General features: G+C 36.5%; 7 protein-coding genes across 12 annotated transcripts in view; 3 read left to right on the plus strand and 4 right to left on the minus strand.

Moving 5' to 3' along the window:
• The first annotated feature begins 1158 nt into the window (after nucleotides 1-1158).
• LOC147532260 (PHD finger family protein) lies at nucleotides 1159-13188 on the plus strand. 2 transcript variants are annotated; one of them, XM_086648614.1, is made up of 19 exons: nucleotides 1159-2803; nucleotides 5132-5217; nucleotides 5318-5683; nucleotides 5773-5856; nucleotides 5948-6373; nucleotides 7532-7598; nucleotides 8088-8181; nucleotides 8284-8390; nucleotides 8463-8711; nucleotides 8865-9112; nucleotides 9187-9417; nucleotides 9495-9716; nucleotides 9793-9846; nucleotides 9986-10051; nucleotides 10143-10283; nucleotides 10365-10418; nucleotides 11295-11354; nucleotides 12078-12482; nucleotides 12574-13188. In XM_086648614.1, the coding sequence occupies exons 1-19, from the start codon at nucleotides 1507-1509 to the stop codon at nucleotides 12739-12741; spliced, it is 4425 nt and encodes a 1474-aa protein (XP_086504740.1). In that variant the 5' UTR covers nucleotides 1159-1506; the 3' UTR covers nucleotides 12742-13188. The 2 variants fall into 2 exon arrangements, with proteins under 2 accessions (XP_086504740.1, XP_086504739.1); XM_086648613.1 differs by having other exon boundaries at nucleotides 1164-2803; nucleotides 9184-9417.
• A 4188-nt stretch (nucleotides 13189-17376) lies between these two features.
• Nucleotides 17377-25367, plus strand: LOC147532261 (DNA topoisomerase 1 alpha-like). Its single transcript, XM_086649012.1, has 16 exons — nucleotides 17377-17677; nucleotides 18986-20236; nucleotides 20370-20564; nucleotides 20753-20833; nucleotides 21163-21222; nucleotides 21359-21453; nucleotides 21552-21708; nucleotides 21814-21939; nucleotides 22537-22617; nucleotides 23119-23209; nucleotides 23292-23425; nucleotides 23600-23668; nucleotides 23775-23864; nucleotides 24370-24473; nucleotides 24553-24721; nucleotides 25062-25367. The coding sequence occupies exons 2-16, from the start codon at nucleotides 19037-19039 to the stop codon at nucleotides 25128-25130; spliced, it is 2721 nt and encodes a 906-aa protein (XP_086505138.1). The 5' UTR covers nucleotides 17377-17677; nucleotides 18986-19036; the 3' UTR covers nucleotides 25131-25367.
• An 8159-nt stretch (nucleotides 25368-33526) lies between these two features.
• On the minus strand, nucleotides 33527-37057 carry LOC147532262 (Translation initiation factor IF2/IF5). Its single transcript, XM_086646746.1, has 2 exons — nucleotides 36614-37057; nucleotides 33527-35501 (listed from the first exon to the last, which is right to left on the minus strand). The coding sequence occupies exon 2, from the start codon at nucleotides 35198-35200 to the stop codon at nucleotides 33845-33847; it is 1356 nt and encodes a 451-aa protein (XP_086502872.1). The 5' UTR covers nucleotides 35201-35501; nucleotides 36614-37057; the 3' UTR covers nucleotides 33527-33844.
• A 13080-nt stretch (nucleotides 37058-50137) lies between these two features.
• Nucleotides 50138-52272, minus strand: LOC147532263 (uncharacterized). Its single transcript, XM_086646908.1, has 3 exons — nucleotides 51754-52272; nucleotides 51372-51669; nucleotides 50138-51156 (listed from the first exon to the last, which is right to left on the minus strand). Exons 1-3 carry the CDS (start codon nucleotides 52270-52272, stop codon nucleotides 50138-50140), a joined length of 1836 nt encoding a protein of 611 aa, XP_086503034.1.
• A 2168-nt stretch (nucleotides 52273-54440) lies between these two features.
• On the minus strand, nucleotides 54441-100453 carry LOC147532264 (vacuolar protein sorting-associated protein, putative (DUF1162)). 4 transcript variants are annotated; one of them, XM_086649013.1, is made up of 50 exons: nucleotides 100167-100453; nucleotides 98960-99259; nucleotides 97767-98019; nucleotides 97503-97597; nucleotides 97063-97140; nucleotides 92972-93084; nucleotides 92747-92840; nucleotides 91529-91572; nucleotides 91226-91294; nucleotides 90190-90251; nucleotides 89538-89748; nucleotides 85086-85154; nucleotides 84834-84913; nucleotides 83189-83338; nucleotides 82547-82610; nucleotides 82072-82173; nucleotides 81685-81882; nucleotides 81494-81618; nucleotides 80172-80322; nucleotides 78504-78602; nucleotides 78312-78413; nucleotides 75428-75486; nucleotides 75196-75298; nucleotides 72718-72894; nucleotides 72499-72615; nucleotides 70633-70886; nucleotides 68681-70236; nucleotides 67343-68568; nucleotides 65882-66010; nucleotides 65637-65792; nucleotides 64883-65494; nucleotides 64739-64810; nucleotides 64201-64659; nucleotides 63913-64099; nucleotides 63081-63831; nucleotides 62791-62907; nucleotides 62356-62629; nucleotides 61170-61283; nucleotides 61014-61097; nucleotides 58885-58935; nucleotides 58620-58799; nucleotides 58149-58474; nucleotides 57712-58068; nucleotides 56956-57040; nucleotides 56639-56785; nucleotides 56202-56306; nucleotides 56004-56114; nucleotides 55814-55921; nucleotides 55529-55598; nucleotides 54441-55406 (listed from the first exon to the last, which is right to left on the minus strand). In XM_086649013.1, the coding sequence occupies exons 4-50, from the start codon at nucleotides 97594-97596 to the stop codon at nucleotides 54715-54717; spliced, it is 10584 nt and encodes a 3527-aa protein (XP_086505139.1). In that variant the 5' UTR covers nucleotide 97597; nucleotides 97767-98019; nucleotides 98960-99259; nucleotides 100167-100453; the 3' UTR covers nucleotides 54441-54714. The 4 variants fall into 4 exon arrangements, with proteins under 4 accessions (XP_086505139.1, XP_086505141.1, XP_086505140.1 ...); XM_086649015.1 differs by lacking the exon at nucleotides 100167-100453 and having other exon boundaries at nucleotides 83134-83338; nucleotides 98960-99252; XM_086649014.1 differs by lacking the exon at nucleotides 100167-100453 and having other exon boundaries at nucleotides 97692-98019; nucleotides 98960-99252.
• A 3376-nt stretch (nucleotides 100454-103829) lies between these two features.
• LOC147532265 (auxin response factor 17-like) lies at nucleotides 103830-109015 on the plus strand. Of its 2 annotated transcripts, XM_086647845.1 has the most exons (4): nucleotides 104512-104835; nucleotides 105049-105737; nucleotides 106901-107684; nucleotides 108798-109015. In XM_086647845.1, the coding sequence occupies exons 1-3, from the start codon at nucleotides 104688-104690 to the stop codon at nucleotides 107609-107611; spliced, it is 1548 nt and encodes a 515-aa protein (XP_086503971.1). In that variant the 5' UTR covers nucleotides 104512-104687; the 3' UTR covers nucleotides 107612-107684; nucleotides 108798-109015. The 2 variants fall into 2 exon arrangements, with proteins under 2 accessions (XP_086503970.1, XP_086503971.1); XM_086647844.1 differs by having other exon boundaries at nucleotides 103830-105737.
• A 33605-nt stretch (nucleotides 109016-142620) lies between these two features.
• The window catches only part of LOC147532266 (uncharacterized), a 1982-nt gene continuing 423 nt past the window's right edge, over nucleotides 142621-144179 (minus strand). The window contains exons 1-2 of the mRNA XM_086651266.1: nucleotides 144022-144179; nucleotides 142621-143323 (exon numbers count right to left, since the gene is read on the minus strand). The exon at nucleotides 144022-144179 is cut by the window's right edge and continues 423 nt beyond it. Of these exons, the coding sequence (XP_086507392.1) occupies nucleotides 142878-143323; nucleotides 144022-144179 (604 nt within the window). The 3' untranslated portion in view covers nucleotides 142621-142877. The remainder of the gene's footprint in view (nucleotides 143324-144021) is intronic.

Genomic DNA, 144179 nt, shown 5'->3' on the forward strand with positions numbered 1-144179 from the left:
AGAGAGGATACTTGATGTTCATAATTTGCTTGAAGAATTGACTCATGTAGTTAACATGGACTCTGAAGGGACAGTTATGGTTAAGAAAGGGTGGGACTAATGTAATAGCCACTGAGCCAATTCGTTACTATATTTTTGATGTCTTGCTAGTTTCTTTGACGCGTTTATAATTGGGTTTGCCTTTACTCCGTTTATCTTATTTAAAAAAAACTACAACCACAATTTGAAAAAGAAATGTATAATGAATGTTTTAAGTTTGTTGTATTACATCAAAATTTTGAAATCTATTGTAATTGTTAATGGGGCAATGCAATTTTCACTCAAGATTTGGTCAACACAGGTTGACCAAGTATGGTTAGAGGCAATGTCCAAATTCTAGGGTGTTTATCACTCACTTCCATTTTTCTCTACTGCCTGCCAAAAGTTGTCAACCGACAATATCCGATCGACGACCTTAAATTTTTGTTTCTCTTCTTCTTCCTCCTTTTATCCTTCTCTTCTCTCTTTCTAAAATCCCCTCCGCCGATAGGAACCCCAATGAAGTAAAACACAACAAGGGTTTCTAGATCGGGAACCCTTCTTCACAGAGGTATGACCCTTCGCGAGGTTTCAATCGGCGAAGGGGAACTTAAAGAGAGAGAAAAAGAAAAAACGAGAGAAGAAGGAAAGAAGATGAAGGAAGAAGATGAAGGAAGAAGAAGGGAGAAGGAGGACATAAAAGAGAAGAAAATCATTGAAGTTGCCTTCCAGAGTCGGCCGACGACGACCTGACGACAGTGGACACTGTTAAGTCAAACAGTAACTGAGGCAATGCCTTTTAAAACACATTGCCTTAATAACCAAAATAGAGATTGCCTTTAACAACTTTGGACATTAATGGTCTATAAAATCTCTCATGTTAATGATTAGGATTAGGTTCGAAGTTTTACATTTATTGAGATTCTAAGAATCAATTTGATGGGAGGATAGCTATTATGCCACTCGATTTGTGTCGTATCTGTATAGGAAAGTTTTATAGGCGCAAGTTTTATAGGCGCCTCCAATTAGTGTTAAGCCCATTGATGAGTCACTCGACTTCGAAGTCTCTAGTCTGGACTGTCACTCCAGAGAACTAGTTCCAAACAAAGAATATTGATTAGAATCTCTTTTTCCATTTTTCTCTCGCCAACGAAATAAAAATATATTAGTCAGAGACAAATCAGTGGAAACCCCCTTTTTTTCATTTTTCTCCCTCCTTATTTTCTCTCTCATCAAACGCGAACCAAACTGAAGAAGAAAAATCGGTCTTCTATACGGATCCGAGAAAAAACAAAACCAGAAAAAAACAGAAACCCTAACCCTAGCAAAAAAAAAAAATATCATCTTCTCTTCATCGCGAAGCACAAATCTTTTTTCTATCTCTCGCCTTTCTCCATCGAAGATCGAGAAGTACAGAACTAGGGTTAGGGTTTCCTCTTGGGATGATGGACAGTAGGAAGAGGCAATGACTAGTACCAGCAACAATAGATGTCATCCGCGGAGATGATGGGTAGGGGTTCTGAAGAAGGTTGCGTAAGCGAGGAAGAACTTTGCCCAATTTCTTCCGAGGTTCCCAGGAAGCATTCCTCAGAGGCTCTTCCTCCTCCTCCTATTACTGTTGAAGAGGTTAAATTTAATTTCTATGACCAGGCTCTGAAAGCTCTGTCTGAGCGTTCCCCTTTTCAAGATGAAACTGAAATTTCTAGGGTTATTAATCTTCCCCATGGTTTATCTGATTTTTTGTCTAAGTGTTCTTATAGTCGTAAGAGACATAAGAAATCTGGAAATAAGTCATCAGGAAATGCTTCTGTTACTCAATCTCATGGTTCTAATAACATTTGGTCTAGAACTGAAGATTACTTTAGGCTAGTAAAATTACCTGATATTGATAATTTAGTCAATCAGTCTTCTTTTACTTGTTCTACTTCTCAGTCTTATTTTTCAATTCCGATTCTACCGAGTTCTGCAGCAGAAATTTTCGATACTGTTGCTCCTGTTAGTAGTGACAATGCTGTAGTTGAAGTTGGTCAAGATTTTTCTGTAATTCCAAAGGATTTGGAAATGAAGGAGGATGGAGAAAACAAATTAATGGAAATTGATAACAGGGGAGCTGTAATTTTGTCCGAAAAGGAAAAGGAAAATGAATTAGAACAGAGTCAACCGATACTGCCACCTCCTTCTTCTGTGTTGCCAAAGATTGGATTAGAATGGTTATTAGGGGCTAGAAATAAGATATTACTCACTTCGGAGCGCCCTTCGAAAAGGCGAAAGCTTTTGGGAAGTGCCGCTGGGTTAGAAAAACTTATAGTTGTATGCCCTACAGAAGGAGAGAATTCAGTCATTTGCCATTTTTGTTGCACGGGAGACTCTGGCGAGCCGCTGAATAAGTTTTTAGTCTGTGATTCTTGTAAGGTTCGGGTGCATCAGAAGTGTTACGGTGTTCAAGATGTTTTAATTGGATCATGGTTGTGTTCGTGGTGTAAGTTGAAGGGTGGTTCTGAAATTGATGCTGATGGTAGTGAATTGTTGTCCAGGCCTTGTTTGCTATGCCCTAAACCAGGTGGAGCTCTTAAACCAGTGAAAAAGGAAGGTGCTGAAACTGAAAATGAAGGGCTTGGGCAATTTGCTCATTTGTTTTGTAGCCAGTGGATGCCAGAGGTTTATGTCGAGGACATAGTTAAAATGGAGCCAATTATGAATATTGAAGGAATAAAGGACACGCGAAGTAAGTTAGTTTGTCAAGTTTGCAAGGTGAAGTTTGGTGCTTGTGTTCGATGCAGTCATGGTATGTTTTTATGCTTCTTTCCCTTTGAAGACATTTATTTGCGATCTGTTTTCTCTCAGACTGTTTTTATAGCATGTCGGTTAAATCTATCTTTCACTTCAGGAGAATTTTATTCATTGATCACCTCTAATTATGCCACATTGCTACAGCTGTGTACTTATTCCCTCTTTAAGTTATTGAGAAGCCAAATAGTTTTCGTGTTCTTTAATGCGTTGAAGGAATGCTCCGACAAAAACACATTTTCTGATCAGTTGAGCTGTTAATAGGATTTATGCTTTAGGTATTGTTATTCGATAACCAATCAAAAAGGAAAAAGAAGAAAATCAACGGGAATTAATCCTACGCAAGAATCTGCTTGATAAGAGGAAAACAATAGTTTGAAATTCTAAACTTAGACATAAATAGAACCAAGCAACACAATAATTAAAGAGTCCACTGGCAATACGGCATTCACACGATATCAACTAAAAACCTACTTTATTAATACAACAAATGACATTATCTTTGCTTGAAGCAGGGCAATCTTAATATATGATTATCCTATAAGCTCAATTAATTACATTCTTGTTTATCATAACATGCGAATATAGTGCTTCTTCTCACTAGGTGGGTTTCAATTTTCTAAGGGCCAGTTTTGGTAAACATCTTGGAGCCATTTGAAAGGGAAGTTTCTCGTGCAATATTTTGGTTAGTTGTAGAAGTTATTCCAAATATTATGCAAATGATGGAAATCTCATCTCGTTGTGTGGATTATCTCGTTGAGATGAAGACCAACAACATATTGCTTACTAAAATATTTTTTTTTTTCACAAAAATGTATACAATGAGAAGCAGAAAGTGGAATCTACTTGGTTTAGTCCTAAAAATATATTTAGCTCTTTTCGTGCAAAATATGTTACAATGCAGTGTCAAGTGTTTTCCCGTTACAGTGCTTCTTACCTCATTTATTATTTTTCCACACTTAAGTTTAACAGTTCTCCTGTATTCTATATTCTGTTAACGAGATTCTCAACGGCTTAATATATTCTAATGAAGTGGCTTGATACAGTGGTAGATGTATTATTATTATTACTGTTATCACTATTACTATAATTAGTATTCTATTTTGCCGCCTGCGGAGCTAATATAATTGGAGATAGATATTATGTACATAGATGTTAAATGATTTTTTCGTGGTTCTATTTCGCTATTCCTTCTACATCAATGTGATAGAGGGGTGAAAATACATGGGGGTCTACATTGTTGAACTCGGACTCGGTCAAGGGTTGAGCCGAGTTACTTGGCTTAGTCAGGGCAAGTTAGGGTTACATGCCATTAAAATTCAAATTTTGACCATATAATGGCACACTAGTTCTTATGCAATTTTTGTGCATATGCTTCAAGCTAAGTTAGGCTGAGTTTTGTATAACTATATACATGTTATTCTGTTATATACATGTCACATGATTCTCAAAATTCCCTATCAATTTCATAGAAAATAATGAAAAACTCGGAAAGAAAGGAAGACAGGAGAATAAAAGGAAAGAAGGAAATAATAAAATTAGATAGCAAACAAGGGAAGAAGGAAAAACATAGAGAGAAGGAAATAAAAAAGAAAGGAAAGAAGTAAAGAACATCAAACATGAAAGAAGAAAAGAAAGTCGTCTGAATGGAAAGAAATAAAGAAAAAAAAACGAAGTACAGAAAGAAAAAGAAATGGGAAATAGACGGTGAAAAACGAAATGAAAAGGAGGACAGAGAAAAATAGAAAGTAGAATTTGGGATGGAAAACCAGGAAAAAAGGGAAGAAGTCGAGAGGAAAACATAGAAAATAACTTGAAAAGAAGAATAAGAAGAACAAGAAAATAAGAGACAATGAAGTTTCACCCCAACTCGGTGGCTCGACGAGTGAAGATGACCCGGGACTCAGCTGAGTCTCGGCTAAGTCAGCCCAGTTACGTGGCCAAACCCTAGACTCGGAGATTCCGCCAAGATCGACTTGGGCTATCCCCGAGTCTGAGCTGAGTCCCGAGTTACTTGGCCGCGTCAGACTGCTTAGCTGGTGGCTAAGCTTCTCTGCTTTTTTTGTGACTCATTGTGAAGCTTGCTTTTGATATTTGTAAGTATTTTAATGTCCCGTTTGATAACTTGGCTGATTCTACAAATTGGTGTAACTGCTTTGTTTGTTGCTTCAATTATTTTGACCATGACTTTTGATGCTAATATACTCGTGTCACAAATGCTAAACAATGCAGTATTTTGGTCCACGAGAGCTAGTATACCTTTCTCTACATATGATTTTAATGATGCCCATCTTGTGCTACATTTACACTTTCGATGATCATTCAGGTACTTGCAGGACTGCTTTCCATCCTATATGTGCAAGAGAAGCAAATCACAGAATGGAAATCTGGGGGAAGATTGGATATGACAATGTATAGATTACCTTTTCAACTTTGCTGAGATTTTCTTTGGCTAGTCACTCATATTTATTTGTGGTTATGGGATTAATTGGTTTTCGGAGAATGTGTGCAGGTTGAATTGCGTGCTTTTTGCTCTAAGCATTCAGAAAATCAAGATATTAATAATAACAAACAATCAACGAACCATTTGCCTGTGGTTGCTGACCGTGATTCCACTATATCCAAACATTCTCCTATCAAATTGGTGGTCAACAAGCCCAATAAGCTAAAGTTTGGGCTGAAGAATGGTAAGAAAGTTACAACAGCGAATACTAGTATGGGAGAGTTGGGGAACAGTAAGGTACCTCTGGAAGAAGATACTATGTCTGGATCAGGATGTGGTGATGGACATGAACCCGTTGGCGTGGAAACCCTTGAGAGTGGGAAGTACGGGTATAATCCTTCCGATTCAACAAATATTGTTCGAACTCTGAAGAAGGTAAGCTGGGTATAATCTTCGCTTGAATCAGTTTTGCCTATGATTCTTGTAACTAGGCATTGTTATATTTTTCCTGATTTCATGTTCAGTTAGTCGAGCGGGGGAAAGCTACTCTGGATGATATGGCGTCTGAGTTTGGCATCTCTTCAGATTCATTAGAAGCAGCTCTTGCGGTACTTTGAGAACAACGTAACTAGCTTATGCTTATTAATTGTGTCCAGAACGCTCACAAAGTATGTAACTGTTCTTTTGATTTTCTTGTAGGGTGACAAATCATTACTTACCTCTGATTTAAGAGACAAAATGGTGAAGTGGCTTCGATGTCATGCTTATATAGGCGGTACACAACAAAATAGTAAAGGGGGTACCAAATTTGCAATCTACACAAAGGATAAGGTAGCAGAACCTGGCTGTACCGGTCCTGTTGTAGTTGCAGAGGCCCCTGATGATGTTCCCTTTAAGTCTGTACCACCAAGGAGGAGAACAAAAAGCAGCATCAGAATTTTTAAAGATAATGAAGTAGTATGTTCAGCTGAAGAGAAACCGTTACAACAGAATGGTAATGAGCTACTGATGAACGGTGCTAATGGGAGTCTGCTTGTTCCCAATGGAGATGTGAGGAACAGTGATTGTGGAAGAGGATCTGTTAGCAATGGGGGTAACGTTGAAGGGAACGACAGTATAGAAAAGGTAATTATATCTTACTTTGACTTTTCAATAAGTATTCCCACTCAGGTGGTTTGTCATTGGAAATTTATTAGATAGCCCAACATGGCCCTCATTTTTTTTCTGGACTCTAGTAATACAGAGCCATATTGTCTGTGTCATCTATATTGGTTATAGCTGCGAAGCTATCCACTCAAGGTCTTCGAAGATTTTGCACGGGTGATTACATAATCTATTCTGCCGGATTCCGTAAATTTCTCATTTTAACAGCTTTAGAAGCCCGTAAATCTTGCCAGCTAAAAAGTGGCTCTGTGCAGTGCATATAACCCAAATGGAAACCAGTACTTGGATAATACACACTCATGCAACGCGTTGGTCCTTATCTGTGATCTGGCTGTTTCTTCTCTTTGATTAGAGGTGTTGAGATTCTTTTATGAAGCTTAATCTGTTAGGCTCTGTACTCAACTGGCAGAAGGAGTAGTTCCAGCCAGTCAACATAATAGAGTTAGTCAGGATCTAGCGAGTAGGTTTCAAGATGATGAAATCTAGGTACATGGAAAAATCTTGTTCGGGTGTTACCCATCCCCCAGTTCGTCATTTGGCCACTCTAATTCGATTCTATGTGGATAAAACTGTTACTGGTTTTTTTTTTTTTTGAAAATTAGATAGAATATATAGAAGAAGAGAAAACTATACAGAAAAAATTAGGAGGCAAGGTGATCTAGGGGACAATCTCCTCACATCATCCATGCCTCCCAATTGTTCACTAAATCAGAATAAGATACATGTTTATATTTCCCATCGTACTTAATCCAGAGAAGAATAGTTCCCTTAATATCATCCACAGTCTGTAATTTACAAATATATATTAGTGGAATACACATTGTGTTAATGAGTAAAAGGTGGATTGGCACACGTTTATTTTTCAGTGGTAGTGTTGCCACTTGTTAGTGCACCCACTCCGAAACCTGGAGGTACATGATCGATACTGGGCCGTGGCACTGCAAAGATACTATTCTTGTCATTTTGATATTTCAAAATGTAGTTCTGGGTGAAGCTTTTCTTTCATTCGAACCTTTGTGGAAATGCTTGTTGAAAAGCTAATGTTATTTTTATATTTATTTTGGTCCTTGCATTGTTAGTGCTTCCTTTTTCATACAAGTTCACTTCTGTTATTTACAGATTTTGGCAGAGTCTTCTGGTGGTCATGGATTGGACTCGTCTCTGACGCTGATAGCTAGATCCACTGGTAAATATTTGTAACTTATGTCTAGCAATAATTTTGTATACATCAAATGGATGTACAATAAAGAGTTACTGTAATGGAAGAACTCGTCTAGCATATTACTTGGAATTCATGTACATTTACTCATTTATTTTCTAAACTTATAATTCAGTTTCTATTTCAATAAATGAAGTCCTATCTTACGAGTAAAAAAAATGAAGTTTAATAATTAATACCCACTAGGGGATTGAGTTAGACAAGGCTGAGTTGGACACTAGTCAGGGATAAAATCTTTTTGAGAACCTATGAGGCTGATTACAGCTGGTCGAGTCGGTGAAGTGGGACTAGGAACTAGTATGCAACTAGTCAAGAGTAGAGTAGGGGACTTTAATACCAAGGGTTGGATGCGCTTGTCTTACCATCCCCTTAGGTGATATTGATAATATGATAGTTGGAGTGTTTAAAAAAAAAGGTAGTTGGAGTGTACTAAGCAAAGATTATTTATTTCAACAGATCCAGCTGAGGGGACAATTGCTTCACAAAATACTTCATTAAGTTGCGACGTGAAGCATCATGTATCCTCCGTGGATGCCGTCCCTGGGCTTATGTAAGTTGTCTTGTTTTAGTGCTTCTCTTATACTCTTATAGTTTGCATTCTGTTGTTGACTTGCTGAAAAATTATAGATGTTGATATTTATTACCGATGCAGGACTGGGAAGTCAGCCTCTTGTTCTTACATTCATCCAGTTATTCAGAAAAAACTGATCCAAAATAGGATAGTCTTGAAGCAGAAGCAAGCAGTTGCTGAGATTTGTGGTAATTTCTCGTCTTGATATTATATATGTCATGTGTAGCTGAAGCTCAATTGTGGTTCTCTTTCCTTTACAGATACAAGGGATAAAGGTATGGCTTCTACAGAGTTAGCAACCTCCGACAGTGAGGAATGTGTTAACCAAGATCATATTGCCAATTGCGTGGACACTGATTTTACGTCAAATGGGAAGTTGTTGAAGGAGTTGGTGAAAGCCAGGGAAATGGGAATCTTGGAGCTAGCACCTGAAGACGAAGTGGAAGGAGAACTTGTTTACTTCCAAAATAAGCTGCTTGATCACACCATTGCAAGCAAGGGCTACTCTGGTCTCGATCTTTGCTTTCTTTTACTTCTGTAGATTTTCTTCTGTACACAATGAATAGCTATTTTTGGAACAATCTGAATCTCTGGTTGCCAATGTCTGGTTAACAATTACAATGAATCTAAATGACCTGTTTGTGCCTGTACTATCCTTGCAGATGAATTAGTTTCGCGTGTTGTTAAAAGTCTTCCACAGGAGCTTGATGTTGCGAGCATGCAAAGATGGGATTTGGTACTAGTCAATCAGTATCTTTGTGGGCTCAGGGAGGTTAAAAAACAGGGGAGGAAGGAGAAAAGGCACAAAGAAGCTCAAGCTGTGCTCGCTGCTGCAACTGCAGCAGCTGCAGCTTCTTCCAGAATTTCGTCATTTAGGAAAGATGCACATGATGAATCTGCTCATCTTGAGGTTCTTTTTTCTTTCAGGCTTTAGCTATGAGGTTTGAATCTAGTCATGTATTAATTTCCCATTCTTTCCAGCAGAGTCAAGTGAAAGCGAATACTGTAAGTGGGAGGACCGGACCTTACTCACAGCTGATGCCACGGGCAAAAGAGACACTGTCAAGGTTGGTTGTTGGACGCAGTTCTTCAGAAAAGCAATCTGACATAGTCCACATGAAGTCTGGAGGTTTAAAGGAACATCAACAATCATGTGAAATATGCAAAAAATTTGAAACTTTGTTGAACCCTATTTTCGTCTGTTGCAACTGCAAGGTTAGCTATTCCTTTCTTGACTACTTTATTTATTGTGTTTGTTGCTTATCTGTGTGCTGAAACACTTTTACCCTCAGGTTGCTGTTCATTTGAGTTGCTACCGTAGTGTTAAAGATCATTCTGGGCCGTGGTACTGCGAATTGTGTGAAGAACTATGGGCGTCTGAAGGCCCCACAGTTGCAGTTTTGAATTCTCGAGAGAAACCTTGTGTTGTTGCTCAGTGTAATTTGTGTGGTGGTACTACCGGTGCTTTTAGAAGGTCAAAGGATGGTCAGTGGGTTCATGCTTTCTGTGCGGAGGTAGTTGGACAGTTTATTCATCATCCATACTTAGGCTTGCCTCCTATTTCTTTTCAATAATACCCTTTTTTTGTAGTGGTTGTTGGAATCAACATTTAGAAGAGGACAACAAAATCTGGTGGAAGGACTGGTATGTATATTTGTTGAAGTTTTTGTGTCACATCTCCTATATTTGTAAATGTTTAAGGCATCCTGTCTAAGTGACTCTATTATGGTTTGGTTCTTGATGGTCGTGTAACATTGCAATTTCTTACTTAATGGAATGCCAGGAAACCATTTCAAGGGATAGAGACATTTGTGGTATCTGCTGTCGTAAATTTGGGATGTGCATGAAGGTTAGGCTAACTCCTACTATTTTATGTTTTTACGACTGAGTACAAGATTGAGGATTAAGTCTAGTCTTACCTCCGATATTATTGCTTGCAGTGTAATTATGGAAACTGCCAGGGGACATTTCATCCCTCTTGTGCTAGAAATGCTGGCTTCTATATGCATGTGAGGACTAGTGGAAGCAAGTTACAGCACAAAGCTTATTGTGAAAAGCATAGCCCCGAGCAGAGAGAGAAGGTCATTCAATTGGTTCTAAAGTGCTTACGTAATTTGGTACTTTCTGTGTCCCATCTTATATGTTCAATTAACTTTTTTCAGGCTGAAAGTCTGCAACTTGGAGCCGAGGAGCTTAAAAGCATTAAACAAATAAGGGTTAGTTTGCACATCCAATTGATTTGTTTGACTAGAGCACTTGTATATCATGTTTTGTTTATCTAATTTTCCCGCATGTTGGATGATAATCTTAGAGATCCAATACTTTCCTGGGACCCTCGTTTGTTCATGGGTACAGACTTACCTTGCTTATCCTTGGCCAAGCTACAGGCATGACTTCTTATGGATTGACTGTTTAAATAAGCAAAAACTTAGATGTCTCACATATGCTCGGAAATGTAGCAGTGCTGTAGCACATTTTTCTCAATTAATTACGACTTGATTGCACAAATTACCTTTTTTCTTGTGCTTCACTAGCTTGCGAGTTGCGACTAGGATATCTATCGGCTTTATGAACAACTAGTGTTTTAAAATATCAAGCTCAAGTGTAATCTATGTGAAAGTCAATGAGAAATGTTGATCCATTATCTATGTAATTCTCTCTGTATGAAGAGTAAATGCTTCCTCTGGAAGGATGCTATAACATTTCTTGAATTCTAAAAGATTTGTTGTGGCACAATCTGTTCAGTATGATTTTGTTTAGTTTGGAAATATACCGTCCATTTTTCCTTGTTTCATGCCTGTATTTTATATTTATTAAAATTTCATGCATGTGGATGTGGTACATGATACGTCAAATTCTTACCATTTTTGATTGAGCAACACTGAAAATGGCAAATCAGTTAGAGGAGTTGAACTTTTACTGGTTAAAAATAGAAATAAGATGACTTATCATGTGCTCTTAAGGCAAATGGTAGAATCCTTTTATAAAGTCTAATTTATTTCTCTTCATTATAATGTATGGTACTCTGAATCAGGGCAAAACCAAATCTACTATTAAGCTGTGGATCCTTGATTAGAATTTTTTTTCTACAGGTAGAGCTTGAAAGAGTACGCCTTCTTTGTGAGAGAATTATCAAAAGAGAAAAAGTCAAGGTAATAAAATATCACTGCCAAGTGTTTATGTTAATGATTTGTTATTTTCCAACTCAATTTCTCATTATTATGAAAAAATTGTTTCTCTGGTTCTCAGAGGATGAGACAATGTATTGGGTCGTAAGGACATAAGATCGTAACTGAATGTTATAATATCATCTGCGAGACCCTCAACATCATAGTAGAATACAAATACGCCATATGACAGTAGGATATATTTATGTAGTCGAGTTTGCGGTGGACCCTAAATTTTTGAAAATAATGATATGCAAGTGGCGGCACTCATTCAATGGTCGACTCTCAGTCTTTTATCTGCCAGGAGCGGGAGTCATGTCCGATTTTGTCAGCTCCAGTTAGTCTGGGCAGTGTGAACCAGTCGTCAATGTTCAGCCCATGCCTTTATTTAAAAGTGAAGTAAAATATGCACAATATATACTATTTTCTGCTGGTCAAAACAACAAATACAGTACTATTTTCTGTGTGTATATATAATTATCATTTATGAGAATGGGAGCGGAGATGAGAGATTTGATTGACTGTACCCTAGCCCATACACTGGGAAGGAGTTTTCTGGGGGGAGGAGGGGACTAAGTGCTATAGATGAATGAACATTAAGATTCGATGTTTGCTTGTTTAGTTCTTGATATGATGATATTATGTCTTGAGAGAAAGTTTTGCATCTTCCAAAAAAAATATGCATACTAACTGGTCAAATAACTACAGCGGGAGATGGTTATCTGTTCGCATGACATACTTGCTTCAAAAAGAGACTCTGTTGCTATGTCGGTGCTTGTCCGTAGTCCTTTCTTCCTGCCTGATGTTAGTTCAGAATCTGCCACAACCTCCCTCAGAGGGCACGCAGATGATAAAAAGTCTTGCAATAATACAATTCAGAGATCAGATGACATAACTGTCGACACTGCAGTTTCTGGTAAGCGCCGAATTATGTTCTCTGCGCCTATGGATATCGACCAAAAGACTGATGACAGCTCCACTTCCCAAGGCCCGTGCGCAATGAATACAACTGACAGGGTTATTTGCTCTGGGAAGAAACTCCCTCAGAGACCTCTATCTGCTGCCAAGCGAAACCTTCCAGATGACAGCGAGAAGAGGTCAAAATCAAGAAAGGTATAGAATTGTACTTTATTTGTTTGTTTTTCTTCAACACCTAGTAGTATAATTTTTTTTCATTTTCTCACTCCATTGATGAATAATGCAGCACACAGAAACCTTTCAAAAAGAGCTGGTGATGACATCAGACCAAGCATCTCTACAGAACCAGAGATTACCTAAAGGGTTTGCTTATGTTCCTGTTGTGTGCCTTCCAAAGGAAAAACCACCTACTGAAGAAACAGTTTCTCAGGAATCAGTAGAACCTGATGGATAAGAATAGATATACCGATTTTGGTTTTCTATTTCTTTCTAGAGGGACGTGACTTGTTCCAGATCTAGACTTTCCATTCAGAGATTGAGAGTTCTCATGATTGTGAATTTAAATCTGCAATTGAAGTGGACAAGGTTATCGCCCATCCGTCCGCATCAACTGGTGCTGCCTTCTACCAATGAGATGAGAAAGTTTTGTCGTCAGTGTTGTATACACATTCTGAGAGCGAACTGTATAGAGGATGAGGTTAAAATTTCCATTCAATGTATTTCAACAGGTTTGGGAGTTGTGCTTTCCTCCCTGGTGATAGATCTATATGATAGCTTTGCTTCTTCCTTGTAAACTGTATATGAGAAATTAGAAGGCATTGTATTGCAGTTTCTGTAAAGTAGGTCAGTGTGTATATTTATTAGCATTGCAGTTCATAAAGTATTTAGCATTTGGAGATTAGAGTCTTTTCTGTTGGTTCTGGCAGCAGTTTGTACATTATCTTAGCAATCATTGGTAGCACTTAATGTTTCTTTCCCTGTTTTGACTGATCTTATTTGTTGCGTAATTGTGGAGGAAGATTCGTATGAAAACCCGACTACTGTGTTGGTCCGAATGAGTGCTGAAGTTGTTAGTTTAATATCTTTGTGCATGAAGTATTTATATATCTTGTGTGGTAAAATCTAGTTTTGGGACTAGAGTTGGTTACGGTTTTCTGCTTTTCTTCAACAGAAGAGACCATAATCAATTATCCTGATGTAACGAAGAAGGCATCTAATGTTGTACTGTTAATACTCCTATTTGTATTGTTTCTGCAGGAGAAGTATCAATGGAGAGATGCGCCTCTACTATTTGTCATGTTCATTTGTTAATCAGGTGAACTTGGTACTCCATTTCTCGGTCAGGTAATTAGCTGTCTGTTGCAGATTGTTTTTTATACGGGTGCTGGTTTTACCATATGACGTGAAATGAAGCGGTTTTTGTTATACAGGAAATATCATAAAGTTATTGTGTCTGGAAGAGGTTTACCGAAGAAAAGTATTAAATGAGATATAACTACATATCCTCAAGTTTTTTTTTGGTAATTCCATATTATGGAGATGGAAAAGATTTATCTATTGATTTATGGATTCGAAAATTTCTATATATATTGTGAATAGTTCCAAATGCTTGTATGAACTGTCTGTGGAAATTCCCCTCATAGACTTCTCAATCATTTTGGTATAGGAAATCAAGCATGCAAGCCTTCTAGCCAGGCAATTTGGGTTTGGTCAAATTTAGGTTTTACCATTTTAATTTGATGGGTAATATGAGCACGTATGAGATTTGTTATTGGTGGAGGCCCCCCCCCCCCCCCCCCCCATATCTAAATTTTTTTGGAAGTTACTTCATACTTCAATTCTAATAATGGGGTTTCCAGAAACTTGAGTGTGTATGATGTACGTGTGCGGAATTTTAATTTTAATTTTTAATTATAAATTATTATTTTCAAAATTAAATTCGATATAATTTTGAAGATAGAATCTTGAAAAGATCAACAATACTAGACAGGATCTTAAAAAGAGATTTAAAAAAAAAATTAAACAAAACATGTAAAATAAAAAAGAAAAATATGGAATGGGGTGGATTGTTTTTCAGGGGATCCGCTCTAATTATAGTGGTTGGGTCTAAAAGGCTCAAACAACTACTCCCTCCGTCCCATATTCATAGTCTATTATTAAAATTCACCCGATTTATTTTCGTTATTAAGTAAGAATACTAGCATTTATTGTCATTCAAGCCAGTAAATTTTATTGGACGAATAGTACATGCATTATCTTTCATAATAAATGCACTTGATATTAATAGAATTAAAGAGAATGCAAAAATATTAGATATTATAGGCTATGTATGGTGTGAGACTTTCACTTTGAGACAACCCAAAAAGGAATAACGGTTTCTTATTTTGAGATGGAGAGAGTATAATTTAAAGGTCGAGAGCCTTGTTCCGGGGCTACCCACTAGTTCTAATGGGAGAGGGGTTGGTTTCTGCTTTTTATTCCAACAACTCTTTTTTTTTTTTTGAAACCAAGTGAACCATATTCATTCATAAGTGATTAAATAACAATATTACATGGATGACAATTGTTATTTCTCTCCTATGAAAATTTCATGAGAGTTACATACCCTTAAATGTAAAGTGCCTCATGAAGAGAAAGAAATTGTCTAGACTCGGACGAAAAAAAAAGATGAAAGGATCCTAAAGATCACGGATTGAAAGACCATAAAGGTCAACAAAAATGAAAATAACCAAACAAATAAAATTACATCAATAATAATAAAACTAACAAAAGTGAAATCTTGACCTGTCTTTCTCTTGTTTTGTAATTCATCTTCAATCTTCTTGAGATGATCATCGTAGAAATAGGCAACATTAACTCTTCTTTTCTCATGACCTCTATAAAGAAGAGAAAATTGACGATCTTGAAAATGATATTACTCGGAGAGAAAGAGAAACATTGTTTAAGATGGATTTAGATTCCGTAATTTCTCTCTCTGAAAACCTACAAGATCTTATTATAGATCTAATAGAACATAAAAACTAGAAGAGGAAGATCTGGAGGAGGGATCCTCCCTCCAGAGAAAACCAAGATCTGAAAAGTTTAAGAGAGAGTGAGAGAGAGAAGAGTACTCGTTTATAGTCTATACTCTGGACGTTGCTACCAATGATGTAAAACTATTGTTGAAAATGAAACTTGATATGGCAAGATTATTTTGAAACTATTTTTTTTATGAGGGTAAAATAAATTTCAAGGTTGTAACTACAAAGAAAACAAAAGAGAAACAAAAAAAATTATATACAAATTAGTGTATCCCAATTAAACACCGTCTGAACAGACGGTGAATTCTTCCATTCTGGATTTGTACACTAATAAAAAGGGAGATCTTTGATCGAATTATAAGATTTTCTACCGACATAAACTTTTCTTCGAAATTTTTGTGTTTCTTTCTTTCCATAAACTCCAAATAATAACATAATACTGCACACCTCAAGTATTTTGAAATATTTATTGCATGCGCAAGCATGGGTTTTGAATAATGAGTTGAATTTCAGACGAAATCGAGATATTATAGTTAGGGAGGCAATGCCCAGACATGTTAAAGGCAATGTATTTTTTATCCAAAACTTGATCAAAAAAATTATGTACGTTCAACCGACGATCTTAATATTCTTCTATTTCTTCGTCTCCTCTTGTCTCTCTACTCCCTCTCTCTATTCCACGTAATTTAGGCACTAAAAAGTAGATGATGTTGGCTTTAGACTCTTTATTGTCGAGCTTTAGGCCTGCCTCTTTAATTATTGGTTTAACTTGGGCGGTTATTGTGCTTATCACATCTTAATGATGTATCAATGCCTTGTAACGACTAACGTAGATCGCAGTCGATTTATCAAAAAACATATTCACATTACCTATAACCATTTTAAAGATTGCCTTTAGCAATCTTGCCTTTTTTTTTGATGAAAACAACTTCGGATATTGCCTTTGACATTTATGAATTTATTTGTGGGAACCAAATAAGACATAAATAGAATACGTGCAGAGTTGATTTTGTCAGATAATGCGCGAACCAATTATGCTTTCGATTGCAGTGCATGAAAGTGATATTAGTGAAGAATGTCCTAAAATTTCCTATTACATAGTATTAGATTTGCTTTGTGTTAACTATCGTGAAAGGACCTAATCTAAAGAGCTACAACAAATTAGGGTTTATAAACAAATATTTGTAACCGTTCAATGTTGTTGAAATCCTTTAGGCCATGTTTGGCGGACGGGAATGGAATGTGATTCCCGGGAATCACATTCTCGTAACACGATTCCCGGGAATCAGATCATTCAGTTTGATGTTTGGTTTGGCCAGTAATAGGAATTCGATTCTTGATAGATTCCTAACTTGGTGTTTGGTTCGTATAGGAATCGGAATATAATTTTTTGTAAAATTCCTATTATATCCTTAAACTACATAAATAAAACGTCAATTTTATTATGTACTTTAATCAGTATTATTTATTCAAAATTGCAGATATGAAATAGTAACATGACACACCAATTAAATAGTATCTAAAATGCCAACAACATTTGGTTGGAGTCGTAAAAGGTATAATCTTCCACTTCGGAGGTCAAAGGTTCGAGGGACGCTGACCATTTAAAAAAAATTATTTAAAATAAATAAAGGTCATGGCTAAATTTTCTTCTTTTTAAACATTATGAAATCGATTGTAATGAAAAAAGAACAAGAGAAGAGAGAAAAAACTAGAGAGGGAGAAAGAGTTACATTTGAGCGAGAAAAAGTATTGCAATGGTGGTGGCTAACCATAGGTTTTTAATTTTTTTAGTTGTGATATTGTGTGGAGGACGATTTTAATAATAGTCATTCTAATATTTTATTAAGGATAATTTGGTCTATAAATATTAAAACAAAGCATTCCCGGGAATGGGAATCACAAACCCACCCCCCTCCCTGGGTTTGCTATTACCCCATTTTGAGGGAATTCTATTCCCCCGGAAATAGGATTCCCACTGCATTCCCGCGAACCAAACAATATCAGGATTGTGATTCCTAGGAATCACATTCCATTCCCACGCGATTCCCGCGCGCCAAACATGGCCTTAAGTCATCGACTATAACATGGCAGACGTTTTAAACTTTTAATCCGAATTAAAGTATTCAGATTCCGTTAAGAATCCTTGAGTAATTACTGTGATATCCTTCAAAAGATATTTTATCCCAAAAATGTCCTTATAAATAAGATAATTACCTATATATCCCCGTCCTAAAATTAGAATTCTTCAATCCCAACGTCTTCTTCGTCTTCCCTATTGTTTTCTATTTCACTCCTAAAATCGAAGCCCTAACCTTGCCGGAGTTAGTTCGCCGTCGGAAAAATATCACCATCCCGATCCACCTCCAGGTAACCACCAAGCATTCATTCCCTTTCCTCTCTCTCTCAAAACCCTAATTCCGGTTCCCGTGTTTGTCCTCAGCAGTACATCTTTTCCTACTCTAATTTCAGATTAAATACTTCTTATTCGTGTTAAAAAGCTCTATCATTTTACTCATGCTCGCTTTTCAATCACATCATAAGTTTTTGTGTACTATTAGATTAGGGTTATCTTTAGATACTATATTTTTCATTGCCAAATTGTAAATTTCGGGAAAGCAATTACTCCTTTTGTTGCTATTATGGGTTTAATGATGATATTAGTTGTGAATTTCTATTCCTATTTAGCTCAAACCCATTCTATTAGGTTTGTTTTTGTATCTTTGAAGTAACCGTTTTATCTCCATTGGGTGTAATTTTGTTTGTATTATTAGTAATTTTTTCAGTGAAATTTTACTAGCTGTGAATCGATATACCTCTGTACGTCCGTTCAATCGGTAGGTTAATTCTTGGACCGGAACTGTATCCAGAAAGTAAAACACTCGAACCAGGATCGAGACTTGGAACGGAAATGTTATTTCAATATATGAACCTAGAGACTAGTAACGCGGATTTAAGATCTTCTATCGAGTGTACAACTTTTGACAGTATGCCTTGCATTTTTGGGAATAAAATATTAAAAGGAAGATTATGGGAACGTTTGGGCAGATCTTCTGAAAAAAATTGCTTCTAAGACATTAAGAAAATATATGACCAATTAAGTCTCAATTCTATCATAACAAAATGTTGAAACATTGACGGATGGCATTCGACTATTTTGGAATCTTTTGATTTTCAGTTGTTGTGTGTTACTTATGAATTATGACTTGGGGTCTATGCAACGTTAGAAATGCGACATCCCAACGTTCTTAGTTTTTGTTGGGTTTGTACTTAATAATTAATATTATTGTAGAAAACTAGAATTTATGGCATATTTCCTTTGTGATTCTATGTTGTCCATTCCCCTTTTTGAAATTGACTTAAGCCTTTCACCGAGGCATTGGCCTTGCTTTTTTTAGAGTAAACCAGCTTGAAGCAGAAAATTGTTTATTCAACTTTGTGTAGCATCTTGACAAGTGTAGCCAACTTTGTGATTGAAGGAATGTGGGAAGATAGGAAACTGAAATAATATAGTTATAAGATAAAAGTGCTTGTCTTTTGCAAAATTAAGTTTGTCGTGGCAAGTAATTTTACCGTGATATCTATGTAACTTTAATTGTTAGTCGAAATGTGTATTTTCTTGTTAGTTTGTGTATTTAACTTATCTTTTGATATTCAAATTGTCTGATACCAATGCAGTGAATGATATGAAACTGTGATCTACCTCTGATTGTGCTGCAAAGTTTGATAATGGTTGTTGATACTTGCATCAAACCCAAGTTTGATGTTGATGATGATGATGACGACGATGAACCTATTATTTTCAAAAGGAGCAAGACATCTGTGCAAAATCAAGTGAAGTTAGAAAAGAAGAAGGTTCCATCTCAAAGTAATGATGCATCACTGAAGAGGCCTATCCCTGATAAACCTTCCCACAATGGTCAGAACTCAAGTCTGCAAATGGGAAAGGTGACTTCACCTGCACTGGTATCTGCATCCAAATCTCCAGTAGCAAATTCAAAGGCATCAACTTCACTGCCTGATAAACCAAAGCAGTCACCTGTGCAAAACTTAGGAAGTAGTAATAACAATAAGAAGCCTTTGGTTAAGGCTCTTGTTAAGCTAAATGCCAATTCTGAGGATTCCGAAGCTTCTGACGAGGAGAAACCCTTGAGTGCTAGATTTTCATTAGCATCTTCTGCAACATCACTGAAAACCAAATGCCTAAATGATGTTAAGGGTCGTGGTTCACCTCTTCCTAGTTCTTCAATGTCAGAAAAGACGAGGCCAGATGTCAACAAATCTTCTGAAGATTCAGAAGACAAGGTTCCCTTGTCGTCCAAGTTTCAGTTGAAGTCCGTTGGGGGTCCATCTGGTAAGAAGTCTTGTAACTCTGATGAACAGAAACCTTTGGCTTCCAAAGTTCAGCCAAATGGTTCAATCAAGAAGGAAAATGACCTATTGATATCCCCAAAAAGTTTGAACAAGAGACCTCTAGACGATTGTAGTACATCCGGTCACTCTTCAGTTAAAAAACCGAAACTGCTCGATGCAACTTCCTCAGCCAAAGTTAAGCAAGTATCTGCAAAAGCTGAACCAAATGTAGATGATGATGATGATGATATTCCAATAGCACAGAGAGTGAAGAAGCCAGCTCTACCAGATAGTAAATCACAAGCAACGAAGAAGTCAGATAGTAATTCACTATCTACGAAGAAAACAACAACAAAAGTTGTTTCATCTTCATTGAAAACGTCCACGAAGTCAAAGAAAGTAATGAAGACTTCTAAATTCTCTAAGTCCTCAAAATTACAACCAAGCTCTGGTGATGGACAAAAATGGACAACCTTAGTGCACAACGGTGTAATTTTCCCTCCTCCATACAAGCCTCATGGAGTGAAGATGCTGTACAATGGGCATCCTATTGATTTAACTCCTGAACAGGAAGAGGTGAGTTATCCCTGTTTTATTTTGGTTCATGCATTATTCTTGCAATATGATGCAATACGATAGCATTCTTCTATTCCTAAAATTGATGTGTAACTGATGTTCATCTATCTTTCTTGCTGTCCTTCAAATGTAGGTTGCAACCATGTTTGCTGTAATGAAAGATACGGAGTATGCTACTAAACCAAAATTTATTGAGAATTTCATGAATGATTGGAGAGTGATACTAGGGAAGAATCATGTAATTAAAAAGTTTGAGCTCTGTGATTTCACCCCCATTTATGAATGGCATCAGAACGAGAAGGAGAAGAAGAAACAAATGAGCACAGAAGTAAGTTCGTTTTTCTTAATATTATCTTAGTATCCAAATGATTCTAAATTAATGATGATACTGCTCTGCAATTTCTTCATTTGTCAATAATTTAGTACTCAAGCATTCTTACTATCGATTTCTTTTGCTACGACGTACAATGATTTCTTCAGTTTAAAAGTTTTTACCAACTACTGATGTTCATACAGGAGAAAAAGGCCGTGAAAGAAGAAAAACTAAAGCAGGAGGAGAAGTATACGTGGGCTGTTGTCGATGGCGTTAAAGAGAAGGTTAACCCAAAATTTTGGTTAATATATCCTGAACCGAAAAATTAAGATTGATAGGTCAGCGGGGTTGTGATTCATTGTTATAGGTTTTTCATTCAGCTCGTGGTGGACCCTAGGGATTATCTGGCCGTCATCTTAAAATATTATGAAACACCCAGTATACGGATTTCATTTTCGTTTGGACGGAGTTACACTTGGATAGTCTAAATTCTATTGAGCACAAAATTAATCTTTTTCACTTGTTTCTAAATGTGCTTTCATACTAGCGTCGTATTTGCCCTTTTCATAAAATACTTGTTCTTCTCTTTCATCTGATGTATTGTTAATCACAGGTTGGTAACTTCAGAGTTGAACCACCTGGGTTGTTCCGTGGCCGTGGAGAGCATCCTAAGGTTATCGAAATATCGTGCCGTCTAAAATTATTTATAATCTAAAGTTCAGCCGCAAGATGCTTAAATATGCACTATTCAAGCATCTATTTTAAATCTGATGCTCATATTGAACTTTATGCTTTTTCTGGCATATCAGATGGGAAAACTGAAAAGCCGCATTCGTCCAAGTGATATTACAATTAATATAGGAAAAGGTGCTCCAGTTCCAGAGTGTCCAATACCTGGTGAAAGGTCCTCTTACCCGATCATTGTAAAGAATTTTCAGAATGTATTTCAAATCGCTCAGTCAAGAGATTTTCTATGTTGAAACACTAATGACACCTTTGCAGGTGGAAAGAAGTGAAGCATGATAATACTGTTACATGGTTAGCTTTTTGGAACGATCCAATCAATCCAAAAGAATTCAAGTATGTCTTTTTGGCTGCTAGTAGTTCATTGAAAGGGCAAAGTGACAAGGAGAAATATGAGAAAGCAAGGCTATTAAAGGTAAACTGATGTATTAATTAGCTTTTGATTGTTCTAACTATCGTGGTTTATTTACAAGAATATTATATTACAGATGGATAACAGCTGCATCTCAATTGTTTATAGGAATACATTCGTGACATTAGAGCAAATTACACACGGGACTTTGTAAATAAAGATCTCACAAAACGTCAAATAGCAGTTGCAACTTACCTCATTGATAAGTTGGCTCTCAGGGCTGGCAATGAGAAGGTAACTTCGTCTCTCGTGGTCCGGCTATCTTTATGATCCATTTCGTTCTGGAATCTTTTAGGCAGTTCAAATAATAGTTCATTTTACCCATTTCCTGTGTTATTTATTAGTTCGTTAACCTTGTATGTCTCAATTAACTTCACTGGTGTTTGTAGAAGCATGTTTTACTATTCTATGTTAGCGAGAACACTGGCCTAGAGTGGTTCAGTATCTTTACTTCTTTAGACTTAGGAGAAAACAGAGATGTCAAGACTCGACAATGAGTAGCAAAATGGTATACATTATACGAAGCTGATTGATATAAATGCATTTCCTGACTAATGGAGCTGAGTCATTATGCTGTATCAGAAACATTTTTTTGTCCATTTATATGTATTCCGGGGAATTTCAATCAGTTGACTAGAGATTTTTGTGGACATATACTCCATTATGCACATGATAGAGATCAGTCTCGAATCTCGATTCTATGCACTTTTAAGCTTACAAAAGTTACGCTCTTCAGGTGATAGTAAGTTTCCAATGAGCAAAAGCACAATGTATAAATCATGTTCAACAATTATGTCACGATGGTCTGAACCACGGTTTTGCCTTTTGCAGGATGACGATGAGGCTGATACAGTCGGTTGTTGCACTTTGAAAGTGGAAAACGTTGATTTAGTCCCTCCAAACAAGTTACAGGTAGAGTATGTGATTTAAACTAATTGGCGGAAGCAAACGATAGATATTTACTCATAGAGATAAAGTAGGGTGTTTTCTTTACCCAAAACATTACAGAAAGAAACCTTTTTCACTCTTAACAGAATTACTCCCAAACTTGAAAAATAAACAATCTATTTAATGGACTATGAGCTCCTTATCTAGACAACTCAATGGAACACTCCGATCCCTAGATAACTCTTAAAACTTGCTAATGGCTACCTAGTAGACTGCTAATTCTGTGACTCTTTTTAGACCTAAATTAACTTGAAAAGCTGTCAAGATTCAAGAAAATAACAAAAAGTAGCAACAGAATTTATGCTTGTCTTAATTGATATTGATAGTTAACACCATAAAATCAAAGGATAATAGGTAGGAATACTGTTTTTCTTATATGACTTGACATTGTGTAATTCTAAATGTCTTCACTCCTTTTGTTATTATTTAGTTGACAACAATGTTTGAACTTTTCGTTCCATGCAGTTTGACTTCCTGGGTAAAGATTCCATTAGATACTTCAACACCGTCGAAGTTGAGCTTCCTGTCTATAAGGCAATTGGACAGTTTAAGACTGGTGAGCCTACTTTTGTTGTAAAGTCATTGGTTTTTGTTTCAGATTAGATCTCATTAGTAATCTCCTCTTTTACCTTCTTTAGGAAAAAAAGAAGGCGAAGATCTTTTTGACAAGCTGGACACCAGTAAACTGAATACCCATCTCAAGGAGCTCATGCCTGGTCTCACAGCAAAGGTTTTCCGTACTTACAATGCATCGATCACTTTGGATGAGATGGTAAGAATGTTAACTGATATATCTCTTTTTCTGCTAAGGCGAACTATATCTATTGATTTTCGATGCTAGAATTATTTATATACTTTTATCTGTTAAGTTTGTCGCTTATCAATTTAGCTGGGCATTTTTTCATCTTTTCTTCCCCTAACCTAAAGTTCAATGTGGCTGTTATAGTTAAACAAAGATACCAAGGATGGTGATGTTGCAGAGAAAATCGTCGTTTATCAACATGCTAACAAGGAGGTAACAATTAATACATGACTCGCACAAAACTTATCAAATCAAGAATCTGTTTGTTGGTTTGCTCAATTCGTCCTTTGGTATTGCCGTTCACTAATTAATGATGCAGGTCGCAATCATATGTAACCATCAACGTAGTGTATCGAAGTCCCACACTACACAAATGTCAAAGTTGAACGAGAAGATGGATGAGTTGAAGGTAACCGTCATTTCTATTTTCGTTTTTTAAAACTTTTGAGATTCTTACTTTTGTCATTCAATCAGTGACCAGTAATGATGACTAATGAAATTTGTTATAAAGAATGGTCTTTGCTAACTAGTACATGCATTACAATGGAGGATGAGTAAAGAAACCATGTAAACCCTGTAATCTTGTAACTCAGAGGAGATATTGAAGATATCAGTTTCCACAAGTGGAAGTTATTTCTTATACCCATTTGAATAATAGTGAATTCCTTTCAGTAGATGGTAGACTACTAAATGAATGTAAACACTTGAAGTCACTTTTGTGATGTTTTCACATTCTATCTGAACATTCTCGAGGTGTTTCTTATTCGTGAGATTTCCTTGCTTGTTTGGTGACTTTTAGATTAGCTGAAAGATGAAGTCCTATAAATGGGTCAATGATGCCTGTCATTAGTCATTACAGCTATTAAGAGTTTGGTTATGCTTAAACTGAAATTATCTTTAATTTTCTTAAATAGGCCGTATTGGACGAGTTGAATACGGATTTGATGCGGGCAAAAAAAGGGAAACCTCCATTGAAGGATGCTGATGGGAAGCACAAGAGGAACTTGGCCCCTGAAGCGTAAAAATACTTCTCTTCTCTCAGCTCATTATACATTTTTTTTTGTGTAACTAGTCTCAGTTTACTATCAATTCTGCAGATTACAGAAGAAGATCAATCAGACAAATGCAAAGATTGAGAAAATGGAAAGGGATATGAGAACCAAAGAGGACTTAAAGACTGTTGCATTGGGCACATCTAAGATTAATTATCTAGATCCACGGATATCAGTTGCTTGGTGCAAACGCCACGACGTTCCCATTGAGAAGGTATGAAATCGCAGTTTTCAACTTCCAAGTTTTCTTATCAATATCAACAAGTAGGTTTCCTTTTTTAGCAGTTACCACCTTCCGTTTGTTTTCTATAAAATTCTTCAACAATATGGGATATTTCCCATTTTCTTTTATAAAACAGAGAAAAGTTCTTACTCTTTGGGCCCGCTGGGTATCAGGATAGTTTTGCCAATTCGCACATTCCGTGCCTTTGTCGTGATTATAGAAGGATCTTCGTTTCCTGCCCTTACTATCTATTATGCTACCAAACGGCAATATCTAAAGCATTAGTTAAGGATCCTTTGCTGTTACTGATCTGCTTTTCTCATCTCGACAGATATTTACTAAGTCTCTCCTGGCGAAATTTTCTTGGGCAATGGACGTTGATCCTAGCTTCAGATTTTGATATTTCGGTAACCTATACATGTCTGAGTTTGAGTTCTAGAAGGAAAGTAATTTTTTATTTCTGTTTCCTTGATCCTTCTCAAGCGGAATTTGCGATATTGTATTTGCCCACTCTTTTTATCCGCCATCAATGGCGATAAAATGATTCAGAGAAAGAGAATTGTTAATTTAGCCATCATGAAATATGTATTCATAACATTTCAGAAGTTCAATGACATCAAAAATATTAAGTTACAAATTAGTTTCTATAAGAATTACATTTGTTTCCTTATCTTGGCATTTCCTAGTTAGGTTTTGTATGATAGACAAGGTTCTTGGCAGAACTTCATTGGGGTGGCTTTGGCAAGGTTTTTGGGACGAGAAAAACAATTCCCCTTGTTAGTACATTGGGTATGATCCATGTCACAGGAGCTTTCATTGAACGTTTTGCGCTATAAAATGGTGGATGAATGCACAGACAATGTTGTCAAATGCTACAGGGAGTGATATATTGCAGGAGTTACAAAGTGTTTTAACGAAAGGTGAAGAAAATGCAGTGAAGCGCGATTGAGAGTAGCGTCTGATTTGTCATCCCTACAGTTTCCTTCCACTCACTACGTGAGCCATCACTCTCAAGCACTCTATTGATTTATGAAAGATTATCCTAAAAATGGTTGTTATCTAAAACATGTTCTATGAAAGAGGAGATTCATCTGCCACTACTAAGCGAGCCATTGTTGCCTTCTAAAGCTTTGTACGAAGGAGATGCCGCGTTATCATGTTCATTTTGGTGTAACACTTGACATTACTACTAATTACTAATGCTTTTACAAGTCTCCAAAGCTTCTAAGTTCAAGATATGAATTCTATTTTGCCCCCTAAAGATGACCAACTCACCTAAATAGTCCCCTAAAGATGACCAGCTTCTAACATAGCCCCTTAAATCATTTTTCCGTCCATTTAACCGTGAAAGCTTAGCGTTCCCTTTTTAGTTACCAATTTTACCCTTCTCACGTTACTTGTGCAATATTTATTGTCCCAAAATCATCAATTATAAGTTTTATCAATCTTTATTTCTAATTAATTGTTCTTCAAATCTTTAATTATCAAGTCTTTATTTCTTGTTTCTCCAAATCTTCAATTATCTAGTCTTCAACATCTCTTTCTACATCTTCAATATTTATCTCATCTTTATCATCACCATCTTCAACATTTTCTTTTACATTTTTTCTTACCTCATCTTTATCATCACCATCTTCAACATTTTCTTTTACATTTTTTCTCCAAATCATTTGTTCTAAATTTATTTTGTTTCTCATAAACCGCCCCACTGCTTGAAGATGGATCATATTTGGGTGAAGAAAAGGTAAAGATTTTTTGCTTGAAAACCCTAATCTATAGAGAAACTACAGAGAAGCAAAAAAAATAATAATCTAGAGAGAGTATATAGAAGCAAATGGGTTCATCTCTAGCGATGGTATTGATGAAGATAACAATGTGTTGAAAATGAAGATGATGGTGGTTAAGAAGGCAGATAGAAATTACAAAGAAAAAAAAAAAACTAATCCAGAGAGAGTATAGAGAATCACATGGGTTCATCTTTAGAGATTATGATCATGAAGATAAATATACATGTTGAAGATGATGATGGTGATGAAGGTAGAGAGATAAATTACAAAGAAGCAAAAAAAAAAAAATCTAATCTAGAGAGGAAGTACAGAGGATCAAATGGGTTTATCTTTATAGATGATGATGATGATGAAGATAAAAATAAATGTTGAAGATGAAGATGATAATGGTGATGAAGGTAGAGACAGAAATTACATAGAAGCAAAAAAACCCAACTAATTTAGAGAAAATACAGAGAAGCAAAGGGTTGATCACTTGAGATAATGATGATGAAGATAATGAGAAATGTTGACGATGATGACTGTGATACATATATATATATATATATATATATATATATATATATATATATATATATATATATATATATATATATAGTAGTAAACTAGTAATATTTATATATAGGTATATGTAATTATGTATCTAATGATGTATACAAATGACATGAAGAAGAACTTGGCTTAGTGGTTAAGACATGGGTTACAAGTCATCACGATGGTAAGATCATGAGTTCAAGCCCCTCATCAAATTAAAAATTCATCGTACTTTTCCACCATTACAGAAAAAAAGTAGAAGTGCGAATACAAAATCTATAATTGTAAGTTACTAACTAAGAATAGGTTGTGGTAAAAAGAAAATCAGTGAAGACTTACCTTTAAAACCTTTCAATCAAGTTGAATCGGTGGTTGATGAAGTCAACAACAACAACTAGGAAGGAGGATGGATAACAGTATGGAAGACTTGATTAGGGGTTTCTGATTTTTTCCTCTTTAGTTTAACACTTTCTAACTTTACGAAATTATTGTTTCATTTTTTCTTAGAGTTCGGTCGGTTCGGTTTGGGTGGTTTCCAGAAACTCAAGTCGAGGCCAAGCCAGATCGATTTTGGGATGTTCGGTTTTTCGACCGAACCGAATCGAACGGTGATCTATTCGGCCTAAAAACCGATCGATGCGGTTCGACTTGGTTTGGTTCGACCAATTGGTTCGCTCTTTTTTTCTTGAATTGTTCAGCGTGTGCCTCGAACCCTTGACCTCTAAGGTGGAAAATTATACTTGTTAGCACTCCAACCAAGGATTGTTGGCAATTGGTTCGCTTTTTGCTCACCCCTATTTTTAACTGTATATCAAACTGTGCATGTATAGAAATAACAAAAACTAGACTGCAGCTTAGTGGTATTGAGGGTGTGGTTTTGTGGACAAGTGACCTTTAGGTTGTGGGTTCAAATCCAACTTTATACATTTTTATTATTTTTGAAATTATTAAATTTAATTATCTTAAATTCAAAACTAGAATCCAATATGTACGAGACCATGAGTGGTCATCATTGGTTTGAAATGTTTCTACTTTTTGTGAAAAACATAATATTGAAGTTCAAGGGAGAAAACCGAGTTGTTCCGTTGTATGGCATGTTTGAGTCCGTCTAGAGGTTTTGCCCTTTTCGACCAAAGTAAATTGATGCGTCTTGTTGAATTTATCCGTCAGATTTCAGTAGTCTTGATATTATGCTACTTAGTTCCCAGCTTGATAATTACATTTACGATATGAGGCAGAATGATTATTTCTCAAATTTAGATGGAATTGCAGTTCTTGCTAGAACATTGTTGTGGAAACTAAGAGGGATGAAGCATATTATTTAGTTTATGTGTTTATCACTCTAGCACTAACTTTTTCGGTTGCAATGCCTCTGTTGAAAGAGCTTTTTCAGCTATTAAGCTAGTTAAAACACGCTTAAGAAACAAGATGAGTGACGTGTGACTGAATGATAGTTTAGTAGTATTTATTGCAAAAGAATTTTTTTGTGAAATTGACAATGAGTCGATTATGCGAACATTTCAAAATATAAACTCTCGTGGAAGTCAATTGCGTTTGTAATCGTTGATGTATTTATATAATTAATGAATATAAGTATTTTATTGATTACTGTGTTTGCAAAAAAATCTCATTAGGTACATAAATCCGCACCCCCTAAGTGAAAATCCTAGATCCGTCCGTGATGGTGAGGAAGGTGATGTTGAAGATAATGGAGGAGATGAAAAAATTAATTAGAGAGAAAAAAAATTAATTGTTAAAGAAAATAGGAATTTAATAATGAATGACATAATTTACGATTAATGATCTTGAAATTATAAATATTGGAATCATGTCAGAAGGGTAAAAGTGGTAATGAAAAAAGAAAAAAAAATCAATTTCCAACTATAAACAAACGGGAAAGTGATTTAGGAAGATATTTTAGAAGTTATACATCTTTAGCGGGCCATTTTGATGAGTTGGTCATCTTTAGGGGGTCAAAATGAAATTAACCCATATCTAAATGATTGTGGGTCATTCTTTGGCTATATACAAGGAGAATTAAGACACAAACAAGGAGAATTACCACACAGTGAGTACAAGTAGAAGAAGTCTGGGTTAGTTTCTACCAAATTTGGTTCTGAATATTGCCGACTCCTCACCTTTTTAGTTGTATGATTGGTCACCAAAGCCTACCTCACCGATATATGATTGATCGAAAATGCTAGAAACTTAATATCGCAGTTTTACAGATACGAAAACCTTAGAGAAAATGAATATTTGGTGAATTGCTGTCCTGATTTGATAATGATAAGAACGTTGTCTCTTACAACTCGAAACATTTCTGAACTTTTTAATGCCACGGAACCGTTGAAATTTGTTCAGTATCCAATATGCTAGATATATTCACTACCATATTTCAACGCGTGATGATCGAAAGACAACGTGGAACCGACCTACATAATTTAATGGTATCTCAAGTTCTCAACTCTCGCCATATTAGCTTACCTAAAGGTGCACGGAGATTATCTGGTAGTTGTTACATGAAAAAGGTCGAAATGTTGTCCGGATATATCTACTTGGTATACATTGTGTCGTTTTCAATCCTTCAGAATTATCATCTAATATAAAGTTGCACAATAAATGTCACGTTAATAAGAACAACTGTAAGAAATTTAGCAATAGTTTTTTGAACAGTTATTCTAGCCAAAAGATATTGTGGCAAAAATGGAAAAAGGAAAATCTTTGTTATAAGAACAATGCCCTTGGCTAGCCCTAACGCGCTTACATTACTCCGTTGCGGACTCGTTCAAATGTTCCGTATGGAATTTTAGAAGATAATGGACAGTGTATAAAGTGTCGGAAGAAGTGGTACTAATGAAACACATTGAAAATTACGAAAGTTTTTTTGTATCATTAAGTCAGATTTTAGTCTAATGAATTTCACATCTTGCTCATACTTATCACGAAAATGTGAACCAAGTGTAGGCTAAAATACTAAATTTGTGAGTACACATGAACTCCTTCCGTGTAAGGTGTAGGCTAAAATACTAAATTTGTGAGTACACATGAACTCAAAACTCCCCAGTAAGGCAAGAGTCTTAAAGACAACTTCCACCAACACCATGGCCTCGGCAACGGTGAAATAAATTCTAAAGAATACGTTTATCTCGAAGCACATGCAACTACAAACCTACATAATTGAATATAGTTTAGCCTCTTGAGAGGCAACCTACATAATTGAATATAGTTTAGCCTCTTGAGAGGACCACTGAAATGAGGCACATTGCTCCGATAACACGGAATGAGGTAATAGTAGATGGATTTTTAAGTGAATGGCCCAAAAAGTGGGGTACTATTGTGGGTAAGATCCACATAAACATAGAAATGTGTTGCAGGTCCAACTCATTAATAACTGGGCTGCCCAAGAAAAAAAGTACATGAGGGAATGTGTCAATTTTCTTTAAGTACCCTTAATACCCTTCTTTCTCTCTCTAAATGAAAAGTTTCCTCATCTCTCTATCTCTATCAGAAATTCCTGAAGCTTTTTTCTTTTTTCTCTCTCTAAAATAGCTATACTCTTCTCTCTTTTCTATCAGTCTTCCGTTTTCCTCTTCTACAAATTTTTACAACCTTCCAGTTTAATCTTTTTCTCTCACACAATATAAATAAAGAACTCTAATCCAGATTCATTTAGACTTGGAAGTATGGTGAAGAGTCAGATTGTTTTTTTTTTTTTAACAGTGAAGAAATGAATCGGTGATTTTTGGTTTACGAGGAAAAACCAGATCGTTGAGATCAGGAAGCAACAACTCTGGATTTTTTATTTAACTGAGATTCATGGGTTTTGGAGAAATTCATATTTGAGTTCAACAACAAAGCTTATACTGAATATAGTGAACAATGAAGATTTGATAAACATTTAATGGTGAAGAAATCAGATCTGGAGTTATCCTTAACTTGATTTGCTTTTACTATTTTTGCTTTTTACTTCACATATTTGTTCAAGGAATATTAAAATGTTGAGTGCATAGAATGGTGCACTGAACATCTCCCGGTTCTCTTAGATATTGTACCAATTTTGGTTATATTTAACGTCATAGATATACGATTACGTGTTGAAATGTAGTGTACATTCCTTAGTTCCCGCTACATTTTACCGTTCCCAATCCGTTCCCACGTTTCGTTGTTATGTGGAAGTTTACTTTATATTTTTTTTAGTTTCCTTCGCTTTATATTTCTATCTTTTTACTTATTTTGTGAAGGTTGCAACGTGAAATCTTTTTCTTGAACAGAGATTCATGGATTTTGGAGAAATTTCAAATTTAGGTTTAGAAACAGAGATTATAGTTAAGAATGAAGATTTGATAAACATGTAATAGTGAAGAAATCAGATCTAGAGTTACTTCCCGGTACATAACCAAATGACAAGTACATAAACCAATGCCCGGTACACAAGAAAATTTGCAGTACAAAAAGTGTCTAGTACATAACTAAATGACTGGTACATGAAACAATTCCCGGTACACAAGAAAATTTCCTGTACAAAAGTGTCTCGTACATAACCAAAAGGCTAGTACATAAAACAACTCCCGGTACACAAGAAAATTCCCAGTACAAAATTGTCTAGTACCTAACCAAATGGCCAGTACATATAACAATTCTCGGTACACAAGCAAATTTCCGGTACAAAAGTGTCTAGTAACCACCCAGTACAAAAGTGTCCAGTAAATAAAAAAATGTACAGTACAAAGAAAAATATCCTATAAATTTTCCTTGAAAACAATTTACGTTTTAGAAGGAATGTCCTATAATTGTCCATCATATAAGGAGAGAATGTTTGAGAGAAGGAAAGAAGTTAAGATTGGAGAGAGAAAACTTGTTTAAAAAGAAGATAAAATACAGAGAGAATTTAATCAATGGGAAACTACCAAAAAATATATGGAAACAAATCAATGAAAAACTACCAAAAACGAGGAAAGTAGTTAAGGTTGGAGAGAGAATATTTTAATTTTGAACAAGAACGTGTTCAAGTTTCTCCTTATAGAGTTTTTTACCAAAACAAAATTGTTACCAAAACAGTTTCTCTTTGTACATATATTTGTCTGTACGTTAAAAAAATTATCGTCCATTGAACCTTTTAGAGTGATTTGTGTAAGAACCATTTGAAATTTTCCAATTTACCAAACAGTTAAACATGTCCAAATGACTAGTACATAAAACAACTCACGGTACACAAGAAAATTCCTAGTACAAAAGTGTCTAGTACATAACCAAATGGCTAGTACATAAAACAATTCTCAGTACACAAGTGTCTAGTACATAACCAAATGACTAGTACATAAAATAACTCCCGGTAAACAAGAAAATTCCCAGTACAAAAGTGTCTAGTACATAACCAAATGGTTAGTACATAAAACAATTCTCAGTACACAAGTGTCTAGAACATAACCAAATGACTAGTACATAAAACAATTCCTGCTACACAAGAAAATTCCTAGTACACAAGTGCCTAGTACATAAAACAATTCCCGATACACAAGACAATTCCCAGTACAAAAATGTCTAGTACGTAACCACATAGCTAGTACATAAAACAATTCCTAGTACACAAGAAAATTCTCAGTACAAAAGTGTCAAGTACACAAAAAAATGTACGATAAAAAACTTCCTGTTTCGTGTACAGTACAAAAAATCTAAAAAAATTGCCCAAAATATAAGGAGATAAAGTTATAGAGAAAGAAAATAGTTAAAGAAAGAAAAAATATTTTTAGATAGAGAAAGTGTAAAATAAAATGAAAATATTTGCAAAAATAAAGTATAGATTCAAAAAGTAAAAATGCTAGAGAGAAAAATTATAATGAAGGAAAGAAATCTGGAGATATATCTAAAACTTAAAAGAGGAATATAAATGGAATGAAAGATGAAATCTATCCAATAAGATTTTAAAAAAAAAACTAACAGGAAAGAGAGAAATTAAAGGAAAAGATAAATCTGGAAAGATAAATTAGTTAAAGAAAGTCTTAATTTATGAGAGAGAAATTAGGGATAGAGAGAAAAGTTAGACAGAGAAAGAAAGTGAATGTGCAGTAGAGAGAGAAACAACGTGATTTGCACGGGATTTGTGCAAAGGGTATTTTTTGTAATTTCGTAAAACCTAAAGACTAAAATCGTAATTATACCCTACCCCTCGACCATTGGACCTGCCCCTTGTTTTTATCCTGCAGTGGACCTGCATCTTATTTTGGGTCACGGATTGGGCCTTTTGCCCAATCCCTCATAGTAGATCACGTATATTGTCATTCGGTAGTATATCATACTACTAAAATGGTATTTCTATCAGGTCCTAACATTTGAAATGATTCAATTTAGTTCAGATCTACATTAGGGGAAAAAACAACCCAATTCAAACATTCTAGCTGTATTGATGAGGGTTTAGTTTCAGGTTAATTTCCAATTGGAAGGTAACAAAAGACCCTAGTTGACATAGAACAGCAAGTTAATAGTACTCTAAAACTCATATATTAACCAAGTTCAAACCATTACAAACCACATAGTTTTCATAAGAAGTAGAAAATAAAAAACAAACACAAGAACATGAGTTTCTAGTCACTCAAGAGTAGATGATAAGAGTAATATTACTTACCCTAACCAATCCACCCATATTTATTCTAAACTCACTTCATCAAACAACTAATTGAAGTACTTAAAAATAAAACCAAACACCAGACATAATGAGAATAACTAGTAGTAGTACTTGAAAATACCAGCATATAAAGAAGTAGAAATCGAAGCAAACCGGAGATGGAAGAAACTCCTATTCCGACTCAGACTCGGCACTCTGCAACCATTCGATGAACGGCTTGATATTCTTCCAGATTTGGGAAGTCTTATTGCTACCAGCAAGACCTTCTTCATACCACTGAACAATATATTCTTCCTCTAGGACATCAGCATCATAGAGTGATTTCAGGACTAAGGCAACTTCCTTCACTACTTCAGGGCTCGATTTCCCGCAAAACCCATCTATTGCTTGTAATAGAAGAATTTGTGATCCCTCATCACGAGTAGCAGCAGCGAGATAGTTCTTTTTCTTAGTCACTTCCTTGGCAAAGCCTTTTTCGATACCTCCAAATAGTGCATCAAGAAGTGCACTCATTATTTCCAGTTTGCTACCTTCGAGTGAACCCAAAAAGGATTTCACTTCACCAACAGTTGAACCTTTCAGATTGTTTTTAATCTTCTCAACCAGATCTTCATGGACACCGTTTGATGCTTTCTTCCCATTCTCGGATGCCTTGGGAGATTTCAGGTCTGATTCTGGGGTGCCACCATTAGAAGCAGCAGCAGCTACTGTTTTCTTGGTAGTTTTTGCCTTTTCCTTCTCCGCTTCAACAGTAGTGAGCATAACCATCTCAGCAGTAGCTGAGCTCAACTGTTCTTCAATACGTTTTTTCGCTGCCTCCAAGGAGGTATCAGTATGCCACTGGACATTGTCCTCTTCATCATCGTCGGGTTCATTTTCATCAGCCTGACTGCCACCAGGTGAGGAATGATGATCTTCATCAGGGACAACACTCTTCTTGGCTGGAGCAGCCTTCGAAGATGTGCCCTTCTTCTTCACCTCTTTCTTCAATTTCTTCAGTTCTTCATCAGCGGCTTCACCTTCCTTCAATCTTTCCTTCTCAGCCCTTCTCATTGCCTTCTTATCCTTTGATCCCTTCTTTTGTTCAGGTGGATTTTTCAGTATAAATGTAGTAAGCTTATCCCTCATGTCGACATCAGAAATAAAACCACAAGCAGCACATTTCAGTTGGATCATTTGAGTCTTAGTTATGAGAATCTCAGTCTCAGGATTTCCACATCCATAGCACTGAACAAACTTTTTGATGAAGTTCTCAAGAAGTCCAGCAAGCTTTGGAGTATCATGAGAACCATTAACAAGGGCAACTCCAGTCTTTTCATCAAATTTGGACTGTGCTCCTAGTTCACAACCGAAATACTTAGTGGTGTAGGAAGCAGGACGAGCCAATGCTTTTGCAATATCTACCATGTTGACCACATTAGTCTTGATGCCATTTCCACGACCTTCAATCTTGGTTATCATCCTAGGCATCTTATACCTGTAAAAGGCATCGTCACTGTTTGCAATACCAATGTTTTGCAAAGCCATTTTGGATAGTTTGGTAAAGGAACACTAAAACAGAGCAGCTTCGTCTTCAATATCAGAGGAATGGTTATTAGCAATTGAAGAAGGATGCATACAATAACAACTCCAAGTCTGTGATAAATCCTGAAATTCCTCGATATGCATGCAATCAACTCCCTTAACAGAGTTTCTGTACTTTTTTCTTGTAGGACAATACTCTCCGAGCAATCCAATAGATCCCAAAAAGAGAGAGGCCCGTACAGACATAAAAGCTTCAAACTTTACGCCCTCCACTTTGACGAGCAGATGATATAATTATAATTTCCTACAAAAAGCAATGAAGTTGTTAGACACAGTTGACAATTGAACCTCGAATTTTGAAAATGATGGGAGTACACCCAACGATACTTACGAACTAAATTTTAATGAGAAAATAAGAACTGTTTCAAAGACAACTAAATTATAATCATTCCCCATAACAAATCAATAACAAAATAAAACACTAGCGATGACATAAAATCATACAAGTTTTACGCTTTCATGCAAGGGAAGATTATAATTTAGTTGTGCTCTCCGTTTAATGGATGATGCAGCGGAATATTTCTAAAAGCAGATGTAATATCTAAATCATTGATAGATTATCACAGATAACAAAACCACAGATTTACCAAAAGCAGATTAGGTAAAACAGAATCAAAATTTCGTGTAAGAGAAACAAAACCCAAGACAATATTAGAGAAAAGCAATATATAAACCCTAATCCTAGGATTGGAGAATCAAACCCTAAGCTTGACACCATATACTCAAGTCGACAACGAGCCTTAAGAGGAAGGACCAACCAATAAATATGACTTTATAAGAAAATAAAACATAGATGGTTTCTTCTTGAAATTATTTAGGATTGGATTGAACTGAGACCAATCCTATTTCCATAGCAAATTCTTACCTGAAAAACTTAAAGATCGTAATCATAAACTCAAACCAATAAAATACATTGAGATAGATGAAGGACCAACCCTAAATCAGAAATCTGATAAGAAAAATTGAAAGCTTCGATTCAGATCGGATTTAGATTGACAATAGATCAAACCTAATCCTTGTAAAAAATCAAATCCAATTCGTTATTGAAAAAAAAAGAGATCTAATCAAATCATATATTTGGTGTATAACAACATCGAAAACCTACTTATTCAATCAATAGAGATATAAATCGGCTATTGAAACCCTAACAATCGTTTAAAAGCATCATTAAGGATTCAAAAGCGAATAAAGATAACGAAGCACAAACCTAGGGTTTCAAAGGAAAAAAAATTTAGAAGCTTTTTTGTATCAAATAGCAGAAAACGATAACAAAAACTATTATCTAACATCATGAATTAATCAAATTCAATTTCAACAAATAGATCTAACAATAGGAAGTGAATTAAAAAATCAAACCTTTTGTCAACAGGTTGATTGAAAACGCGGAATTCTACCGTTTCTCTCTCTTCTCTCTAACTCTCTCTTTCGCTCTTGAAACCCTAGCTGAACTTGAGATGAAGTAGAATGAACGAATGCAATTACGCTTTTATGGGCTTATAAACTTACTTCCGTCTCCTCCTAAAATTGAAGAAAATACAAGTTTCTCTCTCTCTCTCTAGAAAGACCGCTTCCATTAGGGTTTCTCACGCAACCGTCCGATTCAGAAATCTATTGGTGGAAACCAATTACAGTTATTAACCGTTAGATTGAAATATCGAACGGTGGGGAGATGACTCTTTTAATGGCTTTAACATTAGGTGAGGATGCCCTAATCTTTTGAACATGGACATGTTATTGGGGCCTACTCCAACCCAAAGTGATCCATCTTTAATTTTAAAATTTAAATCTTTAATGGGAGCCATATGTTTTTAGTCATACAAATCGTTTAAAGAAAAATTGCATCTCTTAGTGAATCTTGTCCATTTCAACAAAAAAAAGAAGAGAAAAGTAAACCTCGTCCTTTTCTTTAGTTGTTTAATTTCACGTAACACGTGTTTTAGTGTCAGCTACATTATTTTTGGTTTATACACTATTTGTGTGGTGTTGAGGGTAAGTACAGGTCGGTTGGTCGATCACGAAGTTAATTGATTGATCATGACAATATTGTGTTAGAATTTTGAGTTCATGCGAGCAAGATTTTGATTAGACTAACAGAGTGGTGGACTCAAAATATAAGAAATCATCATTTTGTCAGGTTTTCTTTAACAATTCCAACCTCCGTCAACTAAGGTAGTATGACCAAGTTTACCTTTTTCAGCAACATAACAAATGTTTCCTAACCACTTTATATGATCGTTAAACTAAGACAAGACGAAGCGCCTTGAATTATTGTCTTTAGAAATTATTGTCCTTTGGTTGAAATAAATCAAGTTTTTTTTTTATGAAGGAGACTTGCATTAAAGAAAACGTCACATACACGAAAGCTCAATAAACGCGGAAATAAAAGAGGGTACTACATTCCAAATTTTATTTTGACCATATTTACGACCCCATTTAGCGAGCGCGTCCGCCTGAGTATTGCATTCTCTCGTAACATAGGTGAAGATAAGCCCTGTGAATTTAGCCTTGAGTTCCATAATCTGTTGTATGATTCTTTTGGATTGCCAGTGAAGTCCTACACTTTTGCCGTTGATGGAAAGGATTAAGGCTTGATTGTCGCTTTCTAGACGAACATGAGAGATTTGTAATTGGATTGCCCATAAAAGACTGGATAGTATAGCAATACTTTCGCATTCTGAGATCTCACTGAATCCGCAACAGCTATGATGTAGTTTGCCTCTGCATCTCGGATAATACAACCAGTACCAGCTGGTTCATTGATGTTAGTAAAAGAGGCGTCGACGTTGATCTTCAAATATGGTGTCGATGGAGGTCTTCATGTTTGATCCTTAGTTGTTTCCATGCATTTATTCTTAGTAATGGACTCAAGCTTGAAAGGAGTAGTCGAGGTATTGTTTATCCTCTCTATCATTTGCAAAGGGTTTTGCTTAGTCGTAGAAAAGAAATTTTCACATCGCTCTTTCCAAATAAACCAAAGGATTTTGGCATACAAGTTAGTAATTTCTTCATCTAGAGTTTTCCATTGTTGGATCCAGTGTATTATGGTCGTAATGTGATCTGTTCGAACCTGGTAGTGATACCAAATAGCTTTTGCGAAAGCGCAGTGAAGCATCACATGGTCAAGAGTTTCATTCTCATTACAGTTAATACATGAGTAGGTATTGCCAATAAACCTACCAATTTTAGCTTTCACTGGTAAACTATTAGTACAACTTTTCCATAAAAATAGTTTTATGCGGGGAAGAGTATTCATGTTCTAGATAAAAAACCAATCCATTTGGTCTTGCAATGGGTTCGCTGAACCTGTTCTCAGATAGTTATACATAGATTTGAGTGAGAAGTTACCTGATTTTGTCAGTGACCATGTTGCTTTGTCCTCCTAGTTAGGCAGGAGATTGATGCTGAGTATTGAGCTGCAAATGTCACTATTAAAACAATTGTTAATCACATTTATATTCCAGGTGCCATTCGTAATAAGTTGTGAGACCGTATCCAGCGTAGAACCGTTATGGTTAATTATGGGGGGGTGGATGGTTGGGTATCCAATAGTCCTGCCAAATGTTAATGTGCTCGCCCTATTAATGTCCCAGAAAACCAAACTCTTAATTTGATTGAACTGTTTCGATAAGGATTTCCAGGGCCAGGAATTGCTAGTTTTAGGAGGTTTGGGTTTATGGGAGTTGTGGAAATATTTCCCTTTGAGCACTTTAACCCAACTCGCTTGAGGATTGTTAATGATGCGCCAGTTAATTTTTTGGAGGAAGGCTTGGTTTTCGAGATGAGGGAGACGAAATCCGAGACCGCCCAGCTTACGCAGTTTGCAAATGGCTAACCAGTTGATGGTATGGATTGTTTTGGATTTTCCCCACCAGAAAGTCATTTGGAGGGACTCAATGCTGTTGCAAATAATACTACAAATTCCATCTCTATATTTGTGTTATTTTATACCCAACATACTTATTATGATAAATTTAATACAATAAATATGACATAATCTTAACAAAAAAAAATTGATATGACATATCTTATTTGAATTTAAGGCCTTTTGATACGACAAAAGCCCCAACCAAAGAGCTTATTTTTCAGTTACAAACTACCTCATAGGCCTGTCAACAGAAAAAACCTCATAGGCGAAAAGTTTGTAGCTAAATCACTTTGCAACGATACTTTTGGTTACCCATTATTTGTCATAAATAAATTTCATTTGCTATGGATTTTGTTTATTTGCTACGGATACAAGCCGTAACAAAAAGCCTTCAAATTTTTTAATGGCTGCTACTACTAAAAAATTTGGTGGCCAATACGTGGACGACCGTTTTTCTTATATGGACAACTATCTTATGTGGACAACCAAAATAATTAATTTTTTTATATGGACACCAGTTTCTAAGGGACAACTCTCTATTATTTTCACTCAAGTCCGCTTAGAATTAGATGTATTATTTTAACACCTCCCTCTTTTCTCCATAAACCCTAAGTAAGTTTGGTCTTCTTCTACTACTTCATCTTCATCGTCAACCCAAAATTTTAGAGAGAGAATTTTTTTGGAGAAGATTATGACATCAAACAAAGGGAATGGAATTGTTGAAGGATATTCCCAACCAGAAAGATCAGATCTAAAAACCCTAAAATCCGTTAAACTTTTAAACCCTAGAAACACAAACAAGTAGAGCCGCTCGTGCTTCGTGGAAAATCGACGAAACACGAGAGATCTTAACTTCTGACTTTTTGTTGAAAAAAAACTTTTGATTTGCCAATTTCGTAGAAAAACTAGTTGTCATCACACAGTAATCAACGACGATTCCAAGGGGTGTGAGGGGATGAGGCGGCACCCCATGGATCCTCCCAAATTTTTGGTGGCCAATAAGTGTGGGGTGCGTTTCACTAAAATATATCGCTCTGGGACTAAAATTAAATAAAAAAACCGGGTTCATCATGTGACAGGGAATATAATAAATGATGATATTATGATGATGCCATCAACCGCTAATAGAAACTAAAATATGAGAAAATGGGTTGGAGGCCCAAAATTTGAAGGATTTAGGAGAATCGAACACAGAATAACTCTAAATACATACCAGGAGGTCCAAATATCATAGAAAGTACGCCGTTTTCTCTTTTCTTTTTTTCTTCTTCCTCTATTACTCTTGGATGGGACATATCTCCCTCAACTAAATACTTCTCCTATGTATCTTCTATTATTTGTTGGTTATTAATTATACCATTAATTTTGACGGGGCTTTTACTCTTCCACTAGGGTACCAAATAGAAACCCTAACTTAAATATTTGAATTATATTGTCAAATTTTTTCCTAAAATGTATTTCAGTGTTTCAAATTAAGTGAAGTAGGTTTAGGGGTGGGAAACGGGTCGGACTCGGGTACTCGTGGGCAACTCAAGTCCGGCCTCGGGCGTTTCGGGTACCTTATACTAGGGGTGGGAATCGGGCGGGTATGGGCGTCCACGGGTAAAAATACATCGGACTCGGGCGGATTGGGTAGATCTTCTCTTTGGCTTTTAGGGTAGTCGGGTAGATCGGGCGGGTAATTTTTAATTTTCCTCTGCCCAAAGCCCGCCCACACCCGCTAAAGGAGTCGGGTTGTCGGGCAACGGGTGGCTCGGGTATCGGGCATAGTTCTTCATCAAAGTCTAAATCATTTATTTATTTATTTGTTTAAGGAATCAATTCATTTCTTCTTTCATATTTCAGTTGATTGTTAATGTTATATATATATATATATATATATATATGCTTGTATTTGGTCTAGATCTTGTTTACAAATTTGTATTGGTCTTAGTTATAGATCTTGTATAGATAACCGACACGATGCTTTAACCTATTTTAGAATCCTTGTGTAGTCAGAGTTTCTCTCTTTCCACTTAGAAATACATTATGTGATTGAAATTGATATTGTATACGCCGCAATTCAGATGAGAGTTAAAAACGCAATTAAAGTACAAGTGAACGTGCAATGTGGTCCTTTTGGTTTTGCAACTACTACTGAGCAAACACCAACTTTAAAGGATGAGCATGAGTTTATGAGACCATTTTCAGATAAGCATATGGACCTTTTGAGACCTTCTGCTTGATATTTTTCAAAATTATGTTGTAGAATTTATTCTATTATTGGTGGTTAATGCTATACAGATTACAAGTTTTGTGAGTGTTAGACCATTTGACTGTTGTTTTTATTACAATTCTATGTTGTAAGAGACGATGTATTTTAGTAGAACTTGAGGAAAGTAACCGTGTCGGAGGCACGAGTTATGCCTAGTATATATATATATATATATATATATATATATATATGCTTGTATTTGGTCTAGGAGTTGTTTACAAATTTGTATTGGTCTTAGTTATAGATCTTGTATAGATAATCAGAAACTCATAGAGGAATGAAATAGAGAGAGAAAGATTAACTAGAGAGAAAGAAATGGAAGAAAGAGAAACACTAGGCCGGTGCTATTTGCAGAGCTGCTAATAGCTATTTACAGGGCTGGCTATTTGGAGATCACCTTTTTACTATTTACAAATATTTTTGGTTTTATCACAACTTATTAACTATTTAGAATTAAGCCCCTATTTTGAGATAGGTCCCTCCACCTAAAACCCTTTATCCATATTCTTCCAGACTTCTAACTCATAGGCCGACCTTCAACCAGTTTTCTTCTCCAACCTTCATATTCCACAAAAAAGAAATTTCAACCTGAGTTTTCTTCACCAACCAAGATGAGGAGATATCAAAGGAGAAGGTAAGATTGTTGTTTTTCTTACTCTCTTTGTTTAAGTTTTTAAAGAAATCTTGTTATAGATTTAAGGTTTATGGATTCATGGTGTATTAGGGTTTATGGATTCATGATGATTTTTCACTTAGATTTCAATTTCTTGATCTTCTAAACGTTATCTTTGTAATAGGAACATCTATTAGTTGATTTATTAGGGTATTATGATATTATTATTGTTTCAACTTTTTAACTTCTCTAGATCGTACGATCTGATTATTGTGTCAATTTTTGTGTGATATTTGTGAATGAGTTTATAGGGTTCCACACTGAGAAAATTTGGATTATTGTGTCAATTTTTGAGGTTACAGTTTGGAAGTAGCAAATTCTCATTACCAAAGCTTTTGTGATGTTAGAAACCTTTACTAAAATTCTGAAATATCTACTGAGTTGTTATTAAAGTGATTTGCTTTTCCAATAGAGAAATTGGAGATCTTTAATGGTGGAGTCAAAAAAAAAGTTTTAAGGGTTTATAAACTTTTCTATTTCTTATCTTTTTTTAGTAAATGGTTTTCACCATTGAGGTTTTGTGTGTCAAAATAAGTACTTTGAATTAATTGTTGTTTTCACCATTGAGGTTTCACCATACGAGCGCTTGACTTATCTTTTGTTAGTAAATGGTTTTCACTATTGAGGTTTGTGTGTCAAAATAAGTACCTTGCAGTCTATTGTATTTGTATGCCAAGACTCCAACCTCACCCTAGTCATCTTCACTCACACAAAAGTGAACATAATTCACTATATATGGTACTAGATGATCGAACCGAGGCACATCATTTCGATTTTGAGCATGATAAGTCAAGCGCTCGTATCAACTTAGTTTTGACATTTCGATTATGACTTTCGCCTTCTAAATTGTATCCAACTCGGGAGTAGTCTACTTATGTGATTAACATTTAATCTGGTTGATCAAATTCGACAGTGAATGCAATTTTGGATGTTGAAATAGACGACAAGAACATTTTATGTGCTAGAAATTTTACGTCATTGGCATTTGCATAAAATGTTGCCTCTCAATACACACAAACACAATTGCTTCATAATTATACAAATCTCTATTGCAGTTTCAAGGAGGAATACTATGGGTTTGATGTTATCAAGTTTTATCATCTCACAAACTAGTTCTCATGGCACTGCTTTATCAGAACCAACAGTTGGGTTTAGGGAATACTTAGATACTTTAGAGACCCATAATAGTTGCTTGTGATCCAAAGTCCATTTCTTTGCCCACTGTGTCTCTTATTTGACATTCCTAGAGAAATGGAGTAGAGTATCCATCTGCTGCTCTTTATTAACTTGTGTAGTCTTAGATGATGCGTAACATCAAGAAGGTCATGATCATTGTAGTCATAAATTTGTTGTGAGCTACCTTTGGTTTTAGGTAATTTATTCTCGATCCGAAGTATTTTTAGTCATATCTGTACATTACAGTTTGGCAGTTGTTGTCCCTTCTAGAAATTGGATTAGTGGGGTTTGAAAGCAGTTTCATGGTGGTCTATTTCTATTCTTTCTATTGGCCCAAAATTTTTAAATTTATGTATAGTTAAAATTTTATTTGATGTTCATAGCTTGTATTCATTACTTTATACAGAGGAACAAAATCTGGAACATGTCTTAATGATCAGACGGACACAAATAAAGAAGTAGTAGCTGAAAGAGAGAGACCAACACAATCTAATCTAAAGAAGAGAGCTGAAAAACGTTAACGACTTCAAGAGGGAGACGCAACACAAACATTAGAGGAAACCACACCATCAGCTATAGAGGAAGCCGTACAACCAACTCTAGGGGAAGAAGTCATACCATCAGCTATAGAGGAAGCTGTAATGCCAACTCTAGAGAAAGAAGTCATAACAACAACTTTAGAGGAAGTCGTACCACCAACTCTACAGGAAGAAGTCGTGCCCCAAACTTTAGAGGGGGAAGCCGTACAGCCAACTCTAGGGGAAGAAGTCATACCATCAGCTATAGAGGAAGCTGTAATGCCAACTCTAGAGAAAGAAGTCATGACAACAACTTTAGAGGAAGTTGTACCACCAACTCTAGAGGAAGAAGCCGTGCCCCAAACTTTAGAGGAGGAAGTTGCACCTTTGTCATCATCTGCCCACACTTCCTCTACCATCCCTAGTTCCTCGGCAGTTAATGAATCTTCTTTCGCACCATCCGAACCTTCTCTTCTCCATTCCTTTAAACATCACATTGCTTGTAAGATATGGATTGGAGAGGTAAGTTTTCTTATTTTTATGTTAGTCATTAATAATCACGAGTAATGAGCATTATCTTTTGAATGACTTCAATTGTTTTTTGCAGAAAGATGATAGAGTTTTAAGAGTTAAGTATCTTATTGGTGTTGCTGACTTATGGAATTTGGACAAAGAATGTCCTTATGTTAGGGAGAAAATAGAAAGGTCAGGTTTTCTCTCTTTGCTTCAATTCTCTCATAGAAAAATTGATAGTGTTTTAGTGAGTGCATTTATAGAAAGATTCCATCCCGAGACAAACACATTTCATCTCCCATTTGGTGAGATGATGATCACTTTGGATGATGTTGCACATATTCTAGATTTACCGATTGATGGTTTAGCAGTGGAAGATGATAGGTCAGATGGTATGAGTTACTCTGAGATATATTCCCTTATGTATGATACTCTTGGAATGAAAGAGGATGTTGCAAAAGATGAGTCGAAAAATGGAAAAGGCAAAACCATTAGTCTTACATCCTTAAGGTCGAAGTTTGGTAATTCTAAGGAAACTGATTTAGTTGAAAAAAAAATCAGACTGTTAGAGCGTACTTGTTATATATAATTGGTACTTGTTTGTGTCCAAATAAAAGTGGTGGTAGGGTTTCAGTTTTATACTTGTTATGTTTGAGGAATGTCGATGAGGTTAAGAACTATTCATGGGGAACTGCTTGTTTGACAAATTTACTTCATGAACTCGGGATTACGAGTCGCTGGAGTAGCCAACAAGTAGCTGGATGTATTCCGCTCTTGCAGGTAGGAAATCTAGAAATTTCATCCATATGCCTGACTATCTATTCATGGGGGAACGAGTTGTTTAACAAATTTGCTTATTTTGTTCCATCCATTTTTTTTATGACAGAGTTGGATTTACCTTCATTTGCCGACTCTTCATAGAAGAGTCGACCTACAAGGCTTCCAGCCTGGGATGCCTTTTTTTACGTCGGAGCAAACCTGAAATGAATAAAGTAAATGATATGAAACTGAGTTTGAAGAATCTACGTCAGGAAATTGACGATATCAGAAATGAAGATGTAAGTATAGAATGAAAATTTAAGTGTAAAAAATCTTACAGTTTGGAGTCTTACGAGTCTAGCTAATTGTATATTGATTTTCTTTTCAGGATTGTGTGCTTCGTGCAAATGGTGAAAAAACGAACAGAACAAAAACAAAAAAAAAAAAAACGAACAGAAAAATTCATAAAAAATGGTAACAATTGTCTACTCACGCTCAACAAGGGCAAAAACAAAGAGAGAAGCAGAAGCTAGAGAGGACCAACGAGCATGAAAAATGAGCCCTAGACAAAAAAAGCTGACGAAGTTCAAGTTCTGCAGATTGTGTGCAGTACAAAACATCTTGTACTTCAAATAAACCATTTTGCAATACATATTCCACTGTACAGTAAACAACTGTTTTAGGCATATTTCCGATGACACATAAAATGGTCACCAGTTGACTATCGTCAATAAATCAAGAAAAAATCATTGATTTTCTTTTCAGGTTGTGTGGGATCCTTACAAAGAAAATCGAACAAATTATCCATTGGGACCCTGGCAATATTACATTGGTTTTATCGTGTGCTTCGACACAACCGTCGCTGTCTATCCTTAGAGGGTTCTACGACAGTTTGGATTCCTTCAAGATGTACCATCTAAACCGTTCAAACACAACAAAAAGAAGTCAATTATTAGTCACAAGAACTATGGTCCCTATTATGGAAACTTAGGAAGCTGGACATAGAAACGATGGAGAAACCACCTTATGAGTGACAACATCAAAATTAAAGCAGAACCCAATCAAGGATGCACCCCTGGATACATGACTTGGTACATAAATGTTTCACCCAGACAGACGAATAACACCACTGGCTTTTATTTGGATACATAAAGTGACTCACCCAGACAGACGAATAACACCACTGGCTATTACTTCGGTGCCCGTAAGACCAACTTCAAACAATCCATTGTTTGTAAAACGTGTTGTAAGTGCAAGTATTTATAAGTTTTATACACATTATTTATGTATTTATAGTTTTTCTCTAATTTTTCTCTCATTTTAATCCAGAGCGACAATCTTCATAGCATCATAAACAATCTAAAGACTTGTGGGGGAGGCCTAGACGTACCAATGAGTCCACGCTCGAAGAAGATATGATGAGACATGAAAATGTCCCATCTGAATCTCTTAACTTGGGATAGTTAGTCCAGTACGAGCGGTTACTCTGATTATTTGTTTGATTTTCTTCCTCAGGTATCATTTACGGAGTTCGATGCGAAAACATCGTGATGAAGACATACTTGAGGGGCATTTTGGTCATTTTAATGACAAGGGTATTCTGGTCACTATTAGTGCTCATGTGAAAGAAGAATCCAAGACAAACCCACTGGCGAAAACAGAGGTCGAATCGGAGTTCAAACAGGAAAGTTATGCTAAGTCAAAGATCGGAGTTGACTACTGTTGACCAAATCTGCTCTAGGACGCGTGGCAATGTTCTAGCGGAAGGATGTGGTATGATCCGACGGAAGTGGGATACTTTCGGTAAAAACGTTGGGCCCAGGTGGTATACTACGGAATGGCAAGGAGTTAGTGATCTAGTACATCGAGGTACAGGCTCCTACGATGATCCAGGGGATCGCGTCTCTTCATCTCTGCGCCCTCATTGATCTGACGGTTCCTGTGCCACCCGTTCCAGCCAGCGATTGTGATGTGGGCGAGTTACCTTCTTATGCTGCTTCCGGTACAGTGTATCTTTCTCATCACCTTCTCTTGTTTCTTTATTTGAGAAACTTCTCTATTCAGAGAAGGTTATATATACTTAGAAGGAAACAAAGGTGAGGAATTTAGAGATTTGAAATGGAAGGATAAAGAAGGTTGATTGATATATACTTAGAAAGAAGAAGATAGAAGGAAAGTGAGATAAAGATGAATCGAAGTTGCCATTTTGAGGAGATTGGTGGTTTAACAGAGAAGGAGAATTTTGCAAAGAAGGAAGCCGAGAGATTGAGATGGAAGTATGAAAACCGAAATGGGAAGAAAATATAAAAGGAAGGAAAAAGTTGTGGAAACTTGCATCCTCTCGGCTATAAAAAAACAGGAAAGGGGATACTCGAGATCATCTCTCCACGGCTAAAAAAAAAGAAAACAGAGTTTAGACAGAGAGAAAGAGGAGAATCACTACTCGGGTTTAAGAGAGAGAAAGAAACAGAGACAGAATTTTTCATCATCATCACCTTTTCTTTTTCTTTTTTTTTCTTTTGTGTAATCTTTGTTCTTAGTGAGAGAGAAAGAGATTACAGAGAGAGATAGAAACAGGGAGTTGTAGAGAGATTGTGTAGAGAGAGAAATTACAAAACAAAGAAAGAAAAAAAGGAAGTTCTCGGATTTTGGTTATTTATTGTTATTGATTTACTGTATTCTTAGTGAGAAAGATAATACAGAAAGTTCTAATAGAGAGAGAGAGAGAAATAGAAACAGTAGAGTGAAGAAAGTTAGAGAAATTGATTGGAGAAGACGAGAAAATAGGTGAGAAAATAATTTTCTCACAGGGAAAATAATTCCGGGAAGACGAGAAAATCGTTTTCCCAGAGGGTGCGTTTGGCAGAACAGTGGAAAATCAGAAGGAAATCAATTCCCTAAGGCTCTGTTTGGCTGGAAAATCAGTAAGAAATCCAACTTTTTCTACTTTTCTCCCATTATTTATTTAGTTAAACTTCCATCTATCATCATGAGAAACTAATTTTTCTATCTAGGGTTTTAGATGAAGTCATAATAATTATATTCTCGATAAATTTATTAAAGTTTTTATTATTTTAACGATAAAATCTTCCGGGTTTTTAGACCATTCATGGACTAAAACCTGAGTTATATAAAGAACTCTCTAATTAGATCAAAATTAAATTGTCGTTAGAATTGATTATATGGATGGATTCGAAAAATCCCTTCACTAGTAATCAAGACTCAAAGTGCACATGACCAGCCAATATGAGTATCATTTTGGTTCAGAACAGACAAGACCTTGATTACCTTCTCAATACATTTCGCCTCGACTGTTGCCTCACGGTCATACACTAAAAAATTTAAGTCACTCAGAAATGTTTCACTCAATGTGCGAGTATGAGCATGAAGAAAAACTCAACACATTACAAAAGACGGACTAAATTTTTGGTAAACGACTGATCTCATAGAAAGGAAACAACCACTAATACGGAATGGGAAAGTTAACCAACTCTTCTCACCTGATCAACTATCTAACAATGCTTCCTAGAGGTCAATAGACTATAATGATGATGTGACTAGAACTCCTGAGAACTCGACGTTTTCAAATCTTCAATTACTTCAAGGGATAACCACTTAAACAAAACTACACAAACACACTTTTTTTTTCTTTTCTTTTTTTTTTTTTTTTTTTTTTCACCTCTGGTAATACAACTCAAAATACACAACTTACTTTCTCAACAATTTCTTTGGGTATACTTTTCTCCACTTTGCTTCATGTCTTATTCTCAGGGTTCTAACAAATGGATTTCTATCTTCCTCTAGTTGACATTGCTTTCAAGTTTCTCAGACTACAAGAGAAGGGTGTACTTCCTGATGACATCCCTAGTGGTTGTAAAATTTTGAACTCAAGAGATCAACTGAGCTCGAAGAAGATATTTCCTGACAGGCTTCAGGGGTTGTACTCATTTTGTTCTCGTATGCAATGCCCAAACATAAGAGGTAAAATGGTCGTAGAGGGAGAATCAAGCGATGAAGATGATGAAGATGACGAAGACAATGAAAGTGAAGATTATTAAGGAAAATGGTCAGGGGTAGTAGAATTTTTTGTAAAATCATAGACATGAAGAAAGCCAACCAGGTCTTTTTTTTTATATATTTAGAGCTTTGTAAGACGAAAGTGGCTTTCGTAATGTTTTGGTTATCAATTCTAAATATGTTTGAGATTATATTCGTTTACTCTAACAAAAACTCAAGCATAATGATCTACTGATCTAAGAATGTCAAAATTTTGCTAAAAACCGGTGAAAAAGAACATAAATTTTCATACAAAATGGTCGAACATTTACACATTGAAGATCAAATTGACCGAAATTTTTTGAAAATTAAACATCACATTGACCGAAAATTGTTCAAAATTAAACATCAAATTGACCGAAAATTTTGCAAAATTAAACATCACATTGACCGAAAATTATTCAAAATTAAACATCAAATTGACCGAAAATTTTGCAAAATTAAACATCACATTGACCGAAAATTGTTCAAAATTAAACATCACATTGACCGAAATGTTTGCAAAATTAAACATCACATTGAACGAAAATTTTGCACAATTAAACATCACAATGACCGAAAATTTTGCAAAATTAAACATGACATTGACCGAAAATGTTAAAAAGTTAAATTTCAAGGCTACAACAAACTGAATTTCAAGGCTACAACAAACTGAGTTTCAAACTAAATATTTCATTTCATATGTAAATTTCAAGGCTACAACAAACTGAGTTTCAGGTTCTATGTGTTTTAGACTTGAAATTTACATTCATTGAAACAATGAGATCTTCACTATATATCTTCACTTTTCCAATCCATAAATCTTCACAAAAAGTTTCTTCACAAAAAAATTTCTTCACACAAGTATCTTCACAAAAGATAACATTTTAACAAAAAAATGTTATGAATATTATCCTATCCTCTTCACTCCAATTCGAAATGGACAGTTTCCATCTTTTCAATTCCCATTTCTTCTTTATACTGCTTGATTCTTTCCCCGCACAACTCAATCCACTGTGCAATGTTCTCATTCATAACTCTCTCGAAGTATGAAAAGTTTGTCAAACATGGTATAGGAGACCCACTTTTAAGATTTATAGACAAAGTGTTTACTTTTTAGGTACCCTAAAACAATCATAGTTGTGCATGTTGGTGATGGTGGTTTCAAAGTAGGTACAAACGTGAGGCATTGGTGTTTGGAAAGTAAGACCACTACCTTTCCAAATGTCTCTGCTATGACATGCCCTTGTTCCGGCATGCCCATCCAATTTTCAAATGGAGCAACGTTCCCATAATATTGTAAGCATTGCTTCAACGGTTCAACTATTTCGGTGGACCACATCCGTAGATATAGAGATGAATTTGTATGCATATTCTTGAGCATTGATGCCCTCACTTGCTTCCACCCATAACTGTTTTCAAAACCGAGTTGCTTTGAGACTACATGGTATCCACAATGTCCATCTCCAGGAACATCTTCAATGTAATCTATATATTTATGTAAAGCATGAGGAAATTCGTGCAAGCAACAACTCCGCATCAGGTTTCGCCTTTCTATACTTTGGGCCTTCATCAATTTATCCTCCCATACCTTTTTCTCAGAGTTTAGTTTAACGCATCGATCTTCTTGCTCAAGAATTTGTTCCCCGACACTTGGTTCTCTTTTTCGCTTCGCTTCATAAGCCGCTACCTTACTTAACATAACCTCATACTTTGACAACTCTCTTTTTGTTGAATTTTCTTTTTGAATTTGCTTTCTACCTTTCCGTCCCTTACCAATGATAGGTTCACACGACTCCTTTACTTTGATGCTTTTTGGAGTACCTATCAACTCTAATTCCACCAAAATTTGATCTCGAACACAATCTGGTGCGGCTTCCCACCTTTGTTTGATCTTCTGTAAAATCGGCAGGTCGTCAAATGGAACTTTCTTAATGTCTCGACTAATTGTGTATGAAAGTTGTTTCCAATAAGGATCAATGGAGGATAGTGGTATAATTGAATCTTTTTGCTTGAAATTATAAATTTCATGGGTGCATGGTAACCCGTATACGCTCCGAATGCTACATAAACAACTTTTTTCACTGAGTAACAGTTTCTCGATCTCTCAATCTCTTTTATAATAAGATCCAAAGCTCGATGTGCAACCACATTACGTAGTCTGTCGAACAATTTCCTATTATATTGTTGCATAACAAGTCTTTTATCTCTCTCGAATGAGTGTGTGATATCAACAAACTCGAGCTCAAACATTTTGTGTGCTGCCTCCCAACAAGTCACAAAACTTCCTTGTGAGTTAGATAAAAATCCTTTGAGTCTACTGTGTTCTCCTTCGGCTCTGCTCGTTGTTATGGTGCCAAAATGTTTTACCTTGTTTGTCCAAAAATGTACAAACTTCTTCTTATATGGCGTGATCCAAGTACTGATACAGTAATTCACAATTGCCACCCCAATACTAGTTTTAGACCAATTACTTTGCAAAGCAGACATATTCTCTTCAAATTGTTTCTCTGTCTCTGACCAAACAACATTGTGCCAGTCTGCCATGAACTCCTCACAAGCAAGGGCTACCCCTTTAAACGAGCTCGCAACATGGGATTGAACATTCTTGTTTATATGCTATAAACAAAGAAGATGGTGAGCCTCGAAAAATACAACATCGATAGCACTAATCAAAGCAAGTTCTCTATCAGTTATAATAACTGTAGGAAAGCTTCCAGAAATATACAATTGTTTGAGGCATTCCAACCCCCATGCGTAGTGATTTATAGTCTTTTGAGACATAAATGCACATGCAACCGTAAAAGTTTTTCCCGTTGAAGTAACAGATACCGCATGGAAAAGTGGATGCTTAAATCTGTTTGTTTTGTATGTTGAGTCAATTAGGAGAACTTGGGGAAAACATAATGCAAGACTTACACTCTTAGGATGTGCAAAGAATAAATCGGAAACCTCATCTGAATTTTCATGACACCGGTGCTTCACCAAATAGTTTTGATCATTACACAACTTATAAAGTTGTTGAATTGATGTTCTACTCTCATTGAAGTCTTGTTTTATCCGTTGTACTTCATTGTAAACAGTTTTTTTAACTGTACAATTGTCTTTGCTGCGTTTTTTGAGGTTCAAAAGGATTTCTTTTGCTTGAACCCCGCTCTTAACCCACTCTTCAACAATCACTTTCTCATCTTGAGTTAACCGAGCAACGTATGCGTGTTCCATTAGATCTTCAGGAAGAACGTGATTGTGACAACCATTCAACAAAACAATCACCCACACTTCCGAACGGATACATTTCGTTTTTACTCTAAAAGGACAATCACATTTCATGGTACCTGATTTCCTACTCTTCACGTTGGGCTTGGTAGTATAATACTTATTTTGTTCTCTGTTATAAACTCAACTTCTCTCACAAGATAACACAATATATGAACCTGTTCCACCGTTTGAACTCTTGGTGCGAGATGAGCATTTTACTAAAACAGTTTTATGTTCTTTTCCAACTTTAATGCACCAATTAACAACTTCTTGTCCGGACTCAAAAAACTACAACGTAAACATAAACAAAAATGAGTATGTAAGACCAAATGTAATCAAAGATTAAGAAAAATGAGTTCAAATTAGCTTACCATATCTGTGTCGAAAAAGCGGGACAAATCAAAGCTTAAACAATTGGGTTTGAGTGGGTCTTCAGGGTTGGTATGCTCATCATTGGCTATATTGTTTTTGTCTCCATTCCCATTATGATTCGGCTAGATAAAGTGAAATGCACAACAATTTAAAGTTCGACAAAAGTATACATTGTAAAAATGTGTCATCCAAATTGGTTGGTAAAAACGGCACCGAAATTAGATGGTAAAAAAGGCATCGAAATTTGCTTATAAAAACGGTACCGAAATCAGATGATAAAAACGACACCGAAATTAGATGATAAAAACGGCACCGAAATTTGTTTATAAAAACGACACCGAAATTAAATTGTAAAAATGTCACCGAAATTTCCTTGTAAAAACGGCACCGAAAATGTTCATCTTTCTAAGCATAACTTCACCGATTATTTGGGTCGTTGATAAAAAAAAGTTTACCTACAAATCTGAGTTATTTTTTGAAATAATCACCACAAATTAGTTTATCTTATCTCTAAAGTTATTTCTTCACTTATAATGTTGTTATATGAATCCAATGAAGAGTTGTAGTTGAGTTCTTCAATACTAAAATCTTCCATTAATAAACCTTCTTGACCACCAAGCTCCTCCATTAATGTACCTTCCTCATTGTTAGTTTCTTTCATTACTAATGTTTTTAGTAGATGATAGTGAGTTGATTGTTCATAGTTGTGGTGGTGATTGTTGGGATGGTGGAAGGTGTTGCTGGTGGGGTTTAAGGATGAAGAAAATAAAATATCTTCTACTATATAATCAATATTTATTTGTTTTTAAGTTTGATCCTTATCAAAATTTGATTTTAGTCCCTATGTGCTTTGTAAATAGCAAAACCTTATTTACAGAGAAAGTGAAAAGATTCCAACTTTTGGGCCCTCTAAATAGCCAAAGTAGCTCTGTAAATAGTTTTAGCCAAACACTAGCAGAGTACCAGAACGACAGAAAGAGAAGTGGAAAAGGCAGAAGTTTAGGGGGAATGTGGGGTATATATAATAGGGTAGTTGTGGAGTTATTAACCCTAGATCTAACGGATGAGCGATATCTTAGAGACCCCTCATCTCACGGCATACGCTCTCTCCGCCTTATTGAAGATTTGAAGTGGATTTCTTCTCCTAATGGACCACAAATGGGCGGGTATATATAGGCACCAATCAGGCTTGCCCTATCGTACTCAGGTGTGGGCGGGAGGTCGGGCAAGGGGTTTACCCGCGCCCGCCCACCAAATTTCATCGGGCCGGAACCCGAAATGAGTAGCGGGTTCCCATGGTCAGTCATAGGCTCGGGTACCCATGGGCGGTTTCGGGCTCGCGGGCAACATTCCCACCCCTCGTCCATTGTTTAGGTTGACTATATTTGACATCAAGTCTTGTCACATTCCAACTCCCTAACAACCTAGTGTTTCCAGAGTTAGCCTCAATTCTACAGTGTGCAAAATAGTAGTCCGAGTCAGGAGCAATATCTAGCAAGGGTATGAGCTGTTTAAGCGACCATTCTTGTTTGGGTTTCAGTTCCTCAGAAGCCTTGGGACAAGATCTGGTAGCATGGCCCAAGTATCATTCTTGAAGATTGATTTTCATTTCTAGACAGTTGTTCTTCCTTCATCTTTCTTGGTCGAGCAAACAAATTGGGTCTGCTGGGTGAAATCTCAGATTTAGCGACGGCAGCCTCCCTCACGAAAGTCCAATTCTGTCAATAAAATGTTAATCAATTTTGCCAAGAGAATTTACATTTTATAATCAGAGCATCACATTATATCGCGAAGGAGAAGAAAATTTTCAGAATCAGCTAGCTATACATCAACTTCAGTTTGCTGCAAACAGATAACTGATGTTTTTCATCCTATCTTGTAAAGGAACAGATGGTTGTTTTGATGGTAATATACTATAGTTGATCTTTCATTAACCCAAACTGGTCTAATTTCTCCTAACCAAATTCTTTCACTGTTTCATCACATACCAGGAAAGAAGACGAGTTCATACAAAAAATAAGATGCTCGTTTCTTTCACCTAAGATTGCTTCTGTGCAAAATATTAATCTCTGAACCTCTAGCCTTTCGTTCTCCAATTGTAGATAATAAAACCTGCAAAATATTATCCGCCTCTTCCGTGCAACTAAATTGGATACTCATATGAAAAAGTGGCATTGGAGTAGAGTGGCGCTTCCATCTCTTTGTCCTTGTAGTACTGCTAGTTGTTCCTTTCTTCTGCATATGCTCTCTCAACGGCGTCTCTGAACTGCTCCCTCCGACAATTTCCAAGACTTCCTCTTCTCTGTCAACGTGAATCACACTCTCCAAGTTCATCTCCATTTCGATTTCCCACTCCAAATCCGCAGCAACACCATTGAAGTCTGGCTTACCTAATTTTACAAGACTGGAACACCTGACAACCAAGACATGTCTCTCTGTGATGACAACGAACGTGCCTGCCTGTTTCAGGGCTTTGCACATCACAAATTCCTCATCCTTAAGCCTGCCATCATCAGTTTCCATAAGCATCGATGTCCCTATCGCTTCTTCCCAGGAGTACGGCCTCAATGGCAGATCGCTCCTAAGACGCCTAGGCAAACGAGCCCGAAGGCGGTGAGGTTGGTGATGGCTGCTTCTATTTCTGATGCTTTGTGCAGTTCTCCCAGTGACGTCAAGAATGCTTGCTACTGGTCTGGCAACAAGTCCTGCAGTTCCTAAGGCAATACCTGCACCAAATGAAAACAAGCCTGTACAGTAAGAGAATGCTTGCACAACTAAAATTGGACTTCTCCATGATGGTGATAATTATGGTGGGCATAATTGAAGCTAATTACATCTTTGTTTCTACCTGAGAGGACCCCGGGGAGGCCATGTTTCTCTGCTCCGCTGACTGGTGACTGAAGGAATCCAGTAAGAGCCTGGCAAAGGGAGGTCGTATATGGATTATAATGCACATATAATGCAGGAAGCGTAAGGAAGGAAAGATATTAGAACTTGCAATATTACTGGATATATTTATCGGGTTATTTACAAGATTCATTCTGAAGTAGTTAACGCTCCAGGGAAATACATCAATAAAACATAATGCTCTTTGGAATCTTCAGCAAACAGATTGACATGGTGTTTTATGTACCTCTAGGAATTCATTCAATAAACCTTTGTTGTGTGCTGTTAGACCCTTCCTCTGTTCCTCAATTCTTTTAACAGCCTCGTCGCCATCAAATGTAAATGCAACAATGCTCTGCAAGCACACAAGTACTTAAAATGAAACACATGAAGTGATCCTCGGAGTAACTGAACGTAAACATGTTCTGTTACTATACCTTGTGTGCTGCTTTGCTGAACTGGGTGGCAGCATTACTAACGGCATAGATGGTATTACTGAATAGACTCGTTGTGCCTTCTGCCATTGCTGTAATTAGTTCTGAAGGGCTCTGCAGAAAAATATTCTTAAAGTTGCGACTCCTTGCTATCATCTGACCAGGCTAATAACGATTAAATAGTTATAAAACTTCACTCACCTGCAAAACACCCCTGGCCGGAACAGATAAAAAATCTTTGATGCCAAGTCCCATGTTCCTCGCAAACCCCATAGGGTTACCTATTACACCAGCAGACCCAAATACCTGCAATTTTAACAATTAGAACAAAGTACGTTTTCCAAAAAGAACTATTGAAACAAAGTATATTTTTTCGCCACAAGACACAAGTACTTCAAATTTCAGCAAGAACGATGTGAGGGGTATTTACAAGTATGCTAGCCATACAAAAAAATCATCATTAGCAAGTACTTATACGGCACGAGAAGTACAACTCTGCCTGTCAAGCTTTTACCTGTAGCACAAGCAATAAGAATGTTGTAGATGCATGCAAGAACGCATAGTATTAAAGACGGCACTGAAAATGAAGTACAGAGTGCTTTGGAGAGTAAAATAAAGACATCAAAACTCAACCAAACCTTGTACATCTCATGAAGAAGTTGCCTAGAATAATGCCTGACGAGAATTTCTTGGAAGGACTCCAAGCTAGCCATATGATGTGCAATGGTTAGTTGTTTAAGATATACTGGTGCTCCCTCAACATCTGCAAGTGCCATAAGGCCTCTCTAAAATCAATTTGGATTAGTATTAACGTATGGTACCTTGTACAAAAGCTAGTAGCATAAATATGTACTTCCTACAAGAAGTACTTGGAGTGAAAATAAAGTATCTCTTGCAAACATGGAGCACGGAATGTATGAACAAATAAACACAATTGCTGCATATGATATCTCACCTGAAAAGAAGTGCTGCTGACATTACTGAGCAACCTTGTCGGGGTAGGGGTATTGTTTCTAAGCATCCAGGGAACACTAGAAAAGCTGAAAGATGGCGACATGAATCAATTAAAACATTCAGGTGATAAGTTTTTAAGTGGCATTAAAGAAACAAGTTCTCACAAAAGTGAAAAGAAAATGTGAACTGTACACCAACAAGCGATCTTGATGAATAACTAAAAACAAGGCAATTAAATCATAAAGCAAGACCGCATTCTGTTGTTTGATTTGGACTAATATAGTTTATTCAAGTCAGCTATCCTATTTTCGACTTGTCTATAGGACTAAAGTGACCCCTGTCTTCCTTTAGAGGGTTGCTGCAGCTTTCAACCACCTTGCAGAAGATCAGAAGATCAAAAGACCAGGAGATCCTGTGGCTAATTCCAAGAATGAATGAACATATAAACTATATGGATCCCGTGACCTATGACCTGGAAACTCAAACAAGAGTTCCAGATTCAATTCCAAGAAGTAAGAACCATAAACAATGTAGTACAATGAGTTTCAATTCTTAAGAGTAATACAAAATATATTTCCATGTTGGGGAAATGATCTGGAACCTGGCATGTCAGACAGGAGCTCACAAATACTCAGAAAAAAACTGGGAGAAAAAGATGTCACATATACTTTAAAAAGGAATGAAACAAAGTGGGACACAAAGAGCACAAGCTCAATTATTAGTGATTTATCTCTACAGATTAAAGTTACTAACTCACCTGAAAGTGACCTTTATAGGAGCCAAATCAAATAATTCAACATATATCTTCGTTTGTCTTCTTGCTAAGAGGTGAATTTTCTGCCAAGGAGCTCCAATTGGCACTACTAAAGGTAAAGGCGGACTGGGGCTGCAACTCTCTAGGAATTTTGAAACATTTACTGAATAAAACTGGCTTTTACTTAGTTTGGAAGAGTTAGAATTCTGAGTACTGAAGAGTTCTTGTGCGAAATTCGCACCATGGGTGGAACTGACATCTAGCGATGTTTTCCTCTGTACCCTGAAAACTACTGCTCTACCAAAATCAAACAAGCCCAAAATTACTTCTTCTTCCAGCTGGAGGTGCAAAGCTGCTAATCTGCAAGCATTCACTAAATTCTAAGTATCCAAGAAATAGTACAGATTCCATATAAAAACATCAAATCCAAGAATTAGAACCTTAGACTTATATATCGAAAGGAAACCAGTGATATGTCCTTGGTCCTCCATTTAGCTGCAGCTAAGCAGAAAATAGGATCAGATGAGCAGTCAGAACCCTCTTCATTCGCACTTCCATCTTTTATCCTTGAGCTACCATCCTCACTTTTCAACTGGCCTATAAAATTTCTTCTGTTATCATGATCAAATGACAGGATGACCGGATAAGGGGTATTATGCAACTGATTATCTATCTGCAATGATGAGATCTGGAAGGAAAACTTTTGCTGATCCACACTTTGCCGTATTTCAATCTTGGTGTCGTTTGCACATGCAAAAAGTAACTCCTACAAAATAAATGTAATAATGATTAGATGCATGAGGAATCACAAGAAGAAATTAGATAACATACTCTTTTGCTAATACTTTTGAATCAAAAAGCATAATGAATTATTTTCAGATAAAGAAACCGAAAAAATCTATTGAAGTAACCTGAGAATACGAGTTGATTAGGGATATCCCGATAAGTGAAAGATGAATTGATATTCTCTCACTGTAGTCACCAAATATCTCCTGTTTCTGATCAAGATTCTTTTTGCCTTTCAATCCGAGGAAACTTGTGTCCTTCATATCTCCCACAGTATGACGACTTGAATCGATAATACTAAGAACCTGTCAGACAAACGAAAGTCATTGAACTAAGGGAAATTAGGACTGCGGAGTTTAGTTCTACAAAGACTGACCACCACGAACATACCTTAACCGCTCCTTCAGCATGGGAAGTGAGGAATAATCTTTTCCCAGGCCTCTGAGGAAAGAAATAAAAGTGAGAAAACACCCTGAAAATTCTCCACACGAAATCGAAATCATCTACAGTGTTCCATCACTCGAAATTCGTTAGACAATAACGTAGTACCATTCCATACATTTTAGCTTTATATTGCATATTGCACTTAGCATCCCTCGAAAAAGTATAATAAACAAAAGAACGGATGAAAAGTAGGAGCATAAGAAAAAAAGAATCTAATAAACAGAAATCATACCGAGAAAGGTTGTGTTTGTTTTTTTATTTGTGTCTGAAACCAAATTGACTGAATTATTTTACAATTAGATGTTGTTTTCTAATCTGAATCTGAATTTGCTGAACTAATAATTTGAAATTTATACCCCCTAATTAATTTTCATGATAAAACAAGAGAAGCCTAATTTCTCTTTTTCTAATAAATATAAATGAACCCTAACTGGATTAAGGTTTTATTTCTTTTTCTCCTTCTCCACTGCTGAAGAAAAAGATAACCTCTAATGACTTCCTCTCCCACTCTCCTTCTCCTTTCTCTCTCTCTCTCTCTCTCTAACCGAAGGTTTCTCTCTCCTAACCGCAGGTCGGCAATGGTTAACGTTAACCCTCGCCATATCGGAGGAGGGTTTCGAACAAAATGAGTAGACCCCCGCCAGATCTGATGAGGGCCGTACAAGGGGATCCTCGCCAGATCTGACGAGGATCCGAACAAGATGATTTGGTTTGTGTTTGGTGTTGTGTTGGTGGTGGTGGGCTGACTCTGGTTTGTGATGGTGTGGTGGTGGTGGCAGTGGTGATGTGGTCTGAGGAGGTGGGGATGTGGTCTGAGGTGGTGTTGTGTCTTGCGGCGGCGGTTTGTGGCGGTGACAGGAAATATTTGGATGAAGCAAGATTTTTCTAAAACACAAGGGCATAAGCATCATTTGACCTATTTCAGAAATTTGGACCTTTCAGACTTGTTTTGAAGTCTAAAATATGTGGTCTCTTTTTCAGCTCATTCAGACCCCAACCCAATTCAGCTACATTTTCAGATTTTCTTAAATTTAAAAAGAAACATCTGACATCTGAAATGACACAATTCAGATTCAGATCCGAAAAAAATAAAAAACAGACAACCAAAATATTTCACAGCATAGAACTAAACTCAGCAGCCAGAAAACTTTCTCTCTGAAAAAGTTCTTGATAGTTTCTTAGAAATTCATGTCTTACCTGCTGAGGGTTAAGAGATAGCTTGCATTAGCATAAACAAGAACTTTCATACAACAGTAATAGATATATGGTTTTATTGAGCTTACCCCCTCAACACTAATCAGTGATTGAGTTTACCCCCTTCAGTAATTAGTAATTGAACTTACCCCCTTGAGTTTAGAATTTTGGCAAAACTACTAAGGACATGTTTGGCGTGGGATAATAAAATCATAAATAAAATCTTGTGAATATTGAAGGAAAGATGAGAACATTTTACAGCAGCGTCAGTAACAAAATGCTACTAAATTTCCTTGTTACCCTTCATCAGTCGTGGTTAAAGTATCATACATTTTGTGTTTCTTTATTGACTATTAATCTTGTGAATTGTCTCGAAAAATGATATGATATACTCATCATTTGCGTAACATTTTGATTATTTCTATTATTTTATTCCATATTGAACAAAACATATATGCGACATACTTCCATTCCGAAAACAATATAGACCGAAATCGTAATTTGATACCTTGACCAGAACAAGTTACATTCATATTGTCGGAGCAGTATCAAGAGATATAACACAATATTCGTAATCATTGCAAGACTAACTTCCTTAGCATGGAAGGATCGCAACAGCAAAATATTCAAAGACTCCAATGCAGTAACAAACCTAGACATAGATGACGTAAAAGGAACATTTTGGTGTTGGGCTAAATGTTTAGCTAAGCTTAAGCACGCATCATAAGGTAGATGTTGTGGGTAATTGGGAGGCGTGGATGTCGTCAGAGATCCAATGACCTCCCTAAATCTTGTAGGGTTTCTTTTCTTCTTTTGATATATTAATTCAATTTTTTTTAAAAAAAACTTCCTTAGCATGAATGAAGAATTAAGTATCGGACCTCAGATGTGGATGGCAAGTAGATAGGTTGGTGTTCCTTTATATCGTCAAGAGCATATGCCCCTAAAACACGCTCTCCAGGGACCTAGATGTTTCCACAAAAGTATAATTAGCGACCATCACAGAGAATCCGTTAGAGCAGCAGTACGAGTAATACCTCAACAATGAGACGATGAGAATAGCAAGGCTCATCCCAAGCATAACGGCAAGACGTGTAAGAATGTATAGTTGTTTCAAATGCTTCACATTTTTGTTGGTATATTCGTAGCCTCTGTTAAGTAGCAAAGAGAAAACATAAACAAGCCTCTCAATTGATGACTTAACAACTAACATTACACAGAACAAATACAGGGTCACGAGAGTTAATTTCCACGGCATACAAGTATCTCTTCTACATCAATTATTTTCCAAGAATCCTGAGCTAAGATGTACATCCAGATGAGGAAAACAGAACTTGCAATTGAGTTATCTGTAGTTCAATTACCAAGTAGAACCAACCTGTTGACACCATTCCTGGACATGCACAACAAAGCATTGCTTACTTGTCACAGTCCATAGAATGGTCCTTCTAGTAGAACCAGACCAACCCATTAACCCATCCCGAAATCACAAATCACCACTACACAGTCGATTTACACATCAGACCCTCAAAAATCTAAATTTCTAGACAAGCAAAAAGGGTCAAACTATGTGCTATTTGGATTTATGACCGAAGCTGTCAATTTTCAAGATATTCAAATTGAGTTGCTCTAGAAAAAGGCAATGCATGTGATTTAACAATTGACAGTCGCAGCATGAAAATCATGAACCACTTTTAGACATTTTTTTTAAGAGTTTACATTAATCTATAAATGAGTTGGGTCAACGCAGTGGCGTGGCAGAGAATTTAGGGGCCCGGTGCGAAATTTAAATCGGGCCCCCTTATTTAGAAGTCTCTCCTGCCGGCCTACAAAAAAATAACATTGGACTATCTACCATTTAGCCTAAATCAGGCTTGCCTACAAAAAAAAATAACATTGGGCCTTAGAGTGTGTACAAAGAAAATAACATCAGGTCTCCATGCTCCACGAAAATGAAAAAACAATTTGGAAGCTACTTGTTGGATTTGAACCTGTGATCTTTGTGGTTTGAGGCGGCCGGCGGGTAGCACACCAGCCGACCTATCTTCTATATATGTTTTAGAGTGGGTTTTAAATTATAAGTATTTTCTTTGTGTAAATTTTTCAGAAGAGGGGCCCTTAGGGAGTGGGGGGGCCGTGCGGTCGCACCCACGCCCCTGGGTCAACATTTCTCCTAACAGACAGAATTGCCTAAATGTCCAAAAAACACTCATAACTACTCACCTCTTCAGAAAAGTTGTCAATTCTGTATGGCATAAACAAAGTATTGTCATCAGATAGAAGAATTAAGTTTGTCCCCGAACTTCCATGAGAGCTTCCTACAACCTTCTCATCTCTAATGGAAACATCAGCATTTTGCACTTCAACCCGTATCATATTTAATGTACCACAAGCATAACTTCGCATTTTCACTTGGGTGTCACCTAGATTATCAGGAGAAAAGCTGCCCGACCACATCCATCCAGGTTCGTCAAAACAAAGAGATACCAGAAAATCCCTGCCAAATATAGAAAGAAAAAGGAACCACTTTCTAACTAACCACTGATAAAAGCACAAATATTCATGGAAGGCATCAAGACGCTACTTTTCATATGATACCAAACAACATCCAACAAGAGAACCACCTGGCTTCAACTGCATAATAAAAGATGCTATTACCTTGTTGTATCAGACAAGTGCAGGGGGCAATGTTGTCCAACTCCTAAGCGGAAAACTTGATCAGTTCCCTTTTGCTTGAAACGTAGATCCTTGCTACAGGCATTACTGATGACATATCTGCAGAAATTTAAAGCCAAACAGGTTAAGTTTTCTTAACGTATATAACATACGAATGATGATTTCGTGAAAGTGTAACCCGTACATCATAAGCTAAATCAAGACTTTTGTCTGACTGGAGAGATATAAAATGCATAAGATAATCCATGATCACACTTTGTTCGAGGAATCACCTGGGCTGGAAAGTAATGGTCCTTGACATACCAGAGACTGGTTCCGTGACTGCACTTGATGTTACAGATAAAACGAATGCTCCAGACGTAAATGCTTGAGGAACAACAACACTAGTTGAGCCAGTAGTGGGGACAAGAGAAAAAGGACTAGACCACATAGAACTTCTCATATTTTCAGTAACACAATCAGGTAAGTACCTAGCCACTTCAACCATTATTTCACCTTCTGAAGAACTCGAGTAAGGAGAATACATAAATGCTTCAACCTTTCTATTGTCGTTACCTATATCCAAACTCTTCCTAACCTTGCCCAAAAGATTTAGTTGCCCATTACTATCTTGAGCATCTACATCATTTTTGACGGGATACTCAATAAAATGTGCAGAAGAATCTGTAGAGCTGATATGCCTTTTCAGAACGCCCCGAGAATGCAAGTCTAGATTCTCTCTCAGTGAGATGGTATGCTTTTTCGATATTGAACTTCCCATGTCAGTACTTTGGGAGTTAGCATATGGATCCTCTTGTGAAGATAAGATGTGGAGACCATCTTCTCTTGCTAGAAGTTGGTCCTCCTCAAACGGATAATAACAGGAAGGAATAATGCAACCACTTCCTTTTCTTTCAGTACCAGACTCCGCAATAGTAAGTGCCAACCCTGTGCAGTTGTATAGGAGGAATGGAACTGAAATGATGAGTTCACGAGCACCACAGAATGCATCCATCACTTTCTCTACAGTAACATATAAAGGACCTAGACATTTCAAAATTAGATGTAAGCAACCATTTCTATAGAACATCAAAGATACAAAAGTCACCAAGAAATATGATTTACCCTTGCATGAATCGGGATGGAGGGTCAGCGTTTCACATAAAGAAAACCTTGTCTCATTGAATTTGGCAACTGCAGCGAATGTTTCTGCACGTGGGAACATGGACATACTAGGCCTGAATCCATCCATATGGAACAAGATTCCGAGGTCATGGGTAGAATCAGTGTGGAAAACACAAGCAGTATTTATCTGAAAAGAGATATGAACTGTAAGCACAAGACCTTAAATAGCTACAGCAGTAAAATCACCTCCAAAAGAAAGACACTTAGTTGATTGATTGAACTACAAACCTTAGAGATGGATACAGTACGAGTAACTCCGCTACTTTCAATTGTCAAAGATAGATCTGTTGGAAGATGGTTCCTCACCAACAAAGGAGTAGTTAGAGTTACATAATGAATTGCTCGACTATTCGACTCTTCTAGGTTATGCATTTTCTGAGAACCATCTACAAGAGACTGCTTCAAAGTCTCCTTAATATTTAGAGATGAACTACTCCCACTAGAGGAAGGCAGGTTGATATCATGAATTGAAATGCAACAGCGAAACGGGTCATTATTAGGATGAGATGGATAGCAAACAAACGATCTCAAAATCCCAATTCTTTTCTCCTGCGAAAGAATGTTTGAGAGCAGATGAGCCTCACTCCAGAGGTGACTGTTACCAAGTGGACGCCACCTCATGCGACCAGCTTCAGCTAAATGCAGAGGTAAAGGGAACTCCTGTCCAGGAAATATGGGGTCTAGCACCTGAAATGAACAACTATGTGAGAGCCACATTATCAGGAAAAGCTCAAAAGATTGTTCATCATAAAGAGTACATTTATACCTTTGGAGATACACCAAATGGAATATCAAATCGGAGCTCCAATGGCGTGGACGTTGCATTTAGGAGTATCACCTGAATCCATGAACCGTAAGGAAGAAGTAAAAAAATGATGAGGGTGAACAACAAAGAACAATGTACACATACCGTGGAGTACAACTGTATTAACTTGCTATAATGCTGAACAGAAACATCAAAAACCACTGGTACAACAAATCCAATATTTGGATTCATTTTACTTCTTTCTTCAATCTTTCTAGCGTACATTGACCCATCCTCATTCCTTTCTACTTCTTTAACTTCAGATGCCTTGGAAAAATCAACTTCGAAGTAGCTAAGACCTACAAGATCCATGGAAATAGGTACTGAAGGCCCAGAAGTACCATCAAATTGGACAGAGATCATATGATGTGCCACCCCATCCGACTTCTCATTCAATCTGTCAGAGGACTTTGCAGATTTATAGCGAAATAATTGTTCTGGAGTTTCATCAATATAAATAGGAACTGAACAACCTGGTAGGACACTATTTCCTTCCTTCATTGGTATAATGGTCAAATCATTTGCATTAACAAGTCCCCAGTACACCTGGAATACTAGAGGCAAGGAAGTCCTATTCTGAAGTATATAAGGGGAATATCTTCTTGTAGAGGTAACATCATTGGATCGGGAACCCCAAAATCCCTGTTTTTGAGAAAGATCATTTAATTCACCATGGCCCCAAGCATCGTTAATCATCTTACTTCCCCTAAAAATAACCTAGCAAATACATACACAAAGAAACCAAGAAAAGAATCATATGGCAGAAATATGTACACATGTAGCTCAATAAGTTCCCGCAGTGAAATAGTTACTATGTACAGAACCTGATATTTATAAAAAGGTATAGGTCAGTATCTACCTCAATAAGTGATTCAGTTAAATTCAAGTTGAGACTTGAAGTAGACTTCAGATGAATATCAGTCATAGCGGAGGTGTTCAGAAGCGCACTCTGCTCATGTTCCCTATTCATGCTTAACTGAAAGGTCCATGGCTCTATAAAAGGCTCCCACATTACCTAAAACCATTGTGTACAACTATTAGACAATCATTTACTTGAAGTCCAGATATGATATCAACTAGGTAGTCTAGGTTAACATGCTCTACCTTCTGAATATTGTTGTAGTTCACCACAACCTCACCAGCAACTGAAGCCTCTACACTGCTTCTTGTTAGGTTCAAATGGAAAAGTAAATTCCTCAAAAGTAGCTCCATTAGGAGTACATTACAGTTCCACTATAAAGCCAGAGTAGGAATAGAATTAGAAGAAAGCTTGAAAAACATAATCTATCATAAATATTCAAGGTCCTACTATAGCGTGATACTAAATATATGAAACGAAAAAAAAAGAGGAAGAATTTTTTAGAAATACCATTCAAAAAGAGAATCAGAAAAATTTAATCCTCGGCTCTATAATAGATATTTCGACAGATCAATAGGACCTACTTTGTAGAAGGACTGGACACTAGTTGGTAGACATAAAGCAAGACATAAAGCAACTATAAGCAAGGAATTAAAGAAAGAAGAAAATAACGCACCCAAGTCTCGTGATAATAATTCATGAATGCCTAAAACAAGAGGCAAGAGACCCTTATATAGGATCGACTAGGGTATATCTCATAGTAACTCTGATTCCTAGAATAACATCAAAATACTAGTTTAAAATAAAATAAAAACACTTGGTTGGTACTTTAAAACAACTAGGAAACCCCTCAATGGGTCTTGGCTGGGCCGTAAGGATTATCTTGGTTAGATGGACCCTCATCAATAACAAAGAATTATATATATATATATATATATATACCATAATGCATCTAATCAACAAGTCTATATATATATATATATATATACATGTGCCATTATGTTAAACAGGTACAAGAACAGTGACAAAAGCAACTGGAGTCTGGATTAAAAATGGATCACTAGAGCATAATCTTACCAAGTTTATGAACATATACTCGTTTCAATTGTAAAGACTAATAATACAATTTTTTTTTATTGATTAACGAAAAGATGAAAAAAGATAAATAATTTCTTTCCAAAGAACTAATAAAGTTGAGTCAATCTTTCTAAATACCTAGACTGGAATTCATTTAGACATCAAGACTGTTATGTCGGGCACTAGTCGGGCGGGCGTTTAATCGGTTTGAGAGCATAAGAGGTTGAGGACAACTAGTCAAGTTGGGAATAGCGACTACCCGCATACTAGTCAGGGGTACTCTGGGTTTTTTCCAGCACAGAATAGGACCCATTTATGTGCTTATTAACAAGTTATTAGCTGGGTCATGATTAATTTTCAGCCTAGTCCGTACTCGGAAGAATGAGAAGGTGTCGCTGTAATAAGAACTAGGACAAATAGCTGGAAATAAATGCTTCGCCCTACATTAAAGGTGTTAATTGCCAAGATAAGAAGTAGAAATTACTGGACTACGAGTTACAAGTTATGTCAAATCAAGAACAAAACTATTGCCTACCACATCTAAGATTACCATTGCATCGTATTGTGAATTTGTGACGTTGAATCAGATTCAAAATGCAGTAACATAGATGTTGTAAGAAGAAGCTTACCCTTCCATCACTTAGAACCAGAGAAGCCTTCCTCAAACGGACATTAAAATCAAAAATACCAATCGGAGGCTGAGAAGATGCCGTTTCAGGTATTTCAAACGTAACAACATGCCAGAAGTGGAATATCTGATGTGATAACCACACTTCTAAAGCATCTGTACTGACCTCAGCTGTCACATGAAAAAGGTCATCTTGGTTACTGCATATCTCTGCAACTAGATCAATCTGATTTAATTGGAAGAGAGGCCACGAGATGACCTTTTGGTCCTCAGTGACTTCCAGCACAACTCTCGTCGTGTACACATTTGACTTCAAGTTTACCCGTCTTTCCTTCATAGTAAGTTCACTAGCTCTACTGCTCAAAGTGAATGTGACATATTTACCGAATTCTGCTTCTAGCGTGTGGTTTTTCCCATGTAATGCGAAACCCAAATCCCGAGGCACGTTTGCCTGAATATCAGATTTCTTCTTTATGTTGCATTCTTCTTTGGACAAGACAGGATAATGAAGTGACACGCTTATATCCTCAGACTTCAGTACCAGATCAATAGATCTCTGAATATTGTCACTAGACACAGAAGTTGATTTTCTTTGAAATTCATGATCAGTATAAAGCACGTCCCCTGTAACATCTATAGGAAGTACTGTCGTACCTGACAGGTTCTTTGATGGTTCATATAGGTTCAAGTGTTGAGTAGAAGAAAGAAGTAGGTCCAGGACTTCATTCCAATCCGACAAGTATAACCAAATATCAAGAGAAGGTAGACAAAAGGTAAACTCATTCTCACCACTATTTGACTTGGAGAACTTAATGCTGAGACCAGAACAGATTGCACTACCAGATGTACAACGTACTAATGTGACTGAATTATGAAAAGAATAGACAGATAGGTTAGAAAAACTAACATTAAAAGATAAAGGTATATCGTCTCTGAACAATGCATAGAAAGTTAGTTTTATATCTGACTTTGCAACTAGCTCTGACGAGTTAGAGTGTCTTCCCTTTGCACGATACAACTTAACTGTCAGTAAATCAACCGAACACCTAGCTTGGGTGAAAGTCACACTTGAGGTGGTAGGCAAAGATAAATTTCCTTCTTTTAAGCTCCTCTTCAACTGCTTAAACTCAAAGACATCAGATCTGAAACATTCAGATTCTTTACCAACTGATGACAGTTGATCTATGGCATTTAGCACCGCTTCAACTTCGGAGAGGAAGTAATCATCTGTCGCAAAAAACAAATTATCATGTTAACTCGAAAATTCTAGTATGGTATACCAAACTCTATTACGCAAATGAGTCAAGCAAATGGCATAATAGAGAGAAAGTGACACTACCTCTCGTGATAACTTCACAATGCCTAACCTTCATCATGATGCAAGTTTTACTAGAGAGTTCACATGGTATCCTAATCCAAAAGTCAGCATCCAATGGTTCGAGTAAGGAAAAATTTTCGTAACTAGTACCGTGGCAGAGCATTAAAGAAACATGTATACCCCGTCCAAATACATTAAGAAGATGAACTGCTTCTGCAACTTTATCTGCTTCAATCATACATTCTAGAGGTATGTCATCCAAAGCATTTTTTGATTTGCTCATTGGGGTGAAATTGCAATACAGTTGTGGAAGTTTAAAATGTAGAGATTGTTCTTCGCTGTTTTCTAGGGGTAGAATTAAGATGGAGTCAAGTACCTCAAACTTGTACGAAACATCAAATTGGTTCTTTTCCACATTATTGCACTTCATAATTTCAGCTGCACATTGTTCATTTTTCTTTGAAGTCCAATCAGGTAGAGCGAAGTAACCGATCACTATCGCCAAAAATTCGGATGGTAAAGTGCAGCATACATGCTGAATGCTGACACTCATTTCCATTTGGGGACTCGCCGCCTCCTTTTTTGTTTTCCTTGCACGAAAATTCAATATAGAGGCCAGATTTGGTTCTGATGGACCCCATAGATACTCGCTTCTATCTTGAGGGAACCAAGATGAGGAAAGCACTAATCCTTCAATAGAACATAATATATCCATATGGTCAGTCCCATGAATAAGAATCAAAGATTTAGATATAGGCATCGTTAGAGTTCCTAGAATGCAAGATGAATCATGGAAGTGTGCTGTGATTTCGCTTAGATTCAAATCAATAGTAAACACATCAGATTCTATGCAACCCTGAGATGCAAGAAGTGCAGTGTTACTGGACGAAAAGTTCATTTTTTTGATATTGAACATTCTAGACCTCTTCCTTAATTTGACTTCGGAATTCCTTACACATTTTCTATCCCTCAGAATCAAAGTTTGTCTCCACTCAGGGATTCCATGAATAAGGGACTCTTCAAGACTATTAAGGAAATCAGAATTATGAATAGTAATAAAAGGAAAGTGGTCTACGGGTATGCATGCCTCGGCAGATCCAGCTTCATAATAGTTAGAAAATCCAAACTTTTGGGGCAAGAAACCAGATATCAAGTTTTTATCTTTAATTCCCTCACTTGGATCAGGGGAGTTCTTCCCTGAATTAGCTGATGCAGAGGAGCCATCTCGAGATAATCCATCGATAAATTGAATCAGCAACCCGAAGACTTTAGGATAACAATGAAGATCAACTTCATTCAAGCACACTTTCAGCCAACGATAAACTATATCCCCTCTTTTCTCAGTGTCGTAGTGTAGAAAAAAGAACCCATCAAATGATGCACGTCTCTCACCAAAATCAATGCTTGTAGGGCTTGCTCCCACACCCACATCATGTTGATATGCGAAGTTTGCAGCCGAGATGTTCTTGGACGAGCATAACGTATGATCACTAACTTCACCATTTGATGGACCAGTTTTGATCATCAGTGTTTTGAAGCAGACCCAGCATCCCTCTCTAATTTCTTCAAGAGCATACCTGGAATATCACGTAGAAGGCAGAGAATTAGATCCGAGATGCAAAACATCAGACCCAAGAAAATAAGTCCAGGAAAGATAAGGAATATTTGATAGGTCTTATCGCATATCTTAAGACATTTGGTGACTCAATTGAGATTTAAAAGGGATAAAGTTTCCTTTTGTTAAAAATGTGAAAAAGAAGTCTGGAAAGAGGATAATCATTTAGTAAAAGAATTAGTCATAATAAGATAGCAGGAAGAAGTAAATGCCCGAGATCTACAACTACAAAAGAAGCTACGCTCTGGAAGAGTACTCGAGAGAATATACATCGATGTGTTTGAATCTATATAAAATAATGTGTCAACTTTTAGTGATAAAAGATAGAGTGGACCAAACAAAATACTGTTGAACATACTCGATATCTAACTCCCTAAGAGCAAAGATAAGGATCAATTTACTGTCCGCATCATCTTCATGAATAGCATGCAAGTTTACAAGACCCACATTGGCAGCTATAGAAAATTGAAAGGCATTGCAACCCTCTGTTCTCTCTACCATAACTACTTTTGATTTTGATTGTGGAATATTCAGAGAACGAATCAATCCAGCAACTGCACCATATATTGAAGACGAGAAATTTACAATAAGTCTTGACACAATGACATGAACCTGAAATCAGAGGAAATGAAATTACTATTAAATGAAATCTTGTGAATCCAAAATGCATACATCAACCAGTCCCCTAATTAGACTCCAAAACTGTAAAGTTCTAGTGTATACTTACACATTTCCTTTATAAAATTGTACAACATTAGCAAAACCAATAGATCCCATAGAAACCATACTTGCAGTTGAACTTTAAGAACCAGTTTCTTAAGACAAATAAGCAACAACTGAACATAGAATGACTGCTTACATGAAGGAAAACTACGTGGAAAGTAAATAACCTTATATATAGCATCCATGTGTTAAATTAAAGCCCATAATTTTTACCACTCGTGAAGCGCTGCTACTGAGAGAAAAAACCGTTGAAGAATGACTTGTAGTTATTAGCAATATCACATAAAGTAGCCAAGTGACAATGGGAAATGCTAAGACGGCCCATAAATTACCAAGACAGTTTTAGTGAGGTAAACGCGTACGCAGAGGCAAATATGGAGGTTTGCACACATTGATCTCCAATAAATTCGGACCATTTTCAATATGAATACTAACACAATAATATCAAATTATTCTTCAAACTTTCTAAATATTGAATTCTTCCAAAAATAATAAAAAGAAAAAGATAAGCCTCCATGTTACGTAGCTTTAAGATGTTCCAAGATCTATCTGGTAAAAGGTTAAGCATCTTAGCAATTAACTTCTGGGCGTCGATGATTATTGAGTAGTTCAACTTCAAACTGGACAGTTATGCTAAAGGACGATTGAGAACTCGTAAAACCGAGATATTAAAACCAGGAGAAATCTAAACGATTGGGAAGTTGTCAGCTTCATCTTTTTGCTGGCTCTTTTGCAAGACTATACTATTTCAAATAACCCAGACAAGAGGGTTTGGAAAGTGAATGAGAAGGAGAAACTTAGTGTCAGCTGCTGCTATCAAAGAATTCTTAAGGATCACACCATTCTTCCCTCTTCCCAAGTGAATTTAGTTTGGCGCCCGGCCATCCCCCCTAGAGTCAGTTTCTTTATTTGGGCGACGTTGCTTAAGAAGTTGCCAACAGTAGATTCTCTTAGGAGAAGGGGCTCTGCACTTCCCAGTAGATGTATCTTATGCAAGGAGGAAGAGAGCATAGACCACATTTTCTTGTCATGTGCAGTGGCTGAGGATCTCTGGAACTATTTTATGGCCTCCCTTAAAGTGCAATTGTAGATCTAGGACTGTAAACCTCATGATTGAGCAGTGGGAAGGTCTATACAAGCCCGAGAAGAGAAGAGAGATTTGGGATCTCGTCCCAGCCGCCATTATGTGGAGCATTTGGATCGACCACAACAACAAAATTTTTAAGGAAGGAAACCTATCCAGCTCCATTGATGTTGAGGACGTAAAAGGGGTAGTTTTCTTTTGGGCGAAAAGAATTGTAGCTTTTAAGTCTATTTCCTTTTGCGATGTAGTTGTCAATTGGGAGGCTTGGATGTCGTGAGAGTCTCCGAATCCTTTACCTCCCCCTTTGTACATATTCTTTTCCTTTAATATATTCATTCAAACTTTCAAAAAAAAAAAAAGAACTCGTAAAACCGAATATTAAACTTTGCATCCATAACTTCCTAGTTTTTTACTTACCTCCATTTGTTTCATCATCGACTCATCTGGGACGATGCAAGCTGCCAATGTAACAGAAGCATTAAACTTCTCAATGACGGACACTGCTTGAGAATAATCGAGAATCATCACATTCACCTGTATGAGATTAGTTCCAAAGTCAATAAGCTAAAAATGAATCTATAAAAGTGAGGGAATATTAGAACACATAAATGACGATACAGCAAACTAAGGAATCACCTCAAAATCAGTTAAAGCAATTTCAAAGTGATCATAAAGATCTTCAACTTTGTCACTAAGTGATATATCACAAGGAGAAGTTGAACTTGGGAAATGAGTTGGAAGATGTTTTCTTTTTGTAGCAGGAGTTTGCATCTGAACCTTTGATCTAAGGAGAAGACTTCCCAATTCCAAGACCTGTGAAAAATAGTACAAAGTATGTAAGATAACAAAAAATCTGAAATTTTGAATTACTGTATTAATCAGAAAATGTATGCAGAAAAGAGGAAGTATTGGTAATGATAAGGTGACACTATGCAACCAAAGCCTCCCAACAAATCCGTGTACGTTTTAGTCCTAGCGCAAGCTTGTGTCCGGCTCGAATAATTAGGATTCATCTTAAGGAGTCTGTCAGTTTATTATCAATTAAAATGCTTTCCCTTAAGATTGTATTATTTCTTCCATCCGAATGCACTACAAGTATGTAACGTAATAGAAGCGGAAAATGCCTCATTCATATGTACACAGCAATCAGTACAGACAATATGTGCCGACCAAAGTTTGAAGAAGTTCAACTTATACAAAATCGAATTACTTTCCATGGTTTTGATAATTTCATAGGCAGTGAGGCCCAGTTGAATAAGAAAAATGATTTAGCTACGTTTTAGTTAGGCCCTGAGGCAACTGACACAAGAACATATTTAAAGCAGTATGAGATGCAGCAAGTGAGGCCTCCACTCGTCTCCCATGAAGGTATACAATTACTTATAGAAATTTCTATGTAGTTAGAATTTAGAAACCAAGATCAGGTAGATTTTGGGATCATTTCTAGTTCTTACACTTTATTTGGTTTTTGGACAAATTAATGGACAGCAGAAAAAGAAGAAAGTAGTAAGGGTGAAAAGGTAAAGGTAATCCATAATTATGCCCCAACTTGCGGCCTCTAGTTTTATTCATGACAATAACTCACAGTAGCCCACTCTAAATGCTTTGACATTGTCAATGATACCAAGCGTGATTCCTGAATCACGTGGATCCAAGCTACTAGAAAGGTTCACACACACTCCATATATACTTAGATATCACACACCCTAATACAGTATGACATAAAAAAGAAAGATATTGGAAGGAGGATTCGAGAAAAGATTTTGAAAAACAAAAGGAGGATAGGGAGAGAGAAAGAGAACAGAAGTTCATAAAGAAAAAATAGCGAGCCCAAAAAAGAGAGAAATTAAATAAAATAAAGACCGTTGTTGAAGAGAAACTAAAAAGAATTGGGGTACAAAATTATAAAGAAAAATTGAGGGTTTTCTTAAATTTTCTGGGGCAGTAAAACTTCTCCTTTATCCCATTTCCAACTGCCATTTCTCTCCATATCCGTATGTCTATATGTCTCCCTCTCTCTCTGTAAAACTTTAATTGCCTCTTTATCTCACTCAATCTTCACTTTTCGGCAAAGGGAAGAGTTTCAGGCGAAAACCTCATACCTAAAATCCTAATACTTTCGTCGAGGGTTTCAGTCTCGTGGTCGACCAGCCATGAAACCCTTGACCAAGGGCCTGTAACTCTCCTTCCGGGTTTTAGGGTTTAGCCTGAAACCCTTTCCGTTCGTCTAAGACAAAGGGAGTTTTGGCAAAGGAAACCCTTCCCTTCGAACGAACAATGACAATAACGAGAGAGTCAGAGATAATTAATAGAATAAGAGATGAGAGAGAAAGAGAGAGAGGGGGAGAAGAGAGGAGATAAGTGGTGATGTTGGTGGTTGGAGGAGGAGAGGGAAGAGAGAAAGATCTAAAAAGAAACATATTAAAGGGCGTCTACAATGGCAGTTTCTCAGCGACCCTTTCCGGCGTGAATAAGAAACGGTAGTGGGGGCGCTCGAGGAAAACAAAAAAATTTGACCAAATTTTTCAACCAAAATGATGTAGCCCGGAAAACTTTCTTCCTTCTTCAAAGCGGTGGTAAGAAAAACTAAGTGAAGAATAGCTTACTTGTTTGTATCTCTTGCATTTTGATGAAGGAACCATATTTTTGATGTTGTTCTGCTTGAAACCCTATGTTTACATGTTTCCTCTTTCTCTTAATTATTAGACGAGAAACGTTCTCCTATATTTTCCTTTCTTTTTCTCCTTTTTTACTTTCTTTCTTCTTTGTATTTTCTCTTCTCTCAATCCCTTCTCATTCTTACTATTAAAACAGTAACCACAATTTGTTCATTGAAAAAGAAAGTGAACACCTATCAAGCCGCAGTCCAGGTTGACTCGTTGAGTCATATGGATCGGTATGACAAAGTTACCCGAGTTTACTCGTTGAACCCCTAACACAAGGTCTTTGGCTGGGTACCCCTCAGCCTGAGCATATTTGCAATTTACTGATGTTAGGTAGGCTTCTCAGGGCTAGAGTTTACGCTACCAATCAATCATTCATACGTTTAAATCAGAACGTCACATGCATATTTCATAAGGAGATGCTAGCACAGATACCTAAACAAGAGATTACCATGAAATCGCACTGAGACTTGTCTTTCTCCAGAGGAAATTTGATGCATATGCTACTGAAACTGATATCCCAAATTATTCTTGAACGATTCAATGCAATATATCTGCAACAAAAGAAGAGCAATTGAGTATCAAGGAAAAGTGAAAGAAAAGAGAGAAAGCCCAAGAAGTGGCGCCCTAATTTTTTACTCCAAACAAGATATGCACTGATCATATGGAAGTGGTAAACTCACTCAGATTTCGATGCTACTCGAACATTAACATCGTCCAAAGCATTTAATGATAAGAGGACCTGCAGAGTGGAGACGCAGACACGAGAATTAAAGTTTAAAGGTCTTTAGCTAGCATTTACGATGTAATACTCGCAGAAGACGAACCGTAACTACAATCCGTAACTAGAAAGCATCGGCGCATAAAAGACAGTTAAATAACCATAAGAACTTACTAATTAAGATGATGATTTATTCAGAAGGTGAACAAAAGATAATTAGTCATGCCCCTCATTCAAGCCAAATGCATCAGCCATTGGCAATCCCAATAGGATTTGAGCTCTATCTCTTAAGACTTTCCAACGAAATCCAACTATAACTATAGACCCAACTAACACAAAAATAAGATAACGATATGCTTATGTTTTTTGATGTAGAAGTCCATGATCAAAGGCCAGCAATTCCAGTGCATTGTGTTATTTTAAACTTTTCAGAACTGAAGATAAATTTTCCCTGAAAAAACATTCATCACATTACATAGGAATAAATCCAAACATTTTACATGGCTTGTTGCACATACACTACTATTACATCGATAATTGGACCTCTCAAGGTCATAGCAAGACCCTTTAGGATAATTATTTGTGTACAAGTGCAGCCTCCCAAGCAACCCTTTTTTAAAAAACAAAAGTTATTGTTGAACGCACTGCACTGCAAGGCTAAAGTTGATATAGCTCAACCAGTTACAGGGATGTTCCCTTAAGAAGCAACCAAAGAACATGCCTTGGCATTATTTCTAAGAAAAAGCACTTTCTAATTGTTGTTATTAGGGTCAAAGGGCCCTCTATATGACCTCTAAGAGAGAGAATTAATGTTTTTTTATTATTTATTATTAGTTTGAGCAGCATTTACTTGAAGACCTGTATGCTGAAGAATTTTCAAGCTAAGTTATTTTTTCCGGGAACTCATGCAGATATTCCAGATGGTGATGAGTTGAATCGGGTGTTATTAAGTAGCCTTTTCTCCTATGAGCTGTGACCATAAAAGTTGAATCTGGTTTATGGTTAGACGCAGACGACTTATTATCCAAATCTCTGCCAGGCCTAGTCTCAAGTCACCACCAATACAAATTCTAACTCCTAACAACTGAAGCACGGATGGAAGCTCAAACACTGCCAGAAGCTCGTACCAAAGCCAATGGAGACTAATAATTATATTGCGGAGTCAGATGTTCTAACTCTTTATTGCTACTTTTATTTGTTGTTAAATCGTAAGGAAAAGTTTAGACCTAATAACTTGAATAGGTCTAATCTTCCTATATGTTTCCTTTATTTCCTATATTGATTAATAGTTTAATACAATGAACTAAAGGGACAAAACATAAATATTGACAAAAGCAATAAAATCAACAAAAATGAAAAGAATAAAGAAGATAAATACGCGAACGCACAAGCCCGAATGACTCGCCAACAATGATCCCAAAAAAAAATATGTTGCTATCACCAGTATGCAGACAACCTGCATCTTGGACCTGCTCATCTACCTTTTGGGGTTTTATGGGTTTCTTTTAAAGGAAATTGGTCCGATGACCAAATTTGTGTTGGTCGTCGTTAAGTCATTATTTTTGTAGCTTGTAGGCTTGGGCTCCATGAGCCAAACCTGTGTGAATCTATGCAAAATGTGTGCAAATTTCTGCAAAACTTTACTATTGCAAAGCCATGCAAACTTTACATTGGGACTTGAAGCTAAAAAAAGTTTATCATGCCTTTTTGACGAAAAAAATTTGTGCCTAGGGGTTACCCAATTATTCCCTTGTTGCTTTAAATAGACTTTCAGCTAAAGTGTTAGAATAATATTAAGGCTCCTACATAACTATATTACCTGCATTTATTTTACATTTAACGAAGTTTGTACTTCATACTACTTCATGTACTCCATTAGCATACTACACGCACATGACCCCACTACGAAGTTATTATATTGTACAAGTTGTTGGGAAAAACGGGCACTTAGGCGCAGCGGAAACAAGAGTTTTTCCCCTTTGTGTTAGTTACGAGGATAATACAGAAGAATATGTGGGAGCAATAAACAAAGAACTGAAAGTAAATAAGACAATGATTTTTAACGTGGAAAACCTCCTTAACGTGAGAAGTAAAAACCACGGGACTCGTAGTCCAACTAAATCAACTATAATAAGCAAAGTAGTTACAGACTACGTCCACCCGAGACTCAGACCCTTCCCAAAAGAATCAATCTCAAACACGAAGAAAACCTCACAAGCAAGAACAAAACAGCCCAGAAATATTCAGTCTAAAATGACCCTAAATCCACTAGGATTCCTGCGACCAATCAACGATCCCTCCGTACAAATACTAGATGAACAGGTTAAGAACACCTCTGCAAAATTTCAGCTTAATCGGAGAAGAACTCACCGTCGGATTTTCCGAACAACGAAGACTGTGCACGCTGAAACAGATCAGCCCTGCTCTTCTCGGCAACCTTCTTCTCTCTCCCTCTTCTCTTGTGCGTTTCTAATTGTGCAACTTACTTCTAATTAAGATAAGGAAGTATTTATAGATTTCCCTTAACCCTAATCACCGACCTAAGTAACGGACCTAAGTCACCGACCCAAAGAAGCTCGACTTGGGTCCGGGTTTGGTTTCCTAATCCAAACCCAACTAGGTTTCCCCACTAGGAGGAAAACCCAACACAAGTACTATATGAAAATAACATATTAAACATCTAAATTCTGAACAACGACCAAATATTAAAATACACATTTATGTCATAAACAAAACTATAAGAAAGGGAAACCAAGCAATCCGAATCAAGCATATCCTAATCTGATTAACTTATTTGATAAGATTACAGCAACAATAAACACAAAAGGCAACGGATGAAAACATACTCTTTCATGTTGGGACTGGACGGAACCCACTACATGACGCCAGTCTAACAGATTCGACAAAAATTCTGAGTCGTACATAACTTCAAACGGTTGAAGCACAACCTGTTGGCACACAAGTTACATGATAAGTACTTAGGCTTCGTACTTCAAGAGGATTTCATGGGTGATGTCGTTAGTAACTCTAACTCGTACCTTTATTGAAAGTTCTGTATCACTGTTTATTGGAGATGAATCAACTTGAACACTAACACATGGTTGGTTTTTAGTCAACAAAGTATGATCAGTGGAAGCCTGCATCAATTAAAATAATAGTAAGGGGAATCTCGCACTACCATTTTGACGCCAGCAGAAAAGGCAGACTTTATGCCACAACTCGACCACATGTTCAGTTCAGAAAGAAAAATTTTACTAGACGATCTAAGAGTCATGACACTATCACGTGGAGATGAAGATGATTGCTCATAGAAGTATAAGCAAAACATCATTGAACAAAATAGACGTAATGTTCAATCCATATTTTTCAAAGATAATTCTACATTTACGATCCTACTGCAGAAAAGCAATTATTTGGATTTTGGAAAGTCCAAAAGAAGCATTACATGATAGTAAGTATATAAAGTCCTGATTCCTTTGTAGCCCCTTGGGGTTTCTATATTCTTTCCCTCTTCTTTCAATCAAATTATTCAAAAAATAATAATAATAGTAAGTATATAAACATTGTTAAGGAAACACGTGAAGGTTCGGCCCCGTGAGACAGATTTACGGATCAACAAATGATATCACCTAAAATATAATGATTCCTACTCAAAAATGGCATGACTCTGGTTTCATTAGTGACTTGAATAAGATAGGTGTCAGACTACTATTTATGACTTCACATATTATTTCACAGTGTTCCCAGACATTCGGAAGTGCTCCAAAATCCTTTCAAGAAAATTGGGTTTCAATCAATCAAAACACATGGCAGAAAATATTTTAAAGAGATAGGGGAGAAGAAAAACCATGAAGTAGATGTGATTTTAAAATAACATAGAGAAAAAGCATCAAAATTGCCCCAGCCCACTCAGCAAGTCGGCTAGGTAGGAGTAGGACTCGGGTGAGTCCGCCGAGTTACTTGCTCAAACCCAACTCGGTGGTTCGGCTATGGATCGGCTTGAGGTCTTCCCGAGCTCGAGCCAATACCTCCGAGTTTATAGCTTAGGTATCTTCCTCTTCTCTAGGTATATTTATTTCGCCGAAGTTCTGTTTCTCTTCTCTCAAATTCTCTTGTCTGAATTTCCTCGCGCTTCTCCCTTTCTCCTCATTCTCCATGAACTTGCTCACTCCTTTCACCTCTTAAATCTTCTCTCAGATTTCTCTGGCTTGCTAAACCATTTTGTTAAGTGCTTGCTTTGAAGTTGTTGACGTTTAGGAGTTTAGTTGTTGCGGAAGACAGTTTTGGTTGTTAAGACCTATTGAATGTTATCTGAATCCAATTTGATTAATATATCTATTTGTCCACTTATTTGGTGTTTGATATAACATGCCAACTATTGATTTTCTTGTTTGCTCCACATTGTTCTCCTTCCATATCTACAACCTAGGCTTGCACCGATACCTTACTAATATTCTACATTTTTATGCATGAAATCAGCACTATTTTTGTCTTACTTGTCTAAGTTAACGAATTAATTGATCTCATATATGCATGCCATGCCCATTTACACTGCCCACACACTGAAACCTAAGCATGAATCTGGTCCATACTATAACGAACATATGCTAAGAGCCTAAGAGTAAAGACAATGACGAGATATACCATTTCAAAGCTCTAACTTCCTAACTCGCAAAAATATGAAATATTCATAAGATACACAAAACCTTTCCAGTGTGAAGAATGGCTTTCGTTCCATATGAGTCCACTATATCCAACGCATTAACCAATAGATGAATAAAGCAAGACTCCTCCCAATGTTTACACTCAACAACTACTTGCTGAAAACTCATCTGAACGATTTCCCTATCATACAACCTGAAAGGAGGAAAACGAAATAGAGTTGAATTGATAGATTAATTAATAATACGGGCACAACTAAGAATTGCAGAGAGAATATCATGTTTGTATGTAGTTAAAGAAGGAATTACAACTTAAAACACAAATCACAAGAAAGTGACCTTGGGTTCCAGACCAGAAATTTTAATGCCCCTTTATTGAATTTTTTTTCTTTTTTTGAAACTTGATTGAATATATAGGGAAAAAAATTGACAAGGGGAATTAAAATTTACTATCTTTCCAAAAAAAACTTGATTGATATAACCATAACAGACGTCATTCTCCTACTCCAACGGTATAACATCCCTTTAATCTCGCCCTTCTTCAGGATTTAGTCCACAATGGATTCTTTAAAAAATTTACTATCTTTCCAAATGCACCGTATTATGGTTGCCGGAATCATATTCCACAGATTCTTCCTTTTCTTCTTTTTCCTAGGCTGCTCCCACTGTTCGAGTGAGTCTTGAATGTGCCTCGCTTAGCACCAACTTGCGTTTGCAGCCTTCAGAAAATAACTTCAAATATCTGCAGCAACATTACAAGATTTGGGGTTGCCGGAATCTTATTCCACAAATTCTTCCTTTTCTTCATCTTCCTAAACTGCCCCCTAAGTCTGACCAACTCGACTCTCTCTCTCTCTCAGCACCTACCAGTTTGTTAACAAGATTTGGGGTTTCTTTGTCAATTCCCTAAAAGAATCATTTGTGTATAAATAAAATTAAAGCACTGCATGGAATAGTTGGAGATTTACCCCAGTGATGATTTTTCGGAACTTATGGAAAAGAAAGGAATGATAGAATCACTGAGGAGAAAAATGTGACTACAGAAGATGCAATCGTTTCAATCAAAGGGACGCTTCATATCGTTGGAGTAGAATTCAGAGGAAGAAGATCCAAGCTTCAATCTCAGACTTCGTATTCAATTGGGATTTGGGAGGCAATAGTGAATAAAGTGTCATCTTCTTTGACCAGTCTTTTTTTCACAAGCTTAAGGACGCAACTCATTTCTTTTTCTTTTATAAGGCTTGGTAAGGATAGAGAAGTAAGACAACCACTGGACGTAAGCAAGTTCATACTATTCAATTACAAACAATAACTTCAGTATAGAGAGAAGTAGCCAAAGAAAAGTTTCATAAGCAGGCTACACGTACTTGCTTCTGAGTGTTGCAGTAATTTGCCGAACATTAAACTTGACCGAAGACAAGATTCTATTTTTCGTACAAAAACCCCCATCAAGTGAAGGAACTGGATTGAACTCTGTTGCCTCATAAATATCCTGTACAACAGAGCATTATTACTAAAAGTTCTAAAAGCAATATTTTCCCAACAATTAGTGGCATACCTTTACGACTTCATCTGAAACAACACCAGAGAACTGGCTAGAATCCACTGTTTCTCCAGCACCAAGCATGCCAAGAAACAACCAATTTGCCCACCCGCGAGATCTACCTAATGACTCCTCATCTGGTTGATGCTTCTCAACAAGACTATCACCACCACTTTGTCCCATGCTGGGAGACTTGGAGCTCAATAGAAGCTCCTGCAAACGTGTTAAAGAATACACCACTCCACATTGTAAACATTTTCAACATTCAATGCCATATGTTATTACATCCCGAGTGCTTAGTGGGATACGAAATAAGGATCCAAGAGGAAATAACTGAATCTCTTAAAAAACGAATCAATTATTATTTATTAATCATCAACCTTCTTACAATATTGTTCATACCTGCAAGTCCCGCTCTGCAATAGATCTATAATTCAAGATATCATCTATGTCAGTTTCTTTCTCCATGAGCTCCAATTCCCGAAGAATATCTTCATGTACGGGCTAAGTTTCACAAGTGAAAAAATACAACAGTAATTATCTAATATTCGGATATTAACTCGCAAAATCATTTTACCTATGATAATTATCTGTATCAAACAAGTTAATGAAAAGTATCTAAATGCTGCTTGTAAATCCATAAACAAACGAAAGTCTGAATATTCAGATCCTGCACTATATGAAAAGCCTAATATATCTCAATCGTTCAGACAAGAAACTGGTATCAGCACTACAGTTGGACATACACATCAGGAACTAATAAATAGGGCAGCCTAAAATATGAAGAGAAAGAATTTAGAAGTAATAGAAGAAATAAAATAAGGTTTAAATGTTTGGTCATGATTGTCAAGTATTAATAGTACAATAACTAAATTACCTGTTCTTGATGAAGAAAATCAAGCTTTCTTTTATATAACTGAACATATTTCCGGCGGTAGCTTCTGCAGTTCAGAAGAGTTCAATAAATCAAATTATTCAAGAGAAAAAAAGGTTTTTCAAGGTAACATGACTAGCCAGCAATAGAATGAAATATAGTATAGTTGCTAACCAATGTTAAATCAAGTTCACATACAGAAGTATGAGAACTTTTCTATGCTATAACCAACTTTTAATCCCTAGTGATATTTGGAAGTTCACAACTGATTTTTTTTTTCTTTTTATAAAACACAACTGATGTTTTGGTATAGGCTGAAGCCTTAAAGTGACCACCTTGCTTCAAGGGGGTTTTTTCTGGCATAAGCATCTTCCACCATTTTTCCAGAAACAATAATCACATAAAGGAAAAACAGCAAAACTGCAGTACTTCTTGCATAGAGATTCTCTTACCCATCAGGGTCTCAAAAAGGGTGCACTTGTCACATTCAAGAATAAATGACTTACTATCTACTCAAGATGTAGAGAGAAAGAGAGCAGATATTTTTGAACTTTCAAAGAACAGATAAAAATCTCAATAACAAACCGTACACATGTTCAAACATGTGATCATAACCACATAGACTACAGAGCAGTGGTAACTAACATTCGCCAGCCAAGATGTTTCCAGGAACTCTTCCTTAATTTTTTACGAGTATCTGATAAGATAGATTCTTGAGCGTAGTGCCACCACATCCTTTCCCAGCCCTTCGGTTTTCTCAATAAGGATTCACATGAAGGACGATAGCGCCCATACCTATGACATTCAAAGGAAAGAGAGTAAATTTAGCAATTCAGCTTTACCCATATCTCACTTAGCCAGCCCCTACGAGATAAGATTCATCCTGGTTAGCTCAAGTAAACCAGTGAAAACTTTAAGAAAAGCAGGAACATGAGTTGCAACACACAAATAGTCGTCATTGAGCTGACAATGACATCAAGATACAATTGCAGCATGCCAAGAAAGAAAAAGGAAATAAATCACCAAGTTAAACATAATAAAAACACAAAAAACTTCAGTATAGAAGAGAATATGTAGCAATATGTAAATCAGTAAGCAAACGCAGCACTGTTCTTCTAGTGCTCATATAGTGAGCAATATTAAAAAAAAACCGAGTAGTTTGCAATTTGCAAGCAGACTTGGCGAGAGCTGAGTTTTAAGAGCTCCACTCAAGTCCACTGCCCACAGCATTTAATTTTTCATTTATTTTTTGTAGGTTAAAGTTTTACAAAGATAATAAGATATGAAGGTAAGTAGAAGAATAAGAATACGAAGCTTATATCTGTAAAAGATAATTAAATGGTTACATAAAGGTCAATTTCAAACCCGGCTGGCTCCCAATGGAGGCTGGGATCTAGTCGAAGCAGTTTCCCGAGCCAATGGTACATCATTAGCACAACAAAGCATGGATTCAATAATGACCCAAGAGACCAATAGGTTGCATAGGTTCATGAAACCATCCCTTAGATATCCAGCATAATGAAACAAAATGATAGGACGGTATCATTCTCATATCCCATTATTCTACATTCAATTTGAGAATTCACATTGTTAAATGGCAGAGACCCCCTGCAACTTAGGAAACTTTACACCAACGAGATTTTGAGATTTGTGCATTAGGAACACTTAAATTGATTGGTTAAATACTTCAATTCCCAATCATGAGTATCTCTCGCAGAAAATACAAACACATAATCATAACGATTGGAACTTTTAACCTTTGAAACCAAACACCAAAGAAAAACATACAAGTGAGCCTTAACTGTTACCTGATCCCTGAAGGAGATGCCAAGGGCCCGCAATATACACAGAATAAAAAGTACGATCTTGCTTTTGAAACTACTACTTGGTAGGTAAGGGAAGATCAATATTATTTGTTGAAATAGGTTATAATTGAGAATCGAGACAATATCTTTTCCCGTCAGAAATGCCCCAACATGTAGAAGAGGATCAAGGAGTGGTTGGCCTAACCATCCCGATTATGGAAGAGAATGTTCTAATATTGAATCTTTTTGCAGAATAATATTTATCCAACGAGTGCAAAAAAGAACAGTCGCAAGTTCTATAGCCTTTTCAACATGTCTAATGGTATTTTGCAGATTCTCGAAAAAGCGAAGTTTGCAGAGCTATGTGAGTATAAATTTTGACCATGTAAACCTAAAATATCCAGCTCTAATGAAAATGAAGATGATGGATACAACATTGGGTATATATTAATAATAATAATAATAATCATAGATTCCCAACTTACTTTTCTCTCAATTGAGATGTGCATAGACAATCTGAAAGAGCCAGGATCTGTTTGAACTGAATTTCATTCAATTGGATCACCTATTCAAGTTTCACAGGACACACATTAACTCTATTAATGGCACAAAAAAAGTACGACTCACAGTAATTATGAGCTGGAAATGTTCGAAAATAACTGATCAATGGAACGATGACTTTTGTGGGCTCCAAATTCATGCAACATGAATTGACTTGGTATTGTTAAAGTACCAACCAGGGAAGTTAATTCAGCACTGACAGAATACTGTGGATCACCATTCTCAAGCTTCCCAGACCTGTTAACCTACACAAGTGACGCTACTCAGTTTTCGAACTTTAGTAGAGATTTTATCGTTGCAACTTCTTTTGGTTTTAAATTGTTCAGTTACATTAATGTATGTCCTTTGTTAGACCAAGGAATTAAATTTCGAAATATTCCGGTCGAAGTGACCGAAATATTTCTATTTCCATGCCTAACGAAATTTCCATCGAAACCGAAATTTTTTTTTTTTTGAAAAGTTTGAATTAATATATAGGGAGAAAGAGAATGTACAAAAGAATTGGTTGTATCACACCTGAAGATGTTACTTCATGATAACCTCCCAATTAGAAATAAAGTCTAAGTAAGACAGGCTCTTCGCCCAACTCATGTTTCTACTCCAATGGAAGAGAAGACCAAGGACGTCCTCCACTTCGACCACTAATTTCCTAGGAGAATCATTAAAGATACCTAAGTTCCTAGCGATCCAAATGGACCAGCAAATTGCTACAGGGATTAACATCCACACATCTCTCCTAAGCTTCCTGTGAGGTATTTTCCTCCATTGGATTAGCAAGTTGGGAAGCGAGGAAGGAGAGCACCACTGAACTCTCGCTGCCTGGATAAAGAACACCCAAATCCTTCTAGCCTCCTCACAATGTATAAACAAGTGGCTAATAGACTCCCCACTCGATTTGCATCTCGCACACCAATTGGTTAAAATCATGCCTCGCCTCTGCAAAATATCCATAGTTGGTAACTTTCCCAAGGTGGCCGCCCATAGAACAAAGCTCACTCTCGGAGGTATATAACTAGACCACAGTCCTTTGAAGTTTACTAGCTCTTTATCGATTGATCCCTTCGCTATGAACCTGCTGTAGCAGTTCTTCACCGTCAAGTCCTTCTCGTCTTCTATAATCCAGACCTTGGTGTCGCCCTCGTTACTCGGTCTGTACTTATCAAGCAGATCCATCAAATTTGCATAGCTCTCAATTTCCCAGTCATTAAGGTTCCTCCTAGTCTTGATGACCCAAGTATCATGGACCCGATCATACATATCATGCACTGTGGATCCTATGGAGACAGCAATGCGATATATAGCTAGATATCTCACTTTGAGGGGTTCATGTAAACACCAAGTGTCATGCCAGAACCTAATGAGGCGACCATCTTTTGGTGCATGCCTCCCAATTTTTTGGGTTCGCTGAAGATCCATTGGTGCATGCCTAGTTCCCCGGGTATGTGTTTAGAACAGTGGGAAGAGGTTCCGAAACCCAAGTCCAAGAGGGAGATTTGGAATCTCGTACCAGGAGCGATCTTTTGGTGCATTTGGAAGGACCGGAATAACAAGATATTCAAGGACGCTAATATTAACTCTAACCTAGATGTGGAAGATGTCAAAGCATGTATATTAGGTTGGGTCAAGGGTTCACCGAAGTATTGTCATGCTTCTTTTCATGATGTAGTTTGTAATTGGGAGGCATGGATTTCGTGAGAAATTCAGTTCAGTCCATCCTTGTATAGTCTTTTTGTTTTAATATTAATTCAAATTTTCAAAAAAAAAATGAGGCGACCATCTCCTAGCTTCCCTTTAGTGATTTTATCGAACTCCTTTGCCACCCCAACAACGCCTTTCCATACCCCACAGCCATATGACGATTTGATATGTTTATGACCCCAACCCCCTTGCACCAGCCCATATTTTTCTATGATGATGGTCCTCCATAGAGCTGTATCCTCCTTGGCTAGCCTCCAAAGCCATTTCGATAGCAGGGCTTTGTTCATGTCCTTGAGGTTCTTTATACCTAAACCCCCTTCTTCCATATCTCTGCAAATTAGGTCCCAAGCCACCCAATGTATTCTCTTAGAGCCTTCTAAGTCATCCCACATGAAATCACACATCTTCCTGTCCAAGATCTTGAGAACCGAGCAGGGAATGCTAAATAGTGACAGGAAGTAGAGAGGTAGAGCTGATAGAACAGATTTAATGAGTGTAAGCTTACCTCCCCGAGATCTAACTGCGTTTCTCTTTTCTTTTGAAAACTTTGAATTTATCTTTATTTTAAAATGAGGGAAAAACAGTACACTAAGACTGCGAAACTTAAAAATTACATGATACTTCCATGCCTAACGAAATTTCCATCGAACCCGAAATTAATTGAGTTTTTTTTTTAACTTTTGAATTTATCTTTATTTTAAAATGAGGGAAAAACAGTACACTAAGACTGAGGAGCTTAAAAGTTACATGATACTTCATAAGCTCCTTCCAAGTCAAGATAAAATCCATGTAGGCTCTCAGCCCAGTACATATTTCTACTCCAATGGAATAAGAGTCCTTGGATGTCCTCAACCTCTAAGCTACTGTATTCATTGCACTCTTTAAATGTCCTATGGTTTCTAAACTTCCAAATAGACCAGACTATTGCGTTTAGGATGAGGTCCCAAAGCTCTTTTTTGGGCTTCCTTAGTCCCATCCTTTTCCACTGCTCTAAGACCTCCAGTAGTGTTCTAGGTATACACAATTGTGTCCCAGAGGCCTTGACAAAATAGTACGATAGATTGGTGGCTACACTGCAGTGTAGGAATAGATGCTTCGTCGATTCTTCATGATGTTTACAGCAAATACACCTACTAGGGAGGATCATTCCACGTCTTCTAAGGTTGTCAAGAGCATTTATCTGAGTTTCTCCTAACAATAGCTTGTCAAGGAACTCAATTTTGAATAATTTCGATCAAATGACCTAAACGTTTTCATTTCAATACTTCAAAAAAATAATGTTTCCATTTCAATGTTTACCAACATTTCCACCTGAACCAAAATCTCATTCCTAGTGTTAGACACCAAGAAATACCTTCAAAGTATCAATTAGGGATTCAAGCTTTATGTGACTCCTCTTTCCCGCGTCTGCTTTAGTTCTTCGGGGAAATTTCTTTCAGGTCTATATTTACAGTTTTAATCTTTTCTCTAGGTACATTAGGAGAAAGAAGAAATCAACAAAAGACTTCGTCATTTAGATAGGTTTTCTTCTCCTCTCTTTCTTCTTTCTTTTATCCAATTATACCACATTAAGCATTTTCGACCATTTTCTACAGTAAAAATGTGTGAGGCAGATTTAATTTTGTTTACTTCTACATTATCTATTTAACGTTTAGATAAGGATTAGACTGTTTCCAATTAACCAGAAGTCCAGAATGAGACGGAACCTTCTTCCCCTTTACTGCAGGTATGTTTCAATAACTCGAAACTCAAATCTAATAAGCAACCATGTTAAGATGTTCAGTTGAGTTGTTTTCAAATTATTTACAATGTTTGAATTTCAGTTAAAGAGCAACGAAACGCAACTCCATGGTAAAGTACAGAGTTGTAAATATTGTGCATCAAACTACTAGCTCCTAATCAATAAAAACGCATTTTGTACCCAATGTATAAATTTAGAGTCTCGATAATGTAAAAGTTCAGCCCGCCTGGACATAATTACAAATTCGTTCATGGAAGTGTTGTGTAAATGTAGGAAATATCATGGATATGTTTGCTGATCTTTAGAAAGAATAAGAAAAACATAGAAAGCATGTTACCAAACAATAATCGAGATACATGCTAATTAAAAATAAGGGCATTTTGCTTGATACGAGCCGTATATGAATGTAAAAGCTTGTTACAGGAAATATTCTAAGTCATTTATTACTAGCAAAATCGATACATTTTGTTCACCCCTTAAAACTATCATCTCGATAGGGTAAAAAAATCTCAATAAATTGAAATAGCATTATATGTAGAATTATGCTTTGGTCGCCACCAAAACCAAAATATTTTCACAATAGAAGTCCTCTGTGTGGTGAGGATGAGGATCAGTTCCACATCTGTTTATCTCTTGCTCAATTACCATCAAGGTTTGGCAGTTATTCTTATCTAGCATTGGAATTTCGTGGGAAACCCTTCTTCAATCCCAAACTTATTGCTCGCTTGGGGGGGAGGGGGGATCGAAGGCAATAAACAAAAAAAGAAAATGCTAAACATGATTCCTAAAGCCACCATCTGGGCTACCTGGAAATGCAGGAATGAAGTCATCTTGTCTGACAATAGTGTCTCGACTGAGTAAATCTTCTTCTCGGCAAAACACCTCATTTTCCATTGGAGTAGAAATCTTGCCTGGGCTAAGGTAAAATCTTTTACGGATCTAGTGGAAAACTGGGATTCTTTTATGTTATTCTTGTACTTTTTTTCTTGCTTAGCCTCTAGGAGCTTTTGTAAATTCGAATCTCTTCCTTCTTAATTTGATAAAATTATTTTAAAAAAATAAAAATATTTTCGCAACATCGAAATATTTCAAAATGTGTTACCATGCGCCTGTCAAGAAATTACAGCAGGCAACTAAAACTGTAAACTATATGTACGATATGCTTAAGGGCTTAAAGAAACTTACTTACCACAAGTGATACAGCCACGTCGAAAGGGGCCATTAAATAGCCATACTTATCGCTTCCGATTCTTGCATCATCACTCAAAAATTTTGGATCATGAACATCATCAGTTCGTATCAAATGTGATGCTCCTTCGGATGAGCTACAATATACTCCTAAACCTGAAATCTCCAACATCTTGCTAACTTGACCACCTCTAAGTTTCGCAAGGGACGTCCTGTAAACTAGAGGATGTCATATGACTGAATTCCGACATTATGATACAACAGATAAGCACATCTCTTCAGGTAAATGATGTAGTCAAAAGCAACACGAGGAGCCCAGTCAAAAATAGTAGTGATATGGAGATTTGCAAACAATTGGGAGGCTATGATGATATAACATTTTTGCTGTTTGTCTTTCGTAATGCTCCCGTAATAAATATTAATTCAAAATTTCAAGATGTTGGAGGCTTGGATGTCGTGAGTCTATTGTATCTTGAGCCTCCCCCTTTTGTACAACGTTTTTTTTCTTTTAATTCATTCAAATATTTCAAAAAAAAAAGCATAATCGTCTGGGCAGAAAAGAGAGTTGTGATTCGCTAACTAACAGCAATACTATGAAAATCCCTCAGAAGTTCAATTATAGATATTTCTGAAATTAGAAAATTTTGAGGTACCCGATATAATTCTGATTCATCACTGTCAGACTCGAAAACCTGATACCGAATACAAACTGTCCCTGCAGAATATTAGATGAAGGTGAACAATCAGTTTTCAAATATTTATGACCAAAAGAGCCTAGAATGACTACAAAGGAAACTGAAGAACAACAATTGTCCACGGGAAATGCCACAGCCAGAAACATATGAATGACAACTTTAGATAACATGAATATCACTTTCACAATGCAATCAAACTAAAAGAGGCCAATACAAACATAAAAGTTGATATATGTTGGCAGAACAGATGACCAATTCCAACGAGACCATAATATGTCCAGCGCCAAATACAAGTACAACCTAAGAATTTCTTAGGCCATTCCACTGCAAAATCAAAATCATATGTAGCCTATTTTGATATAATAACCTCCTACGAGGCACCAAAAATTCTACTCGAACTGAAGCGGTTTCTATTCAAACAGTACAAGGCTTTTCCATGGATGAGCTTAGAAATAATCCCTTATAAGTAACAAATTATAGTTTAAATAAGAAAAAATAAGTAATATTTCCTACAAGATTACCATGAATACAAAGTGTACAGATCCCTTTCAAACCGAAGATCAAGTGAGCATGGCGATGGGGGCACAAGTGGCCTAGATTAGGACCTTACCTATAGATGAAACATTCAAGGTTGATCTACTTGTAGGCATTTGGAGACAAGCAAAGCCATATCCGACATTAATAGGGGTCATTAGTTGGATCCTAAGTAGAATTTTATTCAATTCGCAGAAAGACAATGGGGCAGTAATGAAGACTAAAAAGGTCTGTCTTATTGATTTGAATCCGTAGTATACAAGAAATGCAATGAGAAATGCAGCACATGATCAGATATTGCAAATTAGCATCCAAAAACAATCGAAATGTTAGCTGCAGGGACTCAAAATTGTACAAAAAAATTAGAGGGTAAGCCTATAAAATATGACATTTTGAGGAAAAAGACAGTGCAGGAGAACCCCATAACATAAAACTCGAGCCACATGGGCAACCAAATTACCGAGTTAAACTGCTGATCAGTATAAATGATGTGGACATTTCTGATGGACAATTGGATACCATCAAGAATCTGTCAACAGAAAAACAACAGCAAATGAGAAAACTGATAAAAGTTAAAGTAACCAATTAACGAAAGGAAGATTCAGTATCTCTAAGTTGACCAAAGCCACCAAAAGGAGATCAAACCCTAAACCCTCACACTTAAAAGAAACACAGTAGCTGTCCTGCTACTGTGCTACACATTTAAGCATGATAGAGTTAGGTTCACAATAGAACGGATCTTAGTAAAAGTGATGTCAGTCACCTTGGCAGTGATGTATGAAATAAATGATTGTCCTGTCTGGTTATCTGCAAAAAGAAAACTAGAGTGAAGAATCGGAATAAAAGAAATACGCAGACCGGTTGGATAAGTGAGGCTACATTATAATATATTCAAATGATAAACAACAACCAGGGAGGGTAAACAGGTTACATATATAACAGCCACAAGCAGTGAATAGAAAAAAAAAACGCGAGATATGAAAACTATAAACTGGAACAGGCTGCAGAATAAGTAATATTTCAGAGATTGACAATATCGTCTCAAAGAACTATAGAGCTGCATTTGATTTAGCTTAATCAAGTATATACTCTCCAAATACTAGTTGCTTGATACAGGATTTACCGTCTGGAGTTCTAAAGTAAAAGGGATTATGTCGAAATATCAGGTTGTGTATAAGTTGGACTCTCGCATCTCAAATTCACATTTAAACCTCCCCGAAAGAGTCCGTTATGGTATCAATGTGCTTACACTCAGGCAAAAGAACATAACTCCACTACTCGAACTTAATTTAGTATTTCAGACACATATGCATCATATTTTAGTTGTTCAGGGGACTTCGTTCAACTAAAATGATCATTGGAGAAATCCTTAGGCAGAATGTTACAAAACGGCTTGCTTCCTCGGACCTATCATAAGTTCACATTCCTTCCAGGAATGTGTTCCAAAGAAGCACTCGGATAAAAGTATTTTCTTCCTTAGCCTCCCTTGGGATCTTTGGAGAGGCCCAGAAGGTCACTATTTTCAACGAAAAGAGTAATTTTTTTTTGAAAAAGTTTGAGTTAATTAGAAAAGAGGAGGAATGTACAGAAAATTGGTGGATTCACATAGCGAAGATTACTTCATGACATCCTCCCAACTAGAAATGAAATCAAAATACGAGAAACTATTGGCCCACCCAATGTTTCTACTCCAATGAAAAAGTAAGCCTAGGACATCTTCCACTACCACGACCAAACTATTGGAAGAGTCTTTAAAAATGTCTTCCTTCCTAGCTTTCCAAATCGACCCACATATCATCCAAAAGTCTCTTTTAGTTCTCTTGTGAGAAACCCATTATCACGAAAAGAGTAACTCAAATAAGAGTGAACGGCAAGCCCTATAGGAAACAAACGAATACTTCTGATTCTTGCTAGTTAAACTTGTTGGTTGAGAATTTGACACTAATTTTCTTTTTAAGGACAAAGTTCACAACTAACTTACTGCATACACGTCTCGATAATTTTGCTAGCTCTGCTGCAGCAAGTTTGGCTCTTTTAGCAGCAAATTCTCTTTTTTCCACTAAATCGAAGCTCCACTGAAAAAGAAGCAAAACTAGGTAATTAGTATCTCATAGAAGTCGGAACCTTTTCTCTCTCCTATAAAACATGAGGTGATCATACAAAAGCGGAATTTGATTCACAGAAAGCATAAGTTTGTTAAATTTACCTCATCTTCATTTCGCTGGCAAGCACGGATCAAGACATCCTCTAAAACAATTATAATTGGCTCCCATCCAAGCTTTTTCCAAGGAATTTTTATGCTCAACCTCCCAACGCTGCCTATAATATATTTACAAGTTAAAGTGGGGAAACAATAGGACGCAAATACTGAAACAGATAACATGCAATAATTCTTAAATTATGTAGTTAGGAGTGTAACTGATAATGATGTCAAATAATACCTTTAATAGAGTTTGTGTGTGACTGTAAGTACACACTTTTGGGTGATCTTATAAAATCCCTTTTGAGGTTATAACACAAGTTTGGAGTTTGGACTTCACACTAAATACAAAATGTTAAGGGCGCAAACCAAACCAAGAGTAAAAAAAATATGGGTATTACAAAATCAGGTGTGCTTTATAACCCTTTTTATGAAACTTTGAAATAATAATAATTTAAGGTCCTATGGAAGAGGAAAAATAGAAGAGATATATGGAAACTAATCCCATCTGCCATAATTTGGAACATTTGGAAAGATAGGAACGATTTCTTGTAGACTAAGATTTTGGATTCTATGAAAAACGTGCCCTTTCTACATGTAGTTGTGAATTGGGAGGCATGGATAGAGTGAAATTTTTGTAATATCAAAGCCTCCCCCCTTTCTCATGGTACATAGTTATCTTTTTAATTCATTCAAATCTTTCAAAAAAAGATTGAGGTCCTTAGTTATTGTATGAATTAGGCGAAAGAGATGAATTAGTTAAAGGGATTCATAACTAAATTCGCTGGTATTCTGGTGAATCATTTGCACTTCGCAAATGACACCTTGTTCGTTGTTGAAGAAGACAATAGGCTGTTAAGGAAGCTTATATATATCCGAACCTAGTATGAGCTTGCGTCGGGCCTTAAGGTTAATCTGAACAGATCTTCTATTTTTCGAGTTTCCAACCAGAATTTTAATCTATCAAACTCAGACTCGGCTCAGGATCGACCAAGGACCGTGTTCGAGTCAGGCCAAAGCCAAGATATTAAGGAAGCTTAATTATATACTATTAATAGAAGAAACTACTATGTTTATATTAAAATATATAAGATTGAAGCTACGCCACTTTACCGCCTCGCATTGTCAAACAAAACCGCATCGAGTAAAAACATTTATTTACACGGCGAGTGTAAGTGAGAAAAATTCTGATTTTTACTATATCACGACGTATAGCCATTTCTTATCTTAATTCTATGCACGTAATTCAAATTTAGAATTTTTTATTTCTAAATAAATTGAATATCTAGTATAACTGTTTCATACTTTCTATTACAAAAATTCTTAACGTCTTTTGGTATTCTGTTCTTTCTAAATACATTGAATCTCTACTATAACTAGTATTTACAAACTTTTTATTATAAAGATTCTTAAAGATCTTTGGGTATTTTGTTATCTCTAAATACATTAAATATCTATCATAATTAGTAGTTAAGCTTTCTATTAAATAGATTCTTAAAGATCGTCTAGTATTTCGTTATCTCTAAATACATTTAATATCTTTTGGTGTTTTGTTATTTCTAAATACTTTTTTTTTTTGAAAATTTGATTGAATGTATAGAAAGAAAGAGAACACGAGAATTCACAAAGAGGGGAGCACGACTAGTACATCTTACCTAATGATGCTCCCCTAATGCTACACAAAATCAAAATAAGAGTACAATCTCGCCCAACCTAAGTGTCTACTCCAAGCAAATAACAGACCTAACACATCCTCCCTCTCCACTTTAAAGCTCGCCCTTGAGTCTCTAAAGATTCCATCATTTCTGGCCTTCCAAATTGACCAGCAAATAGCCACACGGACTAGGCCCCATGACTCTCTCTTCGACTTCTTAACTGGGGCAGCTCCCCATTGCTCCAGAGCTTGCGAAATGGAGGATGGGGCACACCAAGCTAAGTTAACCGTCCCAAGGAAGAAACGCCAAAATTTCGAAACTTCCCCACAATGGATGAACAAATGGCTGATAGTCTCTTCGGCTAGGCAGCACCTATCGCATCTATTGGGCATAAGCATCCCTCTCTTTTGGAGATTGTCTACCGTTGGGAGCTTACCCAAGACTACTGCCCAGACCAAAAACTGACTCTAGGAGGGATAATACTATTCCACAAGGACTAGTAGTTTCCAAAATTGTAGTTGTCTTTACATATTTCAAGAATTTACGAATAGCAATTACATATAATATGCATCAAGTCGGATTTTAATTCGAAAATACTCTTAAAATTTCGGGTCTGACCCGAATTTCCGAGTCACACGAGTCAGCCGAGTCACACGAGTCACTGCGGGAAACCCCTAGACTTAGGAACCCGGCCAAGCTCAGCTCCGATTACCCCTGAGTCCAACCCGAGTCACTCGGCTGACTCGGCCTGGTTTCACTTGCATAGATAGAGTTTGAATGGTCGAAGAAAACACTTTTTTTTATCAAGAATTGCCATTAAAGTATAATTACATCAGTAGAAGTCATCACCTGCCCGTTCCAAGACTTTTTATGGAAGAAACTGATCCCCCCTGAGTCCAAGCTCAGCTCGGATTACCCCTGAGTCCAACCCGAGTCACTCGGCTGACTCGGCCTGGTTTCACTTGCATAGATAGAGTTTGAATGGTCGAAGAAAACGAAGACTTTTTTTTATCAAGCATTGCCATCAAAGTATAATTACATCAGTAGAAGTCATCACCTGCCCGTTCCAAGACTTTTTATAGAAGAAACTGATCCCCCCCCCCCCCCCCCCCCCCAGAGTTAGTTTTATGGCATGGGCACCCCTGCCTTCACATGTTTCCAACAGTGGAACAATTGTAGGGCAGGGGTTTTTGAGTAGTGAATAGATGCACCATGTGCAGGAAGAAACAATTAGACCATCTCCTGCTGCATTGTGAAGCAGCTACATACCTTTGATGCTATTCCATTACAGCCTTCCACAACAGGTGGTGTCCTCCAAAATCAATCGACCAAGAAATTCAGCAATGGGTAGAATGCAGTCCCCTAAAGAGGGAAGGATGTTTGGAATCTGATCCCATTGGTGATATGGTGCTTAAGGAAGGATAGAAGATTTTGAAGGACTCCAATCCTCACAAGGTAATAGAGGTGGAAGATGTAAAGGGTTGCTATTTCATTGGAGTAGAAACTCGAATTGTGCAAAAACAAAATTATTTTCAAATTTTGTCAGGAATTGCAAGGCTATGATGATATAACATAGCTACCCCAGAATCTTTGTATTTGTCCTCAATTAATATTAATACAACTTTTCAAAAACAAATATTATAACTGAGGTACCTATGTACAGAAGTTATTATATTATGTTTTGCACGTTAAGCCTCCTAATTTCCTAGAAAATCAGTGTAAGATTTGTATTTGGCCCAAGTTTGAGTTCTGTTCCAGTGGTACAGAACTCCTCGACTTCTTCTATAGTGATGTTAACATTTTGACTTCTATAATAAATGTTCTATAACCCTAAAAATTCAATCTGGTTTCAGCACATAATTCGATAGTTAGGACACTCACCTGGAAGGGAAGATCCACAAGAACACTTGGAAGGGAAGATCCCTCCAAGAGTCAGTTTTGTGACATGGGCTGCATTAAAAAATAAGGTTCCAACTATGGACACTCTTAAGAGACAAGGGATATTCCGAATAGATGCATTAGCAGGAGTTCGGAAGAGACAGCGGAGCACCTATTTCTTCACTGTGACAGGCTAGAGTCTTATGGGATTTCTTCACAATTACATTAGGTAATTATTGGTGTATCCCCAAGATATAATCATAAACTATTGAGCAGTGGCGGAACTTAAAAGTTAAAATGGCGAAGAAATAATTGTGGTATCTCATCCTACCATGGGATATTTGGAAGGACAGAAAAGGTAAAACTTTCAAAGATTTTGTGTCATTGAAGTAGGATAATCCCTTGGGTGAAGGATAAGACATAACGAGTTTGTGCTTAAGTGCAAGAACTTAATGATGTAACATCATACTTTTTTCATTTAAACATTTCTAAATTTTTTTTCTTCTAATGTTAATTCAAAATTTTCAAAGAAAAAAGTAAATAAATATCAGCTTGAATCCGAACCGTGCTTTATTGCAAAAGGCAATTGAAGATAGTCAAAAGCTTCAAGAATTAGTTCCACATTCTCCAATAATACTTCTCCTGTAAAACAGAATAACCAACATAAGCGCTCAGAGAAGTTGAAAGATATTGCTCAACTCAGAGGCATACAAGTTGAATATAATGTTAGTATGAGTATACAAGTTAAGTTGTTCATCTTATCAGAAACATGGACAGATCAACCCCATTTTATTGCACTGCTGAATTCAAACCTAGGGGATCTCACAAACTCCACTAAATTTGTGCTCTTGGTATACTAGAGTATATAAGCACACGTGCAGCTACACATGCTAAGCTTATTATACCGAGAGATTGACAGGATCATAAGTGAATAAAATTTTCCTTGTAAAGCACAATTGATGTTGAATTGAATAAAAATCTAACTAATGTAAAACATTGAATACCGTTCCACAATCCGATCTTCAGTTGTTCTTTCTGAATATCTTTGATGTACCGTCCCAGATAACCCAGCAGCAACTGACGAACTCCTTCGAACATCCTATTATCAATAGAATTTTATTCATCAATTAGCGATTGTGTCAATGGAAGTTCGAAAGAATACCATTTACTAACAATTTCATTTTGAAACTTACCTCTAAAATAAGGGAGAATTACCAGCAAAACGATGGGGTAGTTCTAATGGAGAGAGAGAGAGAGAGGGAGAATACCTGGTTCGTTTATCGAGTTTCGTTAGAGAGAGATGCTGGTTTCATGGAGTTTTGTTAGAGAGAAATCCCGGTTGCACGAGTGAACAGGTAGTCTGATTCGCGTGTGGGTAAGGGAGAAGAAGGTTGTAGTGATATAAGCGTCCAGGCTTTGTTTCGAAGGCGCCCCAATTTTCTGATCTCCTCAATCGGTCCGGATTTAGTAAATGGGCCTTTTGGTATTTTCTCTCCCACTAACGGCTGGATTCCGTCAAACCTACGAAAGGCGGGGTATTAGTAATTACTAATAAAAGGTGGGGGTTTCAGTAAACGCATTATCAAAAGACGGGGGGTTCAGTAATCCTCCCATTCTGTAAAGATATTTATGCGAACACCGGAATAAGTACCATCTTATATTTCTTCAGCTTTTATATCCTGAAGAAATATCTAAATCATTGCTAGATTATCACAGATAACAAAACCACATATTTACCAAAAGCAGATTAGGTAAAACAAAATCAAAATTTCGTGCAGGAGAAAACAAAACCCAAGACAATTTTAGAGCAAAGCAATATATAAACCCTAATCCTAGGATTGGAGAATCAAACCCTGAGCTTGAGACCATATACTCAAGTCGACATGATGCCTTAGAGGAAAGACCAACCAATAAATATGACTATATAAGAAAATTAAAAAAATAGATGGTTTCTTCTTGAAATTATTTAGGATTGGATTGAACAGAGACCAATCCTATTTCCATAGCAAATCCTTACCTGAAAAACTTAAAGATCGTAATCATAAACTCAGACCAATAAAATACATTGAGATAGATGAAGGACCAACCCCAAATCAGAAATCTGAAAAGAAAATTTGATAGCAACTAATTGAAAGCTTCCAATTCGTTATTGAAAAAAAAAAAGAGATCTAATCAAATCATATATTTGGTGTATAACAACATTGAAAACCTACTTATTCAATCAATAGAGATATAAATCGGCTATTGAAACCCTAACAATCGTTAAAAAGCATCATTAAGGATTCAAAAGCGAATAAAGATAACGAAGCACAAACCTAGGGTTTCAAAGGAAAAAATTTAGAAGCTTTTTGTATCAAATAGCAGAAAATGATAACAAAAACTATTATCTAACATCATGAATTACTCAAATTCAATTTCAACAAATAGACCGAACAATAGGAAGTGAATTAGAAAATCAAACCTTTTGTCAACAGGTTGATTGAGAACGCGGAATTCTACCGTCTCTCTTTCTCTCTCTAACTCTCTGTTTCGCTCTTGAAACCCTAGCTGAACTTGAGATGAAGTTCATGAACTGAATGATTTACACAATACTGTGAGAATTTTGAATTCGTGTGAGCAAGATTTTGATGAGACTTAACAGAGTGGTGGACCCGAAGTAGCTCTTTCACTTTACGCCTGGAGTAGTAGATCAGCGTGAGTGTCCCAGTCACCTTAATTCTTTCACGACGGTAAGCAGAAGGGTGAATACGAGTCAACTCCGCTAGGGGTGGGAATCGGGCGGGTATGGGCGTCCACGGGTAAAAATGAATCGGGCTCGGGCGGGTCAGGTATGTTTCTTCCTTGGCTACTAGGGTAGTCGAGCGGGTATATAGTAAAGTTTTGTTGATCAAAGCCCGCCCAAGCCCGTTAAAGTAGTCGGGCCACTCGGGTAACGGGTCATCGGGTTTCGGGCTTTGGAAAAATATATATATAAATATTCAGCTACAAAATTATTTTTCTAATCCAGATCTCTAAATAACTTAATAACAAAGTTCTAATCTATAACAAATTACCATATTTACTTGAAGATCTTACATAAACATTTAAGATCTTTCAAAATGACGATTCAATTATTTTAGAATCTATAGAGAACCAAGAAAAGAAAATATATAAAACACAAGAAGAGAAGATAGAAAACACAAATAAGTCTCTATATACCACACACATATTAGTACATACTCACTCCCTCATTAGGATCATCTCTCTGGAATCTACTTTCTCTCTCTATAGAATAGTCTTTATCTTTCTTAAATCCTAAAAAATCAAAAAGGGAAGAAAGATTTTGGCTGGAAACCTATTTATGTATGCCTTTTAGGTCCCAACCCTACATCTGACGGGTGAGAGGTACTCATAAGTTACATCATCCAACGACTTATAATGAAGGCGCACAATGTTTTATCAGGGTTGTGCATAGCAAATAGACGAGCTATTTCGAACTATATTGTCGGGCAATTGTCGTGGTCGGGCTTGGGCGGCACCTCGGGCAAGCTTTTATACCCGAGCCCGCCCATAAAAATTAATCGGGTCGGGCGGGTAATACCCACTAAAGGGTTCGGGCGACCACGGGCGTCATTAGACTCGGGTGAACATGTCGGGTTTCAGATTCTCGGGCTTTTTTCCACCCCTACCGCTACCTGACCCCTCCACATGGAGGTGTGCAAAAATGAGTTCAGCACCTTGAACATTGCTTTGGCCGAGAGAAATAACAGTTACGCAGAAAGCTTGATAAAGTCGAATATTGCTTGTTAGATCCGAAGATATGATCATGCAACCTGGTTTAGGAGATAATCCCCCACCGAAACACACACACAAGAGACACCTGTGCCAGAAAATAAGTGATTGAGGGAGGGACTAGAATTTCCACCAACAATTTTGTACACGAAGGATGATTATGTATGAAAATTTTTTTTGGGGTAAATGGCGAGGAAGATGATAAATCACAAGAGAAAACCCAATAAAAAGAAAATGAAGAACAAGAAATGAAAAAGGCGATGAAGAAATACCATATCTGCATTTGAGTTTTTCATATTTCTATTTCATTCTTCTTATTCTCCTTAGCAGAAACTCATGACGTCTTTGTATCGTCTTCATTAATGAAACATATTAAAAGGGACATTATAAATGATGCTAAGGCTCCTCCCCCACACATGAATGGCCCATGTCTTGACTTATGCGAGCTCTAGTTGTAGGCTCTAGAGCCAATGTCTATTTGACCAAATAATATCTAAAATGAGTAGAAAGTAACAAAAATTAATAATCACCATTCATGTCAAAATGTTATAAGACTAAGTTAGTGTTTGTTTTTTTAATTTTTAGATCTGAAATCTGAATTAGGTCATATTTTAGATATTTGTTATTATTTAGCAAAATCTCAAGCTTTGTTTGAATGAGTTAGAAGTTTGAATTGACTGAATAAAGGCCACTATTTTCAGACTTTAAAACAAGTCTGAAATATAAACCACAATCTGAAAAATAATCAAAAGATAAATATACCCTCACATAAGTAAAGATATACTTCTGAATTTCCATCTCCGATTCACCGACTACCACAACACCACCACCGACCATTGACTACCGCCCTCCGCCGCCACCACCACATAGAATATAAATAAAATTAAAATTAAAACACACATCAACAAAGTGAACCCATTAGAAATCAGACATGATTGAAGGTATTGGAAGAGACCTTCTGAACCAACAACCAATGGCGGATCTACATAGAGGCGAGGGGAGGTTATAGTTAAGTAATTAAGTTTCTTAATGGAGTGGTCTTGTAGTAGGTTGTAGACTGCAACGGCCTACGATCAAGTCCCATCTCATTCGAATTTTTGTTTTTCTTTCTTTTATACCTCATTATTAGGTTTTTCTAAATGTAGTAGTTCAAACTTTTGGACCTTTGTAAATCTTGTTTCATGCATGCTAATCTTGTTTCATGCATGCATCAAATAACTTTATGTACTCAAAATGAGTTCATAAAATATTTGAACTTTAACAATTTCTTTATATTAAAAGGAGGTTTATTATTGTTCAATTTTATCAATTTAGTTTAGTTTACATCCAATTATCGTCTTTAGTTTTGTTTCCTTTTTGTTTCATATGAATGATTAGTCGACGAAGACTATATCATCGTATGCTACTACAATTTACTGATAATGAGCTCATAAAGGTAGGATTTTAAATAAATTTGAAACCAAAATCAAGAGTCTAAATTACATATTAACATAATATTGATATATATATATATATATATATATATATATATATATATATGTTTGAAAATACATTAGCTATAGTCGGGTCATAGAGAGTCATCACTAGGTTATGTTATTTCTTTCTCATCACTTGAAAAATGTTAATTTACGGTGTAATGTAAGTTAAGTTAGATATAATTTTAATGAAAGTTGTTTACCATAGCTAAAAAATTAATAAAATTTTATTTTAAGTCTCTTCAATTTAGCCTCTTCTAAAAATAATTTTTGAAGCCGCCACTGCCAACAACTCGATAGTAAAGCTTTAACTCCTCCTTCTCTCTCTACTTCGCCATAACTTCCATTAGTGACACCTAGAGGATTACAAGGAATCTACACCAAGTTTGAAAATTAGATGACTTTCTGAACCAGATCCTCCATAGTAAGCTTGTCCATCTTTCTCTCTTTACTCCACTATTACTTTCATTATTGACACCAATAGAAAAATTTTCTTTTCTCTAAATCAGATCTATTTTCGAACATATGCTCATTTGAATTTGGACGATTTCGAAACAAAGAAGGTGATATTCTCCTTCGTCCAGCTTTTGTATGCATAGATCGTTTCTGATTTCTTCAACAAATCATCCAGCTCAATCAGGACCAAAACGATTGTGGTTATCCCAAAACCTTAATGAAAAACTATCACAAAGATATAGTTGAATCCAAGGAATTGGAGGAAGTGAATAGGCAATAGAGAGAGATTGAAGGAGGAAAGAGATAACTAGGGTTTGGGTATTTCTGAGATGAGGGAGAGATTGAAGGAGGAAAGAGATAACTAGGGTTAGGGTATTTCTGAGATAACTAGGGTTTGGTTTACAACTGTTTTTAAGAACTTTGAAGTTTCTTGTTATTCATTTTTTTTTTTGAAAAATTAAGAATTTTTAACTCAAACTCGGGTCCAAGAACTTTTCGAGCCAAATTTACTCACAATTTAGTCAAATTCAAAGATCTACCTGTTTAGATAGATCTTTGAAGTTCTAACTGTCACGGGTGTAAATAAAAAGTAAGGTTAATTCTGTTTTGGCCCCGAATTTGTGCTTCACTATTTCATCCTTCCCTCATCCACTTCATTTAATCGCTCCTCCACTTCATCTGATCTTTCCTCCACCTCACCCTTCTTCTGTAGCAGAAGGGCGTCGGTCGTTAACCTTTGGTCGACAACCTTCAAGCTCAACCTCCTCAACCTCCCCTTAACCTCAACATCCTCATCTACAACCTCATGCCCTTCAACTTCCTCTACCTCCACCTCCTTAACCCCATCCTCCTCCTGCGTCTTATTCTTCTTTTGGAAATTAGACCTTGACGAAATCATACCTCGTTTGCCTAGAAATTAGACCTTCAACGTCTTGTTTCATCTGGTTCTCAGACCTTGACGAAACCATATCTGTAAACCAAACATCTGTGAAGGTGTCAAGTATTTTAAATTTTAGTTTTTAAAATAATATATCTTGTTTTAATCTCGACCAATACTTGGAACGACTAAGATTTAAAATTGAATCTTCAAAGTTTTAATGATAGTTCCAGGACTTGTAAGTTTTGTTAAAATGTTTTAGAATTGTAAAGTTTCAGGACTTTCGTCTTCCAAAACTTTGAAGTTCTAGAACCTTCAAGTTCCAAAACATTTTCATCCCAGATCTTCAAAGTTTTGAGAACTTTGAAGTTTCAGGACTTTGAAGTTCTGGTAAAAATGTCTGTGAAGAAAAAATAGTAGTATTTGAAATTATGTTCTATTTTAGTGGACTACTAATAACTCAAGGTTATTTTTTTTCGCATATAAAAAATTCAGTACATTTAAGTATGGATTTAATATTTATATGATACTAGAGTTGTAAGTTCACATGCTTTACTACTTGCGTTATATTTTTTGAGTTTATGACATGGAATCAGTCCTCCTGTGAAACTCTGGCACGACGGCCTATTTTTATAACCAAGGATAATACGTTAAACTCTAGTATTCACTAGAATCCATGTCATAACTTTCATTTATGAATCTCACTCATCCAATTTTTTTGTTTGTAAATAACGACTCTCATTTTTAAAGATAAAAGTGTAAAAGTCAAAATAACTACCAATTTCCTATAAAATCTCATACTACTTTCCTCTCTTCGCTCCTGACTTCTCTCTTTAAATTCACATGATTCTCTCTCTATAAATCTGACATTATTACGGTTATCATTTTTATTCTGTCTAGTTAAAGATTTCTGAATAACTAAAGTATATGTCCACGATTTCGACCTAATACAAAACTCCTTACCCTACGGACACGGATTATACCAAAAAAAAAAAAAAAAAAAAGATTGTCATCGGCCTGTTTATAGTTTGTTCTCCCGCTCAGAAACACTTAATATGGAGAGATTTAAGGAGATACTGGTGGATAGTTAGTTATCTCCCAAGAAATAACCATATAGGTTGACTGTGATCTTGATAAACTTCAGCGGAAATAAATTCGGTGGTGAAGGAATGGGTTTTGCACTTTTGCTACTTACTTTTTCAGCCAGGGCTAGGCTAGGGTATACCATATCGCGCCCTACTTTTTTCAGGTTCCCGCGTTTTTCTCGCGTTTTTCTCTAACCACTTCAAGCTTCTAGAATAACTGAAGCGAAATATGTAAGGATACAAGTGTAATTAAATTGAATAACTAAGGGTAAACTTATAAAATACGAAAGAATCAGTCCTCCTGTGAAATCGCAAAATACAGCAGTGAGTGATTCCCTCTCCCGACCTCAATACGACTCTCCTCCTCACTTTCTCTCTCTAAAAAATCACTAAATATAAGTTTGTTACAAATATTAACAGATTTAAAACCCTAGTTGTTTTATTACTCATTCTTCCTCCTCTTAAACCCTCACAGACAAGTCTCTCTGTCTTTCTTTCTCTACCTGAAAGAAAAAACCCAAAAAAATGGAGTTAGTGAATGAATTGAATCCCAATCTATGGAAAACAATTGCTGGTTACTCAGTTCAAATCCCTACTGTTGATTCACTAGTTTATTATTTTCCACAAGGTCATGCTGAACAAGCTTCAGCAGCTCCTGATTTTACCCTAATTAGTAAGAAATTAACTCATTCTTTCTTTGTTTGTCAAATTGTTTCTGTTAAATTACTTGCTAATAAAGAAACTGATGAGGTTTTTGCTAAGATTCATCTTAAACCTATTGATTATTATCATCAGTTATCTTGTGTTGGAACATTAAGATTATCTAATGGGAGTTTGATTAATGATGATGATAATAATAATAATGGTTTAACTTCTTTTGCGAAAGTTTTAACAATAAGTGATGCAAACAATGGGGGTGGATTTTCTGTTCCTAAACATGGTGCTGAATCTGTTTTTCCAACATTGGATACTAAAGGAGAGAGACCTGCACAGTCTCTCAAATTACGTGATGTTCATGGAGTGGAATGGGAAATCCGCCATATCTTCAGAGGAACTCCTCTTAGACATCTCTTGACAACTGGTTGGAGTCGTTTTGTCAATCATAAGAAACTTGTTGGTGGAGATACTGTTATTTTTATAAAACATAGTAATGGTGAACTCTCTGTTGGGATTAGAAGGAAAGTTTTTCCTGTTGAAAATGTGGATGTTGGGAGGTGGAATCTTGAAGGTTCTTATCAGAATCCAAAGAAAGAAGAGAGTAAAAATGGAGAAATATTAAGTTTTCAGAGGAATGCTAGATCGAGGGTATCTGCAGAATCAGTATTGAAAGCTGTTGAATTAGCTGAACAAAATTGTGAGTTTGAGGTATCGTGGTATCCTAAGCTTGGTTCGACGGATTTTTTAGTGAATTGTGAAATAGTGAATGAGTCGATGAATATGAACTGGAATCCTGGGTTTAGTATTAAGATGTTGGTGGAAAAGGAGGGCTCAAGTGCAACTTGGTGCCAGGGGAAAGTTTCATCTATCGGTGCAGAAAATGGGTTATGGCGTGGATCTCCATGGCGTATGCTTCAGGTGTTTTATCTGTCTCCACCCTCTCTACCTTTACATTTCGATTATATAAATTTAGTGTTAATCCATTAAATTCTTTGTAGTATAATTATAAATAAGGAGGATATACTTCCTATAATGGTACTATTAATAGTATCTTTGATACTTCTATTTATTTATATTTTGAACTCTTGATCAACCTGCTTCTACATTTTATGCAACTGAATATCTCAAGATTCAATTTCTTCTTGGTGTTAAATGATCTTCTATTAAATGTTGCCCATGTTATGGAGTTGTTTTCCTTGGAAGTATATTCAATTAATCATACAATATTACAATTAGTATATGGTATCATATAGATCTTTCCTAGTTATGTATAAGTGGCTTTCTTATTTGGGTCCAATGCTGGTATTAGCATTAATTTGCTAAGTTTTGTAACGAGCTATTCTTTGCCGATAAAAGAGTAGGATACATTAGAGAGAGGCACTACAGAGATGCCCCGATTTTTTTCTGGTAATGTCGAACTTTCTTCTACCAGCTGGTCCTTTCCTACATTTATAGCATGTAAGTTGCATCTCTCAGACCCTTGACATTAAATTTAGATGTATGAAGATACAGCTGACGTAGATATTTTAACTAATAGACGTTTCTCCCGGTGTTTATTAAGCAAGTGGATTGTACGAATGAAATGATTTTGAGTGTGAAAAAAGTATATTCTGAAGCGTAAATTTTTGCTCGTGTTAGATGATCCACCGAGAAAGTCTTTTCTGATTGTTTACGTACAATGGTTATTAATGTTATATTTGGAAAAGGATTTTTAATAATAATCCTCCTTTTAGTTGTAATTCGAGATTCTAAGTTGGATGCTATTTAGAAACAAACTCTGGCTGATGAACTATGATTTATCAATTACGAATGTGTATCCTGTCAAGAGGAACGTGCATCTTTGAAGTTCCTGACTTTCCTTGAGCACTAGTTAATCAACATGACATGTTCTATTTGCCCAGTTTAATTGAATAATTGGATTATGGTACCTGAACCCAGCATTAAGCGTATAAGCATTTAGTTGGAAAATCGTGAAATCTATATCTTGAAATTTCAGGAACTCTCCTCTACCTCTTTGTGTTCTCAATTGACAATTGGAGTCCTAACCTAGAGGTATTACTTTTGTATGGTCGTGGTTTCAGGTTACGTGGGATGATAATAAAGTTCTGAAGGATGTAACGAGTGTGAGCCCTTGGCAAGTTCAAGTGATTACACCATATCCTCCTAGTAAGAAGCAATGTGCTTCACAGGCTGAGTTTCTACCGGATGGAAAAGGGGCTTCTTCATTTCACCTGACAGAATCAAGTAACTTCGTGATAGGGTCAAAGTTGAGCTCGAGCCCAACCTCACCATTGGTTGGTTATAATACTTTTCCTGTTTGCATGCAGGGAGCCAGGCATACTCCTATTTATAGATCCAATTTAGATCTGTGTGGTAATAATAACAATCATATCTCGTACAACGTCCCTGTTTCTGATAACAATGTATCATCAAAAACAAGTGATGTCGCAATCAACTTGAATCCTGAATCCAGTGCGTCTCAATTTGGTAATAATACCAATAATATTTTGTTCCCCGACAATGTAACTGGTAGCCCCTTATCAACAGAATCGAGATCAGTGAATAATGGAGGTATATTACAATCTGACCGCTTCTCGTTCTCTAGCCAGGAAAGTGTCAATCCTTTAAGCAACTCTAGCTCCAAGCCATTTAAGCTATTCGGCCAAATCATATCCTCAAGCCAATCAGTTGAGACTAAATCCGATGATGGTGGGAGCCCAAAAGCTGATGGTGGTGTAAAGTGGGGCTGCAGGGATGACCAGTACACTGGCTTGAGTTTAACTACCGAATAGTCTCTGTGATTGAAGCATTATATTTCTTGCTGAAAGGTGTTGTGTCAATGGCTCGAAAACAGGGGCTATACTGGTATGTGATTTAATTTTTGTTTTCTTCATATATATCTAGAAATGAGAAATTATTAGAAAAACTGCGTCCCAGTTCATGATTCACATTTGGATGCAAAATGAGCACGGGTGTTTCGTTTTTTGCGTACTACTATATAATTTGTTAAAATTCATGACACTAAATTCAAGGTTAACTCCGAATTTTCATGGTCTTTAAATCGGCTTTAGTTAAAATGCCATATTAACGAAATTGTTTTCCCCCACTAGGTTAACAAGTAGTGGTGTTGACTCAATGACTTCTATTTGGACCTTCATGTTAGGCTAATAAAATTTTAAAATTGTTGGTCGCTACACTCTATGCATGGTATAGATGATATCGTCGACAAATATGGTTCTCTGCTTTTATCCTGCCCTGCTGGTTTACATGTGTACTCACGATCATATTTAATCCTATTTCGCTGATATGAAGGTAGAGGATATAGTTGTATTCCTGTTTCGTAGTGAAAACTCAAGTGACTTGGTATTGAGGCTGGAATCTGCAAAATCGCATAGCACCTTCGAGGAAGACGAGAAATATATTCTAGAAATTTCGATCATATATGCTCAGATTATTGTATATGTTTGTCTTAAAATAGAAAAACCACTTTTTTTTTGTGTTGGAACTTGGAAGGTCTAATCTATCCTAAGCTGCTATGTCGCTTGGATTGGCCAAGATCCACCCAAGTTATGACAGTATATCTGACCTACGTATAAAAATCAGTATTTCAGTATTATATGTACATAAATATAGATATACGTGGCTATTTTATATATGCTTTAACTTGGCTCGGATTAGAGGGGATTAACACTCGGAGATCCTGCCCCTAATTGGTAGCTAATGTCATGTCTAAAACACCAAAAAGATGTTCATTCTCTAAACATGTGAATTTGCTTCTTAGTCGTATATTCGTCTGACCTTTTGATCAATGTGAATTTGGGACGAGAAATTCTTGCAGGTTGAAGTAAGTAATAAACCTATAAATTCGTTAATAGATCCTTTAATTGCTCGAAAGTGTGAGATCGTGTTATTTTATTATAAAGACTTCATCAAATGCAGTCAAAGTCTTTCTGAATATCTATTATGTTTCATTTGCAGGTGCGGAAAGATGGAGGAAGTGTCTTTTAGGTAACTCATTTTGCAGTAATAAAAGTTTTGCATTAAACAGACAAAGGGTTGTTTTTAGATTTTTGTTTTTCGTGTTTGGAACTTGTCGTGCGATTTTATGGTCAAGTTTCTGAACCATCCAAAGAACTTATATCGTCCGAATATATTTAAGATTAATCTATGTGATTGCTTAGAAGATTTTTCGTAAAGTTTGCTTCATTAGTACAAGTGTTTTGCCATCTTTACTGAACAAGTTTATTTCTTTCTCTTTTTGGTTGTTTTTACGAATTGCTTCTCCTCTGCTTTTTTGTTTTTATATATAGATTATTATTGCAATATATACTTAACGGTACGTGCAATGTTTTCTTATTACAACTGTGTTTACTATTAAATACTACTCTACTTCAAAAGAGTATGGTGGTGTGGACGTTGTTCTTTGATTGCCCGATTTTGACTCGTTTGAGTCTGACTTGTTTGATTCCAAGACCAAGACACCAAGTCTTGTGGGTTTAGACAATGAGTTCTTATTTCATACTTTAATATTTGTAAAGTGATTCAGATTGAGCATGAGTTGACCATTTAGACGAGTTAACCATTCTGAAGTAAGACACAAACTATTATCGAAGAAACAAAGACAAACACGGAGCAAAAAATATTTCCTCAACTCCGTGCCTAGTATAGATGATGATCTGTGGTCTTCCTCAAGATGAATATCTAGAGGTCCTAACTTGGGGGTTTCATAATGGCGAGCGACGTCTTGTGGAATAATTTTATTTGATGTAATTCCAAAATCGACTACATATCCCATGGTTCCGATTCATTTTTATAGTAAATGTCTAGTTACCAAAATGGAGTATATGCATGGGATTGGCATTCAATTCATTGAATTTGAACCCCCAAATATCTCTTAAGTTGATGGGTCATAAAAAAAAAGTGGGTGATCTCGGGAAATAAAAAAAGGCCAGCGCTTTGGGGAAAGCAAAATAGTTTCCGGGGTGTGAAGACTTGGTCAAAAATTGGTCAATTTTGTTTGACAATTTTATTTAGGGGGAAAGCAAAATAGCTTCTCCACCTCAGCTCTCTCTCTCTCCACCTCACTTCTCTCTCTCCACCTCACTTCTCTCTCTCCACCTCACTTCTCTCTCTCCACCTCATCTTCTCTCTCCCCACCACTCTCTTCTCCAATAAGGTCGCCGGCGGGAAAATTTTCCGGCCGGCGACCATTAAAAAAGAAAAATCACTCTCTCTCTCTCTCTAAAACTTTTTATTTTGTTTTGCTTCTTTTCTGTCTCTCTCTAGAACAAATCTAGAGAGAGGGAGGATCTGTTGAAGGTCCCGAACAGGACCTTCAACAGATCCTCTCTCTAGATTTGTTCTAGAGAGAGAGAAGAAGAAAAAGAAAAAAAAAGTTTTGTAGAGAGAGAGAGTGAAAAAATATTTTTTTTTAATGGTCGCCGGCCGGAAAATTTTCCGACCGGCGACCTTGTCGGAGAAGAGAGAGAAGTGAGGTGGAGAGAGAGGGAGGTGAGGTGGAGTGTTTTTTTTTTATTTCCCCTTAAAATTTATTTCCCCGAAAAATTTCTAAAATTCTACATATTCCCTTTAAAATTTCACCCCCCGGAAACTATTTAGCTTTCCCCAAACCGCTGGCCTAAAAAAACTACCGGGGTAGAATTTTAAAGGGTGAACAACAAAAATTTAGTCAAATACACCCTCCTTTGTTGCCGGTAGAGAATCGACGACTGGATCTTGGCCGGCGACAGCGGGCAACAACTTTCTCTCTCCTTCCTCTTTCTTTCTCTCTCCATCCCTCTCCTTGTTTCTCCCTCTTTCTTTCTCTAAGTTCTTCGTCTGATTTTTCAGACGACATTTCGTCAGGAAAACCAAACGAGTTTCCCGTGAAAGGAGAGAGCCCCTTCGCCTTCGCCAGAACTAATAAAACACGAACTGAAGAGAGAGAGAGGGAGGGAGGGAGGGAGGGAGAGAGAGAACAGGAAGAGGGAAGAAAGTAGAGAAAGAGAGAAAAGAAGAGACGAATTTGGTGGTGGCCGGAGTTAATGGTGGATGTCGTCGGAATATGGTGAGAGTCGGCGGAATTTGGTCGAGGAAGAAGAAATTGAAAGGTTGAAGTGTTTGGTGGAAACAAAATGTTTCAATATTTTTTTTGCTTTCACCCAAAATTTTGTATCCAGATAGTTTTCTTATTTCTCCAAATAACCCACCTAAACAAAAGTAATCTTTCAATAAGACGAGGTGTTTGTCTATAGAGGTGGAAACCTTCCTTTACATTTCATCATCTCCACCGTGCCCTTCATCCTTCATTTACAATGCCTGACATAAAATACACATATGGTGTGTTTGGTTGCAGGATTCCTAAGTAGGATTCCTATCAAAAGTGGAATTTGGTAGGAATCATGAATCCTTGGTCTGTTTGGCTACCAAAAATCCTAGGACTCTTGAATCCAAAGGATTCCTAATTCCAAAATTTGTATTAGACCAAAATCCCACCCTACCCCCTAAGATTTGCTAGGATTTTGGATTAATGAGCCTAAATGTCAAACTTAAAATCAACAAAAAAATATTTCCTTCTACAAAATCATTATTTTTTTCAAAATCATTGTTTTTTTTCAAAAATCATATTTTTTCTAAAGACGTTTAAAAATACTCAAATAATAATAAATCATAGGATTCTTAGTTGCCAAACAAGCCAAAAAATATTACTTGGATACATGAATCCGTGGAATCATGAATCCCAAGGACTCATATCTTCGTTTGAGTCGATGTCTTCGTTTAAGTCAAATGACTCTTCTTTCTTGATGTAGGTTGCCTCCTTCTTCATTAATGGTGGTTCCTCGTCCGTGAGATCTTGAGGCATCATTAAAATCTTGTAAACGAAGACATAAATTTATGTATTTTGCAAGCTTTTTGTTAGAACTAGAAGTCGCGGAAGCTATCGAACCTATCCTAGAAATTGATCCGATTATGAAGATGAATCAAAAAGCTAAGTCAAAATCAAATATGCGAACAGAATTTAACGAGGTTCGGCTTTAAAGCCTACGTCCTCGGGCGAACAAGAAATCTTTATTGAAGGATAGATGAAGACGACTAACACAACCCGCAAGTTCGTCCCAAGATGGTACCGTATAGAAATTAACCTTCTATACTAGATCTTCGACTACCGAGAAATTTAACACCGCTAAAAAACTATGAAATATTTCTCTCACTCTTGCTCTCTCTCTAGCTCTCTAAAGAAGAGTTGTTGTTGCTTGTGTTGGTTTGTTTTTAGATTGGACCCAAGACCCCCTATTTATATATTATTATAAGCCGAAATTTAGAAACCAATTGAACCGCCTATAGCCATGAATTGGGAACAAGGGAAACTGCCAATTCCAGAACCGCCATAGCCAATAGCCATCTAAACCGCCTCTTGATTTGTTTGAAACCAAACCGCCTCTTTTGAATTGGTCTTGGACACTGACTCTCACAATTCTCCACCTCGTACACAATTTGATATACTTCAAATTTTGGACGAACACCAGGATACCCCTTGTAAGATATATCTGTTTCTTGTAACTTCATCCGACTGCGCCATATGACCATGGCTGCCTACGTACACTTTTACAGGATCAAGCCTACCGTAGTTCTACCAACCCTTCACATAGAGATTACCTTGTCGCCATTACGCCCTTTCGGGCAACTTAACACGAGCCGATTTGCAGCAATTCCAGACAATGCTGAAACTTGCTACACGTCACCACTTTAGTCAACATGTCTGCGGGATTCTCATCTGTGTGTACCTTCATGAGAGAAACATCACCTTCCTCTATGACATCTCGTACAAAGTGATACCTGACATCGATATGCTTAGTACGAGCATGATGGACCTGATTCTTCGCCAAGTGGATCGCACATTGACTATCACACCATACATCTACGTACTCCTGCTTAATCCCTAGATCATCCAGAAGACCCCACAACCACAATGCTTCCTTCACACCCTCGGCCATAGCCATATACTCGGCCTCCGTAGTAGATAACGCAACTGTAGATTGTAACATCGATCGCCAACTAACTGGAGCACCATGTACCTTAAATACATAACCAGTAGTAGATCGTCTTCTATCTAGATCGCCAGCATAATCCGAGTCAACATAACCGCTTACGTGACATGTGTCTCCACCAAAGCACAAACCCGTATCAACGGTACCCTTCAAGTACCTCAAGACCCACTTCACAGCTTCCCAATGTGTCTTCCCCGGGTTTGCCATAAACCTACTAACCACACTGACCGCCTGTGAAATATCCGGACGAGTACACACCATAGCGTACATCAAACTGCCAACTGCACTAGCATACGGTACACGATCCATATGATCCTTCTCCACCGTAGTAGTGGGAGATTGTTTTCCCGAGAGCCTGAAGTGTGGTGCCAAAGGTGTTGACACCGCCTTCGCATTCTGCATCCCGAACCGAGAAACTACTCGTTCGATGTAACCTTTCTGATTCAAGTACAGTTTCTTACTTGACCGCTCTCTCTTAATCTCCATTCCCAGTATCTTCTTTGCAGCGCCCATGTCTTTCATCTCAAACTCTTGACTGAGTTGAGATTTCAACTTATTTATCTCCACCATGCTTCGAGAAGCAATAAGCATGTCATCCACATACAAAAGGAGATAAATAAAGTCACCTTCGCGAAGCTTCTTGATGTATACACAACAATCATAGTCACTTCTGCGAAAACCATGCTTTAGCATGAAAAAATCAAATCGTTTGTACCATTGGCGAGGGGATTGTTTTAATCCGTAAAGAGATTTCCTCAAACGACATACTTGATTTTCTTTACCCTCAACCTTGTATCCCTCAGGTTGAGCCATATAAATTTCCTCTTCCAAATCACCGTGCAAGAAGGCGGTTTTAACATCGAGTTGTTCCAGCTCAAGATCCCTGTGAGCAACAATACTCAATAGCACCCGAATAGAAGTATGTTTCACGACCGGTGAGAAAATCTCATTATAGTCGACCCCTTCTTTCTGTGCATAACCCTTGGCCACTAGTCTTGCCTTATACCTTGTACCCTTGATTTCGGAAGAATCCTCTTTCTTCTTGTACACCCATTTACAACCAATAACAGACTTACCTTCGGGCAATGGGACAACCTCCCATGTCTTGTTCTTGTGAAGAGACTCCATCTCTTCTTGCATAGCAACCAACCAACTCTCTCTTTCCGCCGTGGTAATAGCTTGTTTGAAGGTGACCGGCTCGTCGTCTTCCACCGAGAGTGCATATTCAACCAGATTTGCCTGCCCGTAATGCCTAAGAGGTTTGTCTGACCCTAACCTCTGTACCGGCTTATATAACCGTTTCGGCCTAGTGTGTACCGAAACATCCTGCTGTTGTTGTTGTAAAACTTGTGTACCTTCCCCTTGAACCTCCTCATGATCGGGTTCATCAATTTCCTCATCCTGAGTATTATCCTGATGCTCCACCTGATCATGATTCCTAGAAACCCGTTGGTCTTCGGCTTCTACTTCCACTACTTGAGCTTTAGTAGACCCAACATCACCACAATTAGGCACCGTAGCTTTCGCCATAGCTACAATAGATGACTCATCAAACACCACATCTCTGCTGATTACAAACTTCTTGTCTTCCGTACACCATAGCCGATAACCCTTGACTCCTGTAGCATATCCTAAGAAAATTGCCTTCTTTGCTCTATTGTCAAGTTTGTTACCTTTAACATGGTAATAGGCCGTACAACCGAAAACCCTAAGTCTCCCGTAATCTGCATGTTCACCTGACCACACCTTGTAAGGTATGCCGCCATCTAAAGAAGAATGTGGAGACCTGTTCACAATATAACAAGCTGTAGCGACAGATTCTGCCCACCATTCTACGCCTAATCCCGAATTGGAGCGCATACATCTAGCCTTCTCAAGTAGTGTACGGTTCAATCTCTCTGCGACTCCATTCTGTTGAGGTGTGTTTACTACTGTCCAGTGCCTCACAATGCCTTCCTGATTACAAAACTCCTTGAATGCCCCATCCGTGTACTCGGTCCCATTATCCGACCTTAACGTCTTCAGCTTTCGACCAGTTTTGTTCTCAACCATTGCTTTCCACACCAGGAATGTGTTGAATACCTCATTCTTATGCTTCAGAAAATAAAGCCAGACAAATCTCGAATGATCATCAACGAATGTAACAAAATACCTGGAACCACCCTTGGAAGGTAACTTTGCCGGTCCCCAGACATCGGTGTGTACGTAGTCTAATACCTCTTTGCTCCTGTGCTTGCTTGTAGAGAACGTCACCCTGTGTGCCTTCCCGAACACACAATGCTCACAAAACTCCATGCAAGGCTTCTTCATGTCCTTCAACAAGCCTTTCCCACACATCAGAGATAGACCCTTTTCTGACATATGCCCAAGGCGCATATGCCAAAGCCTCGTACTAGCCGTTGGATCCCTTCCACTGATTCCTACTGCTACATCTCCCGTAATTGTTGTCCCCAAAAGTTTGTATAAATTACCGTAACGAGTACCTCTCATTACCACCAAAGAACCCTTAACGACTTTTATGGAGCCATTCTCTATAATTATCTTACAGCCGTTCCGCTCCAACACACCAAGGGAAATTAGATTTTTCCGCAAATCGGGTATGTGTCTTACGTCCGTCAATGTCCTCACCACTCCATCGTGCATCTTGATCCGTATTGTTCCGAGTCCCACAGTTTTACATATGCTATCATCACCCAGTATAACTGTACCACCATCTATACTCCTATAGGTAGTAAACAACTCCCTATTTGGACACATATGGTGTGATGCCCCTGAATCAAGAATCCACTTATCGAAGATCTTCTCAGACACCTCTGTCACCGAGAAACATTCGTCCGCCTCTTCTGACACATATCCCGCCTCTTGCATCTCTTGTTTCTCCTTGTAGCCTTCGTTCTTTTGCTTCAACTTTCTCTTTGGACAAGCCGCTTTAAAGTGGCCAAGCTCACCACAACTAAAACACGTTTTCTTGAAAGAGCCTCTAGATTTGGATCTAGATTTCCCGCCCTTTCCCTTTCCCCTTTCATTACTCCTCCCCCTCGTTACAAACAACCCTTGTGCTTGTTCTTTGTCTACTCCACCCGACGCCATACTGCTAGTAGCAACCTTACGAAGGTCATCCGCTAATAGCGAATTTCTCGTCTCTTCCATGCTTAGACTATCACCAACAAGCATCAAAGTTTGAACAAGGTTCTCATAGGATTTAGGCAATGAAAGTAACAATATGAGGGCTTGGTCCTCATCCTCAACCTTAACATCAATATCCTTCAAATCTGAGATAATCCTGTCAAACCTATTCACATATTCCTGAATAAAAGAACCCTCTTCCATTCTACATGTGAATAATTTGGATTTTAAGTAGACCCGATTCGTTAAAGTTTTCGTCATGAAACTGCTTTCTAGTTTTAACCACACACTCGCCGCCGTTGCTTCTCCGTCTACTAGGAACGCCACGTCCCTCTCAAGACACAACATAATGGTGGCCCGTGCTTCGAGATCTAACTACTCCCAATCCTCATCTGACATATCTCCTGGTTTCTTTCCCGTCAACGTCTTGTGTAATTTCTGCGAGATTAGCAGATTCTTCATCTGCATCCGCCAATAAGAAAAATCGTTTTTCCCATTGAACTTCTCTATCTCATATTTCCCTGCTTTGACCGTACCACCTCTCGATCCCATCTTCTCCTTCGTTCAATCTCAACAAGGCTCTGGTACCAATTGTTAGAACTAGAAGTCGCGGAAGCTATCGAACCTATCCTAGAAATTGATCCGATTATGAAGATGAATCAAAAAGCTAAGTCAAAATCAAATATGCGAACAGAATTTAACGAGGTTCGGCTTTAAAGCCTACGTCCTCGGGCGAACAAGAAATCTTTATTGAAGGATAGATGAAGACGACTAACACAACCCGCAAGTTCGTCCCAAGATGGTACCGTATAGAAATTAACCTTCTATACTAGATCTTCGACTACCGAGAAATTTAACACCGCTAAAAAACTATGAAATATTTCTCTCACTCTTGCTCTCTCTCTAGCTCTCTAAAGAAGAGTTGTTGTTGCTTGTGTTGGTTTGTTTTTAGATTGGACCCAAGACCCCCTATTTATATATTATTATAAGCCGAAATTTAGAAACCAATTGAACCGCCTATAGCCATGAATTGGGAACAAGGGAAACTGCCAATTCCAAAACCGCCATAGCCAATAGCCATCTAAACCGCCTCTTGATTTGTTTGAAACCAAACCGCCTCTTTTGAATTGGTCTTGGACACTGACTCTCACACTTTTTAATACCAATGGTGATCTTGATAGTAGTGAATCCATATTAGGGTTGAGTTGTTGATGTGAGACAAAGCTATAAGTGAATTAGAAGATTAGATTTATTGTTAATTTTTATTCAAGTCTTTATATTTTAGCATTATTTATCAAATGATCTTTACGTGAGACAAAGCTATAAGTGAATTAGAAGATTAGATTTATTGTTAATTTTTATTCAAGTCTTTATATTTTGAGCATTATTTATCAAATGATCTTTATATTAGAATATAGAAAGATAAAATTGTAACTATAGACAACATATATTTCTCATCAAAAAAAAAAAAAAAGAAAAACTATAGACAACATATAAGGGTAAAAGTATCTTTGTATTAGAATAAAGATAAAATTGTAACTATAGACAACATATAAGGGTAAAAGTATCTTCCCATAAAAATGTGAGTGAATAAGTTTGTTAGAGGACTTTCAACAAAAAAAAAAAAAAAAAAAAAGTTTGTTAGAGGACATTATATAACAGAATTAAAACTAACCCAAAACAAACTTTTTTCAGTCCCTCATGCTCTCTTTGCTCCTTAACTAGTTGTTCATTTCTTTGTGGAATTGTTTCTGTTTAGTTACTTGCTAATAAAGAATCTCATGAAGTTTTTGCTAAGATTCTTCAACCTATTGATCATCCTCACTCTCTCTAACAAAAAAACATATAAGATATTTAAGTTATAAACCTTTTGATCAGTTTTCTCCTACACCTTACACCTTGTAACTATAACACAAAAAAAAAAATGGTAAGATAACAAACCTAAATTATTATAGTTAGAGCATCTCGAAAGGAAAAACATTTGCCTATTTATAAACAATTGTTATGTAAACATAAGAGTACAATGAAATATAGTGTTCCAGAAAACTCTTCCATGAATCACACTCCAGTAAATTCCACACTATTTCGTAGTATTCTAGAAATTCCACACTTATCATCAAGTAATTGTTTCTGTTCAATTACTTGCTGACAAGGAAACTGATGAGGTTTTTGCTAGGATTCTAGAAATTCCACACTTATCACCAAGTAATTGTTTCTGTACAAAATTGTGAGTTTGAGGTGTGTTGGTATCCTAAGGTTTTCGACGGATTTTTTAGTGAATACTAAGATAATGAATGAATAAATGAATATGAACTGGACTCCTGAGTTGATTATTAAGATGTTGGTGGAAAAGGAGGGCTCAAGTGCAACTTGGTACCAGGGGAAAGTTTCATCTATCGGTGCAGATAATGGGCTATGGCGTGGATCTCCATGGCGTATGCTTCAGGTGTTTTATCTGTCTCCACCTTCTCTACCTTTACATTTTTGATTATATAACTTTAGTGTTAATCTATTAAATACAGTATAATCATATGCTAAATTTCTTTCCTGAACTTCCTCCAAGCTCTTCATTGTTTGTTCCCTTGTTTTGCAACTTCAAAGTTAAAACATTGATAATGAAATTTTATGCTCTAGACTAGATGTTTTAGAAGACAGGGATGAGACCGACGAGTCAAATGCCTAGAAAGCTGAGGGTAGCTCGTGTGAAATCTCGAACAACTCTAATTAACTTAAGGTGCAGTCAGCATGCATAAATGGCAACTCATGATTTTAGTTGAGTTGCACTTATTCTCTCGTCAAATAAGTGCAACTGATATAACGTTGCCTTGATTGCCTTGATTGCCTTGATGTGATCGAGGAATTTGAGAATATTTGAATTTTACGAACATTAACGCTTCAAAAGGAGCGACTAGAAGCACATATCACACTTCTTTTACTCTACTCAGACATTGTTCGTGTCAAAAAAAAATTTCTTTTCAATTTTACAATTTGAAACATATGGGGGCTTAATTGCACCCCAAGGATGCACACCTATGTAGTCTGCAGATAGGATCACATGAGTACTTACGTCACGAAGAAGATGGCTGTTAATGAACGGCAGCTGCAACTCTCTTCAAACAGTGTTTACAGTTTGAATGAGAAACAATGGCGGCTCATCTATAGTCTAGCAATGGGAGGCTGGGGCTAATGGTGTTGCTGAATGACAATTTGGTTTCACTGCTCTTCAACTTCTTCATTGTTTCAAAATTGTTTTCCGCTTCTTTAGTTCTCCTCCTCAAAGTCCTCCACTGCCTATAATTTTTCCTTAATTCTTATGGATCTGGCTTTAAGAGCTTCACCTATCAAACTTTAGCTTCGAATACTTTTGGTTCATGATATGATTATACCATTTTGATGTAAACTTGTAGGCAGAGCATAAGCTTCTACGTAGGTTCACATATGAGAAATAATATTGAACTGTGGAAATCTAATGGTCTCATTACGGAAATACCCTGATTCTTTTTTTTAGTAGTGTCGAACTTCTTCTACCAGCTGATCCTTTCCTACATTTATAGCATGTAACTTGCATCTCTCAGACCCTTGACATGAATTTAGATGCACGGAGATACTGCTGAGATACATTATCTTAAATTCTTAATTAATAGACGTTTCTTCCCGTGTTTATCAAACAAACGGTTTGTACGAGTTAAATGATTTTGAGTGTGCAAAAAAAAAAATATATACTGAAGCGTGAATAGTATTTGCTTGTGTTAGATACTTTTGCGATTGTTACATCCAATGGTTATTGATGTTGTATTTGGACTAGGGGTTTTAATGATAAATCGTTCTTTTAGGTGTAATTCAAGATTCTAAATTGGATGATATTTGGAACTAATATATGGTTGACGAATTATGGTATATCCACTACAAATGTATATACTGTCAACAGGAACTTATATCTTCGAATTTTCTTACTTTCCCTGAGCACTTGTTAATCAACATGACATGGTGTACTTGCCCCGTTCAATTGAATCATTAAATTATGGTAGTTGAACCCAACATTAAACCTATATACTTATAGTCCTAAAATCTTAAAATCTATATCTTAATTGAAACCTCTTAACTCTCCTATACCTCTTTGTATTCTCAATTGACAATTGGAGTCCTAACGTAGAGGTATTGAATTTTGTATGAACGTGGTTTCAGGTTACGTGGGATGATAATAAGAGTCTGCAGAATGTAACAAGTGTGAGCCCTTGGCAAGTTCAAGTGATTAATGCACCACATCCTCCTAGTGAGAAGCAATGTGCTTGACAGGCTGAGTTTATACCTGATGGAAATGTGGATTTTTTACTCCACCCGACAGGATTAAGCAACTCCGTGCTCGCGTCAAGCTCGCGCTCAACGTCACAATTGATTTGTCATAATACTTATCCTGCTTGCATGCAGGGAGCCAGGCGTACTCCTTTTTATTTGAAATTGTCAACGGGATTTAGGGGCCCGACCCTTACAAAGAAAGAAACCAAAAAGGCAAGTCTAAGAAATCAAATAAACCATACTCTTACGACTCAAAACTGAACTAAGAAATAGAAAACAATGAAAATCTAAGGATGCCGCACTCTTATTACTCCTCTTTTGTCCTCCCGTATGAGCCTTCGTAACTCGTCCGGAAGTTCATTTGGTGTCATCTCAATATAACCAACCTGTAAACTCATTTTGGAAAGAAAGTCCGCCACTTGATTTATTTCTTTATATACATGTATTATTGAGCATTTTTCTAGTCGTACCCATAAATCTCTAATTTCTCGGACAATTCTCATAATCTGCCAAGGGGGTTCCTTGTCTAACTTCGTCAAGATTAAGGCCGTGAGGGCTAAATCCGTGGCAATCTTAACCTTGAGCCTGTTATACTTGAGCGCGAGTTGAAGGCCCAGCAAAACCCCTTGCAATTCGTGCATCAGAACTGATACCCGAGTTGTCTTGACTGCTGCAGCAACAATGGGCTCCCCCTCTGAGTTTCGTAGGATGGCCCCGTATCCGCCCCACGATTCTGTGTATGATCCGTCCGTGTTTATGATAACCTCATCACCCAATGGGCCTTGCCATTTACATATGGTGGGTGCCTTAGAATGTAAAGGAATTACCAGGTTCCACTTCGCTAATATCTGCCAGGCGTACTCCTATTCCCCGATCCGGTAATAATAACAATTACATCTGGTACACGGACCTTGTTTCTGGTCACAATATATCATCAGATACGTGTAATGTGGCAATCAGCTTGGATTCTGAATTCAATGCGTCTCTACTTGGTAGTAATACCAATAATATTTTGTCCCCCAACAATGTATCTGGTAGCCCCTTAATAACAGAACCGAGATCAGAGAATATTGGAGGTAAATTACAATCTGACCGCTTGTCGCCCTCTAGCCAGGAAAGTGTCAATCCTTTAAGCAACTTTAGCTCCATGTCAACAAAGAAAGAAGAGGTTAAGTCAATTAAGCTCTTCGGCAGAACCTTAAACTTAAACCAGGGAGTTGAGACTGAATGTGGTGATGGTGAGAGCACAAAAGCTGACGGTGGGAGCACAGAAGCTGATGGTGGGCGCACAGAAGCTATTGGTGGTTCAGAGTATGCTGGGCTGAGGGATGACCAATGCACTGGCTTGAGGTTTAATACCAAAGAGTCTCTGTGGTGGATGGATTTTATTTCTTGCAGAAAGGTGTTGGGTCAATGGCTAGCTTGAAAACAGGGGCTATACTGGTATGTGATTTATATTTACATTTTCTTCATATATATTATACATACATCGCCGTTCCTGGTTCACATTTGGATGCAAAATCTGCACGGATGTTTCATTTGTTGCACACTAGTACTACTATATAATTTGTTAAAATTCATGACAGTAAAACTCAAGGTTAACTCTAAATTTTCATGGTTTGTAAATCGGCTTTAGTTAAAGTTTCATATTAATTGAATTGTATTCCACACTAGTTGGACAAGTAGTGGTGTTGACTTCATGACTTCTATCTGGACCTTCAGATTAGGCTAATAACATTAAAGATGCTAATTGTTTGGCGCTACACTGTATGCATGGTATAGATGATATCGTTGATGGAATATGGTATCTTGCTGGTTTTTATGTGTACTCACAATCATATTTAATCCTATTTTATTGATATGAAGGTAGATGGTATAGTTATATTCCTTTATCGTAGTGAAAACTCAAGTAACATGGTATTGATGCTAGGATCTGCAAACGGCATAGTTTCCTCAAGGAAGACGAGAAATATATTCTAGCAATTTCGATCTTATATGCTCAGATTATTATATACGTTTATCTCAAAATAGAAAAAACAATAGTTTTGTGTGTTGGAAAGTCTAATCTATCCTAAGCTGCTAAGCTGCTAGGATTGGTCGAAATCCGTCCGTGTTATAACAGTATTTATGGCCTACTTATAAATATAGTTATACGTTGATTTATATATATATATATATATATATATATATATATATATATATGCTTAAACTTGGCTGTAACTTGGCTCGGATTAGTTGGGATTAACACTCGCAGATCCTGCCCCCAATTAGTAGCTATTGTCATGTCTAAAACACCAAAAAGATGTTCATCCTCTAAAGATCTGAATTTGCTTCTTAGTTGTATATTTGTCTGACCTTTTGATCAATGAAAATTTGGGACGAAGAATTCTTGCAAGTTGAAGTAAGTAATAAGCCTATATAAATTCGATAATAGATCCTTTGATTGCTCGGAAGTGTGACATCGTGTTATTTTATATAAAGCCTTCATCAAATGCAGTCAAATCTTCCTGAATATTATGTTTCATTTGCAGGTGTGGAGAGATGGAGGGAGTCGTCTTATAGGTACCTACTTTTGCAGTAACGAAGGATTTGCATTAAACAGACAAGGAGTTGCTTTTAGATTTTTTTTTTTTTTTTTTTTTTTTTTTTGTTTTTTTTTTGTGTTTGGAACTCGTAGTACGGTTTCATGATCAAGTTTCTGAACCATTCAAAAGATCTTATATCGGTTCATCCGAAATTTTTTGAGGTTGGTCTATGTGATTGCTTGGAAGATTGTTCCTAGAGTTTGCTTGATTAGTTTGAGTCCCGCTTTTGTGAATCTAAAGTCTTGCAGGTTCACTCAATGAGCTCTTAATTCACACTTTTTTGTAAACTTATTCAGAATCAGCATGGCCAGTCAAACATTTCGAAATAGGGCAGACCTGTCCATCCAAGAAAGAAGACAAATATGAAACAAAAACATATTGACCATAAGTCCATAACCGATTTCTTCTTGACTCAGCGTGGCTAGTATGGATGATCATCTATGGTCTTCCTTTAAGGGAGGTTTTATAGGCAATGCCTGTAACTGTTGAAAGACAATCTCGCTAAAGACAAGCTGACAAATAGTTGAAGGCAATGTGGTCTATTGAAGTCAATGTCTCAGTTATGTTTGACCTAAGACACAATTAACACTGTTAGGTTGTTGCTGGTCAGCAATCTCTGGTGGGCGACCTTACCTGAAAAAAGAAATGTTTTTCTCTTTCTTCTTTCTTCTTCTCCGATTGTCTGGTAAACTAGATCGTGTTCGTCGAGAATATAGAAAAAAATAAAAGGAAAAAAATTAGTTGAGATGAAAATATCTGAATGTATCAATTCAAGAGGGTCTTTGGCTCTATAAGATGTTTTAGGAAATGGGAGTCTATGTATTTTCTCATATATGCATCCTTCACAAACCTGATTTGTCTTTTCAATAGAGGGGAGTCCAATCACCATATTCTTTTGTTTAAGCAAATGCAATCCATTATTATTCAAATGACCATATCTCAAATGCCATAATAATGTTTTATCATCATTTTCACTTTTGAAGGCAAATGTGTCAACTTGTGACATGAAGAAAGGAAATACCTTGTTTTGGTTCATGTCAATTTCAGCCAAGGTTTTGTTATTTTGTTTGCTGAAAATTCTGCATTTTCCATCTTCAAAATATAGTGAATAACCCTTTTGCAGCAACTGTCCAACACTTAAGAGGTTTTGGGTCAAGTTAGGAACATATAAAACATCATGGATTAATTTTTGTGTACCTCCTTTTGTATCCACTGCAATGACTCCCTTACCAATTACATTTTGAAGATTGCCATCTCCAAGCTTCACTTTTGACTTGTGACTTTGATCAAGCTTCACAAAGATATCTTGATTTCCCGTCATATGATTGCTTTTTTTTTTTTTTTTTTTGAGGGTAAATGTTTAATAAACCAAATGTAATACATCTCTTGAAACAGAGTATTAAAAGTTAACCTTAATGGGTCAAACCACAAACAAATCAAATGTAGGGACTAAACTCCACTCGCCAAAGAATGAGCCAGCTGGTTGCAGTAACGTGGAGTGAATGAAATGTGGACATGGCGGTTTGTGAGTCTCCCACGCAAGTCCTCAATCTCAGCCGTTAAACGCCAAGGTGTCTCCAGGCCGTCGATGGATAAGAGATCCACCAAAACCCTACTGTCCCCCTCCAATATAAACTCCTCTAACCCTAGATCGTCGGCCAAATCTACTCCCAACCGAAACCCTATTAGCTCGCTGTGAAGTGCCGATTTTGGTCTGAATCTCATCTTCTTTGTCCCAATGATTACTCCACTCGAGTCTCTAGCAACCGAAGCTGCTGATGCTCTAGTTTCCATGAACGAGCCATCACAATTTATTTTAATCTTACCTGTAGCTGGAGGGTTCCAATTTTCTGTTCCAGAAGTTAGAGAAAATGATGAGGGATTTGATTCAAAGAGAGATGGAACATACCTGAGTGCCTCTTTCGTATTCCACCAACAGCGACTGAGATCTACTTCTTGATGACGAAAGTGTTTGTTATTCCTCATCTTCCAATATTCCCATATGAGATAAGTGTAAATGAACCAATTACTCCTGTTTTCTTTATCAAGTAGAAGTCTAGCAAGATTTCTAATGACCTCTTCGCCCATATGTTGCAGATCCGAGATCCCTGTTTGTAGTAACAGTTGGTTGAATGTAGGACAAGCCCCGAAAAGGTGATTCAATGTTTCTGGGTCTCCTGAGTTGCATAACAGACAATCTTGAGGTATACTTTGAACCCTTTTTCCTATGTTGGTAAGAGTGGCTATTCCATTATGAACGATTTTCCAAATAAATTGATGAATATTAGGGTTCATTTCTTTAATTTTCCAGAATTCCTTCCATGGAAAATCAATAGCCTCTTGACTTAAAATAGGGAAAGTATTAATCTCTGTATAATAAGACTTAGTGTTGAATTTCCCATTCTCATTTTGGCACCATATTAGTTTATCCCTTCTCGTGCTGTGAGGAATAGTAATTTCTTGGATAGCCTGCACAGTTTCTTGATTAAAGTAAGTGGTTAGAAGATCATGATTCCAACTATTATTCTCTGTGTTTATCAAATCTGCCACCCAGAATACATTATTTGGTAATTCATTTATGATAATGGGGATTTTGTTCACCAAGTTTGGGATCCAAGGGTCTGTTTTTATTTTAACCCTTGTTCCATCTCCTATTTGCCATAAAACATTTCGTCTCATGGTGGGTTTAGTCTGTTTTTATTTTAACCCTTGTTCACCAAATCTCACCGTCATATGATTGCTACAACCACTATCCAAGTACCAAATGTTGTTAGTTACATTTTGGGTATTCATACAAGAGAAGAGTTGATGTTCCTCCTCATCTTTGATAAAGTTTGCTTCTTCCTTATCTTTAAACCAACAATTTGTATCGGAATGGTTTGCATTTTTGCATCTTTTGCGTTTGAACCTGCAATCTTTAGTTTCATGATTAGATTTTTTGCAAATTTGGCAAGAGGGGTTTGCATTACCGGATTTTGATTGCCAATTTTCCTTTCTTTCTTTACCACCTCCTTTTCTACCTTGCTCGGATTTAGAAAATTTCTTGTTTGAGAAATTATATCTTGATTGGAAAGCTTGCTCCAAAGGTTGATTTGTTGATCTATTGATTCTTTGTTCATGTGCTTGAAGAGAACTCATAAATTCATTCATGGTATATGTAGATAGATATTTTGATTCTTCAATAGTTGCAACTACATGATCAAATTTTTTAGGAAGACTACGAAGGATTTTTTGAACAATTTTCTTGTTCTCAAGTATATCTCCACAACTTCGAATTTGATTAGCAATTGTAGTCACATGAGAGGAATATTGCTGAATATTCTCACTCTCTTTCATAGCTAAACTATCAAAGTCCTTCCACAAGGATTGAAGTTTAACTGTAATAATTTTTTCAGACCCTTGAAGCTCATTTTTTAAAATTTCCCAGGCTTCTTTTGATTTTACTGCACCCATAAGTCTAGGGAAGATTGTTTTACTTACCCCTTGTTGGATGTATTGCAATGCTTTTGCATCTCTTTTCTTTGTTTATTTTAGTTGTGTTGCATCTAGTGCTTCTTCATCATATCCATCTTCAATGAACTCCCACAAATCTTGTGAGATGAAAATTGTCTTCATTTGAATGCTCCAATAGTCAAAGTGCTCACCATCAAAACAGGAATTGAAATTGATGAGAGGTTGAAACATGAATTGTTTGTCGCCATTGGTTTTGAATAAAACAAAATGAGATAGATGGCTCTAGATACCAAATTTGTTGGGTGCTTTACTTGTTCTTACAAGAAGATAATTACTAAACTTAAATTGTATTGAAATAGATGCTATTGTTGAATGTTGTTTTTGTTTTTGCTTGATATCTTCTTATTACAAAGACATCTATTTATATAGATCATAGATGATAGACATAACTATTACAATAACTCCTAGACTTTTAGACTTACAAACTCCCAACTCTTGATTTTCTAAACTCTCAAGTCTTGCTTGACATAACTCTTGACTCTTGATTAACATAACTCTTATGTAATTAAAAAACATACTTAAAACATAGATAATTATTTTCTAGAAATTACTAATTACCTTTCAACAAGTTCAACCATAGAGGAAGACAAGAAAAAGTTTTTTCTTCACCTCAGATATATTAGCTTATATATGTCTTTGTTAAAGTCGATATCTTCGTTTAAGTCGATGTCTTCGTTTAAGTCAAATGACTCTTCTTTCTTGATGTAGGTTGCCTCCTTCTTTATTAATGGTGGTTCCTCGTCCGTGAGATCTTGAGGCATCATTAAAAGCTTGTAAACGAAAACATAAATTTAAGTATTTTGCAAGCTTTTTAATACTAATGGTGATGTTGATAGTAGTGAATCCATATTAGGGTTGAGTTGTTTATGTGAGACAAAGCTATAAGTGAATTAGAAGATTAGATTTATTGTTAATTTTTATTCAAGTCTTTATATTTAGCATTATTTATCAAATGATCTTTATGTGAGACAAAGCTATAAGTGAATTAGAAGATTAGATTTATTGTTAATTTTTATTCAAGTCTTTATATTTTAGCATTATTTATCAAATGATCTTTATAGCGTTCCTTAAACTAATTGGGTAAAGGAAAAACAAATACATATAAGGGTAAAAGTATCTTTATATTAGAATTTAGAAAGATAAAATTGTAACTATAGACAACATATAAAGGTAAAAGTATCTTCCCATAAAAATGTAAGTGAATACGTTTGTTAGAGGACATTATATAACAAAATTAAAACTAACCCAAAACACACTTTCTTCACTCCCTCACACTCTCTCTGCTGAACAAGCTTCAACTGCTCATGATCTCACCATAATTAGTAAGAAATTAACTAGTTGTTCCTTTCTTTGTGGAATTGTGTGAAAAGGTTGAACCCTTGATGAACACACTCGGATATAACCGAGTGAAGATGAAAGAGATGAACACACTCGGTGAAGCCGAGTGGGAGAAGAGGAAGATGATCTCACCATAATACCTTCTTTGTTATTCACTACAAGTTATGTTTACAATATGTATGGGTATGGATATATATAGGTTTTAAGATAGAGTTGTGAAAGATTAAAACTTATCTACATACAATCCTAATATTTGAGGAATCCTAGTTGTTATGGGATTCCTATGGGACAAAATCCACTCGGTTTGGCCGAGTGGAGTGGACCTTCCAACAAATTGTTTCAGATTAGTTACTCGCTAAAAAAGAATCTCATGAAGTTTTTGCTAAGATTCGTCTTCAACCTATTGATCATCTTCACTCTCTCTAACAAAAAACATATAAGATACTTAAGTTATAAACCTTTTAATCAGTTTTCTCCAACACCTTACACCTTGTAACTATAACAAAAAAACAAAAAAATGGTAAGATAACGAACCTAAATTATTATAGTTAGAGTATCTAGAAAGGAAAAACATTTGCCTATTTATAAACAATGTTATGTAAACATAAGAGTACAATGAAATATAGTGTTCCACAAAATTCTTCATGAATCACACTCTAGCAAATTCCACACTATTTCGTAGTATTCTAGAAATTCCACACTTATCAGCAAGTAATTGTTTCTGTTCAATTACTTGCTGATAATGAAACTGATGAGGTTTTAGGATTCTAGAAATTCCACACTTATCAGCAAGTAATTGTTTCTGAACAAAATTTTGAGTTTGAGGTATGTTGGTATCCTAAGGTTGGTTCGACGTATTTTTTAGTGAATACTGAGATAGTGAATGAATCAATTAATATGATCTGGACTCCTGGGTTTATTATTAAGATGTTGGTGGAAAAGGAGGGCTCAAGTGCAACTTGATACCAGGGGAAAGTTTCTTCTTCTATCGGTGCAGATAATGGGTTATGGCGTGGATATGGCGTATGCTTCAGGTGTTTTATCTGTCTCCACCTTCTCTACCTTTACATTTTTGATTATATAACTTCAGTGTTAATCTATTAAATACAGTATAATCATATGCTAAATTTCTTTCCTGAACTTCCTCTAAGCTCTTCATTGTTTGTTCCCTTGTTTTAAAACTTCAAAGTTAAAACATTGATAATGAAATTTTATGCTCTAGACTAGATGTTTTAGAAGATCGGGATGAGACCGACTAGTCAAATGCCTAGAAAGCTGAGGCTAGCTCGTGTGAAATCTTGAACAACTCTAATTAACTTAAGGTGCAGTCAGCATGCATAAACGGCGACTAATGATTTTAGTTGAGTTGCACTTATTCTCTCATCAAATAAGTGCAACTGATATAACATTGCCTTGATTGCCTTGATGTGATTGAGGAATTTGAGAATATTTGAATTTTACGAACATTAACGCTTCAAAAGGAGCGACTAGAAGCACATATCACACTTCTTTTACTCTACTCAGACATTGTTCGTGTCAAAAAAAAAATTCTTTTCAATTTTACAATTTGAAACATATGGGGGCTCAATTGCACCCCAAGGATGCACACCTATGTAGTCTGCAGATAGGATCACATGAGTACTTACGTCACGAAGAATATAGAATGTCTAAGAAGATGGCTGTTAATGAACGGCAGCTGCAACTCTCTTCAAACAGTGTTTACAGTTTGAATGAGAAACAATGGCGGCTCATCTATAGTCTAGCAATGGGAGGCTGGTTGGGCTAATGGTGTTGCTGAATGACAATTTGGTTTCACTGCTCTTCAACTTCTTCATTGTTTCAAACATTGTTTTCCTCTTCTTTAGTTCTCCTCCTCAAAGTCCTCCACTGCCTATAATTTTTCCTTAATTCTTATGGATCTGGCTTTAAGAGCTTCACCTATCAAACTTTAGCTTCGAATATTTTTGGTTCATGATATGATTATACCATTTTGATGTAAACTTGTAGGCATAGCATAAGCTTCTACGAAGGTTCACATATGAGAAATAATATTGAACTACAGAAATCTAATGGTCTCATTACGGAAATACCCTGATTCTTAATTTTAGTAATGTCGAACTTCTTCTACCAGCTGATCCTTTCCTACATTTATAGCATGTAACTTGCATCTCTCAGACACTTGACGTGAATTTAGATGCACGAAGATACTGCTGAGATACATTATCTTAAATTCTTAATTAATAGACGTTTCTTCCCGTGTTTATCAAACAAACGGGTTGTACGAGTTAAATGATTTTGAGTGTGCAAAAAGAATATATTCTGAAGCGTAAGTAGTATTTGCTTGTGTTAGATTCTTTTGTGATTGTTTACGTCCAATGGTTATTGATTTGTATTTGGACTAGGGTTTTTAATGATAAATCCTTCTTTTAGGTGTAATTCAAGATTCTAAATTGGATGATATATGGTTGACGAATTATGGTATATCCACTACAAATGTATATACTGTCAACAGGAACTTATATCTTCGAATTTTCTTACTTTCCCTGAGCACTTGTTAATCAACATGACATGGTGTACTTGCCCTGTTCAATTGAATCATTAAATTATGGTAGTTGAACCCAACATTAAATCTATATTAAACCTATATGCTTATAATCCTAAAATATTAAAATCTATATCTTAATTGAAACCTCGTAACTCTCCTATACCTCTTTGTATTCTCAATTGACAATTGGAGTCCTAACTTAGAGGTATTATATTTGTATGTACGTGGTTTCAGGTTACGTGGGATGATAATAACAGTCTGCAGAATGTAACAAGTGTGAGCCGTCGGCAAGTTCAAGTGATTAACGCACCACATCCTCCTAGTGAGAAGCAATATGCTTCACAGGCTGAGTTTATACCTGATGGAAATGGGGATGTTTTAATTTCCCACGACAGGATTAATCAACTTCACGATCAGGTCAAGCTCGCGCTCAACCTCACCATTGATTTGTGATAATACTTATCCTGCTTGCATGCAGGGAGCCAGGCATACTCTTATTCCCCAATCCGGTAATAATACCAATAATATTTTGTCCTCCGACAATGTATCTGGTAGCCCCTTATCAACAGAATCGAGATTAGAGAATATAGGAGGCAAATTACAATCTGACCGCTTGTCGCCCTCTAGCCAGGAAAGTGTCAATCCTTTAAGCAACTTTAGCTCCATGTCAACAAAGAAAGAAGAGGTTAAGTCAATTAAGCTCTTCGGCAGAACCTTAAACTTAAACCAGGGAGTTGAGACTGAATGTGGTGATGGTGAGAGCACAGAAGCTGACGGCCGGAGCACAGAATCTGATGGTGGGCGCACAGAAGCTGTTGGTGGTTCAAAGTATGCTGGGGTTGAGGGATGACCAATGCACTGGCTTGAGGTTTAATACCAAAGAGTCTCTGTGGTGGATGGATTTTATTTCTTGCAGAAAGGTGTTGGGTCAATGGCTTGAAAACAGGGGCTATACTAGTATGTGATTTATATTTACATTTTCTTCGTATATATATATATACATCGCCGTTCCTGGTTCACATTTGGATGCAAAATCTGCACGGATGTTTCATTTGTTGCACACTTGTACTACTATATAATTTGTTAAAATTCATGAGAGTAAAATTCAAGGTTAAATCTAAATTTTCATGGTCTTTAAATCGGCTTTAGGCTAATAACATTTAAGATGCTAATTGTTGGTCGCTATACTTTATGCATGGTATGGATGATATCGTTGACGAATATGGTTCTCTGCTTCTATATTGCCGGTTTTTATTTGTACTCACAATCATATTTAATCCTATTTCATTGATATGAAGGTAGATGATATAGGTATATTCCTTTATCGTAGTGAAAACTCAAGTAACATGGTATTGATGCTAGGATCTGCAAACGGCATAGTTTCCTCAAGGAAGACGAGAAATATATTCTAGCAATTTCGATCTTATATGCTCAGATTATTATATACGTTTATCTCAAAATAGAAAAAACAATAGTTTTCTGTGTTGGAAAGTCTAATCTATCCTAAGCTGCTAAGCTGCTAGGATTGGTCGAAATCCGTCCGTGTTATAACAGTATTTATGGCCTACTTATAAATATAGTTATACGTTGATTTATATATATATGCTTAAACTTGGCTGTAACTTGGCTCGGATTAGTTGGGATTAACACTCGCAGATCCTGCCCCCAATTAGTAGCTAAAGTCATGTCTAAAACACCAAAAATATGTTCATCCTCTAAAGATCTGAATTTGCTTCTTAGTTGTATATTTGTCTGACCTTTTGATCAATGAAAATTTGGGACGAAGAATTCTTGCAAGTTGAAGTAAGTAATAAGCCTATATAAATTCGATAATAGATCCTTTGATTGCTCGGAAGTGTGACATCGTGTTATTTTATATAAAGCCTTCATCAAATGCAGTCAAATCTTCCTGAATATTATGTTTCATTTGCAGGTGTGGAGAGATGGAGGGAGTCGTCTTATAGGTACCTACTTTTGCAGTAACGAAGGATTTGCATTAAACAGACAAGGAGTTGCTTTTAGATTTTTTTTTTTTTTTTTTTTTTTTTTTTTTTTTTTTTTTGTGTTTGGAACTCGTAGTACGGTTTCATGATCAAGTTTCTGAACCATTCAAAAGATCTTATATCGGTTCATCCGAAATTTTTTGAGGTTGGTCTATGTGATTGCTTGGAAGATTGTTCCTAGAGTTTGCTTGATTAGTTTGAGTCCCGCTTTTGTGAATCTAAAGTCTTGCAGGTTCACTCAATGAGCTCTTAATTCACACTTTTTTGTAAACTTATTCAGAATCAGCATGGCCAGTCAAACATTTCGAAATAGGGCAGACCTGTCCATCCAAGAAAGAAGACAAATATGAAACAAAAACATATTGACCATAAGTCCATAACCGATTTCTTCTTGACTCAGCGTGGCTAGTATGGATGATCATCTATGGTCTTCCTTTAAGGGAGGTTTTATAGGCAATGCCTGTAACTGTTGAAAGACAATCTCGCTAAAGACAAGCTGACAAATAGTTGAAGGCAATGTGGTCTATTGAAGTCAATGTCTCAGTTATGTTTGACCTAAGACACAATTAACACTGTTAGGTTGTTGCTGGTCAGCAATCTCTGGTGGGCGACCTTACCTGAAAAAAGAAATGTTTTTCTCTTTCTTCTTTCTTCTTCTCCGATTGTCTGGTAAACTAGATCGTGTTCGTCGAGAATATAGAAAAAAATAAAAGGAAAAAAATTAGTTGAGATGAAAATATCTGAATGTATCAATTCAAGAGGGTCTTTGGCTCTATAAGATGTTTTAGGAAATGGGAGTCTATGTATTTTCTCATATATGCATCCTTCACAAACCTGATTTGTCTTTTCAATAGAGGGGAGTCCAATCACCATATTCTTTTGTTTAAGCAAATGCAATCCATTATTATTCAAATGACCATATCTCAAATGCCATAATAATGTTTTATCATCATTTTCACTTTTGAAGGCAAATGTGTCAACTTGTGACATGAAGAAAGGAAATACCTTGTTTTGGTTCATGTCAATTTCAGCCAAGGTTTTGTTATTTTGTTTGCTGAAAATTCTGCATTTTCCATCTTCAAAATATAGTGAATAACCCTTTTGCAGCAACTGTCCAACACTTAAGAGGTTTTGGGTCAAGTTAGGAACATATAAAACATCATGGATTAATTTTTGTGTACCTCCTTTTGTATCCACTGCAATGACTCCCTTACCAATTACATTTTGAAGATTGCCATCTCCAAGCTTCACTTTTGACTTGTGACTTTGATCAAGCTTCACAAAGATATCTTGATTTCCCGTCATATGATTGCTACAACCACTATCCAAGTACCAAATGTTGTTAGTTACATTTTGGGTATTCATACAAGAGAAGAGTTGATGTTCCTCCTCATCTTTGATAAAGTTTGCTTCTTCCTTATCTTTAAACCAACAATTTGTATCGGAATGGTTTGCATTTTTGCATCTTTTGCGTTTGAACCTGCAATCTTTAGTTTCATGATTAGATTTTTTGCAAATTTGGCAAGAGGGGTTTGCATTACCGGATTTTGATTGCCAATTTTCCTTTCTTTCTTTACCACCTCCTTTTCTACCTTGCTCGGATTTAGAAAATTTCTTGTTTGAGAAATTATATCTTGATTGGAAAGCTTGCTCCAAAGGTTGATTTGTTGATCTATTGATTCTTTGTTCATGTGCTTGAAGAGAACTCATAAATTCATTCATGGTATATGTAGATAGATATTTTGATTCTTCAATAGTTGCAACTACATGATCAAATTTTTTAGGAAGACTACGAAGGATTTTTTGAACAATTTTCTTGTTCTCAAGTATATCTCCACAACTTCGAATTTGATTAGCAATTGTAGTCACATGAGAGGAATATTGCTGAATATTCTCACTCTCTTTCATAGCTAAACTATCAAAGTCCTTCCACAAGGATTGAAGTTTAACTGTAATAATTTTTTCAGACCCTTGAAGCTCATTTTTTAAAATTTCCCAGGCTTCTTTTGATTTTACTGCACCCATAAGTCTAGGGAAGATTGTTTTACTTACCCCTTGTTGGATGTATTGCAATGCTTTTGCATCTCTTTTCTTTGTTTATTTTAGTTGTGTTGCATCTAGTGCTTCTTCATCATATCCATCTTCAATGAACTCCCACAAATCTTGTGAGATGAAAATTGTCTTCATTTGAATGCTCCAATAGTCATAGTGCTCACCATCAAAACAGGAATTGAAATTGATGAGAGGTTGAAACATGAATTGTTTGTCGCCATTGGTTTTGAATAAAACAAAATGAGATAGATGGCTCTAGATACCAAATTTGTTGGGTGCTTTACTTGTTCTTACAAGAAGATAATTACTAAACTTAAATTGTATTGAAATAGATGCTATTGTTGAATGTTGTTTTTGTTTTTGCTTGATATCTTCTTATTACAAAGACATCTATTTATATAGATCATAGATGATAGACATAACTATTACAATAACTCCTAGACTTTTAGACTTACAAACTCCCAACTCTTGATTTTCTAAACTCTCAAGTCTTGCTTGACATAACTCTTGACTCTTGATTAACATAACTCTTATGTAATTAAAAAACATACTTAAAACATAGATAATTATTTTCTAGAAATTACTAATTACCTTTCAACAAGTTCAACCATAGAGGAAGACAAGAAAAAGTTTTTTCTTCACCTCAGATATATTAGCTTATATATGTCTTTGTTAAAGTCGATATCTTCGTTTAAGTCGATGTCTTCGTTTAAGTCAAATGACTCTTCTTTCTTGATGTAGGTTGCCTCCTTCTTTATTAATGGTGGTTCCTCGTCCGTGAGATCTTGAGGCATCATTAAAAGCTTGTAAACGAAAACATAAATTTAAGTATTTTGCAAGCTTTTTAATACTAATGGTGATGTTGATAGTAGTGAATCCATATTAGGGTTGAGTTGTTTATGTGAGACAAAGCTATAAGTGAATTAGAAGATTAGATTTATTGTTAATTTTTATTCAAGTCTTTATATTTAGCATTATTTATCAAATGATCTTTATGTGAGACAAAGCTATAAGTGAATTAGAAGATTAGATTTATTGTTAATTTTTATTCAAGTCTTTATATTTTAGCATTATTTATCAAATGATCTTTATAGCGTTCCTTAAACTAATTGGGTAAAGGAAAAACAAATACATATAAGGGTAAAAGTATCTTTATATTAGAATTTAGAAAGATAAAATTGTAACTATAGACAACATATAAAGGTAAAAGTATCTTCCCATAAAAATGTAAGTGAATACGTTTGTTAGAGGACATTATATAACAAAATTAAAACTAACCCAAAACACACTTTCTTCACTCCCTCACACTCTCTCTGCTGAACAAGCTTCAACTGCTCATGATCTCACCATAATTAGTAAGAAATTAACTAGTTGTTCCTTTCTTTGTGGAATTGTGTGAAAAGGTTGAACCCTTGATGAACACACTCGGATATAACCGAGTGAAGATGAAAGAGATGAACACACTCGGTGAAGCCGAGTGGGAGAAGAGGAAGATGATCTCACCATAATACCTTCTTTGTTATTCACTACAAGTTATGTTTACAATATGTATGGGTATGGATATATATAGGTTTTAAGATAGAGTTGTGAAAGATTAAAACTTATCTACATACAATCCTAATATTTGAGGAATCCTAGTTGTTATGGGATTCCTATGGGACAAAATCCACTCGGTTTGGCCGAGTGGAGTGGACCTTCCAACAAATTGTTTCAGATTAGTTACTCGCTAAAAAAGAATCTCATGAAGTTTTTGCTAAGATTCGTCTTCAACCTATTGATCATCTTCACTCTCTCTAACAAAAAACATATAAGATACTTAAGTTATAAACCTTTTAATCAGTTTTCTCCAACACCTTACACCTTGTAACTATAACAAAAAAACAAAAAAATGGTAAGATAACGAACCTAAATTATTATAGTTAGAGTATCTAGAAAGGAAAAACATTTGCCTATTTATAAACAATGTTATGTAAACATAAGAGTACAATGAAATATAGTGTTCCACAAAATTCTTCATGAATCACACTCTAGCAAATTCCACACTATTTCGTAGTATTCTAGAAATTCCACACTTATCAGCAAGTAATTGTTTCTGTTCAATTACTTGCTGATAATGAAACTGATGAGGTTTTAGGATTCTAGAAATTCCACACTTATCAGCAAGTAATTGTTTCTGAACAAAATTTTGAGTTTGAGGTATGTTGGTATCCTAAGGTTGGTTCGACGTATTTTTTAGTGAATACTGAGATAGTGAATGAATCAATTAATATGATCTGGACTCCTGGGTTTATTATTAAGATGTTGGTGGAAAAGGAGGGCTCAAGTGCAACTTGATACCAGGGGAAAGTTTCTTCTTCTATCGGTGCAGATAATGGGTTATGGCGTGGATATGGCGTATGCTTCAGGTGTTTTATCTGTCTCCACCTTCTCTACCTTTACATTTTTGATTATATAACTTCAGTGTTAATCTATTAAATACAGTATAATCATATGCTAAATTTCTTTCCTGAACTTCCTCTAAGCTCTTCATTGTTTGTTCCCTTGTTTTAAAACTTCAAAGTTAAAACATTGATAATGAAATTTTATGCTCTAGACTAGATGTTTTAGAAGATCGGGATGAGACCGACTAGTCAAATGCCTAGAAAGCTGAGGCTAGCTCGTGTGAAATCTTGAACAACTCTAATTAACTTAAGGTGCAGTCAGCATGCATAAACGGCGACTAATGATTTTAGTTGAGTTGCACTTATTCTCTCATCAAATAAGTGCAACTGATATAACATTGCCTTGATTGCCTTGATGTGATTGAGGAATTTGAGAATATTTGAATTTTACGAACATTAACGCTTCAAAAGGAGCGACTAGAAGCACATATCACACTTCTTTTACTCTACTCAGACATTGTTCGTGTCAAAAAAAAAATTCTTTTCAATTTTACAATTTGAAACATATGGGGGCTCAATTGCACCCCAAGGATGCACACCTATGTAGTCTGCAGATAGGATCACATGAGTACTTACGTCACGAAGAATATAGAATGTCTAAGAAGATGGCTGTTAATGAACGGCAGCTGCAACTCTCTTCAAACAGTGTTTACAGTTTGAATGAGAAACAATGGCGGCTCATCTATAGTCTAGCAATGGGAGGCTGGTTGGGCTAATGGTGTTGCTGAATGACAATTTGGTTTCACTGCTCTTCAACTTCTTCATTGTTTCAAACATTGTTTTCCTCTTCTTTAGTTCTCCTCCTCAAAGTCCTCATCTGCCTATAAATTTTCCTTAATTCTTATGGATCTGGCTTTAAGAGCTTCACCTATCAAATTTTAGCTTCGAATATTTTTGGTTCATGATATGATTATACCATTTTGATGTAAACTTGTAGGCAGAGCATAAGCTTCTACGAAGGTTCACATATGAGAAATAATATTGAACTACGGAAATCTAATGGTCTCATTACGGAAATACTTCCGATTCTTTTTTTTAGTAATGTCGAACTTCTTCTACCAGCTGATCCTTTCCTACATTTATAGCATGTATGTAACTTGCATCTCTCAGACCCTTGACGTGAAATTAGATGTACGAAGATACTGCTGAGATACATTATCTTAAATTCTTCCAGTGTTTATCAAACAAAAGGGTTCTACGAGTTAAATGATTATGAGTGTGCAAAAAGAATATATTCTGAAGCGTAAGTAGTATTTGCTTGTGTTAGATACTTTTGTGATTGTTTACGTCCAATGGTTATTGATTTTGTATTTGGACTAGGGGTTTTAATGATAAATCGTTCTTTTAGGTGTAATTCAAGATTCTAAATTGGATGATATGTGGTTGACGAATTATGGTATATCCACTACAAATGTATATACTGTCAACAGGAACTTATATCTTTGAATTTTCTTACTTTCCCTGAGCACTTGTTAATCAACATGACATGGTGTACTGGCCCCGTTCAATTGAATCATTCAATTATGGTAGTTGAACCCAGCATTAAACCTATATGCTTATATCCTAAAATCTTGAGACCTCGTAACAAGTGTGAGACCCCGTTTTTTGTATTTTCAATTACAATTGGAGCCCTAACTTAGAGGTATTAATTTTTGTATGAACGTGGTTTCAGGTTACGTGGGATGATAATAACAGTCTGCAGAATGTAACAAGTGTGAGCCCTTGGCAACTTCAAGTGATTACGACACCACATCCTCCTAGTGAGAAGCAATGTGCTTCACAGGCTGAGTCAAGCTCGCGCTGAACCTCACAATTGACTTGTCCCCCGACAGTGTATCTGGTAGCCCCTTATTAACAGAACCGAGATCAGAGAATATTGGAGGTAAATTACAATCTGACCGCTTGCCGCCCTCTAGCCAGGAAAGTGTCAATCCTTTAAGCAACTTTAGCTCCATGTCAACAAAGAAAGAAGAGGTTAAGTCAATTAAGCTCTTCGGCAAAACCTTAAACTTAAACCAGGCAGTTGAGACTGAATGCACTGATGGTGAAAGCACAGAAGTTGACGGTGGGAGCACAAAGCTGATGGCGGGCGCACAGAAGCTGTTGGTGGTTCAGAGTATGCTGGGGCTGAGGGATGACCAATACACTGGCTTGGGGTTTAATACCAAAGAGTCTCTGTCGTGGATGCATTTTATTTCTTGCATAAAGGTGTTGGGTCAATGGCTTGAATACAGGGGCTATACTGGTATGTGATTTATGTTTACATTTTCTTCGTATATATTGTTGGAATCAGTACCTAGCTCAAAAGGAGCTGGACCGGTTTTTCCTTAATTTGAGGTACCTATATTCATCAGAATCTCGAGCAAGACGTCTGGTTGGATTCGTCTCGTCGAGCTCTTGAATTTAGACCTAAATTTTGTCCAAATACGGTTCCGTATGAATGAGTTATTACAAAATTAGTTTGGTATAGGTACCATTAACTCTGAAACGGGATTTTTAGTTAAGTACCACATTTATGATGTTGGAAAAGCTTTACTTCCTTATATAAACTCTTCCATCTCTTTATGGAAGAGTGATTCGCGTGATTTACACCACCCAAACCGCGGGGCGTAGTCGAATGGGCGTTTAGGGCGCTTTAGAGGCGCCCGCACTTTGCACGTACGCATCGTCGCCAGGAGCGATTAGACCACCCTTTGGTTTTACGGTAATAGATTTGATCCAACTGTCAGGATGATTGACGCCCTTAAGATAGATCCGTTGATGATCTAAAGGTGGGCATTCAAGGCGCAAAGTTTTAGCATTCAAAGTTACATGAGCATTTAGAGTTTAAGAAGTCAATTCATCTGTCGTTCTTACTGTTTGTTCTAAGTTCGCGCGGTTTCAGAAAAACGAAGTACTCTTAGTCGTCACACTAAAAGGTACAACCGCTTTATCCTGGGAGACAAACATCTTACTGGTTTTAGTACTAATATCAGGGGGTTCACTGTCTTAAGGAAAGAGACAACTCGACTCGGCTTTCTCTCTCTAACTTTCTAATTTATCATTGTTTTAAATTATATTAGTTTTTCTGTTTAATTTGTTCGAATACAGTAATAACTTTGGACATAAAGTTATCTATGAATTTGTTTCAGAAAGACACTCTAAAGTGTAACCCTGTTTTATCAAAACATGAAGATCTATCAAAACATGAAGATTCGGTTCTTGGTTTTTCATAATAGCAGAGAAACAACATATATATACATATTCCTGGTTCACAATTTGGATGCAAAATCTGCTCGGATGTTTCATTTGTTGCACACTAGTACTACTATATAATTTGTTAAAATTCATGACAGTAAAATTCAAGGTTAACTCTAAATTTTCATGGTTTGTAAATCGGCTTTAGTTAAAGTGTCATGTTAATTGAATTGTGTTCCACACTAGTTTGACAAGTAGTGGTGTTGACTCCATGACTTCTATCTGGACCTTCAGATTAGGCTAATAACATTAAAGATGCTAATTGTTGGGTGCTACACTGTATGCATGGTATAGATGATATCGTTGATGAATATGGTTCTATGCTTCTATCTTGCTGGTTTTTATGTGTACTCACAATCATATTTAATCCTATTTTATAGATGATATCGTTATATTCCTTTATCGTAGTGAAAACTCAAGTAACATGGTATTGATGCTAGGATCTGCAAACGGCATAGTTTCCTCAAGGAAGACGAGAAATATATTCTAGCAATTTCGATCTTATATGCTCAGATTATTATATACGTTTATCTCAAAATAGAAAAAACAATAGTTTTCTGTGTTGGAAAGTCTAATCTATCCTAAGCTGCTAAGCTGCTAGGATTGGTCGAAATCCGTCAGTGTTATAACAGTATTTATGGCCTACTTATAAATATAGTTATACGTTGATTTATATATATATGCTTAAACTTGGCTGTAACTTGGCTCGGATTAGTTGGGATTAACACTCACAGATCCTGCCCCCAATTAGTAGCTAAAGTCATGTCTAAAACACCAAAAAGATGTTCATCCTCTAAAGATCTGAATTTGCTTCTTAGTTGTATATTTGTCTGACCTTTTGATCAATGAAAATTTGGGACGAAGAATTCTTGCAGGTTGAAGTAAGTAATAAGCCTATATAAATTCGTTAATGGATCCTTTAATTGCTCGAAAGTGTGACATCGTGTTATTTTATATAAAGCCTTCATCAAATGCAGTCAAAATCTTCCTGAATATCTATTATCTTTCATTTGCAGGTGTGGAGAGATGGAGGGAGTCGTCTTATAGGTACCTTCTTTTGCAGTAATAAAGGATTTGCATTAAACAGACAAGGAGTTGCTTTTAGATTTTTTTTTTTTTTTTGTGTTTGGAACTCGTAGTACGGTTTCGTGATCAAGTTTCTGAACCATTCAAAAGATCTTATATCGGTTCATCCGAAATTTTTTGAGGTTGGTCTATGTGATTGCTTAGAAGATTGTTCCTTAAGTTTGCTTGATTAGTTTGAGTCCCGCTTTTGTGAATCTAACGTCTTACAGGTTTACTCAATGAGTTCTTAATTCACACTTTTTTGTAAACTTCTTCAGAATCAGCATGACCAGTCAAACATTTCGAAACAGGTCAGACCTTTCCATCCAAGAGAGAAGACAAATATGAAACAAAAACATATTGACCATAAGTTCATAACTGATTTCTTCTTGACACAGCGTGGATAGTATGGATGATCATCTATGGTCTTCCTTTAAGGGAGGTTTTATAGGCAATGCCTGTAACTGTCGAAAGACAACCTCGCTAAAGACAAGCACACAAATAGTTGAAGGCAATGTGGTCTATTGAAGTCAATGTCTCAGTTATGTTTGACCTAAGATACAATTGACACTGTTAGGTCGTTGCTGACCGACAATCTTTGGTGGGCGACCTTACCTGAAAAAAAGAATATTTTTCTCTTTCTTCTTCCTTCTTCTCCTCTCTATCTACTCTTGCATGCGAAAGTGAAGACCCTCCTTGACCGAATTTGAAGACATTGTCGTCAACCCGATTTGGTCATACAAAATTGACCAAGTCAAAGTCACAAAATCCATTGCCTTTAACAACTTTAAGCATTGCTTATAAAATCTCTCTTTCCTAAATATGAATACACCCGGGTTGCGGGTCTTAGCTTTAGTTTTTTGTCTTCCGGGATAAACTAATTTGATGTAATGTCGACATCCACTACATATCTCATGGTTCCCTTTAGAGATTTACTTTTATGGTGAATGTCTAGTTCCAAATTATATGCAGGAAATTGAGATAGTGTTCATTGAATTTGAACCCCCCAACAATCTCTGAAATTGATGGGTCATACAAAAAGAAGTGATCATGAACAAGAAGATGTGTATTATCTATTGTGTGAAAACCTTCCTTTACGTTTCATCATCTTCATCCTCACATTTGAAGCACCCTATTGATTTACAATGTCCGACATAACATGCACATTTAACAAAAATGCTCAATGCCCGGATTGTTTGGGTCGACCACGGCCGAAAAGTAATGTAGCCGGCCCCATTTTGTCGGGCAGTGAAGACTGAAGAGAGAAACAAACAAACCAATTGAGGCCTATCACGTCATCTTTGGACGGGACTCTTTCTGGGTCCGACCATGGGCAGAAAAGTAGCGCCGTCCCCAATTGGTCGGACTATGAAGAAAGAAAATAGTTGACCAATTGTGACTAGCTACATCATCTTTCGGGCCGTGATCGACCCTAATAATCCGGTCGATTATCACTTCTTCACATTTAAAATATGAGTGTGAGAGGGAGTGACAGAGAGAGATAGAGAGAGATAGAGAGAGAGAGATAGAGAGAGAGAGAGAGATGGGTCCATTTAGCTTGTAAAGAGTAGAAACAATGATCTCTATCTATTCATAGTACATTGCATTTAGTTGAAGAAAGTTTAATCACTTTTTACTCCAACCCCAATAATTTATAAGCTTTCTACAAACTTTGAAACATAACCAAGTGGGTTGTGTTTGTGTAGATAGATAGATAATAAAGATGATCCATGTCCCTCTTTTTCTCTCTCTAAATCTCTCTCTCTAGATGACTCTCTCTCTCCCTCTAGATCACTACTCACTACTATTTCATTTCATGCATGTTTGATGGTCCCTCTTCTTTGTGAGAGTCTTTATCCAACCCTTATTTCTACTCTTTAAAGCCTTCACCTTCCCATCACCACTCACATGGCAACTACTACTCTCTATTGTTGACCTCTTTAACCTTACTAGCTGGAATAAAACTTGACCAACCCTCTTCCTCCACCTCAGCACTCCACTGCCACGTGGACCTTTTCCATGCTCCACCACACAATTACTACTACTATTACTATTCTTCATTACTAGCCTTCTGCTTTTACTAGTGCTTTTTCTTGCAGGAACCATGAGCTGATTATTACCCATGATTTCTTGTTTAGATGTGAATTTGAACTTCTTTAAGTAATCTATTGATGAAGCCTTATTAGGAGGGTTTATGTTATCCTTATCCCACGAGGCGCAACCGTCTTCCCCGAACTTTATTGAGATAAATGAATCTAGTAAGGACAAACGACATTTGAATAAAAAGTTAATAGACGAAAAACAATGAGATATGGAGTATTAATGAGCATATATTGTTGAATATTTCAAGGATAGAATTTAAAATATATACTATCTATATATATATATATTTTGAATTGATACCGTATATATATATATATATTGAAACTGAATCTTGTTTAGAAAGTTTAAATTTTTTTTACTGACGTTAGGGGTGTAATGACGGAGGTATGTATAAAATAAAAGAAGGCCTAAAAGAATTATTTACATAGGATTGTAACAACAGAAATGATTTGGGGTTCCCTGACCATATTCCCAACTCCCAAGTGTACTCCCCTTACGTGGGAGGGTGTTTTCGTTTTTTCACAAAAATTGTGAAAAGACCAAAATAACCTTCTCCATGTGAGGGGGAGTGCACTTGGGAGTAGGGTTTAGGGAGTCCCCCTATCACATTTGTAGTAACAAAGTGTATTGTATTGTTTTCCTATGTATAAATGAAAATTCTAGTTTAACTTTAAAAAAATTAACAAAGTAAATAATTCTTTCAAACCTATTTAAAGTTATTTGTGGGGTTTTATTATTCTTAATTTCCTTACCTCAATTAGGAATAAATTCCGAAAATTAAACTTGTAAGGCTGAATTATTATAGTTATCATTTTATTCAAAATTATTAGAAGTTTAGAGGTGCACATACCTTCTTGGCTAGAGGGTGTAGATTCGTCGCCGGCCTCTTCTTCTTCTTCATTAGTCATAGAATCGAATTGCAGTTGATTCATGGTTGAGTTGGAACGTCGTAGAAAAGCACCAAGGGCAGAAACCTTTTGAAGAACATAAATATGATTGGATTTTGAT

This window comes from Eschscholzia californica, unplaced genomic scaffold (genome assembly GCF_041429995.1).
Source record: "Eschscholzia californica isolate CP2 unplaced genomic scaffold, dmEscCali1.0.p SCAF_6, whole genome shotgun sequence".
NCBI classification, from domain to species: domain Eukaryota; kingdom Viridiplantae; phylum Streptophyta; class Magnoliopsida; order Ranunculales; family Papaveraceae; genus Eschscholzia; species Eschscholzia californica.

What these genes read in the sequence shown, in the direction of transcription:
- LOC147532264 (XM_086649013.1), bottom strand. Translation starts at nt 97,596, where the DNA reads ATGTTCGAAGGAGTTCGTCAGTTGCTGCTGGGTTATCTGGGACGGTAC. An exon ending in CGAGTAGCATCGAAATCTGA is followed by an intron (nt 75,299 to 75,427) that starts GTGAGTTTACCA and finishes CTTTTGTTGCAG; the next exon opens with ATATATTGCATTGAATCGTT. An exon ending in ACTTGCCATCCACATCTGAG is followed by an intron (nt 58,936 to 61,013) that starts GTCCGATACTTA and finishes TTCTTTCCTCAG; the next exon opens with AGGCCTGGGAAAAGATTATT.
- LOC147532263 (XM_086646908.1), bottom strand. Translation starts at nt 52,272, where the DNA reads ATGGAACACGCATACGTTGCTCGGTTAACTCAAGATGAGAAAGTGATT. An exon ending in TTTCTGGAAGCTTTCCTACA is followed by an intron (nt 51,670 to 51,753) that starts GTTATTATAACT and finishes CTTTGTTTATAG; the next exon opens with CATATAAACAAGAATGTTCA. An exon ending in CAGAGCCGAAGGAGAACACA is followed by an intron (nt 51,157 to 51,371) that starts GTAGACTCAAAG and finishes AAAGAGATTGAG; the next exon opens with AGATCGAGAAACTGTTACTC.
- LOC147532261 (XM_086649012.1), top strand. Translation starts at nt 19,037, where the DNA reads ATGGTTGTTGATACTTGCATCAAACCCAAGTTTGATGTTGATGATGAT. An exon ending in AGAAAGCAAGGCTATTAAAG is followed by an intron (nt 21,709 to 21,813) that starts GTAAACTGATGT and finishes AATTGTTTATAG; the next exon opens with GAATACATTCGTGACATTAG. An exon ending in AATTGGACAGTTTAAGACTG is followed by an intron (nt 23,210 to 23,291) that starts GTGAGCCTACTT and finishes TACCTTCTTTAG; the next exon opens with GAAAAAAAGAAGGCGAAGAT.
- LOC147532265 (XM_086647844.1), top strand. Translation starts at nt 104,688, where the DNA reads ATGGAGTTAGTGAATGAATTGAATCCCAATCTATGGAAAACAATTGCT. An exon ending in CTCCATGGCGTATGCTTCAG is followed by an intron (nt 105,738 to 106,900) that starts GTGTTTTATCTG and finishes TCGTGGTTTCAG; the next exon opens with GTTACGTGGGATGATAATAA.
- LOC147532262 (XM_086646746.1), bottom strand. Translation starts at nt 35,200, where the DNA reads ATGGCTTTGCAAAACATTGGTATTGCAAACAGTGACGATGCCTTTTAC.
- LOC147532260 (XM_086648613.1), top strand. Translation starts at nt 1,507, where the DNA reads ATGTCATCCGCGGAGATGATGGGTAGGGGTTCTGAAGAAGGTTGCGTA. An exon ending in CATTAGAAGCAGCTCTTGCG is followed by an intron (nt 5,857 to 5,947) that starts GTACTTTGAGAA and finishes ATTTTCTTGTAG; the next exon opens with GGTGACAAATCATTACTTAC. An exon ending in TGCAAGCAAGGGCTACTCTG is followed by an intron (nt 8,712 to 8,864) that starts GTCTCGATCTTT and finishes CTATCCTTGCAG; the next exon opens with ATGAATTAGTTTCGCGTGTT.